The following is a 144,179-nucleotide window of genomic DNA, read 5'->3' as shown; positions in this document are numbered from 1 at the left end:
CATTGCCAGTCTATATTTCATATCCTCTCTACTTCGACTATCATCAGTTATTTTGCTCCCCAAATAGCAAAACTCCTTTACTACGTTAAGTGTCTCATTTCCTAATCTAATTCCCTCAGCATCACCCGACTTAATTCGACTACATTCCATTATCTTCGTTTTGCTTTTGTTGATGTTCATCTTATATCCTTCTTTCAAGACACTGTCCACTCCGTTCAACTGCTCTTCCAAGTCCTTTGCTATCTCTGACAGAATTACAATGTCATCAGCGAACCTCAAACTTTTATTTCTTCTCCATGGATTTTAATACCCCCAAAAAATAATCCCATATGACATTATCGAATGAAAGTAAGCATGGTATGTCATTATATCAACTATGTCTGACAACACTCGCATTGCAAATAGATTTGTTTAGGAGCTTCAGCAGTTCTGTGGTGTGACCCCCCCCCCCCCCCCCCCAATTGAGTTTATTATCAAGCTGTAATCCCAAGAGTTCAACACTGCTCACCTCTTCACCCCTGCAATGTTGGAACGTGCGGAGACCCTCATTCGAGGTAATCGACAGATCACAATCAGACACCTGGCTGCACAACTGGACGTCTCTGGTGGTATTGCTGAGACATTCGTCCACTGGTTCGCGTACTTAAAGAAGAGTGCCCGTTGGGTTCCTCGACGCTTCACTAAGACCATGAAGAACAAAGGATCATCTAGCGTGGTTGCTTGAGCATTACGAGGGTGAGCGTGACAATTTTTTGTCGAACATTGTCATTAGCAGAGGAACATCGGTTCATAACTTCGAAGCGGAAACAAAACGGCAATTTGTGGAGCCACTCTACATCTACATGGCTACTGTGCAAATCACAATTAAGTGCCTGGCAGAGGGTTCACCGAACCAACTTCACAATTCTCTATTATTCCAGTCTAATATAGCGAGTGGAAAGAATGAACACCTATACCTTTCCATACAAGCTCTGATTTCCCTTGTAGAATCTTGGTGATCGTTTCTCCCTATGTAGGTCGGTGTCAACAAAGTATTTTCACATTCGGAGGAGGAAGTTGATGATTGGAATTTCGTGAGAACATTCAACCGCAACGAAAAACGCCTTTGTTTTAATGGTGTCCAAATCCTGCATCATTTCAGTGATACTCTCTCCCCCATTTCGCGATGAAATGAAATGTGTGGCTATGGCCTCCAGTTGGGTACACCTGTCGCCTGGTGCAAGTCTTTTGAGTTGATTCCACGTTGGCGACTTCAGTGTCGATGGGGATGATATGATGATGATGAATTAGCGAATTGACGCATGGTGCAGGGAATGGCAATTGAATCTCAAAGTAGACAAGTGTAATGTACTGCGAATACATAGAAAGAAAGATCCCTTTTCATTTAGCTACAATATAGCAGGTGAGCAACTGGAAGCAGTTAATTCCATAAATTATCTGGGAGTACGCATTAGGAGTGATTTACAATGGAATGATCATATAAAGTTGATCGTCGGTAAAGCAGATGCCAGACTGAGATTCATTGGAAGAATCCTAAGGTAATGCAATCCGAAAACAAAGGAAGTAGGTTACAGTACGCTTGTTCGCCCACTGCTTGAATACTACTCAGCAGTGTGGGATCCGTACCAGACAGGGTTGATAGGAGAGATAGAGAAGATCCAATGGAGAGCAGCGCGCTTCGTTACAGGATCATTTAGTAAACGCGAAAGCGTTACGGAGAAGATAGATAACCTCCAGTGGAAGACTCTGCAGGAGAGACGCTCAGTAGCTCGGTACGGACTATTGTTGAAGTTTCGAGAACATACCTTCACCGAGGAGTCAAGCAGTATATTGCTCCCTCCTACGTATATCTCGCGAAGAGACCATGAGGATAAAATCAGAGAGATTAGAGCCCACACAGAGGTATACCGACAATCCTTCTTTCCACGAACAATACGTGACTGGAATAGAAGGGAGAACCTATAGAGGTACTCAAGGTACCTTCCGCCACACACCGTCAGGTGGCTTGCGGATTATGGATGTAGATGTTGATGTAGATGATCAAGACAACGCAACACCCAGTTCCCGAGCGGAGAAAATATCCGACATAGCCGGGTATCGAACCCGGGCCCCTTAGCAGGGCATTCCATAGCGCTGACCACTTTTATTTCTTTATTTTTTTTTCTTCGAAAGAAGCTATGTAATTTACAAATGGAATATTGCGTTTTTCGGAATACAAAATTCCACAACGGTAGTGAAGCCAGAATTAATTCGTTGATGTGAAACGAAATTTTAATTTCATGAAGGATGTTGATTTTTCACGAACAGAATTTCTTCTTTTTTTAAAAAAAGGAAGAACTTTTAGTATAGCAGGAGAAGACGTTGATTTTCAAGTTTATGTTATGAAGACAACGCAACAGTAATGCAAAGAAGGTAGCCGAAGAAGCCAAGAAGGACGGAGAATCGAAGGGGTGATGGTACCTCCCCTCCCCCCCCCCCCGCCCCCAAAAAAATGAGTCAATGTTTCGATCCTGGGTTTTACACTTTTGTTTTTAAGCTACAAAAAACAGAAAAATTTTTTAAAAAATAGTCGGCGTGTTTAACTGTTGGGTTCCACTCAGCTACCGAGGCGGACTATTTCGCGATAATACAAAACCTGCTGCCCTTCTTTGAACTTATTTGATGTACTCCGTCAGTCCTATCTGGTAAGTGTCCCACACCGCGCAGCAGTATTCTAAAAGAGGACGGACAAGCGCAGTGTAGGTAGTCACTTAGTACATCTGCTACATTTTCTAAGTGTCCTGTCAATAACATGCAATCTTTGGTTAGCCTTCCCCGCAACATTTTCTATGTGTTCCTTCCAGTTTAAGTTGTTCGTAATTGTAATTCCTAAGTATTTAGTTGAATTTACGGCCTTCAGATTTACTGATAGCCTGTTTAATGGATTGCTTTTGGCACTCATGTGAGATGACCTCACACTTTTCGTTATTTTGGGTCAACTGTCAATTTTCGCAACATACAGATGTCGTTTCTAAATCGTTATGCAATTTGTTTTGATCTTCTACATCTACATTTCTACATCTACATTTATACTCCGCAAGCCACCCAACGGTGTGTGGCGGAGGGCACTTTACGTGCCACTGTCATTACCTCCCTTTCCTCTTCCAGTCGCGTATGGTTCGCGGGAAGAACGACTGTCTGAAAGCCTCCGTGCGCGCTCAAATCTCTCTAATTTTACATTCGTGATCTCCTCGGGAGGTATAAGTAGGGGGAAGCAATATATTCGATACCTCATCCAGAAACGCACACTCTCGAAATCTGGCGAGCAAGCTACACCGCGATGCAGAGCGCCTCTCTTGCAGAGTCTGCCACTTGAGTTTGTTAAACATCTCCGTAACGCTATCACGGTTACCAAATAACCCTGTGACGAAACGCGCCGCTCTTCTTTGGATCTTCTCTATCTCCTCCGTCAACCCGATCTGGTACGGATCCCACACTGATGAGCAATACTCACGTATAGGTCGAACGAGTGTTTTGTAAGCCACCTCCTTTGTTGATGGACTACATTTTCTAAGGACTCTCCCAATTAATCTCAACCTGGTACCCGCCTTACCAACAATTAATTTTATATGATCATTCCACTTCAAATCGTTCCGCACGCATACTCCCAAATATTTTACAGAAGTAACTGCTACCAGTGTTTGTTCCGCTATCATATAATCATACAATAAAGGATCCTTCTTTCTATGTATTCGCAATACATTACATTTGTCTATGTTAAGGGTCAGTTGCCACTCCCTGCACCAAGTGCCTATCCGCTACAGATCTTCCTGCATTTCGCTACAATTTTCTAATGCTGCAACTTCTCTGTATATTACAGCATCATTCGCGAAAAGCCGCATGGAACTTCCGACACTATCTACTAGGTCATTTATATATATTGTGAAAAGCAATGGTCCCATAACACTCCCCTGTGGCACGCCAGAGGTTACTTTAACGTCTGTAGACGTCTCTACATTGATAACAACATGCGGTGTTCTGTTTGCTAAAAACTCTTCAATCCAGCCACACAGCTGGTCTGATATTCCGTAGGCTCTTACTTTGTTTATCAGGCGACAGTGCGGAACTGTATCGAACGCCTTCCGGAAGTCAAGAAAAATAGCTTCTACCTGGGAGCCTGTATCTAATATTTTCTGGGTCTCATGAACAAATAAAGTGAGTTGGGTCTCACACGATCGCTGTTTCCGGAATCCATGTTGATTCCTACATAGTAGATTCTGGGTTTCCAAAAACGACATGATACTCGAGCAAAAAACATGTTCTAAAATTCTACAACAGATCGACGTCAGAGATATAGGTCTATAGTTTTGCGCATCTGCTCGACGACCCTTCTTGAAGACTGGGACTACCTGTGTTCTTTTCCAATCATTTGGAACCTTCCGTTCCTCTAGAGACTTGCTGTACACGGCTGTTATTAGGGGGGCAAGTTCTTTCGCGTACTCTGTGTCGAATCGAATTGGTATCCCGTGAGGTCCTATGGACTTTCCTCTGTTGAGTGATTCCAGTTGCTTTTCTATTCTTTGGACACTTATTTCGATGTCAGCCATTTTTTCGTTTGTGCGAGGATTTAGAGAAGGAGCTGCAGTGCGATCTTCCTCTGTGAAACAGCTTTGGAAAAAGGTGTTTAGTATTTCAGCTTTACGCGTGTCATCCTCTGTTTCAATGCCTTCATCATCCCGGAGTGTCTGGATATGCTGTTTCGAGCCATTTACTGATTTAACGTAAGACCAGAACTTCCTAGGATTTTCTGTCAAGTCGGTACATAGAATTTTACTTTCGAATTCACTGAACGCTTCACGCATAGCCCTCCTTACGCTAACTTTGACATCGTTTAGCTTCTGTTTGTCTGAGAGGTTTTGGCTGCGTTTAAACTTGCAGTGAAGCTCTCTTTGCTTTCGCAGCAGTTTCCTAACTTTGTTGTTGTACCACGATGGGTTTTTCCCGTCCCTCACAGTTTTACTCGGCACGTACCTGTCTAAAACGCATTTTACGATTGCCTTGAACTTTCTCCATAAACACTCAACATTGTCAGTGTCGAAACAGAAATTTTCGTTTTGATCTGTTAGGTAGTCTGAAATCTACCTTCTATTACTCTTGCTTAACAGATAAACCTTCCTCCCTTTTTTTATATTCCTATTAACTTCCATATTCAGGGATGCTGCAACGGCCTTATGATCACTGATTCCCTGTTCTGCACATACAGAGTCGAAAAGTTCGGGTCTGTTTGTTATCAGTAAGTCCAAGATGTTATCTCCACGAGTCGGTTCTCTGTTTAATTGCTCAAGGTAATTTTCGGATAGTGCACTCAGTACAATGTCACTCGATGCTCTGTCCCTACCACCCGTCCTAAACATCTGAGTGTCCCAGTCTATATCTGGTAAATTGAAATCTCCACCTAAGACTATAACATGCTGAGAAAATTGATGTGAAATGTATTCCAAATTTTCTCTCAGTTGTTCTGCCACTAATGCTGCTGAGTCGGGAGGTCGGTAAAAGGAGCCAATTATTAACCTAGCTCGGTTGTTCAGTGTAACCTCCACCCATAATAATTCACAGGAACTATCCACTTCTACTTCACTACAGGATAAACTACTACTAACAGCGACGAACACTCCACCACCGGTTGCATGCAATCTATCCTTTCTAAACACCGTCTGTACCTTTGTAAAAATTTCGGCAGAATTTATCTCTGGCTTCAGCCAGCTTTCTGTACCTATAACGATTTCAGCTTCGGTGCTTTCTATCAGCGCTTGAAGTTCCGGTACTTTACCAACGCAGCTTCGACAGTTTACAATTACAATACCGATTGCTGCTTGGTCCCCGGATGTCCTGACTTTGCCCCGCACCCGTTGAGGCTGTTGCTCTTTGTGTATTTGCCCGAGGCCATCTAACCTAAAAAACCGCCCAGCCCACGCCACACAACCCCTGCTACCCGTGTAGCCGCTTGTTGCGTGTAGTGGACTCCTGACCTATCCAGCGGAACCCGAAACCCCACCACCCTATGGCGCAAGTCGAGGAATCTGCAGCCCAGACGGTCGCAGAACCGTCTCAGCCTCTGATTCAGACCCTCCACTCGGCTCTGTACCAAAGGTTCGCAGTCAGTCCTGTCGACGATGCTGCAGATGGTGAGCTCTGCTTTCATCCCGCTAGCGAGACTGGCAGTCTTCACCAAATCAGATAGCCGCCGGAAGCCAGAGAGAATTTCCTCAGATCCATAGCGACACACATCATTGGTGCCGACATGAGCGACGACCTGCAGATGGGTGCACCCTGTACCCTTCATGGCATCCGGAAGGACCCTTTCCACATCTGGAATGACTCCCCCCGGTATGCACACGGAGTGCACATTGGTTTTCTTCCCCTCTCTTGCTGCCATATCCCTAAGGCATCTTCTGATGACTTTATTAGCCGATAAACGACAGAGTCACCTGCAAAAACCTAAGATGGCTGCTCAGATTGTCTCTCAAATCGTTTATGTAGATAAGGAACAGCAAAGGGCCTACAACACTACCTTGGGGAGCGCCAGAAATCACCTCTGTTGTACTCGATGACTTTCCATCAATTACTACGAACTGTGTTCTCTCTGACAGGAAATCACGAATCCAGTCACATAACTGAGACGATACTCCATAAGCACGCAATTTCACTACAATTCGCTTGTGCGGTACAGTGTCAAAAGTCGTCCGGAAATCCAGAAATACGGAATCAAACTGAAATCCCTTGTCAACAGCACTCAACACTTTATGCGAATAGAGAGCTAGTTGTGTTTCACAAGAACGATGTTTTCTAAATCCATGTTGACTGTGTGTCAATAGACCGTTTTCTTCCAGGTAATGTTCCAAAATCCTGCTGCATATCGACGTCACTGATATGGCCCTGTAACTTTGTGGATTACTCATACCATCTTTCTTGTATATTGGTGTGACCTGTGCAACTTTCCAGTCTATGGGTACTGATCTTTCGTCGAGTTAGAGGTTGCATATGATTGTTAAGTATGAAGCTATTGCATCAGCATGCTCTGAAAGGAACCTAATTGGTATACAGTCTGGATCAGAAGACTTGCTTTTATTAAGTTATTTAAGTTGTTTCACTACTCCGAGGATATTTACTTCTACGTTATTCGTATTGGCAGCTGTTCTTGATTCGAATTCTGGGCTATTTACTTCGTCTTCTTTTGTGAAGGCATTTCGGAAGGCTGTGTTTAGTAACTCTGCTTTGGAAGTACTGTCTTCGACAGTATCTACTTCGCTATCGCGCGGAGAAGGCATTCATTGTGTCTTGCAGCTAGCATATTTCACATACGACCAGATTCCCTTTGGATTTTCTGTCAGGTTTCGATACAAAGTTTCGTTTTTGAAACTATTATAAGCATATCGCATTGACGTCTGCGTTAAATTTCGAGCTTCGCCAATTTTGCTTCTTTTTAAATTTGGCATGATTCTTACGAAGAAAAGCTTCAAAGCCTCACCCTCAGCCCGTAAAGTCATGGTGACTCTTTTCTTGAACTCTAAAGGTGTTATTCTGTTTGATGTCCTCCCATATAGTGCAACGATCAACTCTGGAGTGTATTGTGCTACCCTCAGGAATGACTTCAGCTTGTTCATCGCCACGAAATTGCGCATGAACTTCTCTTTCTCCATGACAACGAAAGGCCTCACACAAGTCTGCGCATCCGGGAGGAGCTCACAAAACTTCATTGGACTGTTCTCCAAATGGTTCAAATGGCTATGAGCACTATGGGACGTTCTACATCTACATCTACATTTATACTCCGCAAGCCACCCAACGGTGTGTGGCGGAGGGCACTTTACATGACACTGTCATTACCTCCCTTTCCTGTTCCAGTCGCGTATGGTTCGCGGGAAGAACGACTGTCTGAAAGCCTCCGTGCGCGCTCTAATCTCTCTAATTTTAAATTCGTGATCTCCTCGGGAGGTATAAGTAGGGGGAAGCAATATATTCGATACCTCATCCAGAAACGCACACTCTCGAAATCTGGCGAGCAAGCTACACCGCGATGCAGAGCGCCTCTCTTGCAGAGTCTGCCACTTGAGTTTGTTAAACATCTCCGTAACGCTATCACGGTTACCAAATAACCCTGTGACGAAACGCGCCGCTCTTCTTTGGAACTTCTCTATCTCCTCCGTCAACCCGATCTGGTACGGATCCCACACTGATGAGCAATACTCAAGTATAGGTCGAACGAGTGTTTTGTAAGCCACCTCCTTTGTTGATGGACTACATTTTCTAAGGACTCTCCCAATTAATTTCAACCTGGTACCCGCCTTACCAACAATTAATTTTATATGATCATTCCACTTCAAATCGTTCCGCACGCATACTCCCAAATATTTTACAGAAGTAACTGCTACCAGTGTTTGTTCCGCTATCATATAATCATACAATAAAGGATCCTTCTTTCTATGTATTCGCAATACATTACATTTGTCCATGTTAAGGGTCAGTTGCCATTCCCTGCACCAAGTGCCTATCCGCTACAGATCTTCCTGCATTTCGCTACAATTTTCTAATGCTGCAACTTCTCTGTATACTACAGCATCATCCGCGAAAAGCCGCATGGAACTTCCGACACTATCTACTAGGTCATTTATATATATTGTGAAAAGCAATGGTCCCATAACACTCCCCTGTGGCACGCCAGAGGTTACTTTAACGTCTGTAGACGTCTCTCCATTGATAACAACATGCTGTGTTCTGTTTGCTAAAAACTCTTCAATCCAGCCACACAGCTGGTCTGATATTCCGTAGGCTCTTACTTTGTTTATCAGGCGACAGTGCGGAACTGTATCGAACGCCTTCCGGAAGTCAAGAAAAATAGCATCTACCTGGGAGCCTGTATCTAATATTTTCTGGGTCTCATGAACAAATAAAGCGAGTTGAGTTTCACACGATCGCTGTTTCCGGAATCCATGTTGATTCCTACATAGTAGATTCTGGGTTTCCAAAAACGACATGATACTCGAGCAAAAAACATGTTCTAAAATTCTACAACAGATCGACGTCAGAGATATAGGTCTATAGTTTTGCGCATCTGCTCGACGACCCTTCTTGAAGACTGGGACTACCTGTGCTCTTTTCCAATCATTTGGAAACTTCCGTTCCTCTAGAGACTTGTGGTACACGGTTGTTAGAAGGGGGGCAAGTTCTTTCGCGTACTCTGTGTCGAATCGAATTGGTATCCCGTGAGGTCCTGTGGACTTTCCTCTGTTGAGTGATTCCAGTTGCTTTTCTATTCCTTGGACACTTTACATCTGAGGTCATCGGTCCCCTAGAACTTAGAACTATTTAAACCTAACTAACCTAAGGACAGCACACACATCCATGCCCGAGGCAAGATTCGAAACTGCGACCGTAGCAGCCTCGCGGCGCCGGACTGAAGCGCCTAGAACCGCTCGACCACAGTGGTCAGCGACCTCCCTCGTCCTCCCTACACCTCAGATCTCGCACCTTTCGTCTTCCATCTGTTTGACACAATGAAGGACGCACTCCGTGGGACACAACACGTGGATTATGAAGCCGATGGGGAGGGGGGGGGGGGGGTTGTTGACACAGCAAGATGCTGGACCAACGTCGACCACTAGAGTGGAACCTTGAGGGTATAAAGGCCCTTCCAGTAAGGTGGCGTTAGGCCGTCGCATTAAACGGAGATTATGCTAAAAAATTGGGTTTTGCAGCGAAAAAACTTCGGAATAATATAGCGCACTGAAAACCTGAATAAGACCACCTTGCTTTCTGAATAAATATGTTACATCATTTATTGAACGCCTTTCGTAATTTCGTGTTGTCTTAACATGTGTCCTTTCAAACTTTTCCCTCTTCTTTTAGCCGGCCGGAGTGGCCGTGCGGTTCTAGGCCCTACAGTCTGGAACCGAGCGACCGCTATGGTCGCAGGTTCGAATCCTGCCTCGGGCATGGATGTGTGTGATGTCCTTAGGTTAGTTAGGTTTAATTAATTCTAAGTTCTAGGCGACTGATGACCTCAGAAGTTAAGTCGTATAGTGCTCGGAGCCATTTGAACCCTCTTCTTTTCAGTGTTTTCCACCTAGTTCTGTCCTCGCCGATTCTGCAAAGAACTTCCTCACATTTTTCCATATCAGTACAGCTAATTTTACAACATGGGTTGCAGCATTGGCGACAAATCACAGCAGACTGCAAGAATCATAAAATACGCAAATGTGCCGGCTTTCGCGGCCATTGCCACTGAAAATAGTTCACTATGTGATCAAAAGTAACCAGACATCAACAAAATAATACGTTTTTCGTAGTAGGTGCATTGTGCTACCACCTACTGCCAGGTACTCCATATCAGCGACATCAGTAGTCATTAGACATCGTGGGAGAGCAGAATGGGGCGCTCCGCGGAACTCACGGACTTCGAACGTGGTCAATTGATTGGCTGTCACTTATGTCGTACGTCTGTACGTGAGATTTCCGCACTTCTAATCATCCCTAGGTCCACTGTTTCCGAGGTGACAGTGAAGTGGACACATGAAGGGACACGTACAGCACAAAAGTGTACAGGACGATCTCGTCTGTTGAGTGACAGAGACCGCCGACAGTTGAAGAAGGTCGTAATGTGTAATGGGCAGACATCTATCCAGACCATCAGACAGGAATTCCACTGCAAGTACTAGGACAGTTAGGCGGGATGTGAGAAAACTTGGATTTCATGGTCGAACGGCTGCTCATAAGCCACACATCACGCCGGTAAATGCCAAAAGACGCCTCGCTTGGAGTAAGGAGCGTAAACATTGAATGATTGAACAGTGGAAAAACATTGTGTGGAGTGACGAATCACGGTACACAAGGTGGCGATTCGATGGCAGGGTGTGGGTATGGCGAATGCTCGGTGAACGTCATTTACCAGCGTGTGTATTGTCAACAATAAAATTCGGAGGCGATGGTGTTATTGGTGTGGTCGTGTTTTTCATGGAAGGGGCTTGCACCTCTTGTTGTTTTACGTGGTACTATCACAGCACAGGCCGACACTGATGTTTGAAGCACCTTTTTGCTTCCTACTGTTGAGGAGCAATGCGGGGATGACGACTGCATCTTTCAACACGATCGAGCACCTGTTCATAATGTACGGCCTGTGACCAGTTACACGACAATTACATCCCTGTAATGGACTGGCCTGTACAGAGTCCTGAACTGAATCATATAGAACACCTTTGGGATGTTTTGGAATCCCGACTTCTTGCCAGGTCGCAGTGCAGCACTCCGTGAAGAATGGGCTGCAATTCCCTAAGAAACGTTCCGGCACCTGATTGAACGTATGCCTGCGAGAGTGGAAGCTGTCATCCAGGCTAAGGGTGGGCCAACACCATATTGAATGCCAGCATTACCGACTGAAGGCGCCACGAACTTGTAAGTCATCTTCAGAGAGGTATCCGGATACTTTTGATCACATAGCGTATCTTCTAGGTTGTCAGACCGCGTCATGTTCCTATTCCAGTTTTTTCGTACACAATCAGTATTTGAACCCTTCTGCTGAGATCTTTTTTAGGATCTTCTCGTGTCCCTAGTTAGATGAACACCATCAAAGCTAGCGTCACGTTCACATGTAAAAGATACTTTACCTGCACGTGTACTGAAGAAGTGCTGTTTTTGAACGAAATTTTTCCAGCTAAAATTGGTGTGATAAGAAGCAGAGAAAGAGGGGGGGGGGGGGATTTTACCAGAATACACTCCTAAGGCAGAAAACGACGCAACGTGAAGGAATTACCCGAATAGGACGGAAAACGGTAGAAGTTAGGTACATGTACACATGTACACATTAACAAATGATTACAACGTCAGAAAAGGCAATGGCCTTGCCACAGTGGATACACCGGTTCCCTTTAGATCACCGAAGTTAAGCGCTGTCGGGCGTGGCCGGCACTTGGATAGGTGACCATCCAGGTCGCCATGCGCTGTTGCCATTTTTCGGGGTGCACTCAGTCTCTTGATGTCGATTGAGGAGCTACTCGACCGAATAGTAACGGCTCCGGTCACAGAAAACCATCACAACGACCGGGAGAGCAGTGTGCTGACACCAAGCCCCTCCTATCCGCATCCTGAAAAACTGAGGATGATACGGTGAAAGGACTCTGTTGGATTCCTTTCATGTTAATTTCTGAAATCTGTTGTCATTTAAGGCATAAATTCCTCTTCTAAATTTACTGTGGTGTTTCTGACTATCTGGGAGGAGACTGAGCAGTGAAACGTGTTACTTTTACACGTAAACAAGAACGATCTGTCACACTACTACACTTTAAAACACAGTTTATATGTAATTCATGTCACACAGTCTCATACGGAACCTACATCCGCTTTCTTTTATATACTGTATATGATAAGATACTGTCATCCCCCTTCCCTTCTGTGTGAGAGGATGAATGAGCAAATGTACGAGTATTTCTAGTTGCATGCTGGATGGTAGCAGACAAGCCTGTCTGCTAGAGAACAATAGGACCAATGTCGGAACAGGTAGTTACGCTTTCTAAAAGCAAAGAGGTTTCTATCCTTAGTATGGTCCTGTCCGTCCCTTGTCATGTTGGTATAGGAAGCTGACCCTCTGGCCACTTCCGTTTGTATTTGTGAGCCACCCTCAGGTTGGGACCACGTCAGTCTGTCTGTGGCGAGCGTCTGAAGTGGTAAGATCTCCGGCTAAGCGCGTCTCTGCTAAGTCCGTAGGACAATGAATTTCTTAAGTTCAGCCTAACTGAAAATTTAATCACCTTTCCTTCAGGTTTAGCTCTAAAATATCTAATGTTATCTTAAATTGCAACGCAGTGTATTTCGAGTGTGAAGTTCACAATATCTTCCAGTAGTTGCTTTGTCACTACTTTGTGCATAAAGTGGAACCACGTGTTGATCAGTAACTCTAACTAAGATCATCAATCTTAAATGCGAATGTGCGTGAGATTATAACGTCTCGTCTTGACAATATTTTTCAATATAGCAACTTTGCTTTATGTTCAACCCACGTGGGGTGTACTTTGTGAGACCAGTACCATGTGCTTATACAATTGTTTGACCCATCAGGTTAATAGTAAGACGATAGTAACCAGTTCGATGTTTTTCTTTTGTAAATTGCGTTTCGATGTAATTTATTTTAATTATCAAAATTATTGTCGAGTTACACTCTTTGTGTAAACCAAGTTGACCACGTAAAGCATGTGGTGTAAGCATCAACGTAGCCCGCAGCTATTCTTTTCGGGAAGATTTCACAGAGAGTTAGTATGAATTTAGTATACCAGTGTGTGGTAATTTCATGACGGACAGGATTGCGCTACGAACGTAACTTCTTTGGGTGAAAATTGAATCGGTTGGTTGTGGTTAATTTCCTCTTGCATATGTTTCAAAGTTCTTTGTGTGTTATTTTATGAATGCAGTGTTGTATGCAGTCTCCCAACCTTGGCTCCATATTTGATGTGTTCCGTAAGATTACAAACTCACATTTTCACAATCCTAAATAAGGCACCAGTTCAGTTATGAATCAAGTTTAATGTGCTGAAATTTCAATAATCAATGTTAAAATAAATTTCCAAATATAAACTGATTTATTTCTTTTTATTTAAATTCTATTTTTTATATATATATCACCGGTTGTCGTATGACTATTAAAAGATTATAATTAATGTTAGTCTGGTTGGGAATTTGGTAAGCTAGACTGGATACCTGGTGAAACAGTTGCTCAGTAATGCAAGGTTAACATCCCCAGACAGCTCACAGCTTTTAAACCGCTTTTATTGTCTATCAGCACCGCTTACAGAAGAAATTAAAGCAACAACATTACAACGGCTGTCGGATGGTCCCGATGGGCCACTTGTGGCCTGACGACGGAGTGCTTACATTACAGTGTCAGAAAGACAGGATGATTTAAGCAATAGAAAGAGCTTCACAAATTAATTCAATAAAGCATAGGTCCATCTCTGGCCGTTACGCAAGCATTTATTCGGCTTGGTATTGATTGGCAGAGGTTTTGGATGTCCCTACGGATATTGTGCAGTCTGCCCAATTGGCGCATTAGATCATCGAAATACCGAGCTAGTTGGGGGCCCTGTCCATAATGCACCGAACGTCCTCAATTGGGAAGAGATCCAGTGACCTTGCTGGCCAAGGAAGGGTTTGGCATGCACGAAGACAAGGAGTACAACTCTTTCTGTGTGCAGGGGGCATTATCTTGGTGAAATGTAAGCCCTAGATGGCTTGCCATAAAGGGCAACAAAACGGGGACGTAGAATACTGTCGACATACCGCTGTACTGTAAAGGTACCGTGGATGACAACCAAAATGGTCCTGCTATGAGATGAAATGGCATTCCAGACCATCAGTCTTGGTTGTCGAGCCGTATGGCTTGTGACAGTCAGGTTGTTAATCCACCATTGTTCGTGACATCTCTAGACACGTCTTCACTGGTCATCGGGTCTCAGTTCGAAGCGAAACTTATAAGGAATACAACTCTACTCTGGTCAATGAGATTCCAAGCCGAACGTGCCCCACACCACTACAGACGGGCTTGTTGGTGTATAGAGGTCAATGGTACTCAGCCCAAGGGGCCGCGTGAGCTCAGCCACATCTTTGTGTGCCACCTGAATATCAGACCTACGTCGGATAGATGATAATGATGAATCCGTGGCTCTCAGTGTCTCTCTGACGGCTGCTCGGTTCTCATATGGTGTCGTGTCTCTAGGTCGACCACTTCCTTCTTGGTGCTGTGTTCCGCCATGGATCACCCATTATTGCCAACATCATCGGATAGTGGCATCGCTCCTATCCAGGCTTCGAGCGATTCGCCGTTTACTCCTTCCGGCATCCTTGAACCAAACTACACGTTGCTGATATCTGCCTGTATTTTCCACGCGCCTGTCTGCGAGGCATAGTTACTGTCCAACTGAATACCCGGAATGAAATCGGAAAGACTTTATGCCCTGGTATCGATATGCTCCCTCACCAGCTGCGCGGTGAAATGGCGCTATAGCATCACACACTCATCGGCCGCCGAAGTTCACAATTTTGCATTTTCGTTCAATACCCGCATGAACGTCAGTTTTTGATCAATTTGCATAACTCCTTCGTGATGCATCTTTTATTTATGTGTCAGAGCTTATTATTGTCGCACCGCCGTGGTGGATTCTTGGTAGTCGTGTGCGTTTTTCGTGCGTTGTGGGTAAGTATTTACTTCACTTTTGAATACATTACGGGAAAGACAGTGATCAATGTCTTATAAATATTTACTATTAAAAACAGTCTTGATCACGATTTATTTATCAAGGTGACCAGTTTCGACCACTACTGTGGTCATCTTCAGACCATTCTGTTGGAGAATCACTACTAGTGAGCGTTCCATGGTGCAGCAATTCCTTAACAAGCTCAGGAGTGCTCGATGATGTTTCCCTCTTGCAGCTGAGCCAGATGTGGAGTTTACAATGGGAACTGAAAAGCAGTTGATGTCTAGATATGGTGTAGATGATTAATTGTCATTGCCTTCTACTTCTTCTTCAAAAATTGGCTTATCATCTGTATTGCTTTGGATTTTCTCTCTCCCTCTCCTTCTACCTAAAACATGGCTTTACTTAGTTCATTGTATTCTCATACACTCCTGGAAATTGAAATAAGAACACCGTGAATTCATTGTCCCAGGAAGGGGAAATTTTATTGACACATTCCTGGGGTCAGATACATCACATGATCACACTGACAGAACCACAGGCACATAGACACAGGCAACAGAGCATGCACAATGTCGGCACTAGTACAGTGTATATCCACCTTTCGCAGCAATGCAGGCTGCTATTCTCCCATGGAGACGATCGTAGAGATGCTGGATGTAGTCCTGTGGAACGGCTTGCCATGCCATTTCCACCTGGCGCCTCAGTTGGACCAGCGTTCGTGCTGGACGTGCAGACCGCGTGAGACGACGCTTCATCCAGTCCCAAACATGCTCAATGGGGGACAGATCCGGAGATCTTGCTGGCCAGGGTAGTTGACTTACACCTTCTAGAGCACGTTGGGTGGCACGGGATACATGCGGACGTGCATTGTCCTGTTGGAACAGCAAGTTCCCTTGCCGGTCTAGGAATGGTAGAACGATGGGTTCGATGACGGTTTGGATGTACCGTGCACTATTCAGTGTCCCCTCGACGATCACCAGTGGTGTACGGCCAGTGTAGGAGATCGCTCCCCACACCATGATGCCGGGTGTTGGCCCTGTGTGCCTCGGTCGTATGCAGTCCTGATTGTGGCGCTCACCTGCACGGCGCCAAACACGCATACGACCATCATTGGCACCAAGGCAGAAGCGACTCTCATCGCTGAAGACGACACGTCTCCATTCGTCCCTCCATTCACGCCTGTCGCGACACCACTGGAGGCGGGCTGCACGATGTTGGGGCGTGAGCGGAAGACGGCCTAACGGTGTGCGGGACCGTAGCCCAGCTTCATGGAGACGGTTGCGAATGGTTCTCGCCGATACCCCAGGAGCAACAGTGTCCCTAATTTGCTGGGAAGTGGCGGTGCGGTCCCCTACGGCACTGCGTAGGATCCTACGGTCTTGGCGTGCATCCGTGCGTCGCTGCGGTTCGGTCCCAGGTCGACGGGCACGTGCACCTTCCGCCGACCACCGGCGACAACATCGATGTACTGTGGAGACCTCACGCCCCACGTGTTGAGCAATTCGGCGGTACGTCCACCCGGCCTCCCGCATGCCCACTATACGCCCTCGCTCAAAGTCCGTCAACTGCTACCAGTGTTAAAGACTGCGATGGAGCTCCGTATGCCACGGCAAACTGGCTGACACTGACGGCGGCGATGCACAAATGCTGCGCAGCTAGCGCCATTCGACGGCCAACACCGCGGTTCCTGGTGTGTCCGCTGTGCCGTGCGTGTGATCATTGCTTGTACAGCCCTCTCGCAGTGTCCGGAGCAAGTATGGTGGGTCTGACACATCGGTGTCAATGTGTTCTTTTTTCCATTTCCAGGAGTGTATTTCCATTCCCTTTTGTTGCTTGCTGCGTGTCCAGTTTTTTTTTTTCAGTATTTATCTGTATTCGTCCCTTAGTTAAGTCCACCTCATCTTGCATCAGAACCTTCACTGTCACCTTCAACTGGTGGCAGTTCAGCATGCACTTTCCCTTCTTCTGCAGCCTGAGGTTCCTCATCATCATTTCCCAGACCCAAATTAATCATTCAGTAAATCCTTGATGTGTGTTCCTTCCAGGGTAAATTACGTGGACAGAAGAACAGTCCCGAACAGCGACATCACAAAATCCTTCACCGCCTTGTTATTTTTGTCAGTTCCAGCCTTCTAAACGCATCCATAGGGAGTTCACTCAGCTACCGGTTCTTGTGATGTTGAATTAATTTAGTTATTCCGTATAAGTCACTGCAGATTGTTATGTGCGGTTTCAAATACGCGAGTAGACGTCAGTCGCCACCTACAGCGGCGATATGTAACGTAGCAGTTCAAATTCTGCATATTATTTTTTGGGAACGCCACGTATATTTTGACTTAATCTCAAAAAGCATGCAAAAAGTTATTTATTATTAACTGAAATGTTACACATTCCTTCAATGAATGACAACGTAACGTAACCTGCATCTAACCCAGCGATAAGATACAGCATGAAATGATTTCCCAGTAAAGAAATCTAATTTTGTACAGAATGAAAGAATGGTACAAACACCTGCGTTAAAATTTTTGCCAATAATTCCTTTAACTCTATTTCTTTAAGAAATGATTTAACTTTTAAGCCTGTGAATTAACTGAAAATATTTTAAATCAGAGGCGAAGCCTCACCTAAGCCTTGCGGTGTTAAATCTCTGAATCAGTTTCGTAATCAAAAATATTAACTAACTTTAATACTGAAAATTGACTGTAAAAACTCATAAAAGCACTTAGAATTATTTTCTCTTGCGAGTGAAGCCCGCAAACACTGAAATATTCTTTAGTATACGTAATGGCGGACTCAACAGCACCAAAACAGTCGAAGCCAGATGAGCAATCGACAGCGATATTATTATTATCTTTAAATAAATTTCACGTGGGGGCAGAGGTTTTTTGGAAAGGAAACATAAGAGACTTTAGTTAACAATATATTGTAACCTTAAAGTACAGGCAGCGAGTTATACATACGTGGACCCACAGGCGAGAAAGAACAAATAGGCGAAAAATGGAGAACAAACAGGATCGAGCAACATGGCTCTTGTGTATATACGAGGTGCGACAATAAAGTAATGAGACTGGTGTGAAAAAACATGTTGTTTACCGTTTTAGTCAATTTTAGTGTTGTCTCGTTCAAAGTAGTTCCCTTCTGATTGCACACACTTTTTCCAACACTTCTGCCATTTATGGTAACATTTTTGGAACTCATCTTCTGTAATATCCTCCAAGACCCTCGTCACAGCTTTTTGGATGTCTTGTGTTATTTGAAAATGTTGTTTCTTGACCGCCGTTATGACTCTTGGAAATACGAGGTGCATTCACATTCTAAGGCCTCCGATTTTTTTTCTAATTAACTACTCACCCGAAATCGATGAAACTGGCGTTACTTCTCGACGTAATTGCCCTGCAGACGTACACATTTTTCACAACGCTGACGCCATGATTCCATGGCAGCGGCGAAGGCTTCTTTAGGAGTCTGTTTTGACCACTGGAAAATCACTGAGGCAATAGCAGCACGGCTGATGAATGTGCGGCCACGGAGAGTGTCTCTCATTGTTGGAAAAAGCCAAAAGTCACTAGGAGCCAGGTCAGGTGAGTAGGGAGCATGAGGAATCACTTCAAAGTTGTTATCACGAAGTAACTGTTGTGTAACGTTAGCTCGATGTGTGGGTGCGTTGTCTTGGTGAAACAGCACACGCGCAGCCCTTCCCGGACGTTTTTGTTGCAGTGCAGGAAGGAATTTGTTCTTCAAAACATTTTCGTAGGATGCACCTGTTACCGTAGTGCCCTTTGGAACGCAATGGGTAAGGATTACGCCCTCGCTGTCCCAGAACATGGACACCATCATTTCTTCAGCACTGGCGGTTACCCGAAATTTTTTGGTGGCAGTGAATCTGTGTGCTTCCATTTAGCTGACCGGCGCTTTGTTTCTGGATTGAAAAATGGCATCCACGTCTCATCCATTGTCACAACCGACGAAAAGAAAGTCCCATTCTGCTGTCGTTGCGCGTCAACATTGCTTGGCAACATGCCACACGGGCAGCCATGTGGTCGTCCATCAGCATTTGTGGCAACCACCTGAATGACACTTTTCGCATTTTCAGGTCGTCATGCGGGATTGTGTGCACAGAACCAACAGAAATGCCAACTCTGGAGGCGATCTGTTCAGCAGTCATTCGGCGATCCCCCAAAACAATTCTCTTCACTTTCTCGATCATGTCGTCAGACTGGCTTGTGTGAGCCCGAGGTTGTTTCGGTTTGTTGTCACATGATGTTCTGCCTTCATTAAACTGTCGCACCCAAGAACGCACTTTCGACACATCCATAACTCCATCACCACATGTCTCCTTCAACTGTCGATGAATTTCAATTGGTTTCACACCACGCAAATTCAATAAAACGAATGATTGCACGCTGTTCAAGTAAGGAAAACGTCGCAATTTTAAGTATTTAAAACAGTTCTCATTCTCGCCGCTGGCGGTAAAATTCCATCTGCCATACGGTGCTGCCATCTCTGGGACGTATTGACAATGAACGCGGCCTTATTTAAAAACAATGCGCATGTTTCTATCTCTTTCCAGTCCGGAGAAAAAAAATCGGAGGCCTTAGAACTTGAATGCACCTCGTAGAAAGAAGTTGCACGAACTGAAATTTGAGGTTAAAAATTGCTGAACTGACAGAGCAGTATGGGATGGCGCATTATCGTGATGCAGAATCCCATTGTTAGCAATGTTGGCACGGACTCTCTGCTGCAAATTCGTCATCCAATTTTATTTTGTCGAAGGACGTTTTAATATTTTGTCAGATGAGAAAAAATGTTACTGTTCTACGTATTCTTCATGTACAAACATCAAAAGTGGCATCCGTTCATTTGTATCCCATAAATCAGGCCATGTGTTACCTTTAGACAACAATGTAATTAGAAAGAGTGTAACTTGGATCGAATCAAATGACAGACATCACAAACTACTTGCCATAAGCACTGCTACTAAATGGTTCGTGGGATAGCGTAAGAGCAAGTGAACAGCAGCTAATTAGATCATTTCTGACTTTATCGTCTCATTTGAAAATTAAGTATCCGATGTACAGGGTGACACAGAATAACGGGAATGTTTGAAATTAGTAGTGGCAGCCATGAGCGGGTGGCAGCGCTGTGGATTCGTGAAAGTTAGCGAGTAAACAGTCCGCCACTTCAGTAATCATAGATCAGTGGAACGGACAACAGTGTGCGTTAGCCATAACAATCTTTTATAAAAACAATCACAGTTTGGTAGCGGTGCAGAGGGAGTTCCGACGCTTTTGTAAGTTGGGACGTCATGATGCTGTTCCGTCGAAACACGCGGTAAAATGTTGGATTAGTAACTTTGAAGAGACTGGATCTGCCCTCAAGAAGAAACCAACAGGATGACCAAGAAGTGTGCTTTCTCCAGCGAACATTGATGTTGTACGTGAATCTGTCTTACGGATCCCACGGCGTTCAGTTCGTAAGCAAACATTCTTCATCTTGATTTAAAATTGTATCCATACAAACTACAGATGGTGCAACAAGTGAAGGACAACGATTATCGATTACAAATGATAACAAAAATGAACAATGACGATGAATTTCCTGCCTCGGGCATGGATGTGTATGATGTCCTTAGGTTAGTTAGGTTTAAGTAGTCCTAAGTTCTAGGGGACTGATGACCTCAGAAGTTAAGTCCCATAGTGCTTAGAGCCATTTGAACCATTTTGATGAATTTCTAAACAAGTTGTGGATGTCAGATGAGGCACATTTTCATCTCACAGGTTATGTGAATAAACAGATCTACAGTTACTGGGCAAACACAAAAATGCTAATGGCGTCCATCAGCACCCTTTACACGCTAGTGAAGTGACGGTATGGTGTGGTGTTTCATCACATGGGATTATCGGACCGTATCTTTTTGCAAATGAGCAGGGAAACACAATAACTGTCAATGCTGATCGTTCCGTGGAGATGTTACGAAATTTCGTTACACCTGCATTGAACAACTTTCCAAACGTTCAAGAGGCCTGGTTTAAACAGGACGGAGCGACATCACACACTGCACGGCAATCAATGGCATACGTGCGAGAACTGTTTGGCAACCGTGTGATCTCACGAATCGGTAACATTCCCTGACCCCCAGATCGCCAGATTTATCCGTTCGTGATTTTTTCTTGTGGGGCTACCTCAAGAGCGAAGTCTACACGACTCGACCAAGAAACCTAAAATAGATGCGATTCACAGTATCCCAGCTGAGATGCTGCAGCGGTGGAAGAGAAATTTCAATAGCGGATTTCAAGAATGTATTCGTACAGGAGGACGTCATGTAATGGACGCAATTTTTAAAAAGTGATAAATGCCATCAATGTTTCGTAAATAGTAAAGCTGTAATGTTTCAATTACTATGAATGCAATTTCTTTCCTTCATCACTTCTAGTTTTATTGGAATGTGGAAATGTTCCTGTTTTTCTGTGTCACCCTGTATCTTCATTTCTTACTGCTCACACATTTCTTTTTGTTTCGTCCTAGTTTGTGGGATACTCAAAAGCTCTCACAGTAAATATGTTTTCATCTTTCATAATTATGAAATTAAAATAAGCTTTACTTACCTGAACAGCACTACATGTCACTGTACTTCTCTTTTCACAAACGCCATAAGTCGTCTTTCCTTCAAAAGAAACTATGATCACGACTGTATCTCAATAGATAAATATGTTTTGCAGTATTAGCTTTAAAGCAAAGTAGTCAACCCTTTGTGCACTATCTTTTGCCAAAAACATAGTTTGGGTACCTTGACACGATATGACACATCACACTGCATGGTTTGAGACACCATAGAGCGCAAACTATGGCCACCACGACGAATCATCACTAAGTAATACAGCTCTCCGGCTGTGTTAAATGCTTTCTACATTAGCTCCATTCCGTACACAATAGTGCATGGCCTGAAGTACATCAAACAAAAGCAACAAGTGACCTCCTGGCTTACTGAAAATTCTTCTGATTATATGTGGTGGGTTAAATTTGAAGCAGCCTTGACCAATAACTAAAATGAAGCCAGACCGTTACCAATATGTGACCTGAGATTATAAGCTGCCAAATTATCACTCTTTGTTACCGAACGGTTTCCTTCAAGTAAAAAAAGAAGGCATTGTTAAAAAACCATGAACATGCGAAGAAGGGGTTTTAATTTTTTCTGTCAAGGTAGGACCTTTTCTGGCAAAATAACTTCAAGAGTTTTAGACTGCATTTATCTGCGATCCTGAAAACTGTAATTTCGTGGAGTCAGTTTACATCTTCCCTATATACCAATATGACGCAGCCACGTCTGAGCGTATTCCCAGAATCACAAATGGGGCCTCAGCTGGTGCAGTCCCGGAAACTTTGGAGAATGTTAGGAGTACGATTAGTCGAGGAATGGTACTGAATGCAGTATTACGTGACAGGAAGGGCGGCCAAACGCTGCGATTCCGCGATCTGCAGTTATCATGAGACAACCCTACACAATCTGTTCCCCTTAAGCTCCAATTTGAAAAACTGCAACATTACGACCACTAGCACTAGGGTCTTAGGAAATTTCATTTGTTGCATGAATTACAAATTCAACTGTCTGAATATAAATTTAATGTAATAAGATGGGCTTTATGTTCATGTTCTCCAAGTTTTCAGACCCCTAAGCAGTTAGAAATTAATGTATCAAGAAATATAAGCTGCATAATATTATTGTTTCTGGTTCAAATGGCTCTGAGCACTATGGGACTTAACATCTATGGTCATCAGTCCCCTAGAACTTAGAACTACTTAAACCTAACTAACCTAAGGACATCACACAACACCCAGCCATCACGAGGCAGAGAAAATCCCTGACCCCGCCGGGAATCGAACCCGGGAACCCGGGCGTGGGAAGCGAGAACGCTACCGCACGACCACGAGATGCGGGCATTTATTGTTTCTCTTCGACTTTAGAGGAATATCTTGTATACGCTTTTAAAACTGACTTACTTATTGCATTTGATAATACAGTGTAAGCTCTCACGGCAGGTACTGACTTCACTTGAAACTTCCAGCAAATAGGCCGTTTCATCTCCAACTGTGGCAGACGGCTTCAGATGTAAAACTGCGAACTGCAATCATTACTCGAGGGAGTACCGAATGCCAGAGGCAGTGTATAGGGCAACAGATCATATCGTCTACGAGATTATCTCTGGTAATGCCAACATCCTCGATTGAATGTGGTCGATAGTTATTCTTACGGTACAAGGTTGACACCCAAATTTTATCTAATTTAACAGTTTCCTCTTTTCTGTTAAAATTACTACAGTGTTTATAAATCTCGATAGCCTCTCTACACATGATAATGCGCGCATGATAATGCGATGTTTTCGATATGACGCTCATTTCACTATGTTTTATTCCATCACTTCCCTCTTGGTAGACATGTTCCAGCATAACCGATTTATCCGTATGTTCCAGACGGCAGTTCCTCTTGTGTTCCACGTGACGGGTGCTAACACTTCCTTTCGTGGCACCAGGGGTACCATTGTCAACCAGTCCACAGCTACAAGGAATTTTAAATACTCCGTGTGTAGCCAGAGGATGTTGTATATCCTCTGCCGATTTTAAACATTCTTTTAACTTCCTGGTGGGTCTGAAGATTATTTACACGCAATACTTGCTCAACACTTTTCCAGTGCATTCTGTAATATTGTTAATGAACGAAACGAAAACTTTCCCCACGGGCGGCCGTTATTCCTCGTTGATCCTGATTCTTTTTATAGGGCAAACAGCTCTGTCCATCTCCTTGTTAGAATAATCATCCTTCTTGAATATCGACCGTAGATGATCAACATTATCTTTTAAATAAGTCGGTTCACGGAACGTGTATGTCCTGCGTACCAAGGTTTTAACCACACCTCTTTTCTATCTGGGGTGGTGGTTACAATCCTTATGAAGGCAACGGTCAGTGTGCTTGGCTTGTCTATATGTCCTGTGGCTCAATGAGCTGCCCTCGCGCTAGACAACTGACACGTCAAAATAATTCAGTTGCCCATTACTTTCCGTCTCCACGGTAAATTAGATTTTCGGGTTGATACTGCTTAGATGTATCACGAAGGTATCTAACTCTCTGCACCGTGTGTCCCTACTATGAAAATATCATCGACATAACGATACCACCAGGGTGGTCTTTTACTGGCTTTCTGCAACGCCCGTTGCTGAAAGGTCTCCATAAACACTGCATTTCTTCTTTATAATGTCATGCTCTCTGTGTAGTGTCGCAAACTGTGGAATGTTTATTTGGTTATTAAACCTTTTTATTGATCACGAAAGTTTAATGAACGCTTATATAATCCTCTATACACAGCGATGGGAAATATATAGTGCTAGTCTATGTTTATTTTACCGTCAAAGATTGCAAATTTTTTACCCTTAATTACTAGTTTCGGTCCGCTGCCCGTAGATGGGCATAATGGCCTGAAATTAGTTATATGTATAGAGAGAGAATATGTGGTTTGTGATGGTGAAATAAACGAATTTATTAACTTAAAGAGACTATCACTACTGTTATCATTCAGTCGTCTCAAAAGTTGCGACAGAGCTCCAACAGCAAAAACTGCCCATTACGTTAAATTAACAGACTTATGCGCTTTTCTAGGCCTTCAGATTTTGGAGAGAAATTTGAAGGGGAATAGAATGAGTGCAATAGAAACAAAATTGTTGAGGGTCGTTGACTTATTGCCTTGTCATTTTCGCGTCGGAATCTTCGGCTGACGTTTGCTTAGTGATGTTCCGGATGTTTCACCAGCACAGATGGCTGGCATTGTCAAAGAAACCGCCACCAGGAACGGAGAGTAGACCTTTCGCAATGTCAGCAATTCATGCTCGCGAAATGTAAGAAAAAATGTCAATCAAGCGTCGGCCGAGAATCTCGAGACGAAAGCCAACAGGTAATACGCCACAGAAACTGTTTATTTTGTGTGAGACTCAGTCTACGACGTTGACAGAAAAATTTATCACACAAATATATTCGCTACGTAATTCGCTACATCATCGATCACCACGGAATGTTTTCATGCCAGAATTCCATACGTTCCTTGTTGACATTCTCACTTAATTGAAAATCGTCCGTGATGTGCATGTACATAAACGCAGACGTCGTGAAGGGCTGCCAGTCAATTGTCTCGCCGTCGGGAGACGGTGTTCTGCAACAGTGAAGGAAATCACCTTTAGACATGCTGTGATTGTATGGTGCCGCATGGAGCTCCTGTCTACCTCTAAATTTATGCCAAACATATTGTGTTATTGAATTCCTGGTAATAGTTTATTTTCGTGTAATTTATAAGTAAATGGATGTTTTAAAGTATGAACAGTGATTTTTTTATATTCTGCAGAGACAGCTGTAGAAATTTCGTAGTCAAAATACATAAACAATTCAAAACGTGCAAAAAGCTCATATACTGGTGTCTATATTGTACTTTAGTTGTGGAATGGAGGATGAGAATTCTGACTTCTTCGTCATTTGCCATTTGTTTCTAGCTTCATTTTTAACACTAGAAAAGAACGTATCAATAATTTACATATATGTTTATATCTTTGCTTTTGATATATTCTGCTCTCGTGTGTGTGTGTGTGTGTGTGTGTGTGTGTGTGTGTGTGTGTGTGTGTGCGCGCGCGCAACTGTGTACTGTAATCTACTAGCGGATAGCGGAAGCAGGGATCTAGGAGAAACAATTTAAGTACAATAAAGATGCTGTGTGTTCTTCTTTGGTTACAGTTCTCTCTGTTCAAAACTAAACTGGACCATATGGGATAACTAAGACATAGAGTCTATTTTCTATTTTTAAATTGCATTCCTGTGAAAATTGGTGTATACAAATATTTTGGAACACTCCTAATTTTATTAAAGCATAACATTACATATTACGCTTCTTTTCACACCACAGGAATCAACTTTGTGAAAATTTTGTCAATGTTTTAATGAAACCGTCAATAGAATTCGCGAAAGATGCGGTAAGAAAGATATTCCGGTGTAAAATGGCGAGGAATGTTTTTTTTTTTTTTTTTTTTGTGGTTTTAGGGCGCACAACTTCAATGGTCATTAGCGCCCTGACTACTCTAAGAATGCACCGCGAGGCACAAGTTGACAACAACAACTAAAAGGGAAAACACGATAAAAGACAGACTGACAGGCATAGGATTAAAAAACAGCATCATCAAATGTCCTTAGAAAGGTTTGTCAAATTGATAAAACGAAGAACACGAGCAGCTGCTCGTGGGTCATCCGCTAAAATGGCATCGAAAGTACTTGGCAGGTTAAGATCTAGGCGCAGTGTGTTAAAATCTGGACAGGACATTAAAATGTGTCGAACCGTCAGCAAGTGCCCACATGGGCAGAACGGCGCCGGCGCAGCCGTCAGCAGATGGCGATGGCTGAACCGGCAGTGTCCAATTCTTAACCGGGCCAAAACTACCTCCTTCCGCCGAGAAGGGCGTGAGGAGGACGTCCAAGCCACGGGAAGAGGTTTTAAGGCCCGAAGCTTGTTGTCTGTAAGTGCAGCCCAATCGGCATGCCACAGCGATAAAATGCGCCGACAAATGACCCTGCTAAAATCGGACGAAGGGACACAACAAGAAGCTGTCCGAGGCTGGAGGACCGCAGCCTTGGCCGCGGCATCTGCAGCTTCGTTCCCAGGGATACCGACATGGCCAGGAACCCACATAAAGCTAACCGGAGAACCGACGTCCACCAGCTGCTGAAGAGAGCGTTGGATCCGGTGTACGAAAGGGTGAACCGGGTACGGATCACTGAGGCTCTGGATGGCGCTCAGGGAATCGGAGCAGATGACATAAGCAGAATGTCGGTGGCGGCAGATGTAAAGAACAGCCTGGTAGAGGGCAAAGAGCTCAGCTGTGAAGACCGAACAATGGCCATGGAGCCGGTATTTGAAACTTTGTGCCCCAACAATAAAGGAACACCCGACCCCGTCATTGGTCTTAGAGCCATCTGTATAAATGAAAGTCATGTTGATGAACTTCGAACGAAGTTCCACAAAACGGGAGTGGTAGACCGAACCGGGGGTAACCTCTTTTGGGAGCGAGCTGAGGTCAAGGTGAACGCAGACCTGAGCCTGGAGCCAAGGTGGTGTGTGGCTCTCGCCCACTCTAAAGGTTGCAGGAAGTGCAAAATTAAGGTGTTGAAGGAGGCGACGATAGCGAACTCCAGGGGGTAGCAGGGCAGAGACATACAACCCGTATTGACGGTCAAGAGAGTCGTCAAAAAAGGAACGATAAGACGGATGGTCGGGCATTGACAGTAGCCGACAGGCATACCGACAAAGCAGTATATCGCGCCGGTAGGTGAGTGGCAATTCGCCAGCGTCAGCATGAAGACTCTCTACGGGACTAGTATAAAATGCTCCGATCGCAAGTCGTAAACCCCGATGTTGTATGGAGTTGAGGCGGCGTAAGATGGATGGCCGTGCAGAGGAGTATACGAAGCTCCCATAATCCAGCTTGGAGCGGACGATCGACCGATATAGACGAAGTAGGACGGTTCGATCCGCTCCCCACGACATACCACTGAGAACACGGAGGACATTTAAAGAACGGGTACAACGGGCGGCCAAATATGACACATGTGGAGACCAGCTAAGTTTCCTGTCAAACGTAAGGCCTAAAAATTTGGTTGTCTCCACGATTGGGAGAGCAACGGGACCGAGTCGTAAGGACGGTGGGAGAAACTCTTTGTAGCGCCAGAAGTTAATACAGACCGTCTTCTCGGCAGAAAAACGGAAGCCATTGGCGACACTCCAGGAGTAAAGACGGTCAAGAGAACGCTGAAGACAGTGCTCCAGGACACGTGTACACTGCGCGCTGCAATAGATGGTAAAATCGTCCACGAAAAGGGAGCCTGATACATCAGGTGGGAGGCAATCCATTATTGGATTGATCGCGATGGCGAAGAGAGCGACGCTCAAAACTGAGCCCTGTGGCACCCCATTCTCCTGGCGAAAGGTGTCGGATAGGACAGAACCCACACGTACCCTGAACTGTCGATCCATTAAAAAGGAACGAATAAAAAGAGGGAGGCGACCGCGAAGGCCCCATGTATGCATGGTGCGGAGAATGCCCGCCCTCCAACAGGTGTCGTAAGCCTTCTCCAAATCAAAGAACACAGCCGCGGTCGGGCGCTTCCGCAAGAAGTTATTCATAATGAAGGTCGACAAGGTAACCAGATGGTCAACAGCAGAGCGGCGCCTACGAAATCCACATTGTACATTGGTAAGTAGGCGTCGAGACTCGAGCAGCCAAACCAATCGAGAGTTAACCATTCGCTCCATCACTTTACAGACACAGCTGGTAAGCGAGATAGGTCGATAACAGGAAGGCAAGTGCTTGTCTTTCCCCGGCTTAGGAATCGGGACAACAATAGACTCGCGCCAGCATGCGGGAACATGTCCCTCAATCCAGATGCGATTGTATGTACGAAGAAGAAAACCTTTACCCGCAGGAGAAAGGTTCTTCAGCATCTGAATATGAATAGAATCAGGCCCTGGAGCGGAGGACCGTGATCGGCCAAGTGCGTTTTCGAGTTTCCGCATGGTGAATGGGGCATTATAACTTTCACAATTCGAGGAGCGGAAGTTAGGTGGCCTAGCCTCCTCTGCCTGTTTGCGGGGGAGGAAGGCAGGGTGGTAATGAGCGGAGCTCGAAACCTCTGCGAAAAAGCGGCCGAAGGCATTGGAGACAGCCCCAGGGGCCACAAGGACGTCATTCGCGACCTTCAAGCCAGAAACTGGTGAGTGGACCTTAGTGCCAGATAGCCGGCGCAGGCTACCCCAGACAACAGAAGAAGGAGTAAAACTGTTGAAGGTGCTTGTGAAAGCAGCCCAGCTGGCTTTCTTGCTTTCTTTGATAATACGACGACACTGAGCACGTAATCGTTTATAATTGATACAATTCGCCACTGTAGGGTGGCGTTTAAATGTGCGTAAAGCACGTCGACGAGCACGTAAAGCGTCTCTACATGCTGCGGTCCACCAGGGGACCGGTACGCGACGTGGAGAAGAAGTAGGGTGAGGGATGGAATATTCAGCAGCAGCGAGAATGACTTCCGTGAGGTGTGCGACCTGACGATCGCAGCTTGTGAAGGTTTGATCCTGAAAGGTCGCCCTGGAAGAGAAGAGCCCCCAGTCTGCCTTGGAGATGGTCCAACTAGAGGAGCACGGAGAGGGGGTATGCTGCAGGAGATGGATAACACACGGAAAGTGGTCGCTCGAATACGTATCAGAAAGTGCATACCACTCAAACCGGCGTGCAAGTTGGGGAGTACATATAGAGAGGTCTAAATGGGAATAGGTGTGAGATGTGTCCGAAAGAAAAGTAGGGGCGCCAGTATTGAGGCAGACAAGATTGAGCTGGTTGAAAAGGTCTGCTAACAAGGAGCCCCTCGGGCAGGATGCTGGAGAGCCCCAAAGGGGATGGTGGGCATTGAAGTCTCCAGTTAACAAAAATGGTGCAGGTAGCTGAGCAATAAGTTGCATCATGTCTGCCCTGGTAACGGTAGATGACGATGGAGTGTAAACGGTACAAAAGGAAAACGTAAAAGTGGGGAGAGTAATGCGGATGGCAACTGCCTGCAGGCCGGTGTGCAACGTGATGGGAGCGTAGTAAACATCATCCCGGACCAGCAACATAACCCCTCCATGAGCCGGGATACCTACCACAGGGGGTAGGTCAAAACGCACAGAGGTGTAGAGTGCCAAGGCAATTTGATCGCATGGGCGTAGCTTCGTTTCCTGGAGGGCTACGACGAGCGGACGGTGCAAGCGGAGCAGCAACTTCAAGTCCTCTCGGTTGGAGCGAATGCTGCGAATATTCCAGTGAATAAGTGCCATCGTAAGAAAAGGAAGATGAAAGAAGGGGTCACCTCGAAGGCCGCTGAGGGCCTGGCTTCGAGCGAGCACTGCCGCCGCTATCAGTAGGCGGACAGTCATCGTCCATTGGGTCTATAGGTTCATCGGCCATCTCGGGAGGATGGCCGGGAGGGGGAGTTTCCTCCGCCGGTGAACGGCCAGATGTTCGGCTACCAGCGGTGCGGCCAGGCGAAACGGATGACGGCCTGGGGCGGCAACCGCTGGGTGGCGCAGGAGAAGAAATGCGCCGTGGCGGAGAAGGAGAACTGTGCTTCCTATGAGCCTTTTTGGAAGGACGTTTGGTGGAAGTACCGGTCGAAGGCTGGGAGGTCGAGGTACGTAGGAAGTCTGCACGGGATGGTTCCTTCTTGAAGGCCCGTGCATCTGACTTCGGGGTCTTCGTCTTAGCAGAAGCTGATGAAGGGGCTGGTGTCTGTGGGGTGATGGGAGGAAGAGGAGACGTCGACTGCGCGATCTTAGCACTGGCCGAACGGACGACCGTGGTGCTGAAGATCAGATCGCATGTCTGGGTTGCTACCTCCCTGGTAGTCCGAGGAGAGGCGAGGACAGTACTGTATTTCCCCGCTGGGAGCAGCGCGGGCTTCCTACTAGCCAATAGCTTGCGAGCAGCCGAGGTGGACACTTTCTCTTTGACCCGAATTTCTTGGATACAGCGTTCTTCCTTATAGACAGGACAGTCGCGGGAGGATGCGGCATGGTCACCCTGACAGTTCACACAACGAGGAGACGGAGGTGGACAGTCACCCTCATGGGCATCCCTGCCACAAGTGACACATTTAGCCGCATTGGAACAAGACTGTCGAGTGTGATTGAAACGCTGACACTGGTAGCAGCGCGTAGGTGTCGGGACATAGGGGCGAACAGAAAGTGTCCGGGTCGGTACAAGGTCATTGTTGACCTTTTTCATGACCCTATGGACAGCCGTCACGCCCTGCTCAGCGAGGAAAGATTGAATCTCCTCGTCAGTCAATCCGTCGAGGGAGCTAGTATAGACTACACCACGAGACGAATTCAAAGTTCGGTGGGCCTCCACCCGGACAGGGAACGTGTACAGGAGTGTGGCCCGAAGCAGTTTTTGTGCCTGAAAGGCACTCTCAGTTTCTAGTAATAAGGTACCGTTACGCAACCTGGTACAAGATTTGACAGATCCGGCTATGGCATCTACACCCTTCTGGATAACGAAAGGGTTGACAGAGGAAAAATCCTTTCCGTCCTCAGATCGAGAAACGACGAGGAACTGTGGGGCAGGCAGTAGTACTTTTGTCACTGGTGGCCGGTCACGTTTCCGTTTTTGGGCAGAAGTCGAAAGCGATGGAGTAGAATCCATTGCGGAGGAATCCCCCATAATTGCCAGCGTCTCCGATGGCGCGCTCCTTCCTTGTGGGGACCCTCTCAGAGGGCACTCCCGCCTTAGGTGAATGTTTACACCTCAGGTCACACCTCCCGAGAAACAGACGGAGGGACCAATCGGCATGGTCAGAAGGTATCAGCTCAGGCAATCACCTCTCCCCGGGCCTGGCCTTTACCAGGGGGTACGCGCGTGCCTTACATGTCTACCCAGGGCGGGGACTTACGCGTTACCCCGTCACCGGCTACGCGTGCGAACGCGTGGGTCGGCCTTCAGACACGCACAGGGAGGAAGGAAGAAGAGGAAAAAGAAGAGAGAGTGGGAGAAAGAGGACAGACTGTCTCAAACGCCGAGGCGGAGACCAGAGAAGGCAAGGAGAAGAAGGCAATGAGAAAGCAAGGAGAAGAAGGCAATAAGAAGGCAAGGAGAAGAAGGCAATGAGAAGGCAAGGAAAAGAAGGCAATGAGAAGGCAAGGAAAAGAAGGCAATGAGAAGGCAAGGAGAAGTCAAGGGAAAGAGTAAGGAAGACAGTGAGGTGGAGAAGAGCAAGGAAAGGAACCAACAAAAGGAAGGAAGAAACGAGAAGTGAAAAACCAGAAAGACCACAATTATAGGTCGTGGAACCGTCCGTCTCCGGACGCAGGCGCTAACTACCCCCGTGAGGGGGATGGACTCCTTTTAGTCTCCTCTTACGACAGGCAGGAATACCTCGGGCCTATTCTAATCCCCGGACCCGCGGGGGGGGGGGGGGGGGGGGGGGGGCGAGGAATGTAACTGGATTGATCGGAATATTCGAACTGTCGTTACTGTTACATCGACAAGACAGGGAGAATCCTCTGTCACTCTCCCTAAATGGCCAAGAGTTCGAAACTGTTAGCCGTTCCTTCACTGCTATACTTTGGAATCAATAGAACTACTGTGGTCTAATGATATAAAAATATTGTTCTACTTTTGACTGACGTGGCTATATACACTAAAACAGCAGTCATTGGCTTACACACACGGAAAGAGCAGCCAAGAGTAGCAAGATAGTCTAAAATGATTCATGTATTTTGCAGCGTTCGTACGTTGCGTCGTATCTGCGAGGAACTATGGTCTGTGTTTGGCAGTGTTGATGCTCTGACCGACAACGGCAAAAAAAACTTCTGTTAAAGCACCACGCAGAAATGAATTTTTTCACAACATGGATCCGGAAGCAACCCTATCCTCTTGTACCATCGGCAGGAGAATTTGATCCTTGGCTAAATAACACTGAATATTATGCTGACAATTCACTTTAGTAGCTACTGACTTACGACAAAAACTAAATCTCTATCAGTCAATTTTATCTTAATCCTCCATAATGCGTTTCGCGGATTTTCGTCATCATCCTTGAATGGATACAGTGGTTCACATCTGAATTTTTTGATATAGTGTATCCATCTGAGGACGAAGGTAAAAATCCTTGAGAAGGGTCATGAAGAATAAAAAAATAAATACACGCGTATTTGTTTCATTTTGTCTTATGACAGACAGTCCCCAGTTCCATCAAACAATCTTCCACAAACAACTGGGATTAACTTTTGATTTGCTTTAAGCTGAAGCAATATGCGAATTTGGTGGTGTACTTGCGGGTCTCAGAAAGGTAGACGGAAGTAAGAGCGATGCAGTTGTGAAAAGAGGACGGTTCCTGTTTGAAGGAAACCAAGTTTTCAAAGCAGTGTGTACTGTTGCTATTATTTGAACGAAGAAACTCCTGCATTGGTTCCTGGTAGATTCACAGTGAATTAGTTGGCTTCATTTAAATATCAAAGATTGTAAACAATGCAACTCGTTTTTTCGTGGAACAGAACCTTGTCTAGGAGGAATTGTCACACTTTTACGATTGAGAACCTCACGGTGGTTTTCATCATTGACTGCAATGCAGTCTTGTAAGTGTAAAAGTAATTTTTCCTTGTTTTCTTTAAAAATTTTGGTAGCATACTTTTTATACAGTCATATTTTCAGTTTTTGGGGTATAAATACACAAAGTTAAAGTCATACGTTAAAAAAATCACTTTATGTAAATTCAGCTTTTAAATAACTTTGTCACAGTACTTGAAAGAATAGACTGTATGATATTCTACAACATTGTAAAATATAGTAATCTGGAGACTGTATAATGCTCGTCTATATGATTAATGAAATGACATTTCATGTAGCAGCAGAATAGCCCAAACACAGCGGCAGCGCTAACATCCAAAAACATAAACCTTAAGATCAGATAAATATTAGTCAGTATAGTCATGTTTGGGGAACAGCTCTGAGTAGATAGAAAGAAATTGTGAAAAACTGTTAGAAATGTTCCTACACCGAATTTCTCTTTAGCCAATGTTTATGGTGTTGATCTAACACTATCAATATTATTGTCTGTATGTGTTCCTTCACAGCTTCCTCATTGTTACTGTAATAAACGTATTTCTGACAAAAAATCCTGACTCAGTTAATAAGTGACTTAATATCTGAATAGACTGTAATGTGTATAGAAACTTACTGGAGGGTATTAGCTCAGGAACAAAGCAGATGTAGCTATACGTACCCATACTTGATGAAGTTTGACCAGAGCCTGACCAGGTTGGACCTCATGCGACCAAACACACTGTCTGGATCCGGCAGCTGAGCGTTCCCAGCAAAGAACAGCACATCCGTCTCCGCCGCATGCCACGAACCTTAAAGCAACGCAGACGGCACTTTAGTCCAGGGTATTCTGGCACAATTACGCTCTCTGACATTCATGTTCACACATTAGCGGGCCACGAACAGAAACCACAGATATCGATTGTCAGCTACAGACATGAGTTTTCCTTGTACAGGGTCGTCAGGAACTGTGTAAAAGGCAGGGAATAACTGTTAAGAAAAAAATTCGATACGATGCGCTGTTTCCGAGTTAGTTTGCATTGAAGTTAGCCAGTCAGAACTTTGCACGCGAAAATTCAAGCGGCCAACCAGAAACGGTGTCACCAAACGTGTTCTTAATTTGGTTTCCTAAAACCGAACAAGAGAGCGATACAAAAATGGGACATGGGAAGGTAGTAAGGATCGAACCCGAGCCAAAGGCTGAGCAGTCTCGTGCGTTATCATCTACGCTATGAGACCAACTGACACTAATTGCAAATGACGAGCCGCTTGAACTTGCGCGCGTAACCGCCTTGATTGGCTAACTTCAATCCTAATTAACTCGGAAACGGAACAAATCATCAATTTTTTAACAATGATTTCTCAGCACAATCTACCTCGCAACACCCTTACAAACTTTTCAGACTGTTTCTGAGCACCTTGTATAATAGTCCCAGTAGACTGACAACAGACATCTACCAATTTTGGGGTGTGGTAGAGATCACCAAAATTTCCCAATCGAAAAATATACTTCTTAGATTTCAGTTCTAGTATTCCACTTCATATAAGACTAGCTGTAAGTCCATGCTTTGCAAAGGAAGCAAAAAATTTGGCCTGTATATATCGTCAATTTTGTTTGGGAATTGACTGGTATACCATTGACGGACAGTGAGAAAAGGTGGGTGAAATCTTATGGGACTTAACTGCAAAGGTTATCAGTCCCTAAGCTTACACACTACTTAACCTAAATTATCCTAAGGACAAACACACACACCCATGCCCGAGGGAGGACTCGAACCTCCGCCGGGGTGAGAAAAGGGGATGCTTATCTTTTTACTCTCACTCACGGAGATCAAGTGTAAAAATTAGTGGTTTAGAAATATCCATTTACTAAACACCGCATTTTTTAGCAGTTTTACGTCTTCACCAACAAGTATTTGTGTATAGCGGAAGAAAAGGGGTTCAATATACAAAGAAAGTCATGTACACCCCGTCGTGGTAGTAGTATTTTAACTTTATGGACGCATTTGAGCTTGATTTCTAAAAGAAAGTGTTAGTTACTCTTGACGTCCGAATTTACTGACAAAAGATCTAAGAGGAGAAAGCTTTTCGTTTACGACATCAGGGGGGCTATACGTGTGTTCAGTGAGTGAACCCGTAATGCAAAATTTAGCTAGACCTCATTCACCGTAGAGTACAACTTCAACACGGCCAGACTTTCATGTGTGTAAGTTTTCTGTATTCGTATCATCTGAAAAGTACTGGTCAGATCACAAAGTTGTCATAGTTTCGCGAAAGCTGCCTTATATGCTGATTCCGTATTGCTAATGTGTGGCACTTGGTCTTCATATTTCTGTTTGTTTTTCCTTTGTAAGAGTGGTCTTTTTATTTCTGTTTGCTTTCCCTTTGTAGTGCAGCATTCTCCATGAAAATTAAAGGGAGATACTGTTTACGGAAGGAACGTTAAAATACAGTGAGTTCCTTGGGAGGTCCTTGGGAGGTTCTTGTCAATCCAGCACCTAGCGCCTACTAGCCCCTAAGGTGGTGAAATAGGGATGAAAGGTGTTTTGAAAATACGTCGCTATTAATGGAGTTTTAAAAGTAGACCTGCGAAAACTCGTGTTTGGTTCCTCGGTGAGTAATAAAAAAAATACGTGATTCAGCATTTCTATAAGTTAAGTGGTTGAAAACTTTTTTTAATTTTTTTTAGAAAATCATTATTAAAGAACTACTAAAGTATTTTTAAAGCTACATCTATGAAAACTGGTATTTTGATTTCTTGGTTTCAAATAAAAAAAGTACGCATTTCAGTGTCTTCAAAATTCAACCCCAAGGGGGGTGAAATCTTGGATGAAATGTTTCATGAAACTATGTCATTAAGAAAGCATATTTAAAGCTAAATCCACGAAAATGTGAATTTTGCTTCTTGGTTGGAAATAAAAAATACATGTTTTCCTGTTTTTCTGAAACTGAACCCCTATGAGGGTGAAAGAGGGAATGACAGTTTTTATGGAAATATTTCATTAGTCATTTATTTCATTATTCAATATTTTTGAATGTAAATCTATGAAAATCTGTGTTTGGCTTTTCTGTTAGAAAAAAAAGCTACGCATCTCACAGTTTTTGGAAATTCAACCTCTAAGACGGTAAAAAGTTTTATGAAATCTTTCATTGTGAAAACATTTTTAAAGCTAAATCTTTGAAAATTGGTATTTGCCTTCTTGATTAGAAATTAAAAAATACGTGTTTCACTGTATTTGGAAATTCAACCCCTAAATGGGTGAAATAGGCCCGGTCTGACTCATTGACTCACCATCGCCCGGCCCAAATCACTGAGGATAGGAACTTGAAATTTGGAGAGGGTGTCAATCTTAATTTGTACGCATCGTTTAAGAAAGGACTGTTCGAAATTCCACTCTTAAGGAGGTTTAAATATGAGATGAAAAGATTTTTGAAAATATGTCACTTTTAAGGCAAGCCAGAACTACGAAAATTAGTATTTGGCTTCCCAGTCAAAAGTAAAAACTAAACTACTAAAGCACTTTTAAAGCTGCATCTATGAAAACTGGTATATGACAAATAAAAAATGTGTGTTTCAGTGTTTTTGGAAACCGAACCCCCCTAAGGGAGTGAAATATGGGATCAAAAGTTGTATAATTTTCAAAGCTAAATACATGTAAATTTCTGTTTAGCTTCTCTGTAATAGTTAAAAATATGTGTTTCATTGTTTTTGGAAATTCGATCGCTAAGAGGGTGAAATAGAGGATGAAAATTTTTAAGAAAATATTTCGTGATGTTAAATAATTAGGCTTTAATTAGCGTGAAAAGTTTAGGTGTTGCAGTATGTGAATTACATAAAAATTCGATTAAAAAATAACTGTGCAGATCATACAGCCTACGCGAGCGAAGTGGCAGGCGCTAAGCTAGTCTCTGTATGTAAATTAAAGTGTCCTGACTGACTGACTCATCATCGCTAAGGACAGAAACTTGAAAACTGGAGAGTGTGTTGATCGTATACTGCTGGACTCGTTTAAGAGGGATTTTTTTCGAAGAGGGTGAAATATGGGATGAAAGGCTATTTGAAAATTGTCGTTATTAAGGTAATTATGAAGTGAGAACTACGAAAATTGGTATTTGGTTTTGAAATGTGGGTTCGCAGGACAGAGCGTATCAGGTTATGGTTGTGGAAAGGGTCCAAAATGAGTTACTGACAGTTGAACAAAGTAGACAAACTTTATTTTCCTAAAAACACTTAATCTCATATGCCCTTAAAAGCATTCAAAGCCAAACGGCTGAAAGCCCAAACACAAGTTATGGAAATTGCTTTAAGGAATACACGTGGCTGAAGGCCTTACTTAAAAAAAAATTACGTAAATACTCGGCTGAACGCCATACACTTAACATAGAAGAACTCAAGGCTTAAGACCTGGGTAATATTAATTTCAGATAGACAAGAAAATTTTAAAAGATTTTAAACAAGGGAATTTTCAAATTTTAATTTGAGATGGCTAAAGGCCTCATCTTATAATATCTCACGTAAAGGCTCGGCTGAAGGCCACATACTGAAGGCCACATACTGAATATAGAACAACTCAAGGCTTAAGGCCTGGATAATAACGATTTCCAAAGAGCAAAATCCCTTTTTTTAAAAAAAATAATTTAAGCAAGAATCTTCAAGGTTTTAATTTAAGATGGCTGAAGGCCTTATCAAAAAATATCTCACGTAAAAGCTTGGATGAAGGCCACATACTGAATGTTGAAGAACTGAATAACAAAGATTTCCAATAGAGTAAAATCTCCCTTTTTTAAAAAATAAGTTTTAAATAAATCAATGTTGAAACCTTAATTTAAGTTGGTTGAAGGCCTTATTTTAATATTGAAACAAAATAAATTAATATACGGCTGATGGCCTCGCACACTACTTAAAACTAAAACTAAATCAAAATCTAAAAACAACAGAACAATGGTGCTCAGAAGTGTTCCAAGGGTCGGCCTGAGGAGGTAACTCTAACATAACTTTAGGTGAGACAGGCAGCCAAGAGTAAGACTAAATAATCGTATGGCAACCCGACCCAGGGACGGGTGAAGGGCCAACCAACAAGCTAATCAATTCCCTTCCGCCCGACCAACGGCACGACAATGGTAAATATCAGCGAGGACGAAGATATCAGGAGCAACACATCTTGAAAATTTGCGTCTAAATACATTCAAGGCTCAATAACCACTCAAAAATATGAACAAAACCAAGGCTGTTGAACTACATGCCGTGTCGGACAGCATCAACACGGCAAGGTCAACCAGACTGCCGGAAAACTATGCTAACGACCAGGGCAGGCAACTGGAACGTTGACGGCAGAAAATACCCCTGGTGCACTTCACTAATAAGTAACAACCAATTCAGCTTGCGGGAAGGGCCCAGGAAGCAACAACCAGTAATTAACGAAGAGATGTCACAGCAGTTGAGGTTTCATAACAAGCTAACTGACCACTCAACTTCAGTGTCCAGGTTCGGTAGGCGACGAACTTTGTAGCTCTCGCAGCTAGCGCCTCACAAATCCGACAGCGCGTACACGCTGCCAGTGCCCCAGCCTGACCTCGTCACGTGGAGACTACCTCACTGCTCTATCCCAACCGATCGACTGCCTGACTCACACCAGTGTGACAATAACTGGGCAGTCAAAACCACAAGCTACACACGGTTCCGCAGAAACACTTCCACAAACAACTCGAAGGATAGCGAAACCAATCACTGAGGAACAACAAGGACGAATCACAAGTGGACACACATAGAGAACCCAGAAGCACTCGGCGACCAAATACACGTCGTCCGATGAGACGACCGACCGAACGACCAACCAAGGTCGTCCCCACTCTAGTCATGTGTGTCGGCAACGATGGGGCGAGTCATGGCTGTCCGGACCCCACTGCTGCTGCGCCCCCGACTAAACTCCCGACACATGACGACCCGGAAACACTAGCGGTCGCTCAAAAGATAGTACGACAGTGCTCTTATCGTAAGCGCTGCTGCTGCCACCCACGGGCAGGCAAGCCAGTAACTTACTGAAGCCAATAAATCGAACAAGAAATGGGACGGCAGTACCACAAAGGCAAGATGACAAGCAATAAACGGCTCGAACACGAGCCACACACGGCACAAGTTTCTCGGTCAGAAATACAGAAATATGTATTTTAGCATTTTGGGAAATTCAAGGTTCAAATGGCTCTGAGCACTATGGGACTTAACTTCTGAGGTCATCAGTCCCTACAACTTAGAACTACTTAAACCTAACTAAACTAAGGACATCACACACATCCATGCCCGAGGCAGGATTCGAACCTGCAACCGTAGCGGTCGCGTGGTTCTGGACTGAAGCGCCTAGAACGGCTCGGCCACACCGCCCGGCGGGAAATTCAAGAACTAAGGGGTTAAATAGTGGGCGAAAGTTTTTTTTTTTTTCTTCAAAAAACGCACATCAAAAGAAGTTTTGCATAATCCCATTTTCCAGAACACCTGAACATAGACGTTGACTGTGGATATTGTATCACAGACACAGTCCCTTTGATTGTTCAGAGATGTCACTAAACCCGCCCAAAGATGTGAACAACTATGCATGAGCAGCGCCTATTAGATGGAGGGGTCTAACAGCCGATCAGTTCCAGTCATTCCACCAGGAACGAGGTATACGGTTCGAACTGTCTGTAGTTCAAACATGCCTAGACGATCAGTACCGCGGTTCGATCGCGTCGCATTGTTACTTTGTGCCAGGAAGGGCTCTCAACAAGGGAAGTGTCCAGGCGTCTCGGAGTGAACCAAAGCGGTGTTGTCCGGACATGGAGGAGACACAGAGAGACAGAAACTATCGATGACATACCTCGCTCAGGCTGCCCAAAAGCTACTACTGAAGTGGATGACCGCTGCCGGATTATGGTTCGGAGGAACCCTGACAGCAACGCCACCATGTTGAATAATGCTTTTAGTGCAGACACAGGACGTCGTGTTACGACTCAAACTGTGCGTAATAGGCTGCATGATGCGCAACTTCACTCGCAACGTCCATGGCGAGGTCCATCCTTGCAACCACGACACCATGCAGCGCCGTACACATGGGCCCAACAACATGCCGAATCGACTGCTCAGAACTGGCATCACATTCTCTTCACCAATGAGTGTCGCATATGCCTTCAACCAGACAATCGTCGGAGACGTGTTTGGAGGCAACCCAGTCAGGCTGAACGCCTTATCGTCCAGCGCCATACTTCCAGCGAGTGCAGCAAGGTGGAGGTTCCGTGCCGTTTTGGGGTGGCATTATGCGGGGCCGACGTACGCCGCTGGTGATCATGGAAGGCACCGTAACGGTTGTACAATGCGTGAATGCCGTCCTCCGACCGATAGTGCAACCATATCGGCAGCATACTGCCGAGACATTCGTCTTTATGGACGACAATTCGCGCCCTCATCGTGCACATCTTGTGAGTGACTTCCTTCAGCATAACGACATCGCTCGACTACAGTGGCCAGCATGCTCTCCAAACATGAACCCTATCTAACATGCCTAGGATAGATGGAAGCCGGCCGTGGTGGCCAAGCGGTTAAAGGCGCTACAGTCTGGAACCGCGCGGCCACTACGGTCGCAGGTTCGAATCCTGCCTCGGGCATGGATGTGTGTGATGTCCTTAGGTTAGTTAGGTTTAAGTAGTTCTAAGTTCTAGGGGACTGATGACCTTAGAAGTTAAGTCCCATAGTGCTCAGAGCCATTTTGATAGATGGAAAAGGGCTGTTATTGACGATGTGACCCACCAACCACTTTGAGAGATCTACACCTAATCGTCGTTGATGAGTGGGGCAATCTTGACCAACAGTGCCTTGATGATTTTGTGGATAGTATGCCACGACGAATACAGGCATGCATCGATAGAAGAGGTGGTGCTGCTGGGTATTAGAGGTACCGGTGTATACAGTAATCTGGACCACCATCTCTGAAAGTCTCGATGTATTATGGAACAACATTCAATGTGTGGTTTTCATGAGCAATAAGCGATAAAAAGGGCGGAAATGATGTTTATTCCAATTTTCTGTACAGGTTCCGAAACTCTCGAAACCGAGGTGATGCAAAACTTTTTTTGATGCGTGTATGTCATTATTAAAATATTACTACAGCATTTTCAAAGCTACCTATGAGACAATTGGTGTTTGACTGATCGATTATAAATGTAAAAAAATACTTGTTTCAGTGTGTTTGGAAATTCAGCCTCTAAAGGAGTGAAACAGGGGACGAAAATATTTGAGAAAATATTTTGCTATATTAAAACATTTTCAAATCTAAATGGTTGAAAACTGGTATTTCACTTCATGGTTAGAAATAAAGCAATGTGTTAGGGTTGAAAGTTTCTGTAGAAATATAATCAAAAGAACTCAAAAGGCAGGATTAACAAAATCGTCCGACTCTGGCTACCAGAATCGCTTTTCGATCAGAAGAACATTCGGAAAAAGACAGTACTTCTATGGCCTTAATTAGCTTGAATAGTGTAAAAGATGTTGCAATTTGTGAACATAAAAATTCCATTAAAGAAAAATAGAAAAATCTGTGTAGGCCATACACACTTCACGAGCAAAGCAGCGAACACTGAGTTAGTAATAGACACTGTAAAGCTATAGAGAGATACCCAGGGCACCTGTAGTTCAAATAATCACAGAATAAAATTCTATTCGATTGGTTGTCTCTGTTCTTTGATATTCTAAACACATAGCGCCCGAAAATACTTGCGGACCGCCTGCAGTTTACGTCATGTTGAAGCTAATAAGATATTTAATAAATAAAGTACGTACCGAATGTCGAGTTTAGAAGCTCGGATCTTCTGTAGTCAAACAGGTAGTAGTACACTGGACCAGCGTCAGACTGGTTGACGACGAACCTCACGGCTGAATCTGCTGGTTCCGCAAAGTATAGGTCAGTTGACATCTGTGAAACAGTGAAAGAACTACCGTATTCATTTTGCACGGCATACGTTAGGAGTATAGATGATCTTTTCTTTAAAATATGAGAATGAATGACTGATTAAAGGGATTGGTATTGTCTCTGGACTTCACTGTCTCAACTCTATGTTAGTGCCCTTTTTGTGTATAAACACAGTATACTAAAAGCCTGGGATATTGTTGAGAGATAACTTTCCATAAGCTTTCCACATAAAATCAACAGCGTTATAACCTCTTATAAAAACATTTGTGCATCTGGTTTAGTAAGTTCACCCAGTATGCCAATGCTTTAGCAGAGAATATCAGCAGCGCTCTGTTGTTTGGAGAAAGGCGAGTAACTTGCTCAGAAAATTATTGCGTGGTGAAGTGACGGACTGCAGTCGCGAAGGACAGAATTAATTGCCAACACGACACAAAAAAAGGCTCTGAGCACTATGGGACTTAACTGCCGAGGTCATCAGTCCCCTAGAACTTAGAACTACTTAAACCTAACTAACCTAAGGACATCACACACATCCATGCCCGAGGCAGGATTCGAACCTGCGACACGACACAACAGTAACTATGTAAAGGCTAATATAGTGCTGTACACATTATTGTTATTATTATTTTAACTACTATTACTATTACCGGCTGTGGTCAGACACAAAGCACTGTAAGCCTAAAGTTTTCCAATTTCTGCCAGTTCAAAAGTAAGGAGTGCAGCAATACAATGATTTATGAACAGTAATTATAGTGCACACGTTGACTTTGAATAGTGTTGCAGTGTGCAGGTCAATCGAGTGCCACAACGGAGAGGAGTAATGTAGGGGAAGTACGTTTTGTAACAAGTGTCTACCTTCACTGTGGATAGTTAGCTTTCTTATCTGAGAAGGAGTTGTGGGCAGCACTTGCGATGCACCACTAATTCCTTCGTCATTCATTCTAACACGCCCCCCCCCCCCCCCAACCAATCACACACACACACACACACACACACACACACACACACACACACAGACTAAATATCATTCACCTTTCATCATTGTAAAAATACAAGTCTTTCATTCTACAGATTAGGATGGGGGGGGGGGGGGAGTGGGGGTAACAGACGGGTGGTGGCTGCGGGGTGCAGCTGATGTCTGATTGCGCTCAGGGGTAATGGTCTAAGAAAGGTTGCGAATCACTGGCTTAGAGTGACCAGTATCGATACGGTGTTCTTTCACAGCCGATTTGTTGGGCTGCAAGAGTTGGGGGTATTTATGCTGTTTCATGAATCGTCTGCCGAATACATTAGCCAGGAAAGATGGAGCGTGAAAATTTGTTTTGGTTTTTAAATATGCCTTACACGATATTGGCCTTACAAATTATGAACTCATCTAGAAGAACGGCGTTATTTCGGCTTGCAGCTTGGAGGTTTTTTCCTGCCAAATATACGTTAGTGCCAATAAACACACTTTGTTCATTGGCAACTGCAACCAGTTTTTCGCAGTTCAAGAATCCACCCTCGCTGGTATTCGGCGAATAATGCCTATCTGTCTGCATAGTTTGCTAAAGCACACCACGTTCAGAACAACATAATATATCAAGTCCAGTTTAGTAATTACAGACTCCATGTTTTCATGAACATAGTTCCTACTTTGCCCCGAGCACAACACTTTGATTCATGTCTAGTGTCCTCTTACCAGTTCCCACTGGAATACTGTAAACCGCAATTATATTTTTTTGAGGTGTTCATTTTCATCACAGTAGTTCTGGAATAGTTTCCTAGCCATTACATTGACGTAAATACTTGTCCAAAAGGACACGGAGCACATCTGAATTCAGCCAATGCTTCCCACAAGCACCTGCTGTTCTGTAAGACCAACAACAAAGGATTTAGTTTTAAGCGATATCCAACGTTTGTTTTAAGCGGATAAGAGCATCATCAACTTAGTAATATTCAAAATAGTAAGGAAAAATGTAGAACACAGGTTACGATGTTTACGGGCAGAAGCTTACTTGACGAATGTGTAGACGCTGGGCAGTAGAGATAATATGGCCAAAGTTCCTTCTATAAAAGTCTGTGATGAAGAGGGCCATGAAGGGAAACCGGAAGATTCACTCCCAGGTTCGTGCAAGTGGGAGAAGAGCGCAATACAAAAATCGTTCAGGCAACGTTAACATATCACAAACTTCTTGAAGGTTACAGTGTCTTCCCGGCATCCTTCCATTATAAGAATAATGTTTTATCTTCTTGTACGGTACTTAACGACTTTACTGGTACACGTCGTTCAGAGTTTCTGAAGCTACCAGGAAAGTTTACACCAAATGCTACAAAAGTTAGCTGTTGTCACCAGATGCCAAGAGTTATTTACAAGACATTTCACCTCTTACACAGAACACTTTATCCTCTGCGAATTGTGAAATACATGTCTCTTGATCCGTAACATGTGTTACAGGTAAAATTTTGCCGTTGTGCAACACGTATAATTATGGTTACAAATCCTTAAAAGCTACACTGCCGTAAGCAGTGTCTTTTCGTCACAAAGTATGTTACAAAACAGCCACCATAAAACTAGAACTCTCGAATTGCTTTCACAGAAAAATTATGTTTGCCGTGACAGGTAAAACGCGGCGGCTGCCTTTTAAGTATTACAAGCGGCCTGAAATAGCGCCGTTAAGACGTGACGTTACAACAGTTTTAAAATTTATCGTTTGGTATTGTTCAAACAAAAGTATTTAAGAAATTGGCCGAGTAGCTGGTTCAGTCAGCTTTGAAAGAAACAATGTTGTGAAAAAACTGAAATTTTAACGTGAAAGCTTAAATTGGATGATATTTTACCTCATCGGTAAAGTCCAAAGTCAACAATAATCACTTCGTTCAACATCTGGGAATAAATCACCTTCATAAAAGATTGTTTACAATTGGTTTTTACGATTTCATTGTGCTGAACGTTCTCATTAATGTGCACTGAAAAATTTAATAAAATCTTTTGCTTTCTGCACATTGGGTTGGTTCAAATGGCTCTGAGCGCTATGGGACTTAACTTCTGAGGTCATCAGTCCCCTAGAACTTTGAACTACTTAAACCTAACTAACCTAAGGACACCACACACATCCATGCCCGAGGCAGGATTCGAACCTGCGACCGTAACGGTCGCGCGGTTCCAGATTGTAGCGCCTAGAACCGCTCGGCCACACCGGCCGGCTTCTGCACATTCCTGAGTAATATTTCGTTATGGATCTTGCAAGATCCCCTCATGGTACCAAACCTCCAGAAATGACTCTCCATTTAGCCACGGGTCCGTAGAAAGGGGCATAGGCGACACAGAATAGAAAAGGTGGTTCCTTCCCACTCGAGACTACGAAAGATAAGTTAACCCTTTCCTGGACTGCCTTGATGAATCGGCACTTAGGAATTCATCCTTCTTGTTCCCGTAGACCTCTCGTTGATACAGTCCCTTACAGTAGTTCATGTAGCACAGTGGATTCGTGTGGAGATGCAAGCAGGTGACCGGCGTGGCTATACTATGGAGTTTAGGTAGCTAATCTACGTCAAATAAATCCCGGGCTACCATTACGGTGCATTTACTAATAAACAATGTAAAACGGCTTACAGTTAAACAGGTGAAACAATTCAACATAAAAGTCAATAAAAACCGAGAGCACGGTTAAGACATCTTCGTACATACACTCCGAAAGCCACCGTACGGTGCGTGGAGGTGGGTACCCCATGTAACGCCTCAAGGACAGAAAACCCCAATTAACAAATTTTGTGGAAACTTAAATTAGGGAAGTGAGTTATCTTGATAGTGACGGCAACTATTGACGATAAAATCTACACTGATAATATTTTGATTAACACCTATATCATTCAAATACTGATAATAGCACACAAAAAGGGGAGATAAAAGGAAAGGATTATCATAGATTCTTTATCAAACATTTATAGAATAGATTAGCCGAGCGGTCTGAGGCGCTGCATGGACTGTGCGGCTGATCCCGGCGGAGGTTCGAGTCCTCCCTCGGGCATGGGTGTGTGTGATTGTCCTTAGGATAATTTAGCTTAAGTAGTGTGTAAGCTTAGGGACTGATGACCTTAGCAATTAAGTCCCATAAGATTTCACACACATCTGAACATTTGAATAAATTCAAAATCATATGACCGAAGGTTCAATCCAAGAAAGTAATTCAGTCAATGATAACATTTACCGTGGAAAAGAGTTGTAGCCGTATCGAAAAGGAAATTCGATGCGACTACAATGCAACTCTGATATGGAAATTTTCAGTTAGTTAGTTGCTCTTGAGTCGCTCTAGAGAACTTTTGCGATAGTTTTCTGGATGCAGACGCTATTAGATTGTTTCAGTTTTGGAAGTTTGATAATTCGTGAGGTAGAGACTGAAGTATTGCTCAGTCATTCGACTGATGGAAGTTAATCTTTACTGTTCTCAACGCGACGGTGTAGTCAGACGAGTGTTAGACCTCAATTGAGTGATATTGGTTTATGGGAATTTGCCTTCGTACTGATGAACAGTTACAAACCTTGAGAGCAATGGATCAACGACAGAAAAACAAATCGCAGTCTTGAGTAGGACACAATAAAACGAAGACACGAAGAAAGACAAGTACGCCGATTAGTCTAAAGTTGTCGGCAGCGTCATGATTACTGAACTGAACAGAAGTTAATCTTGAGTGACATATCGGTGTGCGTGTGTTATAGGGACAAACAATAAATTACAGAAAGAACAATAAAATCTGAATCAAAAGGTAAATCTTACTAGTCGCCTAACTCATTAAACGGACAATACAATGTGTATTAATGCACGTTGATTGACTCTTTAAACATTTTAAGTGACAAAGTGAATACATGAATAATGGACAGTGAAAAGTGATTAGTTTAAACCAGTATTGCGGCGTATAAAAAAATTACTCCAACATAAGCTATCTCTGCAGTTACATTGGACCGTTGTTAATAACTGGACGTACCAACGGCATAGCAACGGAATAGTAGACAGCAAATTTTCATCGTCGCTTTGTATGATGTGAAAAAAGACCGTAATGATGAAACCAAGAATCAATATTTTATTTCATCACGGAACTAACCGGGCATAAAAATAAAAATAAACGATTGCAGGTTACCAGATCGCACAAACTGAGAAGACTGTTGCGGACAGATAACAGAATATTTCAAAACCACGCGAGGAGTTGTGTTCTTACGAGAGTCACAGATGCTGTTCCACGTCACACCGACGGGGACGGACATCGTTACGAATCGCGTCTCTTCCCGACGAGTGAAGAAGGAGGGAAGGGACGTCACACCTGTAGCACTACTAGTCATTCCCTTTCCTTTTCCACTCGTGAATAGAGCGAGGGAAGAAGGGAAAAAAAACCACTGCCTATATGGCTCCGTATGAGCCGCAATCTCTCATACCTTCGTGATCCTAGCGCGCAACGTATGTTGGCGGCAGTAGAATCGTTCGGCAACCAGATTCAAATGCCGATTCTCTAAATTTTTTCAATAGTGTTTCTGGAAAGAACGTCGCGTTCCCTACAGAGATCGCGATTTGAGTTCCCGAAACATCTCCGTAACACTTATGTGTTGCTCGAACCTACCGGTAACAAATCTAGCCGCCGGCCTGCGAACTGCTTCGACGTCTTCTTTCTATCCGACCTGGTACGGATGCCAAACACACGAGCAGTACTCGGGAAGAGGTCGCATCAGTGTCCTATATGCGATCTCCTTCACAGGTGAACCACTTTTCCTCACGTTCTCCCAATAAACTGAGGTCGACCATTCTCCTTCCCTACTACAGCTCTCACATACTCCTTCCATTTCATACGACTTTGCAGTGTTACGCCCAGAAATTTAAACGACTTGTCGAGCAGGACTCTAAAAATGCTGTATCCAAACGTTACAGATTTGTTCTTCCTATTCATCCGTATTAATTGACATTTTTCTACATTTACAGCTATCTGCCATTTATCAGACTAACTGAAAATTTTGTCTAAGTCGTCTTCTATCTACCTACAGTCACTCAACTTCGATACCTCACCGTACACCAAAGCACCATCAGCAAACAACCGCAGGTTGCTGCCCACTCTGTCCACCAAATCATATACACTCCTGGAAATGGAAAAAAGAACACATTGACACCGGTGTGTCAGACCCACCATACTTGCTCCGGACACTGCGAGAGGGCTGTACAAGCAATGATCACACGCATGGCACAGCGGACACACCAGGAACCGCGGTGTTGGCCGTCGAATGGCGCTAGCTGCGCAGCATTTGTGCACCGCCGCCGTCAGTGTCAGCCAGTTTGCCGTGGCATACGGAGCTCCATCGCAGTCTTAAACACTGGTAGCATGCCGCGACAGCGTGGACGTGAACCGTATGTGCACCTGACGGACTTTGAGCGAGGGCGTATAGTGGGCATGCGGGAGGCCGGGTGGACGTACCGCCGAATTGCTCAACACGTGGGGCGTGAGGTCTCCACAGTACATCGATGTTGTCGCCAGTGGTCGGCGGAAGGTGCACGTGCCTGTCGACCTGGGACCGGACCGCAGCGACGCACGGATGCACGCCAAGACCGTAGGATCCTACGCAGTGCCGTAGGGGACCGCACCGCCACTTCCCAGCAAATTAGGGACACTGTTGCTCCTGGGGTATCGGCGAGGACCATTCGCAACCGTCTCCATGAAGCTGGGCTACGGTCCCGCACACCGTTAGGCCGTCTTCCGCTCACGCCCCAACATCGTGCAGCCCGCCTCCAGTGGTGTCGCGACAGGCGTGAATGGAGGGACGAATGGAGACGTGTCGTCTTCAGCGATGAGAGTCGCTTCTGCCTTGGTGCCAATGATGGTCGTATGCGTGTTTGGCGCCGTGCAGGTGAGCGCCACAATCAGGACTGCATACGACCGAGGCACACAGGGCCAACACCCGGCATCATGGTGTGGGGAGCGATCTCCTACACTGGCCGTACACCACTGGTGATCGTCGAGGGGACACTGAATAGTGCACGGTATATCCAAACCGTCATCGAACCCATCGATCTACCATTCCTAGACCGGCAAGGGAACTTGCTGTTCCAACAGGACAATGCACGTCCGCATGTATCCCGTGCCACCCAACGTGCTCTAGAAGGTGTAAGTCACCTACCCTGGCCAGCAAGATCTCCGGATCTGTCCCCCATTGAGCATGTTTGGGACTGGATGAAGCGTCGTCTCACGCGGTCTGCACGTCCAGCACGAACGCTGGTCCAACTGAGGCGCCAGGTGGAAATGGCATGGCAAGCCGTTCCACAGGACTACATCCAGCATCTCTACGATCGTCTCCATGGGAGAATAGCAGCCTGCATTGCTGCGAAAGGTGGATATACACTGTACTAGTGCCGACATTGTGCATGCTATGTTGCCTGTGTCTATGTGCCTGTGGTTCTGTCAGTGTGATCATGTGATGTATCTGACCCCAGGAATGTGTCAATAAAGTTTTCCCTTCCTGGGACAATGAATTCACGGTGTTCTTATTTCAATTTCCAGGAGTGTATGTACGAGGGTGAGTCAAATGAAAACATTAAATATTTTTTTAAATATTATTTATTGTGCAGAAGTGGTACAAAGCTGTATCACTTTTCAACATAACCTCCCCCACGTTCAGTGCAAGTCTCCAGCGCTTAAAAAATTCATAAATTTCTTTAGAAAAAAATTCTTTTTGTAGTCCGCGCAATCACTCATGCACCGCGTGGCGTACCTCTTCATAAGAACAGAACCTCTTTCCTCCCATAGCGTCTTTCAGTGGTCCAAACACATGGAAATCACTTGGGGCAAGGTCTAGTGAGTATGGTGGATGAGGAAGACAATCAAAATGCAGGCCTGTGTTTGTTGCAACTATTGTACGGGCAGTGTGGGGCTTTGCATTGTCATGTTGCAAAAGGACACCTGCTGACATCAATCCACGTCGCTCTGATTTGATTGCGGGCCGCAGATGATTTTTTAGGAGATCTGTGTATGATGCACTGGTGACAGTGGTCCCTCTAGGCACGTAATGTTCCAAAATGACGCCTTTCTTGTCCCAAAAGAGAGTCGGCATAACCTTCCCTGCTGATGGTTCTGTTCGAAACTTCATTGGTTTTGGTGATGAGGAACGGCGCCATTCCTTGCTCGCTCTCTTCGTTTCCGGTTGGTGGAATGAACCCAGGTTTCGTCCCCAGTAACAATTCTTGCAAGGAAGCCATTACCTTCTCGTTCAAAGCGCCGAAGTAGTTCTTCACAAGCATCAACACGTCGTTCTCTCATTTCAGGAGTCAGCTGCTGTGGCATCCATCTTGCAGACACTTTGTGAAACTGGAGCACATCATGCACAATGTGGTGTGCTGACCCATGACTAGTCTGTAAACATGCTGCAGTATCATTCGGTGTCACTCGGCGGTTTTCCTTCACTATGGCTTCAACTGCTGCAATGTTCTGTGGGGTCACAACTCGTTATGACTGCCCTGGACGAGGAGCATCTTCCACTGAAGCCACACCATTTGCGAACTTCATACTCCATTCGTAGACTTTCTGCTGTGACAAACATGCATCACCGTACTGAACCTTCATTCGTCGATGAATTTCAATAGGTTATACACCTTCACTACGCAAAAACCGAATAACAGAACGCTGTTCTTCCCTGGTGCAAGTCGCAAGTCAGGCGGCCATCTTTATACTAATACTGCGACGGTATGTGTGCATCTGCACTATGCTGCCACCTACAGGCCTTTCTGCACGCTGTTTGTAGCACGCTTACCAACTTACAGAATAACGGCGCGAAATTTCGATTTGTTATTACAAATTTAAGGTTTTCATTTGACTCGTCCTCGTATACAGAGAACCGCAGCGGTTCTATCACTCTGCCCTGGGGCACTCCTGGCGATATCCTTGTCTCTGATGAACACTCACCGTCGAGGACAACTTACTGGGTTCTATTATTTAAGAAGTCTTCGAGACACTTACGTATCTGTGAAGTTATTCCATAAGCTCCTACCTTCGTTAACAGCCAGTGGGGCATCGTGTTAAACGCCTTCCGGAAATCTAGAAATATGGCATCTGTCTGTTGCCCTTCATCCATAGTTCGTAGTAGGGCCGTTGATTTAATATCGGTATATCGATATTTTCTGTTAAGTATGACATACATCTGCAACCTTAATTTCTCCGATACATCGATATAAAAATGGCAATATCGAATGTCTATATTTTTATTTTGTATTATATTTTTTCGCAGTTTTTGGTAAATATTTGATGTCTTTTCTTTTTAACTGTAATAGAACATAATGTCACTTTCGCTGTGTAAAGGAGTCTTACTACTTTTGGGCTTTCATCACGTTCAGTCTTTCCCTCTGTGTCAAGCAAATTTACTGATGGGTGTGAATGGACTAACAAGATTTCTGATGTGAAGAAATAGGACATCAGTTGCGTTTTCAGAAACAGTTGCTGAAAATGATGAATCAAAACCTACATGACAAGATTTGCCCTTGCGGTGGACGGAGACGTGTGAGCGGAAATGATGATGTAATCGGCGCTCTGTGCTGCCAACGGAAACTGCAACGTTTAGTGTGGCCACACAATTTTGACACTACAGTTGCTAGGTCGCTGGCGTTGGCAGAAATGAAAAAACGGGCAAGTCGGCTTGAATTGCAGTTACCATTATTAGCAAAGTGGTTATCGCCAAGCCTGAACGTGCATCATTATCCTTTCTGTTATTGTTATAAGGGGGATAGGCAGGCTGCTAGCTTGTTGATGTACAGAATATCTAATAACAAATCAAAACTTAGATATGTAGCACTGAAATCTGCAGTATATTTACAATGTGTTGGCGATATTTTTATAGGCCAGTACGCTGATACATTTCCGTCGATATATCGATAATTTATTCAACATGTCATGGGCCTATACCGATATTTTTAAATACCGATATATCGGATTACCGATATTTTTTAAAATATCTATAGTCCTAGTTCGCAGTACATTATACAAGGTCCGGCAGAAAAACCTCCCCTTTAAGGAAAGCTAATAAAAACAAAACCAAATAAGGTAGTACATATTATGCCATTTTAGAAAATACTCTTATGGTCTTACTTTTTAAATAAAACATCCCTTAAATGGCTTCCTGCACTGTCGACACACTGATTGAGTCTTTCCCTGAAGTTATTCATTACTCTTTGAGTCATTTCAGGTGGAATAGCTTCAACCTCTTGTGTAATTGCTTCTTTCAGGGCTTGTAAAGATTGTGGACGTTGTTCATAAACTTTTGCTTTTAAATAGCCCCAAAGAAAGAAATCACAGGGCGTTAAGTCCGGCGATCGTGGGGGCCAGCCAATGTCTCCACGCAACGAGATCACATGTCCAGGAAACATTTCCTTCACCAATGCCAGTGACTGCCGCGCTGTGTGGGCTGTAGCACCATCTTGCTGGAACCACACGTTCTCTATTTCACCAAAAAGCTCCCTTAGTTGCGGTTGGAGAAAGTCGCGGAGCATGGCACAATAGCGTTCACTGTTGACGGTTAAATTCCTGTCATTTTCTTCGAAAAAGTAAGGACCGATCACTCCGGAATTGTAAACAGCACACCATACTGTTACTTTAGGGCTATGAAGTGGTCGTTGATGAAGTTCTTGGGGATTGTGTTCACACCAGTACCTGCAATTTTGGCTGTTCACTGTTCCGGCAAGGTGAAAGTGTGCTTCATCAGAAAAAATCACAATATCGTTGGGACGAATGTTCCGAAGAAGGTCTTGGCACAAACTTACACGGACACCACAGTCTCGTTCACTCAGTTCCTGCGTAGTTACAAGTTTGTAAGGATGCATTTTAAGATCTCGATGCAAGATTCTTCTCACACTTCGATCAGATATCCGTAATGCTGCCGCATGCTTTTTAGCGGATCGTAGAGGAGATTGTTGAACTGAAGCTCTAACTGCATCAACATTTCCGGGGCCTGTTGCAGTCCGTGGTCGTCCAGGTGGTTTCCTTTTTAATGCGGAACCTGTCTCACGAAAGTTAGCAACCCAAGAATAAATTGTTTTCTTATCGGGAACAGGGTCCCGTCGTCCGAGCGCAAAGCGAACGCGAAAAACACGTTGAGTATTAATAGGCGATTCGCCATTTTGAATAAAATCTTCCAATACAAAGGCACGATGTTCACCAGACCACGCCATGGCGTAGACTGAAAACGGCACGTAGGCAGCTACTTAACGACGCGCCCCCCACCACTCTGCTCCTTCTACTGTCCGCTGCACGTTACTTTGTAATCGGGGAGTTTTTTATGCCGGACCCTGTATCAAGACGAGCAGTATAAAGAACATACTAGATTGGTGCGTAGTAGTATCCTCGTACATACTTCGTACAACTTCGTAGCTATTCGTATGCAATCGGTAGGCGAATAATTTTCAATTGTTTTCAGATCTAAAGAATTTCTGTATTATGGTATTGTTGTTTTAAAGCTTTAATTCCAGTTGCGTTCCTCCTAGCATCTATTATCCGAAACGTGGACACTAATAATTAAAATTTGTGAAAGAAAAAGTTTAGATTTCACGCCTTTGTTTTGTTGAGTATCCTAAGTACAGGTCGCCAAGCAAGATTCTTTCTAATGGCTCGCTTACATCTCTTCACTCCATTGACTAACTATCGCGCAATGTGCCGCATCCATTACCGACGCCAGCGTGGGAAACAGCTTCTCACACTTTGCTGCTTAAGGGAGCGAATTATTTAAATCGCTGCAGCGTCCCAATAACACGAAAAATTTAGCAAAAAAATACCGTCAAAAATAAGAGGAGCCTCACAGTCTGCAGCAGAAATATTTAGCATATCATGATTTTTATTGAACATGGGTCCACAGCTGTGACAAACTGTTTAAACGACTGCATCCCGCTTACAATTGTCAGTTTTACTTTATCAGTCGTACTGTAGTGCAAATGGCGCGACCGTCCGTTTCCAAGTACGCTTACAAAAAGAACTGATAAGAAAACCCTGTCAAAGAGCGTTTAAAAACTAAACACAGTGACAAACCACATCACTCTGTCCACAGTGGGGCCTGTCGCGAAGGACCGACCGACCGCCGTGTCGCGCTCATCCAACGCCATCGCCTGGGTGCGTTATGGACGGGCGTGGGTCAGTGCAGTTTGCTCATATAAGCACCGGAGACTTCGACACGATCCGCTTCGATAAAACGACGTGATCAACAGTTGCTTGCAGCATTACGGTGGAATATGAACAGCGTGTTCCTATTTTCACTGGCCTTCAGATTAGGTGGAGACCAAGCGGGTCCCTGGTAAACGCCTTCTTTTAGATATTCCCGTAGCCAAAAGTCACATGGATTTCAGATCAAGTGCTCCTGCAAATCTCTGGAGATAACACGTTCGTGGAAGGTTTGGTTAGGCAGATCTTCCACTTGGCGAGCGACGTGACTGTTGCCCCGTCCTGCATGAAAACAGTGATTTCGACACAGTTGCGCTCTTCCAAAGCAGGAATCAACTGTTGTGCAACGAGGTCTCGATAACGTGCAGACTTGGTGGTATACCTGACAGAGCTTCTGGCTACGTTCTCTTCAAAGAAGACTGAACGGAGAATAAAGGTGCTTGTGAAACAACACACAGCCACACACGGCAAGCGCAATGGCTCTTCGTGCGCAACACGCAGTTTAAACACAACTCGCCGGCCAGTGTGGCCGAGCGGTTCTAGGCGCTTCAGTCTGGAACCGCGCGCGACCGCTCCGTTCGCAGGTTCGAATCCTGCTTCGGGCATGGATGTGTGTGATGTCCTTAGGTTAGTTAGGTTTAAGTAGTTCTAAGTTCTAGGGGACTGATGACCTCAGATGTTAAGTCCCATAGTGCTCAGAGCCATTTGAACCATTTTAAACAGAAATCCAAATTCGGCAGTATTCACTGCATCCTGTGGTGTGAAGTGTACCTCGTCACTCCACGAAACATTACCCCAGCCACATGTCATCAACTTTGATCACGGCCAGAAACCGAAGATCAAACTGAGAACGTTGCTGTAGACCATGAGGTTTCAGCTGTTGCACATTCTGGATCTCGTACGGGTACGATTGTAATATAGACCGCAAAACTTTCCGTACTGTTGACCACGAGAGGAACAATTCTCGTGACACTGCACGAGCACTAGCAATACCTGGGACAAGAATGGAGGTCGTGATGGAATTGGGCAGTGGGGCACTATTATTTCGTATACAACACGAAACATACATGTGATGCATAATCAATTACAGCGACAAAATCTCGTCAATAACTTCCATCGGCACAGGATGCCTTTCTCTTCCAGAAAACACACCAGCTTACCCCTGTTTTCAAATATCATCATCATCTTCTTTAGACCATTTAATAATATCAGACCTCTACTCAGGTCTTTCAGTCGGCGATAATCTCTCAATGTAGCACTACAAAAGCTGCCGTTCACATAGAACAGTTTCACTAACAGTGCATGCTCTCTCTTCTCGATAGCCACACTGTTCACTCACGGTATGGCTTCTCTAATGACAGCGTGGATGTCATACAAACAGTATGTAGCGCCAGATTTGCACCTGTTGGCCACAATTAGAACTAATTTGTGTTCCAATGTAAATCTGTTCCGGATTAGCACATCAGAGTATCTACCACCTTTCGTTGCCATACGATAGTCACAGCCCACACTGAACCTCCATAAGTGGATGCACTTTAATTAAATCACCCGGTATTTGAAGAGTGTCTACAGCTACTGTGCTTGTGAGTGCGGCTGCAAGTCCGAAATTTAAAAGTCGAGCGCAATGCTATTTGACAATGCACGTAATTTTAAATTTGTTACCTGTGTCTATATTACTGGTGCTGTTGGTACAGGTATTTATTACGAACGTGATAGTTACACTCGCAAGTACAATTGCTGAAGACACTCTTGTAATGCCACATGTACAAGACACCAGTATGACTCAGCTGATTTCTTTACCATGGTATTGTTTACGAAAGTGCAATAATTCCTTATTAATCTTAGCAGATTTTATGACTTGGTTTGTCACAGTGCTTAATTTTCAAATCCTTGTGACGAAATGAATTGTTAACAGTCACTTACGTAAGTGTACGTCAAAATGGCCTAGACCTAAATTGTACAGTAGAACAACATTTAAACTAGAGCTGATTATCACATGTGGAATGCAATCATTTAAACGATTAGCACATCATTTCTTCTGTAAATACATATATGTATTTTCATTTTGTGATATATTGCACACTATCTATGGAATAAAAGGTGTATCTAATCTAAACTCAGAGTCTTCCTGGATAATTTATAGATAATAAGTGTTGTAATACGAATGTGTAACGTCGTCGTCCATGTGAACAACAGTAACTTTTTCCTGTAATAATCCTTAGTCTGCTGTCTTATAACTGTTATCGGCAGTACAAGAGGATTTAGAATTTCTCAGTAGGGAAGAAGCAACATGTTATCTTGTATAGAGTGTCAATGGCATATGTAGAACTATCCTCAGGTTTATCCCAAGGAAGTGTGTTGAAGTCCATGCTGTTCATATCGTATATTAATGAGCTGCCAGGGAATGTTAATAGTAACCTCAAACTATTTATAGGTGATGCAGCTCCCACAGGAGGTTCGAGACCTCCCTCAGGCATGGGTGCGTGTGTTGTTCTTAGCATAAGTTAGTTCAATTAGAATGTAAGTATAGGGACCGATTACCTCATCAGTTTCGCCCCTTAAGAATTCTCACACATTTGAACATTTTGAACGCATTATTGTGGCCAAGATAGACGCGAAGCCCACGCCTACTACAGTAGTACAAGTTTATATGCCAACTATCTCTGCAGATGATGAAGAAATTGATGATATGTATGATGAGATAAAACAAATTATTCAGGTAGTGAAGGGAGACGAAAATTTAATAGTCATGGGTGACTGGAATTAGAGAGTAGGAAAAGGGAGAGAAGGAAACATAGTAGGTAAATATGGTTTGGGGGACAGAAATGAAAGCGGAAGCCGCCTGGTAGAATTTTGTGCAGAGCATAACTTAATAATAGTTAACACTTGGTTCAAGAATCATAAAAGAAGATTGTATACATGGAAGAACCCTGGAGATACTAAAAGGTATCATATTGATTGTATAATGGTAAGACAGAGATTTAGGAACCAGGTTTTAAATTGTTAGACATTACCAGGGGCAGATGTGGTCTCTGACCACAATCTATTGGTTATGAACAGTAGATTAAAACTGAAGAAACTGCAAAAAGATGGGAATTTAAGGAGATGAGACCTGGATAAACTCAAAGAACCAGAGGTTGTACAGAGTTTCAGGGAGAGCATAAGGGAACAATTGACAGGAATGGGGGAAAGAAATACAGTAGAAGAGGAATGGGTAGCATTGAAGGGATGAAATAGTGAAGGCAGCGGAGGATCAAATAGGTAAAAAGACGAGGGCTGGTAGAAACCCTTGGGTAACAGAAGAAATATTGAATTTAATTGATGAAAGGAGAAAATATAAAAATGCAGTAAATGAAGCAGGCAAAAAGGAATACAAACGTCTCAAAAATGATATCGACAGGAAGTGCAAAATGGCTAAACAGGCATGGCCAGAGGACAAATGCAAGGATGTAGAGGTTTATCTCACTAGGGGTAAGATAGATCCTGCCTACAGGAAAATTAAAGAGACCTTTGGAGAAAGGAGAACCACTTGCATGAATATCAAGAGCTTTGATGGAAACCCAGTTCTAAGCAAAGAAGGGAAAGCAGAAACGTGGAAGGAGTATATAGAGGGTCTATACAAGGGCGATGTACTTGAGGACAATATTATGGAAATGGAAGAAGATGTAGATGAAGATGAAATGGGAGATATGATACTGCGTGAAGAGTTTGACAGAGCACTGAAAGACCTGAGTCGAAACAAGGCCCCCGGAGTAGACAACATTCCATTAGAATTACTGATAGCTTTGGGAGAGCCAGTCCTGACAAAACTCTACCATCTGGTGAGCAAGATGCACGAGACAGGCGAAATACCCTCAGACTTCAAGAAGAATATAATAATTACAATCCCAAAGAAAGCAGGTATTGACAGATATGAAAAGTACCGAACTATCAGTTTAATAAGTGACTGCTGCAAAATACTAATGCGAATTCTTTACAGACGAATGGAAAAACTGATAGAAGCCAACCTCGGGGAAGATCAATTTGGATTCCGTAGAAATGTTGGAACACGTGAAGGAATACTGACCTTACGACTTATCTTAAAAGAAAGATTAAGGAAAGACAAATCTAAGTTTCTAGCATTTGTAGACTTAGAGCAAGCTTTTGACAACGTTGATTGCAATACTCTCTTTCAAATTCTGAAGGTGGCAGGGGTAAAATACAGGGAGCGGAAGGCTATTTACAATTTGTACAGAAACCAGATGGCAGTTATAAGAGTCGAGGGAGATGAAAAGCAAGCAGTCGTTGGGAAGGGAGTGAGACAGGGTTAGCCTATCCCCGATGTTATTCAATCTGTATATTGAGCAAGCAATAAAGGAAACAAAAGAAAAGTTCGGAGTAGGTATAAAAATCCATGGAGAAGAAATAAAAACTTTGAGGTTCGCCGATGACATTGTAATTCTGTCAGAAAGAGCAAAGGACTTGGAAGAGCAGTTGAACGGAATGGACAGTGTCTTGAAAAGAGGGTATAAGATGATTTACAAATCTTTAACATATTGCAGCGTGTCAGCAACTGTGAAATGTACAGCAAATAAACAATGTTTTCAGCCTTCAGTTGCAACTGAAGGCTGAAAACATTGTTTATTTGCGGTATAAGATGATCATCAACAAAAGCAAAACGAGGATAATGGAATGTAATCGAATTAAGTCGGGTGATGCTGAGGGAATTAGATTAGGAAATGAGACACTTAAAGCAGTAAAGGAGTTTTGCTATTTGGGGAGCAAAATAACTGATGATGGTCGAAGTAGAGAGGATATAAAATGTAGACTGGCAATGGGAAGGAAAGCGTTTCTAAAGAAGAAAAATTTGTTAACATCGAGTATAGATTTAAATGTCAGGAAGTCGTTTCTGAAAGTATTTGTATGGAGTGTAGCCATGTATGGAAGTGAAACGTGGATGATAAATAGTTTAGACAAGAAGAGAATAGAAGCTTTCGAAATGTGGTGCTACAGAAGATTGCTGAAGATTAGATGGGTAGATCACATAACTAATGAGGAGGTATTGAATAGAATTGGGAATTGGGGATAAGAGGAGCTTGTGGCACAACTTGACTAGAAGAAGGGATCGGTTGGTAGGACATGTTCTGAGACATCGAGGGATCACCAATTTAGTACTGGAGGGCAGCACGGAGGGTAAAAATCGTAGAGGGAGACCAAGAGATGAATATACTAAGCAGATTCAGAAGGATGTAGGCTGCAGTAGGTACTGGGAGATGAAGAAGCTTGCACAGGATAGAGTAGCATGGAGAGCTGCATCAAACTAGTCTCAGGACTGAAGACCACAACAACAACAACAACATCTGCAATGAAGGACTACGCGAAAAAATCACAGAAATATTCGAATGGATGTTAATAAGTTTTCGTACTCGTGCCTTTCAGCACTCACAAATGTAAATTTTGCACATCACAAAATGATAAAAACAATATCACTGAACCTCAACTGGATCAATCAACTATTACTAACGTCTCGGATTAACAGTTTGTGGGTATATTAGTGGAGTGATCACGTAGGCTCCGTCGTTGATAAAGCTTCGTTTCATTGGTAGGTTACTGCAAGACCGTAATGTGTTTAAAGGAGGTTGTCTAAAAACCACTCGTGTGACCTACGTACCATATTATTCAAGTGTGTAAGCGTCGATATCAAACAAGATTCAAATAAGGACAGCACAAATGTCAATGTGTTTGTTTGATCCACAAAGAAGTGTCACAGAGATGCCGAAAAACGGAACTCACAGACGCTTGAAGACCGACTGAAGACCGCCAACTATTCCGTTGAAAGCTGTTTACAAATATTCGTTTTATAAATTGAAACGCCTTTTTCTTGCTGCCGTGTATATTTATTTATATTCAAGACACGTTTCTCGTTTTATATTAACGTATCTTTAGTGGATCTAATCTGAAATTGTACTGTCTTGTATAAATAATTGAAGCGATTTCATAAATTCACTGTAGCTCCATTCATTGACATATGGTCACGACACACTACAGATACGTAGAAAAACTCAGAAAGTTTTGTTCGGCTGAAGCCGCACTTCAGGTTTCTGCCGCCAGAGCGCTCGAGAGCGCAGTGAGACAAAATGGCGACAGGAGCCGAGAAAGCGTATGTCGTGCTTGAAATGCACTCACATCAGTCAGTCATTACAGTGCAACGACACTTCAGGACGAAGTTCAACAAAGATCCACCAACTGCTAACTCCATTCGGCGATGGTATGCGCAATTTAAAGCTTCTGGATGCCTCTGTAAGGGGAAATCAACGGGTCGGCCTGCAGTGAGCGAAGAAACGGTTGAATGCGTGCGGGCAAGTTTCACGCGTAGCCCGCGGAAGTCGACGAATAAAGCAAGCAGGGAGCTAAACGTACCACAGCCGACGGTTTGGAAAATCTTACGGAAAAGGCTAAAGCAGAAGCCTTACCGTTTACAATTGCTACAAGCCCTGACACCCGATGACAAAGTCAAACGCTTTGAATTTTCGGCGCGGTTGCAACAGCTCATGGAAGAGGATGCGTTCAGTGCGAAACTTGTTTTCAGTGATGAAGCAACATTTTTTCTTAATGGTGAAGTGAAGACACAATGTGCGAATCTGGGCGGTAGAGAATCCTCACGCATTCTGGCAGCAAATTCGCAATTCACCAAAAGTTAATGTGTTTTGTGCAATCTCACGGTTTGAAGTTTATGGCCCCTTTTTCTTTTACGAAAAAAACGTTGCAGGACACGTGTATCTGGACATGCTGGAAAATTGGCTCATGCCACAACTGGAGACCGACAGCGCCGACTTCATCTTTCAACAGGATGGTGCTCCACCGCACTTCCATCATGATGTTCGGCATTTCTTAAACAGGAGATTGGAAAACCGATGGATCGGTCATGGTGGAGATCATGATCAGCAATTCATATCATGGCCTCCACGCTCTCCCGACTTAACCCCATGCGATTTCTTTCTGTGGGGTTATGTGAAAGATTCAGTGTTTAAACCTCCTCCTACCAAGAAACGTGCCAGAACTGCGAGCTCGCATCAACGATGCTTTCGAACTCATTGATGGGGACATGCTGCGCCGAGTGTGGGAGGAACTTGATTATCGGCTTGATGTCTGCCGAATCACTAAAGGGGCACATATCGAACATTTGTGAATGCCTAAAAAAACTTTTTGAGTTTTTGTATGTGTGTGCAAAGCATTGTGAAAATATCTCAAATAATAAAGTTATTGTAGAGCTGTGAAATCGCTTCAATCATTTGTAATAACCCTATATATATATGGCACTTGAAGATTAGAGAACAGATGAATGCAAAATTTTTACTTTAATAAATTATTACTTACAATTTTTCGTCTTAACGGCCGAAATCTGATTTTCGTCTCATCTAATTATTGGTTAGCTGTCGCACTGCCACCTGACGCAAAAATCGACACATTTTCTTTTGTAATTTCATATTTCGTAAGCTTACTGCAGTAGAACACCGCTACTGGTCTGGCATTAACTACAGATTTTTCTTACGAGAGTTATGAACGATCTCTGTACGTTCACTTGGTGTTACTTTTCAAAAAGTTGCCAACCTAACTACTGTTTCTTCTCTCTCTCTCTCTCTCTCTCTCTCTCTCTCTCTCTCTCTCTCTCTGTGTGTGTGTGTGTGTGTGTGTGTGTGTGTACTTGTGTGCTTTTGCGCCTACATGTCTTTAAGTTGTTTTTTTCAAGAGAAGTTAACAGTTTGTTCAGATATTACGGAAGGAACAAAACTTTATAATTCCAGATTAAATCCACTGAAGGTGCCTTAATGTAAAAGGCGAAACGCATGTCAAACGTAGATAACTAAAGATAGTAGCAAGGAAAAGGCGTTTCAGTTTATGAAACTAATATTTATATACTTGCTGGAGATAATGGCCACGCCAAAACACTTGGCCAACTAACAAAAGTTCAAGTAACTGTATTGAAGAATCTAGACGTATACTCTAAACCGCTTCGTGCCGCACCATTAGGGACTGCGAAGGCAAGACGTGACTTATTACTGCATGCACAGAGGCGTTTTAACAATCATTCTTCCCAGTGCTCTATACGCGAATGGAACCGGAAGAATAATACAATGGGAAATACCCCCTGCTCTGTACTTCGCTATGATTTGCAGAGCACAGTTGTAAATGTTATTTAGTGGGTGACACCTGAATCATGGAATGACACGAATTATGGTAAATTGCATGACGCTGTCTGAGTCCATCAACAAGTGAGGTACATACGTTGACCAGGGCTTGCCCGTCGGCGACGGTGATGTTCTCGTGCCCGAAGTAGAAGTCGTGCATGCTGAGGGCGGCTGCAGAGCGCTCCCCGGCCGTCGGCAGGTGCAGCAGCGGCGACACAGCCAGATCAAAGTTGTCGTTCAGCTCCTGCAGAGACGCTGGCTCCGACAGGTAGGCTTTCTCTGCAAGGCAAGGAATGGAGGTCGTGATGGAATTGGGCAGTGGGGCACTATTATTTCGTATACAACACGAAACATACAATAAGGTCACCATCCGTTTTAGTGACTTTCTCACACGACACTTTTTTTTTACATTTACGAAAGAGCTGATGGTAAAGCATAATTTGTTTGTATTCAAATGTTAAAATGTGTAATGGAAAGTAGTTTCAGACAGAACACTGTACCACAAAAGAAGATGAGACATACTTTATAATTCTGAAAATTTATGTAATGCTCATTGTTATTTCTATAATTTTTGTGATCACTTATAACATTTTTATCGTCAATTGTAAAGTATGCACTAAATTGTCTTTGCTTCTATAGATAGGTTTAAAGCAACATCTCGGTATCCCTAAATACAGTGTAGGGCAAATAAAAATGGCTCGGAGAACAGAGTTACAGGGCACAAAGAAACACAGCAGAAGAAAGGAAATACAGGAGTAACCTGACTACAGCAGATGTTGAAAGTGACCATCATTCGTCTCTTAACACTCTTGGGCTCTGCTAAGCAAGGCGGATCAGAGCTGAAATGCTGCAACTGCTGCACTCTCATCCGAAATGTTCTGCTGCAGTTTTGAAGACTGGGGCTGTTGCAATACGTCTTAAATTTAATGGCTCCACACACAAAGTAACCGCTCACTGACAGATCATGTGACCTGGATGACCAACTAGGACCGCGATCAGGTTGACCTCTGCTAACAACTTCGTCAGGCGTGAAAACTGTGTAAATGTGCTCCAGTGTTCGACCGGCTGTATGAGCAGTTGCTCCATCCTGTTGGGGTGTGGTTATATACGTGCATTCACGTCCAATTGTATCCACTCGTCCGGGTCACTTTTATTTGCCCTACCCTGTACATCGCTGACCTCTTTGCCCTTTTCTGCACATGGAGGTAAAAAAAGAAGGGAATTATCACTACGTCACAAACCTGAAGCAAGCGTCCACCATCTTATATTGCCCAAAACATAAGGTTCACCGCATTTATACCTCCACGGTTGACCGCGGTAATACTTCTCCGCGATGTCACTCTGACGCGCCCCTGCCAAGTTTCGACCGCTGGGGATATCTACCGACTTTTGTGACCGTATGCCAAAAAGCATCTGGTACTTTGCGTCGAGACGTAGTTGTTTCGTCAAAAATGCCAGCTTGCGCCGTTTATGGCTGTACTAACCGATCCGATCGTAATCCAAAATTTACAGGAATCACATTTCATTCATAAGTGGAGCTTTTCAAGTAATATTTTCTTTTCTATACATGAATTATAGTTAAGCTGTTTACTTGCTTTTCTTTCCTGTGTTTTTCATTGTCTTCCAAACGCTCAGGCATCCGAGCCACACTGTATCAACGGCTTCGTCTCCGCACAAGACCAGGCTACGTGAGCGTGCTGATTGTTGGTGCAGTAACTCATTCCTGGAATTCCTCCCGCCGATAATTATTCATTGATCGCATTTCCTCCCTCTTCAAAAGAGACTCTGACTAGAATATCCGGAGGCAGCGGTCATATGTGTATGTGTTTTGTATGTAGGATTGTATGAATGTGAGTGTGTGCTTTGCTTCCTTTGAAAAGAAGGGTTTAGCCGAACAGTCTTTTTGTCATGCCTGTCTGCTGTTAGGCCTGTGAGCAGCACTCTAACCGCTTCACGATATAGTTATTCCCTTCTGAAGCTTGTTGTAAATAATCCAATGCACTTCAACAGGAACAATGACGTATATAATTACAACACCAGAAGAAAAACGGACATCCTTTACGCCACAGTAAGGTTGCCTGTAGCAAAAACGGGAGTTCATAACGCAACAACCAAAAGTTTTGATAACTTACCCAGTGACATAAAATTCCTAACAAACACAAAAGTAAAATTTGAAACTAAACTGAAAACGTTTCTCTTTGACAACTCCTCCTAATCCGCAGAAGACTGTAATGTGTAAATGGTGATGACTACGAATTACTGACTAACATGTGTCTTCAATTAAAAAACAAAAATACTAATAAATTAACAGCAGCGATGCATTTTCACGAAAAAATGATGTTAATAGAGAATGACTCGTTCCACATAATTAAGATTTACCACGCAAATGATACAAGGAGAATGAAACTAACGAACTAATTAATTAATTATTGGTATATCACAAAGCATGCTACAGAATCATATACTTTGATAACCTCAAAATGAAGTTAAAAAAAAAAGAAGATGATCAAAGTGCATTCCACTAGTGATATGATTGGCTATTCCTGAAAAACTGACATCTGCTGGCGCGAAAATATTCAGGAAAAAGAAGCAGACAGGCTACTGATGGAAAGGTAGGCCTACGTGTAGCACGGGATAGACTAACATTACTAAAAAATCGAAAATATCGATTTTATGCGTTCTAAGCGTTTGAGGCCGTTTCCTTAATCGTATTTCTAGTATTTGACAATGCTGTTTAGAACATTATTTATTCGCATCGTAGGTAAGATTTCAAAGTGAAGAGATACGTAAACTACAGTGAAACTAATATACTAACAATCTAATAATACAAGAACTCTATTCTGCATGGAGATACATCTCTATGCAGTTCTGTTTCTTTGGCATTTCAATAATCGTTTACTTTGTTGACATTCAAAAGATACGATAGCATGCCTTGCGTCTTCCCTCATCGCACATGTTTATGGGCTAACAAAGAACACGTAGGTAAGTTTCTTTGCAAACGTGAACATTAAAAATGTTGTGCATATGAGTTGAAAGCTGAAAATGTAACGAACAGGAAGCAATACCAGTAAGCAAACAAGCATTGGTTTCGGAGTTCCATCTTCACTTTCTACAGATACAAATGCAATGAAAGTGGAATTAAACGGATTAAGATAGACTGTTTTTTACATCACTTCCTTGTCTTCTTGGGTATTCGAAATATATCAACCTAAAACAAGTTACACTAACGAGGCCAAATGTGTCGTGTTACTAGATGAAATACGTATTGAAGAACAGAAAAAGATCGAAATTGCCTTCCTCACACTATGTTATTCACGTAAACACTGTAATTTTTAGTATTTAAAACAGTTGTTGCGTGCACACGACAGAAACAATGAACAAGCAACAATCGTAAACAGTAGTCTCTTAATGTTTTGGGCTGTTTAAGATGACGGCAGGCTCAGCCCACCCTGGTTCCAAAACAACTTTTCACCGTGTCTGTAACGCCATTTTCCTTCCTTTTTTACCTTCATGTTTTTTAGTAGTCACTGTCAAAAAGCGCTTGTTGTGAACCGATGTATTTTTAAGGCTGACTTTTTTATAGAAAAGTCTTTGCAATTCAAGATTTTGTGTTTTACTACGTGCTCTTCAAATCTCAGTACTAAATGTTGGAAATAATCATCAGTAAAAATTTGGTAACAAATCATTTCTAAATTTGACAAATAAATCATGATCCTCGATCTCTCCTCTCCAAATTAGAAACATACTTCTAGACGTACTGAGCGAATGAGAAGCATGGAGAAAATTCCAACAACACGTTCTTTGATTTATCACAACGCTAATTCACCACTTTTGTGGCCTCAAGCTATGTTCATCATGGAAGTTTGCTGAATAGTTTTAAATATTAATTTTATAGCAAAAAAGTAAGCTATAAGATTCATTACAAATTTAAACCACTGGACATAGCATTCATTTTCTTTTAAACACATAGCTGTACAACGAGTTACATCGTGATAGAATCTGTGGGGAATTTTGTATCGTGCCTGCAGACAAATACTCCCTATGATTATTGCGTTAAGGATGCCTGAATCATTCCGCTAAATAACGTTGACGGAACATTCTTATGAAAGAGTAACTTCTTGTGATTACTGTAATTACGAAATATCTTGAACGTAACAACCCCTAGATATCACAGCACAGTAACACATTCACAAATTTATTTTAGATGAATTAATCACAACGCAAAATTAAAACTTTCGAACCACTGAAAATCACCACGACATATCGACTGTTGAAACAGTGCCGAAGCACCAAATGATCGACAAACATCAATTTAGGTAACGCAACACATCTTTTTCTGAAAGATGGTTAGTTTTATTCAGAATTACCATATACCATATTATTCCTCATTCTTTTCGCTACAAAACCCTTCTTTTTGCAACATAATCTCCGTTCAATGCGACCGCCTTACGCCACCTAACTGGACGAGCCTGTACGACCACATGTTACCACTCTACTGGTAGGAGAACAGAACACGCCTCTAGTCAGTAACAAAGTTAGTGTGTTGCTTGGCCTACTGAAGTTGTGTAGTTCTATGTGCCGTTCTCTCCAGAGGCCTTTTGCTAGGCGCTCGACTCCAATTGTTGAAATGGATCTGTATTCACTGACGTCAGCAGTTCCTGTCGGGATCGAAACGGATTGTCACTGACAAGGCATGACACTCTCTCGGGTCCCTGTCGGTTAGGTTTTTCTTTCTTTCTTTTTTGTTTCTTTTATGAACACCTTTAATACGCTGTGTTATATGGCTACTAACGGTAAACAATTCCTTCTAGACACGTTGGACACACCGTGACGATACACCAACAAATCAAGTAACATCTTCCCGATCATACAATAAGGGCTTTCACAACTGGATGTCATGGTTGCTGATGAGTCTTCCGGGCTGTACGGCCGTAATCGAAGAAACTTTTCGGTTCCTGATGTTTCATTCAGAGCTGCGCTGGACATTTCGGTGTTGCTCCTGGCGACACTGAGTCTTGCCGATTGATGAGTCGGACGTCGGTGGGCGACATACTTATGCAGTCAGTCGACAAGTATGTCGCTCACCATTGTCTGACTCTTCAATTGGCAAGCCTCAGTGTCGCCAAGAGCACCTCCGAAGATGTCCAGCGCAGCTCCGGACAATCAATCGGCAAGACACAACTTCGCCAGAAGCACCTCCAAGGATATCCAGCAGAGCTCCGGACAATCAATCGGCAAGACTCGACGTCGCCAGGAGCACCTCCAAGGATGTCCAGTGCAGCTCTGGGCAATCAATCGGCAAGACACAGCGTTGCCAGGAGAACCTCTGAGGATGTCCAGCTCAGCTCCAGACAATCAATCAGCAAGACACAACTTCGCCAGAAGCACCTCCAAGGATATCCAGCAGAGCTCCGGACAATCAATCGGCAAGACTCGACGTCGCCAGGAGCACCTCCAAGGATGTCCAGTGCAGCTCTGGGCAATCAATCGGCAAGACACAGCGTTGCCAGGAGAACCTCTGAGGATGTCCAGCTCAGCTCCAGACAATCAATCAGCAAGACACAACTTCGCCAGAAGCACCTCCAAGGATATCCAGCAGAGCTCCGGACAATCAATCGGCAAGACTCGACGTCGCCAGGAGCACCTCCAAGGATGTCCAGTGCAGCTCTGGGCAATCAATCGGCAAGACACAGCGTTGCCAGGAGAACCTCTGAGGATGTCCAGCTCAGCTCCAGACAATCAATCAGCAAGACACAACTTCGCCAGAAGCACCTCCAAGGATATCCAGCAGAGCTCCGGACAATCAATCGGCAAGACTCGACGTCGCCAGGAGCACCTCCAAGGATGTCCAGTGCAGCTCTGGGCAATCAATCGGCAAGACACAGCGTTGCCAGGAGAACCTCTGAGGATGTCCAGCTCAGCTCCAGACAATCAATCAGCAAGACACAACTTCGCCAGAAGCACCTCCAAGGATATCCAGCAGAGCTCCGGACAATCAATCGGCAAGACTCGACGTCGCCAGGAGCACCTCCAAGGATGTCCAGTGCAGCTCTGGGCAATCAATCGGCGAGACACAGCGTTGCCAGGAGAACCTCTGAGGATGTCCAGCGCAGCTCCGGACAATCAATCAGCCGCATCGCCAGGAGCACCTCCAAAGATGTCCAGCGCAGCTCTGGACGAACCATCAGGAACCAAAAAGTTTCTTCGACCATGGGCATACAGCCCGGAAGAGTCGTCAGCAGCTAACATTCATGGTGTTGTCATGGGCATGTCAAAACATCATAAGTCCTTTCTGTCATTCCGTAACGTCTTTACGTCGACCAATCTTACGACGTAGTACCACAGCTCTCTACTGTGCGTTTCGAAGTTTTCGTGATAATCACTGACGAAAGTTGTTTGAAGTCATGACAAGAAGTTTGAACTTACAATATGCTGTGTTCAAGAACCTCATCTTTTGTCAAGGTAAGAAGGCAAATATCCCCGTAGCAGCCAGTAGATCGACAATCTTCTCGATAGCCCCGCGTCACGGCCCGGAGTGTGTATGCTTACAATGTAGGAGGCACCTTCAATATGTAATGTAAGACTTTATTTCTGAAATCAGGTTAGTTTCATTCAGCATTCCGATACACCATATTATATCCCACTCTTTTTGCTACATAACCCAATTTTTCAACATAATCGCCGTTCAATACGACGGCCTTACGCCGCCATACTGGGAGGCCCTGAATGTCCGCATGTTACCACTCTGTTAGTCGACACAGGTGCCAACGTCTTGCTACGTCAATAATGTCCCCATCATCCTCGTACTGCTTCCAGCATAACGCATCCTTCATTGGGCCAAAGATTTGGAAGTGCGAAGGTGCAAGATCGTAACTGTAGGATGGATTCCAGAGGGCACACAATAGAGATGTCCAAGCAGGCAGCGAGGTGTTTGTGATCCGTCAATCACCTCATAAGAGAATGTCCGCACATTCCAGTATTGCAGGAGTCACAGCTGCGTGCGGCTTTCCAGCACGTGGGAGAATGACAGGTTTGAGCGACCTTGTTGCTGTGATAATAGACACCTCGCCCAACGACTTATCGTGCTTTTCTTCATTGCCAGGTCCCCGTAGACATTCAGCTAGCGCCTACGAATATGTGCGGTCCTCTGGTTTTCCGCCAAAAGAAACTCAATGACAGCTCTCTACTTGGAATGCACCTCCGTTACAGACGCAATTTTGAAGGCCACGTGTAGCGTTGCCACCTGTCGGAAATCCATGAAACTACAAGGGCTGAAGCGGAAACATTCCGCGATGTCGCACAATAAATTCCGCATTTCTTCAGCCGAAATTGGCCGAGAAAAAAATGTGTTTCATTACTTACCGAACACCCATCGTAAATGATGTTCGTTAGCCTTGGCTCGCATCCACCTTGAGAACACTAATAATCGATAAACGAGATTATAGCTAAATGTTCAGCGCACAATTTTTTGCTCACGTGCAGCAATTTTGCGTGCTCAAAGAATGCTCACATGGTTTGATGCGACTATGCGCATTGTACGCATTGCTGCACATCAGTGGCGTGTTTTCAGTGGACACAAGGTAAGCACTGTTAACGCAGCATAAACTAGAAACAAAGGCGAAACTAATGGAAACAAAGTATAATAGCATTCCTTAGAATGTTTGACAAAATCGATATTGAACAACATTTTCGAATTAGTGCTTATGATTCTTCGTGGCTCGCAGTTAAATTCGTAAGCTCGCGCTCACTGTAAGTTATAATTTAAACAAGGCTGGATGTTCTCTGATCGGGCCTTACAAATGCCGATCCCAGCGGAGCCTGCCGAACCCGGACGCCAGGTCCCGCAATGGCGCTGCTGTGAGCCTCGTGTGAGGTTAGAAGGGTTAGATGTTGTACTTTACCCTGGTGCTAACGAAAACGTTCTCGTCGTGGAGATGAATGACTAATTACATATTCTGTACATAGTATTATGGTACCTCAACACCATAAATAGCCTTGACAGCTCATAACAACGGTCGCACAGGCGGGCAGGTTAGAGACAAAGCTCGCTACGTATCTTACCATTGCCCGGCGAAATGATGGTAAGCCAAGCAAAGGAGAGTCAGCGTAAATGTGCGACTCTGCAGTATAATTTTACTGCCTGCAGTTTCCAGGAGGAGAAGAACGTAATGTAACTGCATATACCTACAACTGAATCATGCAACCTAACTAGAAATCTTGTATATACTGTATCAATACTCATCTTTACAACAGCAAAAACTTACTGTCAGGATCGCCTTAACATGCAAAAGCTGAATAAGTGCAATTTTGTTGCACTTGTACATTTTCTCAGTGAATATAACGAAAAGCTGAAATACACTCCTGGAAATGGAAAAAAGAACACATTGACACCGGTGTGTCAGACCCACCATACTTGCTCCGGACACTGCGAGAGGGCTGTACAAGCAATGATCACACGCACGGCACAGCGGACACACCAGGAACCGCGGTGTTGGCCGTCGAATGGCGCTAGCTGCGCAGCATTTGTGCACCGCCGCCGTCAGTGTCAGCCAGTTTGCCGTGGCATACGGAGCTCCATCGCAGTCTTTAACACTGGTAGCATGCCGCGACAGCGTGGACGTGAACCGTATGTGCAGTTGACGGACTTTGAGCGAGGGCGTATAGTGGGCATGCGGGAGGCCGGGTGGACGTACCGCCGAATTGCTCAACACGTGGGGCGTGAGGTCTCCACAGTACATCGATGTTGTCGCCAGTGGTCGGCGGGAGGTGCACGTGCCCGTCGACCTGGGACCGGACCGCAGCGACGCATGGATGCACGCCAAGACCGTAGGATCCTACGCAGTGCCGTAGGGGACCGCACCGCCACTTCCCAGCAAATTAGGGACACTGTTGCTCCTGGGGTATCGGCGAGGACCATTCGCAACCGTCTCCATGAAGCTGGGCTACGGTCCCGCACACCGTTACGCCGTCTTCCGCTCACGCCCCAACATCGTGCAGCCCGCCTCCAGTGGTGTCGCGACAGGCGTGAATGGAGGGACGAATGGAGACGTTGTCGTCTTCAGCGATGACAGTCGCTTCTGCCTTGGTGCCAATGATGGTCGTATGCGTGTTTGGCGCCGTGCAGGTGAGCGCCACAATCAGGACTGCATACGACCGAGGCACACAGGGCCAACACCCGGCATCATGGTGTGGGGAGCGATCTCCTACACTGGCCGTACACCACTGGTGATCGTCGAGGGGACACTGAATAGTGCACGGTACATCCAAACCGTCATCGAACCCATCGTTCTACCATTCCTAGACCGGAAAGGGAACTTGCTGTTACAACAGGACAATGCACGTCCGCATGTATCCCATGCCACCCAACGTGCTCTAGAAGGTGTAAGTCAACTACCCTGGCCAGCAAGATCTCCGGATCTGTCCCCCACTGAGCATGTTTGGGACTGGATGAAGCGTCGTCTCACGCGGTCTGCACGTCCAGCACGAACGCTGGTCCAACTGAGGCGCCAGGTGGAAATGGCATGGCAAGCCGTTCCACAGGACTACATCCAGCATCTCTACGATCGTCTCCATGGGAGAATAGCAGCCTGCATTGCTGCGAAAGGTGGATATACACTGTACTAGTGCCGACATTGTGCATGCTCTGTTGCCTGTGTCTATGTGCCTGTGGTTCTGTCAGTGTGATCATGTGATGTATCTGACCCCAGGAATGTGTCAATAAAGTTTCCCCTTCCTGGGACAATGAATTCACGGTGTTCTTATTTCAATTTCCAGGAGTGTATCATTTAGAAACTTCTTCTATGTTTACAGGTGTATAAAATCTAATACAATGGACTTGAATGCTTCCGTTTCAAACTTTCTCGTAATTAAAATAGATAGGAGATAAGTGAATGTAATTTGGTCTCAGTTATTCTGGATCAGAAGTCCAGCAGGATTGTATTTTGTCACCCATGCCCTTCGTAATTGTCCTTGACTAAGTTATGAGAACAGTCATAGAGGATAGGAGAAGAGGAATCCAATGTGGATCCATTAACGTATGAAGGATTTGGTTTCCGCAGACGACAGAGTTTTGTTAGCTCAAAGGCTGACAGATAAGAAAGCTAAATCAAAATCACTGAAAGAAAAGCAGATATTGCTGCCCTGAAGATAAACATAGGTAAAACAAAGGAAATGAGAATAAATTCTGGGAACATGGAAGTGCCGCTGCTTCTAGGGGAGCAGCAAGTGGAGACTGTCGATTCATTCCTGTACCTGGGTAATGTGATGACAGAATATGTTGCACCCAGAGAAAACGTGAAGAAGCGCATAAAGAAGGCAAATGCAGCCTTCACACAACTGTATCCAGTATGGAGAAACAGAAACATCACATGAAGTTAATATCACAGTTCAGAGCCTCACAACTAGGTGTCTCCGGCGTATAATGACCATCTAGTGGTCCCAAAAAAATAAGTGCTGAGGATCTCTGGAGAAAAACAAACCAGACATCTATAGAAGAACAGATACGTGAGAGAAAGCAGAGATGGCTTGGACACACATTGAGAAACCCAGGCAGAGCAATCAAAAAGAAGACATTGGAGTGGAATCCCTAAAGAATGATAATGAGAGGCGTATCTAGAGATACGTGAAAGCGGGCGGTGGAAGGGGAAACAAGGAGAGTGAGGAACATCTCGGCGGAATTGAAGAAAATGACCAAAGACAGAGATGGATGGCTAGTTCTTTTAGATGCCCTGTGCCCCCATAAGGGCCAAAGGAATTAAGTCAAATAAGTATTCAGGATGAAGTAACCGATGCATTTAATTTCTCGCTGGTCTCCTAAGTAGTTCGCTACGCCACAGCTGTTGATTACTCGACGGAAGATTTTTAAAATATTAGAAAATGCTGAAAGGTACGGTGAAGCTGCTGTAATGACTGCTTATTTGAATGAACTGCGATCAAGAGTGTCAAAAACGTTTTTTACTGGAATCTTCATCCACCATTTCAATTGTGCACGGTGCTATCACAAGTCGACTCAAACACTAAAAAACGCAAAATATGCTTCCCTGACTTTGAGTAGTCTTGCTGCTTTTTCCAAATCCAACCAAAAGAACCTTGGCTGTAGATGAAAAAGTAAGGAAATGACTACCCAAAATTGTAAAGCGATTGAGTTCTGTATATTTGGTAAAAACCTCATGTTGCAGTCAACTGGTTTCACTTTTCAACAAGATAATAGATCCATGTAAGAGGGTCTAAGAAGCCTCTACTGCTGCTCGTGGATCTGAAATCATGAGGCAAGTCAGTTTCGTTCTAATGTTTCTGCAGGTATTTTCCCTGTCACTGACGCCTCGTTTGATGCATCGCGAGCCAGAGCTTATGACATTGGCTGACGCGAAATAGAAATTAAAGAATTCCAAGCAATGTTAAGAACCAAATATGCGGGTTTTGGGAGAAAACAGGAAATAGTCATTCATGCTCAACAAATGGATCATGCTGTGGTCAATTTGGAAACAAACGATATAAAAATCTACTGTAAAACTTTGGACGGAGGGTTGGGACATTTATAAGAAAGGTTCGGTAACTTGAACTCTGTTATTTTTGGAACTTTTAAGTGTAGATGATTCTGAGCCACATAAACGGTGTTACCCAGAACTTGCACACAATCAGAGAAGTTGCAGCATTAGAAAATTGTAGCGAAATGCAGGAAGATCTGCAGCGGATAGGCACTTGGTGCAGGGAGTGGCAACTGACCCTTAACATAGACAAATGTAATGTATTGCGAATACATAGAAAGAAGGATCCTTTATTGTATGATTATATGATAGCGGAACAAACACTGGTAGCAGTTACTTCTGTAAAATATCTGGGAGTATGCGTGCGGAACGATTTGAAGTGGAATGATCATATAAAATTAATTGTTGGTAAGGCGGGTGCCAGGTTGAGATTCATTGGGAGAGTCCTTAGAAAATGTAGTCCATCAACAAAGGAGGTGGCTTACAAAACACTCGTTCGACCTATACTTGAGTATTGCTCATCAGTGTGGGATCCGTACCAGATCGGGTTGACGGAGGAGATAGAGAAGATCCAAAGAAGAGCGGCGCGTTTCGTCACAGGGTTATTTGGTAACCGTGATAGCGTTACGGAGATGTTTAACAAACTCAAGTGGCGGACTCTGCAAGAGAGGCGCTCTGCATCGCGGTGTAGCTTGCTCGCCAGGTTTCGAGAGGGTGCGTTTCTGGATGAGGTATCGAATATATTGCTTCCCCCTACTTATACCTCCCGAGGAGATCACGAATGTAAAATTAGAGAGATTAGAGCGCGCACAGAGGCTTTCAGACAGTCGTTCTTCCCGCGAACCATACGCGACTGGAACAGGAAAGGGAGATAATGACAGTGGCACGTAAAGTGCCCTCCGCCACACACCGTTGGGTGGCTTGCGGAGTATAAATGTAGATGTAGATGTAGAAATCATTACCTGATTCCTATGGCTCTTTTTTTCCTGTTTAAGATCGAGCTGGTGGATGTGTACATTTTAAGAAAAATGTATCAATAAAGCGTTGATGACTTATTGAATTGTATTGTTAAATGACTCTAGCCTCCATACTGTGAAATTACAAATTTTTTTTTTTTACTATTGCTGTATCCAGTGCCGAGGGCAGGAGGAGCAATTCAGCCACAAGAAGGATAAAAAACTATGTACGTAGCTCACAAACTCAAAAACAGTTTACAGTCTTACCTCTCAACTTGAAAGCAAATCCTGCGGCAACTGAGGCCTCAGTTCTGGTAGTCAAACAGTTTGTCAGAAGGGCAGTTTCATATTTTTTTTAAATATTTTATTGTTTTGCAACTGCTTCCTTAATGAAACGTTCAGTACACGCCCCTGCTGCACATAATGCTTCTGACAAGGGGATCAATAGCTTCACACACCACCCACTGCTTCGAATACAGTTACACTACTTAGCTGACAGTATACACCAATAATGACGAGTTTCGCTGTTGTTTACATTGACGTACAGATTTCGAATCTTTTTCCCCATGAGGATCGCTGTGCCATTTGCTTGTATCCCAAGAAGAGTATCATCCACACAGAAGAAGCTATGCTTGCAACATTTTGCTCGGGGACTAATGGAGAATGACCAGCTGAGAGAGAGCTCGCTCTAGTCAGGAGTTACCGCTCCGAAACTTTCAGAACCATCTGCATGTGCAGTGTGTAACAGGTATAAGTGCAGATATTTTTATGTGTGGTACCTTAATGTGTACACACACCAGGGTAACGGCTGTTCTTTCTCTGCATGGAACAGTATTCCCACAAACGCGTCTAAAACCACAGAAACTGATGTTCTTTGCTAGGTCGTAACTACACCACTAAGTGGACTACGCCCGTTAGTATAGACTAACCGTTTTGCGTACATGCAACCACACTACAACGTCTGACCTGCTACCCAGGGGAAAGTAATCACTAATCGTTTGCTCTTGCCACGTGTACTTCGAGGTACTAACCAACCTAAAAATATGCTAATCCTAATAGCAATAATTATTATTAGGGAGCAAATGAAGTGAATACTGATGTAATGTTGTTCAGTACACTGTCCTCAGCCATCAATAAAATTATCTGCGCTTACCCCCGTTATATTCAGTATTAAGGTGAAGATACGTCTCGGAAGGGCTGATATACTCCATCCTCGAGACAAATTCTACTTCCCAGCAGCTTTCAATTTTTGTATTTTGCATTAAGAAACTCACTGAGACGCCCAGCTTAACCAGCAGGACAGGACAGGTAGTTTAAATTGTGGAAAGGGGCCAAAATAAGGGGCTGTCAGTTACACTCGAACATAAAAGTTTATTATTTGATAAAACATTACAAGAGCCTAAAAAAATTTTTTAAGAACACAGCTTTAATCTTTGGGACTTAATTACCGGCTGAAAGCCACTTTAATTTCAAAACGGCTGAAAGCCAATAACTTAAAACGCAAGCATAATCGGAAATTTAAAAGCAAGCCTTATCTTACAACATTTCTTTATTTAGGCTGAAGGCCCAAAGAATGTGAGATTTTCAGAGCAAATAATTTGAATTCAAAATCGGCTGAAATCCCAACACTTAAGGCTAAACAACATTAAATTTTAAAAAAAAGCAAAGGCCTTACGTAATACAGTTCTTAATTAGGCAAAACGCAACCAAAACAGAAATTTAAAAAGCAAAGCATTATCATAAAATTGTTCTTTAGTTAGGCTGAAGGCCCAAAGAATCAGACACTTCAAGAGCAAACAAATTAAATTCAAATCGGCTGAAGGCCTAACACTTAAAGCGCCATAACGTTAATTTTTTTAAATACCAAAGGCCGCCATAACGTTAATTTTTTTAAATACCAAAGGCCTTACGTAAAACAGTTCTTTAATGTAGGCTGAAGGCTTTAAGAGCAAAACAACTCAAACTCAAAATCGGCTGAAGGCCCAACACTTAAAATTCAACAGCATTAAAACCTTTAAAGTGCTAAAGGTCTTACGTGAAACAATTCTTTAAATTAGGCTGAAGGTCTAAAGAATCTTACGCCTTAAGAGCAAATCAACCTTAATTTTAAAAAATCGGCTAGAAGCAATACAAGTGCAAATAACAAGAACAAATAAAAAATGCAGTACACCCAAGGGCGCACAGATGTTCGAGGGTCGGCCTGGAATTCAAACACTAACGCTCGCTTAGGTGAGACAGGCAGTCGAGCCGACCATTCACGATCTGACGACTGCCCAACCAACCGACAGTTAACGGACCCGCTGACAGGATAACTTCCACCTCACCCAACCAGAGCACAACAGGGAGTTCAACAGAACGACGTAGAAGATATTGGCGCCCACAACCAATCATACACGGAGCTGTCAAACTACACACCGTGCTGGACAGCAACAACAACAAAAAATGGTTCAATTGGCTCTGAGCACTATGGGACTCAACATCTGAGGTCATCAGTCCCCTAGAACTTAGAACTACTTAAACCTAACTAACCTAAGGACATCACACACATCTATGCCCGAGGCAGGATTCGAACCTGCGACCTTAGCAGTCACGCGGTTCCGGACTGAAGTGCCTAGAACCGCGCGGCCACCACGGCCGGCAGAGCAACAACACGATGAGGAAACTACGCTGCCTGAAATTAACGTCAACGGCCAGGGCAGGTAACCGGAATGTTAATGACCACAATGCAGAAGATTCCGTTGGTGTACTTCAATTCAAATAACCAAATACAGTGAAACTCCACCGGAGAGTGGCTAGAATTTTCCAACTTGGAAACCACGTCGTTGCTCATGGGAACATCCCAACAACCGACAACGAACTCCAAACGACACAATGTGAACAATCTTGACTTGCTGGTAGGTTGAATCAGGGTCGGTGAGCCAAGGACCTCGTAGCAATGGGAACAGCACCACACACTCCGACATGCGTAGAGACCGCCAGCGGCCTCGGCCAAACTACATCCCGCGGAGAATTCTTCGCTGCTCCACGCCAACCGACCGACTGGTCGCACACCGCCCAGCCGGAAACTATAAGCGCCAGATCAAAGATAGTCCAAGGTGCGAATATCGATACACACCGCTGCTGCCACCCGCGGAAGGAGAGGATAACAGCACAATCGCGATAACCGCGGGAGACTACACAGAATCGCAACGAAGGTTTAATCCAGCGCATAGCATGAGCCAGCCAAGGCTCATTCACATTTACGATAAAATGCAGTACGACTGACCGGAATAATGACTGGAACTTGAGTTCTTGACTACAGTCAGTAATGAGTAACTCGAGCGTGAGCCCACAGTCCCACACCCACTCACCCACCCACCCACCCATCCACACACACACACACACACACACACACACACACACACAAAAGAGATCAATACAGAGACGGAGCCCAAGTTCTGACTGAGGAAGGATGGGGAAGGAAATCAGCTCTCCCTTTTCAAAGGGACGTTCCCAGCATCCGCCACAAGCAATTTAAACATGCGGATGATGGAACAGAAATAATTCAAACAGCCGTCGTCCCGAACACGCACACAAGCATGACGTGATTTGTTCAGCTGAAAGAGTATAGATTACAACTTTCCCAGTACACTGCAGTAAATCAGTCACTTACTTCTTGTCATGAGAGGTTATTTCCCTTCTTTCCTGACAGTTCTTTCATGGTGTTGTAACTTTTATCAGGCACTGTACGCAATGATTTCACAAGATGACTACAGGCGACTAACTGGAAATTTCGATAAGCGCTAGTAAGTGAAAGAGATACTCACGGTCAACGAAGATGACGCCGTCTCCTGACGTGTAGCCTTCGATGATGGGAACCTTATTGAAGCGACCACTCCTCAAGATATTGATCGGTGAGTCTGTGAGGAAGGCGCCCTCTACATCTGGTTCTATCGCTGGCAGCCAAGCTAAATGCTGGATGCGTACTTTTTCCTGCAAGAGAAGACACAGGAACTGTTAAGATACAAACATTTCTATTCGGCCGCAAACAGAGTATAATACTTCTAGAGAGCACCTCATCCGACATTCTTTTCTTGAAACCTTACGATCTTGTCGTCCGTATGTGCATACATTTTTCACCTACAAATTTGCCTAGATAGCTATAGCCGATTCCCTGAATTCCGGCTGTGGCTGAGGAGTTTGTGACAGTTGTGCAGAAGCAAGGAAGATTATGGTTTAACGTACCGTCCACATCTTAGTCTTTAGAAATGGAGTACAAGATCGGAATAATTCAAGGATGGGAAAGGAAGTCGACCGTGGCATTTGAAAGAAATCACAGAAAACCTAAATCTGGATGGCCAGATGCGGATTTGAACGACCTACCTGTTTTATATATATATATATTGCCCTTTCGTATTCGTTGAATTCACCAACTCACAAACAAAACTCCCACATTCGATACTAACATAAACCTCGTCTGAATATAGGAAAACCAGCCCGAAACAGGTAAAGGCAAAATAAATTATCATTAATAAGTGACTATCGCCTTTTTCCAACCTTTCAGCATTTGTTGTTGTTGTTGTGGTCTTCAGTCCTGAGACTGGTTTGATGCAGCTCTCCATGCTACTCTATCCTGTGCAAGCTTCTTCATCTCCCAGTACCTACTGCAACCTACATCCTTCTGAATCTGTTTAGTGTATTGATCTCTTGGTCTCCCTCTACGATTTTTACCCTCCACGCTGCCCTCCAATGCTAAATTTGTGATCCCTCGATGCCTCAGAACATGTCCTACCAACCGATCCCTTCTTCTAGTCAAGTTGTGCCACAAACTTCTCTTCTCCCCAATCCTATTCAATACCTCCTCATTAGTTACGTGATCTACCCACCTTATCTTCAGCATTCTTCTGTAGCACCACATTTCGAAAGCTTCTATTCTCTTCTTGTCCAAACTAGTTATCGTCCATGTCTCACTTCCATACATGGCTACACTCCATACAAATACTTTCAGAAACGACTTCCTGACACCTAAATCTATATTCGATGTTAACAAATTTCTCTTCTTCAGAAACGCTTTCCTTGCCATTGCCAGTCTACATTTTATATCCTCTCTACTTCGACCATCATCGGTTATTTTACTCCCTAAATAGCAAAACTCCTTTACTACTTTAAGTGTCTCATTTCCTAATCTAATTCTCTCACCATCACCCGACTTAATTTGACTACATTCCATTATCCTCGTTTTGCTTTTGTTGATGTTCATCTTATATCCTCCTTTCAAGACACTGTCCATTCCGTTCAACTGCTCTTCCAAGTCCTTTGCTGTCTCTGACAGAATTACAATGTCATCGGCGAACCTCAAAGTTTTTACTTCTTCTCCATGAATTTTAATACCTACTCCGAATTTTTCTTTTGTTTCCTTTACTGCTTGCTCAATATACAGATTGAATAACATCGGGGACAGGCTACAACCCTGTCTCACTCCTTTCCCAACCACTGCTTCCCTTTCATGCCCCTCGACTCTTATAACTGCCATCTGGTTTCTGTACAAATTGTAAATAGCCTTTCGCTCCCTGTATTTTACCCCTGCCACCTTCAGAATTTGAAAGAGAGTATTCCAGTCAACATTGTCAAAAGCTTTCTCTAAGTCTACAAATGCTAGAAACGTAGGTTTGCCTTTACTTAATCTTTCTTCCTATTAAAACTAATTCCCAGTAATACCTGTGCTAAACTGCAGCATGCTTTACAGAAGTGTTACTTCGCAAAAGTCTTCCGACTCGATGGCTGACGTTCAATGACAATTTCCAAAAACGACATCGCCACCAACCAGGGTTGCCAGATTTTGTCCGAACAAAAGCGGGATTTTTTACGGAACTTAGACAAAGTACACCTAGGCTCAAAATTCAAAATACAATGTAAGGAAGCACTGCATTTTATTTTCCTGCTCGCTTTTCAAGCTCCTTGTTAGGGTCTTCCCTTCTACCCCGTCGAGAAAATTACGAAACTGTAATCACGTAAATGAGTAATTCATCTTCATCATTAATTCAGCTTCCAATGTAACCATAGCCATTGACAAACGGTTTCTCTCAGCTCTCCAAGTGTTCCTCGTGATGCTGACAATTCTTTTTGGGCCAGTATTGGAATGAGGTATAGAAAGCACGAAACAAACAACTTTGGACAGGTTTCCACAGTTTTCGTACGGACGAAAAAATTTCATCCGCTTATTATCAAACTTCAGCTTGAAAATGATCTCCTCTTCCTTGAGAAAGGTGTTTAATTGCACAAATCCTCGTCTACAAGAAGTTCATATAGGGAAGTCACTTACATGAATTCTAAAACTGAGCAGCGTTCCACGTTAATGCAAACGGTATGAAAGCTTTGTACGCACTCTTTTCGAAGTCAAATCTTTTATCAAGAAAGTCTATACCGTGCAGTAAGTAATAGGATGCTTCTCTTTTGAATGTTTGAAACCATAAGCCATCATTTACTGACTTCAAGATGTCTGAGGATGCCACCGAGCCATAAAACTGATATTTTCTTTGTTTCAGAGAGATTCAAAAGTGTTTGTAAATCAAATAAGTCTGTTATAAGCGCATCAGCAGATCAAAGTTTTGCATTTGAGGATGAGAAATAACCACCAATGTTCATTATAAAGCCCAAATACTCGAAAATGTCTCTGAGCGTATTTGGCGCGTACTCCTGTGAGAGGAATTATGATTTAATTGGTTCGAAGTTTTTCACTCTTCCTTTCACGGTCAGAGTAAGAGAAAGCCAGCGTGTTGCGTGTTTTAAAATTTCCTGCCGTTCAGTGTCCATCCAAGCAAAAGTTCATTTTGTTCGTTGAATCTTACCGATGGGACTAATTATACATCTTAATAACAACGGCTTCTACATCAATTCAATGAGCATGTGCTGCTCGCTTTTCGGCATTATTCAAGGGATGATAGTTACATGCTGTTGCAGTCAAGTTTAGATTTTCTTTGCGTAGCTCGAAGTATATATTTTTAGTTTTTCCAAAATTAACAGAGGCGTTATCAGCAGGAAAAGCTGCTGATGTTCTTCAGTGGTAAAGATGCTGTGGTTAGCTCACTTTTTGTTCCTGGTGCAACTGTGTCAAACGTTTCATCATCACTGATATAAAATGAAATAAATTTTTACATACACTTTCTTCAAGAGAAAAAAATGTACTTTCCGAAGATTTGTGCATCCAGAATATTTATCAGATATTTTAGAATCTTGAAAAAAGTGCGCGAGAACAAACTGCTGCATCAGTCCACAGAAACATAACTACTGTTGTTTTTAACTGAGTGAACACAAAGGATGCTTCCGCAGCTTTCATCTGCGTTTTGGTGGATAATGTTTGGGTTTAGGTGTTTTCTAAAGTTATTTTCGCATCCATGAGAAACACCGAAATATGAGGAGCACACAGTACAATAAGTATTATAATCATCTTTATATTTTCGAAGCCACGACTAAACTTTATACCAGACTCCACGGAACTTAGTTTTCCACATTTGCTTCTCTTTCGGCAATGACACTTCTTTGCTTTCACTGTCTCATGTATCCATATTATCACAAAGGAAACTGCACAACACTATTCAGTTGTTCTTGCACAGAACGATTAAGCAGTGTTTATGATCAATTTCTGACTCGCTCCTCAAAAACACGGCTGTTGAGTCAGGTTTGTCAACTTAATTCTGTGACTAAAACTAAAGAAGAATTTTCAATTTCAGCAACTTTTATAAGATTGTTCCTCACTTTTAAACCCAAAATGAACATGTTAAAGCAGAGATCGCAATATTATATGAAATATTGTCCATTTTGGTGTGGTCGAGATTTTTATCTATACCGACAAGGTGTAATCGGGAATTGGATTTACAGCGGGAAATTCTGGACAATCCCGTGAAAATCGGGATACCTCGCAACCCTATACCCACCTCAAGGCACATCCATTATTAAATCACTCCTTATGTTATCTTAGCATATCCAAACCATGTTGCTGAGTGTCTCGAACTGGAAGAATGGTTCAAATGGCTCTGAGCACTATGGGACTTAACTTCTGAGGTCATCAGTCCCCCTCGAACTTAGAACTACTTAAACCTAACTAACCTAAAGACATCAAACACATCCATGCCCGAGGCAGGATTCGAATCTGCGACCGTAGCGGTCGCGCGGTCCCAGACTGTAGCGCCTAGAACCGCTCGGCCACTCCGGCCGGCGAACTGGAAGAGATTGCCTGCTTGTCGGACTCACAAACCCTCTCCAGAACTCTTCAAAGACTGCTCCAGCACTAAGTAAAATGGCTGCAAGTTTTCTATTGACAACCAGATCTGAAGTCATCCCTTAATCTTCGAACACATCTATGACATCTCTCGTTCCACTCCTTCCCTTCAGTAGAAACTGTAAAACTAAATATCCATCAACATTCCAACAAAATCCATGTTCACCTACACACAACGTGTTATGTCACCGCATGAAAAATTCCGCTTTCCCGTGCTTTGCAGAATCTCTTCATCACAATTGCCTACGTAAACGGATTTTGGAAATCCAGTGAGAGAAAACTAATGTTGTAAAATAAATGATTGAATTTTTCACAGTATGTATCCCGTAGCGTCGAGGTGTATACCCTTACAAAGTATTCCGTACTCGTTACTTTCGATATTGAATCTCATTATGTATATATTAGTTTGTTCTTGACAATCCCATGACTAGGTATCACAGTCGACACAAATTGCATTAACTTTATTGCATGCATCTTCTCTGGAAAAAAATTAAAAAATCACTGTTAGCTTCTTTTCCAGTACATGAGGATTTCACTGAACGATGAGAATGTATACTTAATTATGGTCAATGTGAACTCGTATGAATTCTATAATGAGTCGTTGTGCAGTATAACTAATCTCTTCACACAGTGCGGGTCACAAATCAATTTTACATTCTAAGGTATCTCGAACTGACTGCTGTCTGCGACCTAACAGTCCCACACAAGTGACTCAAGTCATATGCTGCTCGCGCACTGCGGTTGAATTACATGAGTAACGAATCGAATATTCTCGACTCGATCCGAACCGGACACGAACTGCATGCGGGAAAGAAAACGTGGGGAGTGACAAATGTGTTCGGTACTCTTTGTCACTTGGTCAGCTGAGTCTAAAAAGTCTGAGGAATACGAAACCTACCGAGTAGCCAGAAGCTGTGCGCAGGGAAGGAAAGCATGCAAGTAACGAAACTTTTCCGTTATTCAGGGTCTGCTGACGATAAGAAACTGGAGGAATATGAAAACTGCCGACTCGGCGCGAGTTGTGTAGAACAGCGAGTGGGGAAGGAAACATATGAGTAATGAAACGTTTCAGGCAGTAACTAAACGGTACCTCGAGTCTCGTAACAAATTTTACATCAGTAATGAATGCAAACGATATCCATCAGCTCCAGACGGAACCCACCGCATCTGTGATGACGTCGTCATTGTGGCTTACGAGGTCGGCCGCGTCCTGTGCCAGCAGGAAGTCGAGCAGCTGTCGGGAGTCGTTGGTGGAGAGGCCGAGAACCTCCCCCAGCCGGAAGGCCTTCCCCCTCGCGTCCGCCATGATGCCCCACGGGCTAATGGCGTCTCCGCTCTGGATTGTCAGTCCCTGGAACAGGCCTGCAGGCACAACGGCGATCAGAAGCCTCCCAGTCACTCCTAATTGCACTGCCTGGAAAAAGAGATCAAGCAAGCAGAAGACATGGTTGTATGTCATACATTTACACACCGTCAGAGGGATCGTAAATGATTAAAGCAGCAATTCTCTGTGAGAGGCAGAAGATCCTCCAATGTCCATTAGCGTTGTTCATATTTACTATTATAAAGAGGTCTGGTAGGGTATGTAAGCAGCATAAACAGCGTTGGAAATTGAATGATCACTGTGAAGGAGATGGGGATGCTGTGTTCTCATATCACACACCATTAACAGCACCTGACAGGGTTTGGATTTCGATTTGGCCAGATGGTCGAATCGTGCAGCATTTGGATTTGGGAGGCGTTCAGATGTGGCAGTGGCCAACGATAGAGTACGAGGGAACAACGTGGGGGCAGGCTTACTCGTCATCATCGTACCAGTTGACCACGTCTGACCGCTACAAAGGAGAACGTCGTGTTGTGCACCTACATCTTAATTCTAGACATCTCTGTCTGTCATCAGAGAACAAATAACAGAGTCCCTGCATCATCCTGTATCATCCTGCGCATTTGGTCTGCCACTAACAGCAGCCAAACTAGGGAACTACCATCACAAGTCTAGACTGCCGCAAGACAAACGGCTGCATTTTGAGTGGTTCTGTGACCGGGAATCATGGATGGTGTCGCATTGCATTCAAAAAGTAACCGTCATTCTTCACTACTCCCAGTGTCGTCAGTGAGTGTGGCATTCACCATGGGCAAAGTCCCATTCCTCCAAAGTTTTGGAGAGGTGCAGCGGAGTTACTGCCAGCGTAATAGTGTCGGGTCATCAGGTTTCACTTTGGATCACAGATGATAATTATATGTATGCATTGCAACTGTTCGTTGCACATTTTTGACACGGTTTTCACGTTTTCGGAAATACCATTTTTGACAGTGTTAGAATGATTTGAAAAAAGTTCTCGGCCCGAAACTAGTCATCGAGTGAATAAAAAAAAGTAAAATTTGCAACTTTCTCTTGCTGTCTTATGTGATTGTGTGGCTTAGTGAAGGGCAAAAAAAAAAAAAAAAAAAAAAAAAAAAAAAAAAAAAAAAAAAAATTTAAACCTGGGGCACTGAAGTAAAAGGTGTATCACCGTTCACGATTCTGAGCAGTGGGGCAAAGCGGGGAAGGATCGCCACGTAAAAGATGTCGACGGCTAAAAAGACGGTGCCCAATCCGGAGTCTAGTTACCTCCTCCCGACAACAAGACCGGGAGGAAGAGGTCCGAGCACAGGGAAGAATTTTTATGTCCCGTAATTTATTATCTGGAAGTGCAGACTAATGTGAGTGCCATAAAGAGGCACACGACGACATAAAATTCTCTGTAGATCGGCAATGGGAACCATGCGAACAGTATTAAGGATACAGTCATTTTCTACTAAATAAATCAAATCTGTAAACGTATGAAACGTCCCCTTAGAAAAATTTTACACGACTGTGCTTAACCTGACACACAATATTTTTTAGCGCAACGCAATCTGACTTTCAATAACCCCTACAAAACAATGGCCCTGACTAACATTAAACTATACCTTTCACAAATAACTTACCTCACAAAAATCTTCATTACTCGAACTACTGCAATACAGCGAGCGCCACTATTGCCAGCTAAATAAAAGATTCAAACTACAGAAGGCACTAACTACTGATAGGGATAGTTAGCAAATGAAAGATATTAATAGAGAACAAACAATGTATTTACCTTAATAGTCATAATATATATATAGCAGTTCATGACAAATTACAAAACTCCGCCATCTCTCTCCCCACATCCACCACTGCTGGCGGCTCACCTCCAACTGTGCAACGCTACGCGCTGTTCACATCCAGCTGCCGCTGCCCAACACTACAATGGCAGACAACAATGCAAACTAGCCACAGGCTGCACACAGCACAGCCAGTGATTTTCATACAGAGCGCTACGTAACGTTGCCAATAAGAAAATATAAACAGCCTACTTACATAGCCCCCATGCTCCCCACAAAAAATTTTACAAATTGTTTTGGCCAGTGGCCAATAATGATTTGATAAAATTTTTCATAATTACACTAACAAAGATATCCAATGCACACACTTATTGATACAATGTTGGTCAAAAGCTAAAATTTTCTCACAGTCCATAAAGACAGTCCTGATCATTCATCATAATAGTAATTACAGTTTTTTTTTCACAAAGTCTCATTAGTAAAAAAAATTGCACACAGAAGTAGTGGATTTCCATGCAGTCTTGAAGAAGTAGTGATGTCCTTCCAACGGAAAGACAGTGCTGACTCTTGACATGCTGACAGGTAATGGGCCACAATGGAGCAAACCCACAGCAGAGTCATTCGAAGTTCTGACGAATATTGGTAGGTAGGTCATCACAGAGCAGACCCACTGTAGTCCTGGTAGAAATAATGGTACTGGTGAGTCATCAAAGATGCAGACCCACTGTAGTCCATCCAGAAATAATGGTATTGGTGAGTCATCAAAGATGCAGACCCACTGTAGTCCAAGTAGAGACGGCCAGCAGCCATCTGTTGCGACTGTGCAGGTGCACATTCACCTTCGAAGAGTCTTGCGGAGAATATAGCAAGTCCAAAAACCACCACTTGTGCACTCACAAAGTTTTTGGAATTGTCCTTAGAACCAGCAATGCTGTTATCGAGTCCCTTGCTGAATTATTAACACACGTGCAAACACTAACAGTCCCTACTTCTCACATATTGTCCATATACTAGGACCATCAGAAATGTGTGCAGTGAAATGAATGCTTACAAGTTATATAATTTTATGAACTGCTGTCAATTACAATTTTATAGCAGAAGAATACAATAACAAAGGTACAAAATACATCATTAAAAACATAACAATACAGATAACATTTGTAGTACAGGCTTTACAACAGAATAGAAATAAACATATACATCAGTGTTACAGCAATTATGACATAAGTACATACATAAAAGATCAGAATAACTTTCGAAACATCAACTTCACACATGAGCAACAAAACAGAATAAATAATGTCTCAACATCTTTACAAAGTAAATAACATAGTATTAGAAAAATTCTACAACATAGCTCTCATCAGCTAAACACATAAAGGCAGGAAAAACACAAATACACAAGGGTACACAGACATATAGAGGGATGACACAAAAGGAAAGGACAGGGTTTGTTTTACTGCAGTATTTTGCATGGAGATCTCCCTTTGTTCATCATTATTCCCAAAAGTACTATCTAAGCCTGCTTTCTGTATTCTGTTCACATCCTCTTTCAAAATAGTTTTTCTCCACTGTACACTACTTTTTTTTTTTTTGGCCAAACCATTTTCTTATATCTTCTCAATGCATTTCTACCAATTCATCATAGTTAGTTTCTTATATAGTCTACCCCCTCTTAAGCTAACTTAAAGCTAATGAGCTCACATGCTAGAATAACGGACGAGGCAATGCAGCAGCATAAAATAATTAACACAAACATCAATGACAAAAAATTCAAATTGTCAAAGCAATTGCAGTACTACAACTAATATAAGGCACTGTGCAGCAAACAAGAAAAATAAAACAATAGTAACTTATACCTAAACATGACATAGCTCAAGCAGAAAAAATATTACAGTAAAAACAACAATGCAGATGAGGAAAATGTATATTCACATCTTAATGTCTATGTAATTAAACTGGTGCACCACAAAAACTAATTCTACAAAAAATTACCAAGTACTTGAAAAGAAAATTATATATGCAGTTATTGTTATCAGTCCCTTCTTATTGCTCTTTCCATCCCAAGAGCTCCTTTTTCGAAGAATGTGGATTATAAAATAATTATTTAATAGATCTGTTGACAGAAAGTGTTCACATTAGCAAATGCATTTAAGTTTATTTTATAAAACCAATGCTGCAACACAGCTGGAAAACAGATATCAAATGAAATAAACAATTACGCAAACCAAAGCATAAAAACATCATTCAATAGCTATGTGGCATTTCATAAGTCAGTAGCTCTCAACTCTCGTAGAAAGACACTTGTCATAATCAGGTGTGCAGATGTACGAATATTTCCCATCAATTCATAAGCATTTCAGTAATTAGCACAAAGTATGAGTAATCATATGTTTTCAAGTAATGAGCGTGTCGCATTTGCAATATTTTCTCTAAAGGAATGTCAATGGCGAGGATAATGGCCTCCCTTTTTTTTCACCTAATGGCTTTCTTTTGTCAGACGACTACCTCTCAGCTGGGCGCCCAAAACGCATTACGTGCAGGTGGTCACTCAACTTTCTTACAGAAATATTTACGACAGCAGTTTCCGCTACAGTGACAGTCTCATATAAAAATATTTCACAGGTCAAGAATTTGCGTTGCAAATGTGTAGAAACAAAATCTTATGAATATAACAGTGTCCAAAAAATTTTCGCCGGCATTGTGATATATTCACGCATTTACACACATTTCATAACTCTTAAAGTACGATTCTTGGTTTCCAACATCCTTTTTCACAAGTCAAGAGTCCCTAAACACTACTTATTATTCCTTACCTTATTCGTCAACACTTCTTCAATATTTCATCATAACATACGTAGCATAATCAAATAACTCATATAGCATTAGCTTATTGATCATAAACATACCTCAACAGCATAATACACATCGTCGTTGTAAAAATAACATCATAACACCTCAGTCAAATCTCAAAAACGTCGTAGCTTCCTGCAATAATTTCAAAACCTAAAGAAAATTCTCTGCTCATTTCAATAGTGTCATCTACATCAAACGTACTTTAAAAATCATGATCTCATACCAAATACATCATTCAAAGTTCTCATTGTATCACAATGGTTCCGAAAAAATATGAAGAGTTCACACAGTACAGACAAAATACAATTTCATAAGTGTGAAGTTACCCAACTGTGTAATTGTGTAAACATCTGTCACTGACGTAGTAAAAAAGTTTGTTTCTCTGTTAAATGATCAGATAGCTGTGTAATTTATGTGTTAGAGAAATATGGTACCAATGTGTTAAATTGTATAAGCAAATACCATATTAGCTAGGGCTCCTTGTGCTTGCCAAACACATGGTACACAAAGTAGGCGTGTACCCCCCTGAGGTTTAATGTAATTATACCCTCAAGTGTTACAGATTACAGCAATGGAATGAAATGTATCACAGAAAACTTTCTTTGTATTTCAAAAATCTTGAAAAATAAATGGTTTAAGTACAAAATTAAGCACTCAAATGCGTGTCCTGTAGCGCTAAATGTGCATCTTGCTGTAAGATAATCTCTGTGGAAGTGTCGTAGTTATCGTCCTCCGAAAGCTAAGTTCTGCAGAAGTCGATGTACTTACCTCATGATAAACAAAAGTTAAATGCTTTGCGTATAGATATCTTAGTTATTACGCTTATTGTTGTGATGAAGAAAGTACTGTGCTGTAACGTATTGTTGTGCTACAGAAAATGCTGTCTCATTGTAGCTGTACCACAAACGTTACTACTAAAACATGTTTTACTTTCCAGAATAATACAGAAAAACTGTGCAGATATAAAACAGATACACCGCAAGAGCAATATTGTAAATTGTCACTCATTAGTAGCGTCGTGATAAAATCGTGTAGCTGTCACATAAACTAACCACTGTGTCATCGTTAATCTCACCGAATGTACTACAAATAAAGAGTATCTTTTCAAGTAAACCAAAACGTTGCATTAAAATCTCATTAGCAGTATATGTTCTAAGTATGTAAGCCTTATAGTCGTTATGCAATCGTGCAACTAACAAGCAAGAATGTACACACACAATAACACTGTGTCGTCTGTTCGCAATAACAATGCATTCGTAATTTCTGTTTGAATAAGTTCTCTTGGTCCTTGACTGGATATTTAACTTTAAACATTGTTGCATGGTAACAGTTTCTAAAGCATACTAGTAACGTGAAGTGAAACGTTGTATGTCAAAGACAAAGTTAAAAAGCAGATTATCTTTCAATAAACGGTTTTACATGTGAAATGTGGTGTAAACCTTTACTCTTCCTAGTACGCAGAGTTTCAACTTCAACGCAATTATCATGTGGTATACGTCGGATTCTGTAAGGTCCATTGTAAACTAGAAAGAATTTGTGACTCAAGTGTTTCTTCTTATGTGACAATGAATGAGCTTTAATGAGAACTTTCTGACCAATATATAATTTCTTTGCATTTGCTTTACCATGTAGTTTTCTCCTTTTGTCTGCTGCAGATTTTATATTTTTAAGAGCCAAATGAATTATGTCTTTGTGTCGATGTTTACGTGTATTCGGGAAAGGTATAAGCTCTCTGATTCTGTTCGGTGGTTCTTCATTCTTCAGTACAAGAGTAGGTGGTAAAGCAGTGGAATCATGAGGCATTTCATTCAGCACATTTTGAAATAAGTGTAAATATCTGTCCCAATGCTGATGCTTTCTGTGACAATAAAGTCTGCAAAGCTTATTGATTTCTTTCATAATCCGTTCAGACGGGTTACAATGTGGTGAGTACAATGAAATAAAAACAGGTTTGATTTTATGGTTCCGAAGCATGCGTGACCAAACAGCAGATCTGAATTGTGGTCCGTTATCTGAAATGACTTTACTGACGTGTCCAACTTCACATAAGAAATTTTTAACAAAGGCGTTGGATACAGACCGTCCAGTGGCATTACGTAACGGTGTGAAAGAAACAAAGTTTGAAGTAAGTTCAACAGCGACTAGAACGTACGAAAATCCATTCGATGTTCTGACAAGGGGTCCCAAGAGATCAACAGCAGCAAATTCTTTTAATTTAGAAGGAATAATAGGAAACAACAGAGCACGATGTGAGATAGTAGATGGTTTCGCCTTTTGACAAAGTTTACAAATAGACAAGACTCTTCGAATTCTCTTTTCCATATTGTTAAAATAACAAGTCGTTCGAAGAATATGATAACATTTTCGTGGGCCAAAATGTGCGTAGCTGAAATGAATGTACCAAATGAGCTTATTAACAAAATCGTCTGGAATGCAAAGTACCCATAGCTTGTCATCAACAGTGCAGCGTTTGAAGAGTATGTTGTTTCTAACCAGGTAATAATGCCGAATCGGAGTGTGTGTCTTTTCATGCCATTTACTTTTGATGTCTTTCCAAATTGGATCTTTATCTTGTTCATGAGCAATGTCCTTTAAAGATGTGGTGATGAAGTTTTCAAAGGCGACTTTCTGAATGTAAAGAATACTGAAATTTTTCTCGAGGTTGCCTTCTGTGTTACTTTTCTCAAGCCCAGCCAGTGCGCGTGACAGTGCGTCCGCAACAATGTTCTCCTTGCCGGGAATGTAGACTATTGTGAAGCGGAATTCTTGCAGAAACAATGCCCAACGTTTTAACCTGTCATGATTTAATTTTGAAGACATAAGAAATTGTAATGCACGATGATCACTGTATACTTTTACGTGCTTACCAGAAAGAAAGAAACGGAATTTGTTAAATGCCCAAACGATAGCTAAAGCTCCTAATTCAGTAACGGAATAATTTTTTTCAGATTTTGTTAGCACTCGGCTAGCAAAAGCAATGGTTTTCTGAACTGTAGTGTCATTTTCTATGGCTTCTTGAAATAAGTGGGCACCAAGACCAACTTTAGAAGAATCCGTGCTAAGGCAGAAATCTTGTGACAGATCTGGATGAGCTAGTATTGGCGCATGGAGTAACGCTTCTTTCAAAGAATTGAATTCCAACTGTGCTTGTTTGTCCCAGTTCCAAATAGTATTTTTTCCAGTGAGAGAACAAAGTTTTGGTGTAACTAGAATTTGCATATTCAGAAAACGACGGTAAAAATTTACGAGACCTAGAAAACTGCGGACTTGTCTTTTTGTGGATGGAACTGGAATGTCTCTGATTGCTTCTAACTTTTCAGGATCCGGCTGAATGCCTTCAGAAGAAATAATATGTCCCAAAAACTTCACCTTTGACCTACCGAATTCAGACTTTTTCAAGTTAACTGTAATTCCAGATTCTGCAAAAATACGTAACACGCTGTTGAGGATGCGATTGTGTTGTTCCCATGAGGCTTCTGCTATCAGAATATCGTCCACATATAAGGTGATGTGACGTTTTAAGAACTCAGGTAATAAGGAATTTAGCCCGCGAATGAATGCTGCCGAAGAAATGTTCAAACCAAAAGGAAGTTTCCGAAACTGATAACAAACGCCGAAACAAAGAAAAGCTGGTATTTTCTACATTCTGGATGAAGTTCGATCTGATAAAAGCTGGATCTGAGATCAATGGAAGACAACACTTTTACACCATTAAAATTTTGAAGAAGTTCTTCCATCATCTGCGGCCTATCTGTTTCAGGAATGATGATAATATTAATTTGTCTCGAATCTAAGACAAGCCTGATCGATCCATTTTTTTTCTCAACAACATGTAATGGATTGTTGTATGAGCTTACTGCAGGCTCAATAATGCCCTCGTCAAGCATAGATTGTATTTATGTTCTAACTCGGTCCCTATAATGTGCTGGAATTACGTATGGTCTAACACAAAATTTAGTATACTCACGAACACGAAATTGGTATTGAAATCCCTTGATTGTTCCTGTTTTGTGAGTAAAAACTGTGGAATGTGCTTGTAAAATCTCAAAAAGGTCCTGCCTATCAGTGTCATTACAATTCTCAATTGTTTGAATTTTATTCTGAATTAACTCATTAGTTTCAAATATGCCGTCGATATCATCCCTGCCAGTACTTGCAGAGTCATTGTTAGTGTCTAGTTCCGTAGAAAATTCCGAACTGTTGTCTAACAGAAGGTAAAGCCGATTAATTTCCTTGTCATGGTTTGAGAGCCAGTCTTCAAATTTCAAAGCTATTGACTTACCTTTTTCTCTAAACTTATTTCAGCATCATGAAAGCTTAAGATTGCTTTGTATTCATTCAAAAAGTCTACTCCCAGTATAATTTCCGTCGACAATAATGGAACAATAAGAAAGTTCATAGAGAAGCTGGTTTGTTGGTTTGTTGATGTACATCTACACTTTTTCCAAAGATTGCACTTTGTAATTTAATCTTACGCAACGGAAGTGTGGGGCAATCGTTCGATTTGTTGCATTTGCTAAAGGCTGTTTCACTAATTACTGAAATGGTACTGCCAGAGTCAAGTACTGCAGTAAATTTTACGTCATTTACTGTAATGTGAATCACAGGATATGCAATGTTGTTATGTTTTACGTCGTGTTCCTGGAGTAAGATGTCCCTAATGTCTTCCATTTTTACGTAATTACTAGCTACGGCAGCTGCGTCATCAGTTCCATAAGTACGTTTTCTGGCTGCCAGCGGTGTGAGTCATTGCCTATTGTCTCTTTGTTGGCGCGCGTCCTTATTGGGATTTGGATACCTAACTTCTACAAATTCACCGTGACGAGAATCCCGCCAGTTCTGATGCAGTTCAGGTCTGTCGTTACGATCATATCGTCTGTCGTCATATCGGTAGATTCCATAGTTTCTTTCTTGTCGGCCACGTGGTGGAGAATTTCTCCCTGAGTCGTAACTGCGCGCTGGACTGTTGCATCTAAAGTTATTCTGTCTCCCTTGATAATAATTGTTTTGGTTCCCATATTGTCTGTTTCTCTGATTGTCTCTGTGATAGTCATTACCGCGGAGAGGTGATCTTTCCCTGTAATTATTACTACTCTGCCAACGGTTGTCATACGGGTGGTGTCTGTTTTGGTCACGATTTGTGTTGTGAGAATAGCCTTGTCGTGTCCAGTTATTATTTCTTTCATCGCGGAATTGCGACGGATGTGACCTGTAGTTGTTGTGTTCCTGTTTTCGCGTCACGCGATTGTCAGTGTCAATTTCTAGTTCTTGTAACAGTCCCTGAAAAGCTTCAATGTCGTCTTTGCAACGTCCTGCTAAAATAATATGTCGTAAATGTTCAGGCAGTTTGATTAAGCAAATGTGGATGAGTTCTGAGGGGTTATATGGGTTTGACAGGTACTGATTCTTGTGCAACATGTCTTCAAAATATTTCACAAGACTGGAAAATTCAGATTGTTCGAAATGTTTCATCATTATGATGCCATGTTTTACTCGGTCTTGTGTGGCTTGAGACCAATATGCTGAGAGGAACGCATGGTAAAATTCTCCTTCACTGTGACAATCGTGAATGACCGATCGCATTCTTACAGCTGGTTCATTCTCCAAGTAGCCACACATAAATTCTAACCTGTGCTCCAATGACCAGTTGGGAGGGAAACAATGAGAGAATTGATGGAGCCACGCTTGTGGATGAATGTCATTGGCAGAATTCTTAAACGTTTTGAATTTACATGTAGTAATGAACAGCTTATAGTCAAAATCATCATGTCGGCGAGTCGCATGTCGGTCATTGTTACGTCGTGTCGGCGGTTCCATCTCAAAATTCGGTGCACATTGCCAATTTCTTTCTGCCCTGTGTTATTATTTTGTGGCTGTTCCGTATTTCTATGTCCCTCTTCCCGTATTGGAGCGCGAGTGTCTTCTGAAATACGTAATTCTTGTATTACCTGTGTCAGCTGATCTTGTACTTCCCGGATTTCTCTTTGGTGTTGTGTATCAATTTGATTCAGATTTTGTTTCAGTTTCCTAATTTGTTCGCACTCTTCTGTGTTATTAAAGACTACCGGTTCTGTGTCATTCAGATTATCATCTACCTTCGTAGATAAATTATTTAGCTGATCCGAAAGTTCAACTACTTTCTCTGATAATGAACTAATTTCCTCCATGTGTCTTTCTGAACCAATTTTCAGAGTATCTACTGTGTCCTTTAAGTTTTCTGAGTTTTTGAAAGTTGCGTAACCAAATCGGTAGATGCAACTGAGTCAATTTTAGCTTGCAAGGTCTCATGATTTTCATGAACAATAGTTTTGCAGTTCTTTTATGGCTGCTTCATGATTCTGTAATGCATTTTCATGACGCGCAAAAATAGGTTGGAAATGCTCACAAATTTGTGTTTCTACGTCATTACAGTCTTTCTGACATTTCGATTCAATGTTATGTAACTCAGTAGTTAAATCTTCACGTGTTAGTTCAACCTTATGTTCCACTGAGTCTAACTTTTGAAGCTTTTGTTCCATTGCGTCTAACTGTTGCTGTGTTTGTCTCTGGTGTTGTTCCATTGTGTCTAACTTTTGAAGCTTTTGCTGTGTTTGTCTCTGATTTTGTTCCATTGTGTCTAACTTTTGAAGATTTTGTCCCATTGTGTTTGTTTCTGATTTTGTTCCATTTTTTGCATTAATTGCAATAATAATGTATTAGTGTCTGGAATCTGTTTCTCTATGCTTTTTGGCAGTGCGTTTTCACCGGCAGCATTCACATTTTGACAAGCAGAAAATGTGTCTTGACTCATTTGAGAAACCGGTGAGGACCCAAAACCTAAGTCTACAGTATTTGAGGTATTGTATTCTGTCATTTCGGATTTCTGAGGGGAGCTGTTGCCGACCGATCGATCGATAATGATTCCCTGTTCACTACCTGTTTCACTGTCTACACCATTATTTGCCGCCCGCTCCATATCCCTATGCACAATTACCAAATTACTACTTCGAATGTCTGTTAATTCACTACCCAGTGGTGCTGATAAGCTACCCTCGTCGTCACTATTATTTCTCAGTTTACTTTGGAGCCGAGTGTTACGTTTTTCACACGCCATTATTGTCACAATATTTCACACGATAACACAGAAAAGCACAATTTGAATAGCAAAAATAAGAGAACACATTAACATAGCACTGAAAATAATATGTAGTTAATTGCAAGCGCAGCTGCGAAATACTTGGTGCAAATCTACATGCATGCCACAACTGTTTTACAGTACAACAATGAAAGACACTGCAACTACAAAGGAGATTCTCTCTACAATTACGCGCTAGCAATAAACAAAAGCTACACTAAATACACAAACTACAAGAAAAAATCAGAAGATTCCAGTGAGGTATCCTTGGCTAAGGGTCAACATATGAAACGTCCCCTTAGAAAAATTTTACACGACTGTGCTTAACCTGACACACAATATTTTTTAGCGCAACGCAGTCTGACTTTCAATAATCCCTACAAAACAATGGCCCTGACTAACATTAAACTATACCTTTCACAAATAACTTACCTCACAAAAATCTTCATTACTCGAACTACTGCAATACAGCGAGCGCCACTATTGCCAGCTAAATAAAAGATTCAAACTACAGAAGGCACTAACTACTGATAGGGATAGTTAGCAAATGAAAGATATTAATAGAGAACAAACAATGTATTTACCTTAATAGTCATAATATATATATAGCAGTTCATGACAAATTACAAAACTCCGCCATCTCTCTCCCCACATCCACCACTGCTGGCGGCTCACCTCCAACTGTGCAACGCTACGCGCTGTTCACATCCAGCTGCCGCTGCCCAACACTACAATGGCAGACAACAATGCAAACTAGCCACAGGCTGCACACAGCACAGCCAGTGATTTTCATACAGAGTGCTACGTAACGTTGCCAATAAGAAAATATAAACAGCCTACTTACAAACGTAATGAAATACACTTGCATGACAGTTGAACTATTTTAACATACACTGACGAAAAAATTCCTAACATCAAGAAGGAGTTGTGGGAGATAAACGAAAGTTGGTAGACGTGTTTCTACATCTGAAAGATTACGTCTATTGAAATTTTGCGCCAGTCGCATAAGAGTGGTGCCAGGAGCGCCGCCACGAAGATGCTAATAAGCTTTGCTTTAAATAAGCCATATGACGGTCTTGAGAGTTAGTTACCTTTGAGACTGGATGTTGTGAGTTAGTTACGAAAGCCTTTTAGGCGACGAAGACGCCATTGTCAACAGCTCACCGACTTTGAACGAAGTCATGTAACAGGGCTACGAAAAGCTGGATGTTCCTTCCGCGACATCGCAGAGAGACTTGGCAGGAATGTAGTCGCTGTACACAATTGCTGGCAGCGGCGGTCACGGGAATGCACGGACGCAAGAAGACCGGGCTCTACGTGTCACTACCAAGAGGGGCCGGCCGCTGTGACCGAGCGGGTCTAGGCGCTTCAGTCCGGAACCGCACGACTGCTACGGTCGCAGGTTTGAATCCTGCCTCGGGCATGGATGTGTGTGATGTCCTTAGGTTAGTTAGGTTTAAGTAGTTCTAAGTTCTAGGGGACTGATGACCTCCGACGTTAAGTCCCATAGTGCTCAGAGCCATTTTTGAAATACCGACAGGGAAGACAGTCGCGTTCGGAATACGACTGCGGCCCGCCTGCAGCAGCCATGCGAGCAGCAGGTGGCACCACGGTGACACAAAAAACTGCTAAAAATCGGTTACTTCCAGAACAGTTCTGAGCCAGACGCCCTGTAGCGTGCATCCCAATGACCCTAAACCTACGCCGTTTGTGACCTCAGTGGTGTCTAGAGAGAGCTCATTGGAGTTATGGTCTGGGATGCGATTTCGTATGACAGCAGGAGCAGTCTCGTTGTTATCCCATGCTCGCGACTGACAATTTTCACGTCAGGCTGGTGATCCGACCTGTTGTGCTGTGATTCTTTTTCAGTATCCAGGGCGTGTTTCCCAAAAGGATAACGCTTGCCCACATGCCACTGTTGTAACCCAACATGCTCTATGGAGTGTAGGCCTGCTCAATCGTCAGATCTTTCCCAGTCGAGCACATATGGGACAACATCGGACGATAAATCCAGCATCATCTGCAACCAGCATTAACCGTTCCTGTATTGACTGGACAAGTGTAACATGCATGGAACTCACAAACTGACATCCGCCACCTATACAACACAATGCATGCTTGCATTCAACGTTCCGGTAATTACACAGCAGTTCAAATTTCCAGTGGCTTTTCTCGAGCTTGCATTAACCTGTGAACCTACATACTTACACACGACACCCAGACAAATGTACTCCCGAAACTTCCTGTACATTCTTGTTTTTTGGCACTGGGATTTTCTTCCGGCAGTGTGACAATATTAGAAAAACAAGCGTAAGTTTTTTTTACAGTAGATAAACGCTAAATTTACTTATATTTTGTTTCATGTACTATAATTATAACTAAACAGGTATTTCTTTCAAGCCCTTTTACTGTAGGAATACGGCGAGTGCGGCGGACCATGACGTAGTCGATATATAGCTGTCCCCCCAGCATGTTCACGTCGGCCAAAAGACGGGGCTTGTCTGGCCAGTGACAACATCTTCAGTAAACACAACGGGCGCGAAATGGCGACAATATCACGTCCAACCTTCTATTTCAATTTTGTTGTTTTAAAGCCCTTGTTGTATAACGTACTAAAAAAGTTATCACTGTGTTACATCAACTTTATTTTACGAAAATTTAACTTTTAAGTATTTTTAAAATGCATTATGAGTGAAAACACACACAACGCTGGTGTAATATTCTACAATATTTATTATTTACTTCAGAAACTGGTTTTGACTGTTAAGCCATCATCAGGTACAAATATAAACATGTGGTGCAGTGAAATTTTTTTGCGTCAAAGATTTTAAGCTAGTGCGTATACCCAGTAACTGCAGAGCTATCAACACTTGTTCATTTTCTCTCCTTTGAGACAACTCTTCTAATGAACAAGTGGTCATAACTTTTAAGGTATGCATTTTAGAGCACATGTTTACTGGACATATTTTTCTTGTTTTGGTCCTTACTACAACTTCCCAAAATATGGACAGCAAAGAGCTTGCAGTAGACGAGATTTTTTTCACAGTATCGAAGATCGAGGTCCGCAGCTCGTGGTCGTGCGGTAGCGTTCTCGCTTCCCGCGCCCGGGTTCCCGGGTTCGATTCCCGGCGGGGTCAGGGATTTTCTCTGCCTCGTGATGACTGAGTGTTGTGTGGTGTCCTTAAGTTAGTTAGGTTTAAGTAGTTCTACGTTCTATGGCACTGATGGCCATAGATGTTAAGTCCCATAGTGCTCAGAGCCATTTGAACCATTTTTGAAAGATCAAGAATTGCTCACAGCTCTTAGGGTTTGCGTTTTGAGCCCATGTTTACTTGACTTTCTTGTTTCGAAAGATCATTCCTGTCATATCCATGAATATTGACCATCACTACGAAACACCACATATAGCTAAGATAAAATATGTGAGTCATTAACTGATGAACTGTATGCAAATTACAACAATTGCCCATAGAAGAAAATAAATTTAACTGTAAACTTTGGTAACATGTTCTAAGGGTGTGGCTGCACAAAATAATCTTGCCTTTAATAGGTCCAAAATTAAAAACAGAGAAGATTAAGCCGGTAAGTGAAGCAGCTATGACTGTACATAGCAAATTTTTATCACGACTAGCGAAATTATAGTAACTGAAATAAAGAAGAAATCGGTCGTGTGAGTAAGAGGGGTAATTTATAGCATGGCCTAGATGGGACTATGAGTAGTATCTGCAGTTATAAGTGGCGAGTAAGGGAACTGTGATCATTCAGTACTAAGGTTGGGCAGATGGTCAAATGTTCATTAATTTCCATTGTCTCAAAAAGGTTCATCTACCGTCCTTTATCGATGTGATGTAATACTTCATGTTGCACCTTATAATTATGGCATTCTTTAAATAGGTGGATCTAAGTTTCCAGCTTCTGTGGTACACCTTGAAGTGCGTTCATATTGTCCTGCCAGACTGACTTACATAGGCTTTGCCACAATTACAATATTGTTGAATATTACACCAGAATTGTGTGTATCTTTATTGATAATGCATAAAATATTCTACCAAGAACGGACGGAACTATCAATCAATGAGATTTTTAAACTAGACACATAGTTGTTTTTCGAAATATTGAGTTATTCGAGGATTGGAACTTAAATAGTGGCAACTATTTATTCACAACTGATACAAAAGAGTCACATGTTTTCACCTGTTACTGTCCTTCAAAGTAATCACCAGCTTTGTGTAGAACCCGTTGCCAGCGATGTGGAAGGCGTCGTATACCGTTAGCAGAGCCTGTTCTATTGATGGTGCGAATGGAGCGGTCTAGTACCTGTCGAATCTCTGAAACAGCTCTGAAGCGATAGCCACGAAGTGGTTCCTTCATCTTCGGAATCAAATCAAAGTCACAAGGACTCAAGTCCGGAGGGTATGGTGGATGGTACAGTACTTCCCAGTCCCATCAACCGAACAGAGCAGCCACAGCTTGCGCTGTATGCGTCCGCGCATTGTCGTGCAAAATGATGGGTGGATTGCGCATAAAGTGTCGCCGCTTCTTTTGCAAAGCTGGTCGCAGGTGATGGTCCAAAAGGAACAGTAATACTGTGCATTGACGGTCTGCCGTTGAGGAACGTAACGAGTTAGGGTAACACCATCAGAGTCGTACACAAGAATCACCATAACTTTAGACCACTCCATTCGCACCATCAACAGAACAGGATCTGCTAACGGTATACTACGCCTTCCACATCGCTGGCAACGGGTTCTACACGACCCTGGTGACTACTTTGAAGGACAGTAACAGGTGCAAACATATAACTCTTTTGTATCGGTTGTGAATAAATAGTTGTTACTATTTAAGTTCCAACCCTCCTATATTACTGTGGAAAGCGGTTCCGTCGTTACACTAGAGCATATTCCATTTTATTTACGTTTATATATTTTGTTTCTTTTGTAGAAAATGACTTTATTTATATTACTAAAACTATTAGATACCATATTCCAAAGCGTGCCTTTTACCTAATTGCCTCAGATTTTGTTACTTCGGGCAGCTTCTGTGACCATCAGTACAAGTACCCATGGCACTCTTATACATTATACAGTGGAATTTTTGACAAGACGCTGCGTATCGATGTCCTCTTAATACAGTATGTTTCGGTTTTATGTATATGTTCATATGGTTCAAATGGCTCTGAGCACTATGGGACTTAACATCTGAGGTCATCAGTCCCCTAAACTTACAACTACTTAAATCTAACTAACCTAAGGACATCACACACATCCATGCCCGAGGCAGGATTCGAACCTGCGACCGTAGCAGTCGCGCGGTTCCGGACTGCGCGCCTAGAACCACTAGACCCCCGCGACCGGTTATGTATATGTCCTGTGACATTTGGTGCTTTGTAAGATAACTACTTTTCATTTGTGTTTTTTTTACATAACAGATTATGAAGATGGTTTAAAGCTGAAACGAGTAAAATTATAAAGGTCTATACAATGAAAAAGGAATCAGGAGTGGGTATCAGCTTATTTAGTGTAATAGTTATCGTGGACGCTTTTTATGACTTTTTCATTTATAGTCACAGGTCACAATTGTCACTGCCATTTATTGCAGCGCTGAGAAAACATTCAACACAGAATTGAGAGAGGGTTGTCCACATCGCCAGCTGCTTACCTGCAGAGCTGGGCGACAAGAGGTGGTGCGACACAGAACAGCCGCCAGCACTAGAGCCACCGGCGGTTATTCTCTCAGGGTCACCACCGAAGGCTGCGATGTTCTGATTTACCCACCGCAGAGCCATCACCTGGTCCTTCATACCCGCGTTTCCCGGGATCACTTCATCTTGTGTGCTTAGATAACCTGTAAAAAGCAAGAAATTTTATATACATATTCGTATAACTAATCAAAGACCAATTCAGGTCTACATTTTTCGCTGGGAGATCAAGACAATGTGGCATTCATGAGCAAGATGAAGGTACTGGTAAAGGATTTATTGCACACGGGTTCTGTAGAACTATTATCCAGTGAAACAAGTGTGTATGCATCTTGTGGAGCACTTGCGCACCAGCCGCTGTGGCCGAGCAGTTCTAGGCGCTTCAGTCCGGAACCGCGCTGCAGCTACGCTTGCAGGTTCGAATCCTGCCTCGTGGCATGGATGTGTGTGATGTCCTTAGGTTGGTTAGGTTTAGGTCGTTCTAAGTCTATGGGACTGATGACCTCAGATGTTAAGTCCCATAGTGCTTAGAGCCATTTGAACCATTTGAGCACTTGCGCACTTTAGCGATCTCAGCTACTAGGACTGGTCATGAGTGAATAAGAGTGAACACTATGGGTCCTACTAACATTGTGTTAATGAAAGTAATCTATCAATGAAATTAAATTTCGGCATCCGCTGTAGATGGCGTAACCGTCATAAATCTATAGAGGTATCCAGCAGAAATCCTGCTTGTTGTGCAATAGAAGAACATAAATCCCGTGGTGAAACTTCATAAGAAGGAGAGAAAAACGTAACTCCCTCTTAAGGACAGGGCAACATTAGAGAGGACTGTTTTCTGATACAGAGACCGCTTACACGAATGTGACCACTGACAACAACATTCTCTTATTGCTGTATTTATTTTATCTGGTGGATTAGAGCTGTCATTTCTTCTCGAAAATCTAACCAACATTTTATATACTCTCTTTCCTGTTAATATTGCAAAGTTCATAGAATACTATCACATGTTATAGCAAAACACTGGTATGCAAAACTTAAGGACGAAATAACTTTCACATGATGTGTCACTGCCAAGAAACATAGCTCGATGAAACTTGGACCTTACATAGAAAGAACTGTTGCAGTATAATATAGAAGATAACTCAATGAGACGAACATAAATGACACTTTTATTCAAAGACAATAATTATACTGAAGTCACAGCTGCCTATGATGGTTCCCTGGTCATTACAAAATGGCAGGACATGGTTCTTAATAGGGTATGTGGCACTACGGACGGCAGTGCATGTTGTGCAACGTGCCCCTACAAAGTTGATGAGGAGTTCTTGTGGTGGACCTGCCCTCATTTGGTGAAAGGTGGGAACACGTATTGCACCCATGAACATCATATAACGTGATCATTTGGTGGGCCAGGTGTTATGGTGTGAGAAGGGTAATGTTGCATCGTCGTACTGGCCTCCGTATCTTTCAAAACTGTACTCTCACCAGTCAGCGTTGTTGTCGCACTGTACTTCTTCGTTAGGTGAGTCTTTTCAGGGTTTCATTCGGCCCTGACTTCATTTTTATGAGTGATAATGCGCGACCGCATATAACCAAGCAGGTGAAGGAGCTCTTGGAAAGAGAGGATGTTTGGCGAATGGATTGGCCTTCCTGCTTCCCCAACTTAATCCTAACGAGTACGTGTGAGATGTATTGGCAGACATTGCAGCGCGTCCAAATTCATCAGATGCAGAATTTTTGGAAGACGTCCAAGACAGGGAGTGTTTTTTCCTCCACGACAACACCCCAGCTAATTCAGCACGCGACATATTAACACATGCTCCTTTGTTGGACTATCAAATCTTGCAACCCCCTCCCACCCTCTCCCTCTGCCTACATGGCCTCCCGTATTTTGCTGACATGGCGCCCAGTAAATACTTCCTCTTTCCTCGGATGAAGAAGCTATTGCGTGGCAGGTATTTGCAGACAGACAACGAGATGATTTTCGCGTCGTAAATGTTTCAAATGTGTGTGAATTCCAAAGGGACCAAACTGCTGAGGTCATCGGTCCCTAAACTTACCCACTACTTAAACTAGCGGAAACTATATATGAAGGTAGTATCTGTTCCCGAAAGAACAAATACCATTGATGACCGTGCAGCTTCTCCAGAAAGAAATGACCTCAGAAGTTAAGTCCCATAGTGCTCAGAGCCATTTGAACCATTTTGAACCCTAGCTGAAAACAGGCGTTGATATGCATCATCGGGGACATGTTGAAAATGTATGCCTCGACAAGGACTCGAACCCGGGATCTCTTGCTGACAATGGCAGACTCTCTATCCAACTGAGCAACCGAGGGCACAGAGGATAGTGCGCCTGCAGGGGCTTATCCCTTGCACGCTCTCCGTGAGTCCCACATTCCTAACATGTCCACACCGGTACGTTCGTAGTGCCCCTAATAGATGTTTGCCCATCACACTCATTACTCGTGGCTCAGTTGGATAGAGCGTCTGCCATGCAAGCAGAAGATCCGGGTTTCGAGTCCCGGTCGAGGCACACATTTTCAACATGTCCCCAATGATGTATATCAACGCCTGTTTGCAGCTAGGGTGTCGATTTAATTATCATTTCATTCTAGAGAAGCTACACGGTCATCAATGATATCTGTTCTTTCGGGAACAGATACTACCTTCATATATAGTTAAAATATGGCTACCCAGCCATTGACCTTCTTGTGCGAATGCACACGCTATGCCCCAACTCGTACGGGACTTGGTAGATTAATCTGCCACGAGTAATGAATGTGATGGGCAAACATCTATTAGGGGCACTACGAATGTAGTGATGTGGACATGTTGGTAATGTGGGTCTGACGGGGAGCGTGCAAGGGATAAGTCCCTGGAAACGCGCTATCCTCTGTGCCCTCGGTGGTTCAGTTGGATAGAGAGTCTGCCATTATCAGCAAGTGATCCCGGGTTCGAGTCCCTGTCGGGGCACACATTTTCAACATGTCCCCGATGATGCATATCAGCGCCTGTTTTCAGCTAGGGTTCAAAATGGTTCAAATGGCTCTGAGCACTATGGGACTTAACTTCTGAGGTCATCAGTCCCCTAGAACTTAGAACTACTTAAACCTAACTAACCTTAGGACATCACACACATCCACTCCCGAGGCAGGATTCGAACTTGCGACCGTAGCGGTCACGTGGTTCCAGACTGAAGCGCCTAGAACCGCTCGGCCACTCCGTCCGGCGAACTACATCTGGATTTATGGTCTCGGGTGCAATTTCGTAAGAAACCAGAGCGCTCTAGTGGTTATTCCAAGCACCGTGACTAAAAATTTGTACGTCAATCTGGTGATTCGACCTGCCACTCATGAACAGCACTCCAGTGGGTGTTTTCCAATAGGATAACGCTCGCCCACATACCACTGTTGTAACCCAGCATGCTCTACAGAGTGTTGACATGCTGCCTTGGCCTGCTCGATCACCAGCCATGTCTCCAATCGAGTGCATATGGGGCATCATCGGGCGACAAGTCCAGACTCATCCTCAACAGCATTAACCGTCCCTTACTGACCGACCAAGTGCAACAGCATGGAACTACACTCCCACAAACTGATATCCGGCATCTGTGAAACACAATGCACGCACGTTTGCATTCAACATTGTGACTGTTACACGTGTTGTTAATGTACCAGCATCTCAAATTTGTAATGGCTTATCTCGCACGTACATTAACATGTGATCTCGCAATGTTAATCATTTACATATGTTACCTAGACAAATGTATTCCCGAAATTTCATTACTCTACACCAATAATTTTTTGGTGCTGCAATTTTTTTTCCTGTCAGTGTATATAACGACTTTTTATATTTTTTTTTCTTTATTGAATTTCAATTCCCCAGCGGGGCGGGCTGGCAGCAGCATATGCGCTGCTCTTCAGCCAAAAGACAATAATGATACAACAGAAGACTTTTAAAATTACAAAGGAGAAAATATGATGGACAAAAATATAAAATTGCGGGAACATAATGGACGAGAACAGACAAAAAGGGGGTGACTGTAAAATGGAGACAAAAACCTTAAAAAGTATTGATCACAATAAACCACACACTGGGACAATTAAAAGAACAGAAGGTGAAGTATGGCTTCAGCATAAAAGTATCGATGGACGGCGTAGCACATAACGATCACTGATAGTGACACTATGTACAAGTCCAGCACACAATTAAAATCACAGCTCTCGACGCACAGGAGAACAGCAACAAACACAACACTGACGTAGCACACTGATGATGAGCAAACAGAGGATGTGCCAGGCGGATGGAGATGAGGGAGAAGGGAAGAAGGGAGGGCGGAGAGGGGGAAGACGGGTGGGGGGCGCGCCGAAGAGGGCCGTGGAGGGAAGGACGTGGGAGGGAAAGAGTCGAGGATGGGGTGCAGGAACTCAGGGGGGGGGGGGGAAGGGATGAAAATCCGGTCTGGGAGAAGGAGGGGAAAGCAAAAGGGGGAACTGGGGGGAGGGGGCGACTTTTTATAATAAGATCGGTCTTTCATAACCTGACTTACATCATACAGGACTACGAGAACATGTGCAATTTTGGCACCAACGTATAAACACAAACGACCACTCGTGACAGACAGCCTCGGTACAGGAACAACGAGCCACTCATTTGCTGCACAGTAGACATAGCCAGCCACGAGTAGTCGACTGAGACAAGCAAGTCGCTCGTGTAAGAGGGGCTTTACCGAGTGGTCCCAGTCGATAGTTGATGGCGACGACGGCCACGCCCTCTTCGATGAACAAGTCTGGCCCGTAGATGCGGGTGGCGCCGCTGCCCGCCGTGAAGCCGCCGCCGGGGATCAGCACGTAGACGGCGAAGGGCGCGGAGCTGTTGAGCGGCACGTGCACGTTCAGGTGGAGGCAGTCCTCGGAGCCCGGCTCGGGGGCCCCCGGCTCCTGCACGCACGCCGGCCCCTCCTCCAGGGCGTCGCGTACGCCTTCCCAGCCGTCGGCCGCCTGCGGAGCCTGCAGACATCTACATCTATCTACATCTACATGTCTACTCCGCAATTCACATTTAAGTGCTTTCCAGAGGGTTCATCGAAACACAATCATACTATCTCTCTACCATTCCACTCCCGAACAGCGCGCGGGAGAAACGAACATCTAAACCTTTCTGTTCGAGCTGTGATTTCTCTTATTTTATTTTGATGATCATTCTTACCTATGTAGGTTGGGCTCAACAAAATATTTTCGCATTCGGAAGAGAAAATTGGTGACTGAAATTTCGTAAATAGATCTCGCCGCGACGAAAAACGTCTTTGCTTTAATGACTTCCATCCCAGCTCGCGTATCATATCTGCCACACTCTCTCCCCTATTACGTGATAATACAAAACGAGCTGCCCTTTTTTGCAGCCTTTCGATGTCCTCCATCAATCCCACCTGGTAAGGATCCCACACCACGCAGCAATATTCTAACAGAGGACGAACGAGTGTAGTGTAAGCTGTCTCTTTAGTAGACTTGTTGCATCTTCTAAGTGTCCTGCCAATGAAACGCAACCTTTGACTCGCCTTCCCCACAATATTATCTTTGTGGTCTTTCCAACTGAAGTTGTTCGTAATCTTAACACCCAGGTACTTAGTTGAATTGACAGCCTTGAGAATTGTACTATTTATCGAGTAATCGAATTCCAACGGATTTCTTTTGGAACTCATGTGGATCACCTCAAACTTTTCGCTATTTACCGTCAACTGCCACCTGCCACACCATACAGCAATCTTTTCTAAATCGCTTTGCAACTGATACTGGTTTTCGGATGACCTTACTAGACGGTAAATTACAGCATCATCTGCGAACAACCTAAGAGAACTGCTCAGATTGTCACCCAGGTCATTTATATAGATCAGGAACAGCAGAGGTCTCAGGACGCTTCCCTGGGGAACACCTGATATCACTTCAGTTTTTCTCGATGATTTGCCGTCTATTACTACGAACTGCGACCTTCCTGACAGGAAATCACGAATCCAGTACCACAACTGAGACGATACCCCATAGGCCCGCAGCTTGATTAGAAGTCGCGTGTGAGGAACGCTGTCAAAAGCTTTCCGGAAATCTAGAAATACGGAATCAACTTGAGATCCCCTGTCGATAGCGGCCATTACTTCGTGCGAATAAAGAGCTAGCTGCATTGCACAAGAACGATGTTTTCTTAAACCATGCTGATTACGTATCAATAGATCGTTCCCTTCGAGGTTATTCATAATGTTTGAATACAGTATATGCTCCAAAACCCTACTGCAAACCGACGTCAATGATATAGGTCTGTAGTTCGATGGATTACTCCAACTACCCTTCTTAAACACTGGTGCGACCTGCGTAATTTTCCAATCTGTAGGTACAGATCTATCGGTGAGCGAGCGGTTGTATATGATTCCTAAGTAGGGAGCTATTGTATCAGCGTAATCTGAAAGGAACCTAATCGGTATACAATCTGGACCTGAAGACTTGCCCGTATCAAGCGATTTGAGTTGCTTCCCAACCCCTAAGGTATCTACTTCTAAGAAACTCATGCTAGCAGCTGTTCGTGTTTCAAATTCTGGAATATCGCGGCCGTTGTGCAACAGCCCCTCAAACGTCGCAACGTACTCGATACTTCTAATGTTGTCCGTCCCAGGGGGCCGGAAGCAGCGGTTATAAATACTTTAGGGTACATTAATGTTAGTAACATAAGCCCCAGAAAACCGTTTCGGGAGTAGAGCTCACATCACTGACTTAATTCCAAGGATACAGGATACATGCACCTCGTGCGCCAACGGCCTTGCTGCAGTGATAACACCGGCTCCCATCAGATCACCGAAACTAAGCGCTGTCGTGAGGTCATGTGCGCGTTGTGCTTGAGTGTTGTTCAACTGAGCACGTGAATACCGACATGCCGCATACAGTCACACTTGCGGAATACTCAGACATGTTGATTTTGTACAGGTATTGTAATCGCAGAGCCCTTGTGACTGTGAGAGAATACCGGACACGTTTACCTAATCGACAAACTTCCTGCACCGAGGTATTTCCTAGGGTCTTTCAAACATTACACTACCCAGCGTATATGTAGCAACAGAACGTGAGGCAGTCCAATCAGTTGAGGAAAGGGAAGACATTATTATAATAGTACAATGGAGTCCCAACACCAACACGGTACATCAGCCGTCAGCTCGATATTCCACAAACGCGAGTGTGGCGTACGTTAAATTCGGAGGGCTTGTACCCATTCCATTTGTATCCCACGAAACATATGCATCTGGGAGACTCAGTAAGCAGACAACAATTCTTTCAATGCTTTTTATTTACAGATGAGGCTACATTTACACGCAGTGCTGTCAAGAACACCCACAATTCTCGTACATGGGCGATGGAGAACCCACAAGGCACCAGAGAAACGAAATTCCATGTTAGGTTCTCAGCGAACGTCTGGTGTGGTATGATTGATGACCTGTTGATAAGGCCTGTGGTCCTATCAAACTGCATGATAGCCACAGCATATGCACATTTGCCAATAGATCTTCTTCCACTTTTGGAAGACGTGACATTAGAGCAACGACGGCAAATGTATCTGCAACACGTTGAATCACCGGTACCAAACAAGTATCCCAGTATCCGAATAACAAATTTCCTCAGCCGTGGATTGGCCGCGGTGGACCCATTAACTGGCATCCCAGGTCACTGGCGGTAACTCCACTAAAGTTTTGTTTATGGGTTTGGTTATAGGAGGATGCGTACGCTGCGAAGGTGGATACACATGAAGAAATTGTCGCTCGCGTCGCCGATCGCTCGCATCACCGATGCTGCTACCGCATTAAAGCCCGCCGAGATGATGTTCCATGAGTAACCAACACACCCTCCAAAGCGTTGACAAATGTAGTGAGATGGTTGGAGAACTTTCTGAACACCTCTTGCAAGACGGACATGGTCTCTGTCCCACCAATATTCTGTCCATCACGATCGAAAATCGGACAAATGTTCACGGGACATTTTCGGTTTATTTTCACATGTAGCATCAGAGCTTTCTCAGGAAAACGCTCGGCATACACAGCAACAACAGCCTCGACCTTACGTTCTCCGTAAATCAGGACCATTTTAGTTTTTTATTTTGTGATTGCAGCATTCATTCGTCCACTTGCAAGTCTGTTTTCCAAATAATAGGTATGTGTGCAGGCAATAAACACTGCGCAAGTGCTGTAACATTTACAGTTGCTATCTGTTCTACGTCTGCAAGATACATGAGCTCCAGTCGCAGAGTACTGTCTGTTATTATACGTCGCTGTTCACTAACCGCCGCGGTGGGGCGTCGAGTAGTCCCTTGTTCGATATTTTGGAGGAATACAACGGTACGAATGGGAGTTCCAATTAGAAGCTGTGAAATGTCCTGTCCCTGCAGCATGGAATTGAGGCCCCATGTGCCACTGGATATTCATGGGCCATTGAGAAGAATGTCGTAAATTACGATTGTGTACCTATTTCTATTCCACCGATTACAGCGCCCTATGTGGCGAAATGAAGAAAATGCTTCAGACAAAACGTTTATAGATTTTGCCACAGAATCGTAATCTGCTATAGAGAGTGCGGGTCGCTCCGAGTCAGAAAAATTGGAATTGTAACTTTTTTATCCGATATGTTATTTCCGAGATATCTAAATTTCTTCAGTGAAAATGAACACCCCTTATGTTCGTAATTAAAGAAACAAACTGCTTTTTCCCCGTCCTATTTCAAATTCAGGCCATAATCATACAAACTGTCAACAGACGACGTTACGATCGTGTTCTGCATGGAAGATAACATTCCGATCAATGGGCAACCACGCTAGCAATGACGTCGTGGCACCTATGAAGCAGGGTACTGTTTGTAACAGCCGTGTACACAGTCACAGACGGTGCAATACGGCACAGAGAAGACGCATATAGACTCTCTGCTGTGGAGGGCCATAGGAAGGTAGGAAACAGGAGTGTCGCAAACTATCGAGGCCCGAATGTCTTAATGTGAATCGTTCTGTTCTTTCTCAGATGAGACGACAGTTAATAGAAACCGCAACTGTATCCCGGAGACCAGAACAGGGCCGACCACGTGTGACATCAGAAGGACTGGGCCGTTATTTGGCTCTAAGGGCACTGCAACTGGCATCTGACCTCGCAGCATCCCCTGGACGTGTTGTATCGAGGCTTCAGCAGAGTGGCCTTCATAGTTGGAGACCTCCTATCTGTTTACGTCTGACGTTTCTTCGCAGAAGGGAACGTCTAGAGTGGAGCCATAAACATGCCACCTGGACGGTCGAATTGTGGGCCGATGGAGCCGGCCACTGTGGCCGAGCGGTTCTAGGCGCTTCAGTCTGGAACCGCGAGACCACTACGGTTGCAGGTTCGAATCCTGCCTCGGGTATGGATGTGTGTGATGTCCTTAGGTTGGTTAAGTTTAAGTAGTTCTAAGTTATAGGCGACTGATGACCTCAGATGTTAAGTCCCAAAGTGCTCAGAGCCATTTGAACCATTTATGGGCCGATGTCTTTTTCACAGATGAGTACGGATTTAGTCTGGAGAGTGATTATCGGCGAACTTGCATCTGGATGGAATGTGGAACACGATTTCGGGACTCAAACATTGTGGAAAGAGACCGATATCGAGGGGGATCCCTAATGGTGTGGACAGGGATTATGTTGATCACACGAAAATCTCTTCATGAAATTGTACGAGTGAATCAGCAAGATTTAACTGCTGCCAGGTACTATGGTGAGATCTTGGGATCTCATGTGCGGTTGTTGTGAGATACTGTGGGCCCAGACTTCGTATTGATGGACGATAATACTCGACCTCATAGAGCACGAGTGGTTGTTATTTCGTTGGGAACGGAAAATATTGCACGCATGGCCTGGCCTCCTTGCTCTCCCGATTTGAATCCCGTAGAACATGTCTGGATGCACTGGGGACAGGGATTGAACCAAGTCAGCACCCACCAACTACTCTCCAAGACTTGTGAGCAGCTCTGCAGGAAAAATGGGCGTTATTGCCTCAACATGAGATTGATGACATCATTCACAGCATATCCCGTCGTTTTCAGGCCTGTATTGGTGCCAGAGGTGGTCACAAGCCATACTGAGAACATTAATCAGTTGCCAGACTGTGTGCACATCCGTTAAGTTGAAATGAAGCGAATAACATGTTTGTCTGTCGTTATGTATGTTGCAGTTGATTACATTCTGTATTCTTTACATTGTTTCTACTTTACTACCACCTGTTTATACTGTTTTGTGGCAATAGAAACGCAACCTTACAAAATTTACTTTTATTGCTTTAATTTTGGACACCAGTGTGCATACCGAAAAGTAATGGTCGTACAACTCTCATAATGGTCCTACAACACTCCGAAGTTACTTTAATGTAAATAGGGGAAACGTTCCTTTTTAAAGGACATAGTGAATTCTTTCCCCAGTCGAAGCCTGTACTCCGTCTCTACCGACGCTTTCGTCGACGATACGTTAAAATTCCTTTTGATCTGCTTCTACGTTACCTTTGTCTCAGATGGACACTGCCGATTTTGGATTATGAATACGTTATATTTGAAAAGATATCTCCACATCAGCGTCATACCATCGCTGTTTACAGCTCACGCTAATGTACCAATGTCTGAAGATGAAACAGATCGTTGCTTCCCTCACAATCGATCTCTTGTAGCCCCGGAATGTCTTTGGGGCTTGAGTTTAGCCACATGGCCTTCTTCGATGTATGTTTAAGTCGGGAACGTGATATCAACTTCAGCCTCTGAAAATGCAGGTAAGCGCTTTTGTTAGAACAATCACTCTTTATCGCCGCCGTCGTAGAGGAAAGACTTGTCGAGCTCATTAGGGGGCCGCTCTGTGTCAGGCGCATAGTACATATTGTAATTGGTTTAAGGGAAACTTTCATTATCATTACGCACAACACGAATAACCTTCTTTTTGTCTCTCGTTTTGACAGGAGTGGCCAACGGCCTTGCCGCAGCGGTGACACCGGTTTCCGTCAGATCACCGAAGTTATCGGGCTCAGCTAGCACTTGGATGGGTGACTGTTCGGTCTGCCGAGCGCTGTTGGCAAGCGGGGTGCACTCACTCCTTGTGAGGCAAATTGAAGAGCTGCTTGATTGAGAAGTAGCTCCGGTCACGAAAACTGACAACGGCCAGGAGAGCTGTGTACTGACTCCCCTCCCCCCTCCATATCCGCATCCGCTGACACCTACAGGCTAAGGATTACACGGCGGTCGGTCAGTACCGTAAGAGTCTTTCGAGGCATGTTCGGATTGAGTTTACTTCATCTTCATCATTTAAGACTGATTATGCCTTTCAGCGTTCAGTTTGGAGCATAGTCCCCCTTATAAAATTCCTCCATGATCCCCTATTCTGTGCTAACATTGGTGCCTCTTCTGATGTTAAGCCTATTACTTCAAAATCATTCTTAGCCGAATCCAGGTACCTTCTCCTTGGTCTACCCCGACTCCTCCTACCCTCTACTGCTGAACCCATGAGTCTCTTGGGTAACCTTGCTTCTCCCATGCGTGTAACATGACCCCACCATCTAAACCTGTTCGCCCTGACTGCTACATCTATAGAGTTCATTCCAAGTTTTTCTTTGATTTCCTCATTGTGTACACCCTCATGCCATTGTTCCCATCTACTAGTACCTGCAATCATCCTAGCTACTTTCATATCCGTAACCTCAACCTTATTGATAAGGTAACCTGAATCCACCCAGCTTTCGCTCCCATACAACAAAGTTGGTCGAAAGATTGAACGGTGCACAATAACTTAGTCTTGGTACTGACTTCCTTCTTGCAGAAGAGAGTAGATCGTAGCTTAGCGCTCACTGCATTAGCTTTGCTACACCTCGCTTCCAGTTCTTTCACTATGTTGCCATCCTGTGAGAATATGCATCCTAAGTACTTGAAACCGTCCACCTCTTCTAACTTTGTTCCTCCTATTTGGCACTCAGTACGTTTATATCTCCTTCCCACTGACATTACTTTCGTTTTGGAGATGCTAATCTTCATACCATAGTCCTTACATTTCTGATCTAGCTCTGAATTATTACTTTGCAAACTTTCAATAGAATCTGCCATCACAACTAAGTCATCCGCACATGCGAGACTGCTTATTTTGTGTTCACCTATCTTAATCTCACCCAGCCAGTCTATTGTTTACTTTAGTTTAATTTTTGACAGGAGTATTCCAGTGTTGCTTTTTCATCAGCTATGAACTTGCAACCACTAAACATTTATTCTAGCCACTTCCCAGCAAATAAAAGGGTGTAATTTGCGAGGCTGATACATATTTAGTAGCATAATATCCTCTATAATTAAAGTTAAAACATTTACAGCCCTCGGTCATGAAATTTAAGTCTTCTGACCAGGTTTCAATTCTATGACTGCCTTCATCAGAAATTAAATATTCAAATTGGCCTATAACATAAGCACAAATTTATGAGAAAAAACTTTTATATAAGAGTGTAAGTACTGGCTAAGAGTACAAGAAAGAAACACTACTTACATGTCACGTATAAGATAAATATCAAGCGAGAAAGGCTTTAGTCACAAAAATTTATTAATACATGGAAGGCGAGCCGCTATGGGATGTTCATACCAATAAAGCCACAGGTATCAACAGTCTGTTGCTCACAGAAGTGTTGAAATCTGGTCAAAAGACTTAAATTTTGTGGCCTAGGGCTGTAATTGCCTTAACTTCAATTTGTAAACGGTCACTGAACTAAGCAGCCATGTTTAAAAGAAAATCCTCTATTATTATCCCTTGCTCTAAAGCCGATTTATCGAGATACTTAACCATATCAGATATTTAAAGTTAACTGAAAATAATTAAAGACATTACATACAGTAATGATTATAATCCTACCGTCACTGATGGTTTAGTTAAGAGAACGAGTAGACAGAGGATAACAGCACTTACGTATTCTTCTCAGAAGGCACTAAATCCTACCAAGAATTGGGTCCCCATGTAATATAAGAGCAGGACTTCACAGGCAATAACTAATAAATTGAAATCTAAAAAATATACACTAGCCTTCTACACCAGGAATACTTAGAATAGAATTGAGTTTATAGGTATTTCTGCAGTTTGTGTGGAAAGGCATATGCAGGTCAGTCAGACAGGGTTGTATATACGAAGCTGACTGAATGAGAAAGAAATTGGAGGCTAGAACGGAGTGATTACACCTTTGCCGAGTACGCCATGAGTGAATGTCATTTGCTTGACATTAAATATCAAGTTCTCCATAGATCGAATGAAAGCAGTAAACTAACGTTAATGGAAATTTTGGCTATCAATAAACAACAGTCAGAGAATCCTGACCCAATAGTTAATGATCAGATACAGTCCCATGATTCAGCCTTGTTGAAGTATCAACAGCGGTTAATAATATTCTCACTTCAAGACGACATTCTTGCAGTAAATTTTGTGACTCTTTTGTTCTCTCCACTTTGATTCGTCTCCTTGCTCTCCTCTGCCTCTCTCCCCACCCCTTCCCAAGCCTATCACATTTTTGAGCATAATACACCGTAAGAGTCTTTCTCTACTTCTTTGACCTGTCATTCCAAGAACTTTTAATGTCTGAGTACAGTTTAATATAACATTTCTTGGTAAATACTCTGTATCTATTACATTAGTATTAGTTTGCAAAGGTTGAGGATACTAAACAATATTTGTATAAATTGAGTAGTTCTGTGTTTAGATTAGTCGAACATTTCGTTCACGGATGTATACTCATATCTTTAGATTCTAAAACATTAAGTATGTCTTTGCATTATTTTTGTTTTGTGCTAATGTCAAATTGAAGCACTGCAATTTTTCGTTTTCGTTTAGGGCAGATAAACATTGTATTTTCAGTTTTATACTCGTATCCTTAGATTCCAAAACACTCAATATATCATTGCATAATATTTCTTGTACTGTTGTAAGACGTGTATATTTCTATTGTCTATTGTCAAACCACAATTTATGAAAGATGTTTACAATTTATTAATAGGATTAAGTAGGAATAATTAATATTTGTCATATTGGAAATAATTGTGGTAGCAGGGAATATCTGCACCAAAGTATTGTTGATATAATTTTAAAAAGGGCGGGAGAAACCGCGTACCGATACATTTTAAGAAATCAGCGGGAAAGACCGCGCATTGATACATTTTGTAATGGTAGCAGGGATTGTCTGCACCAGAAAGCATTGTTGGCAGGAGAGACCGCACTTTAGCTTTCGTAGGATGTCAGTAGAAAGCGAGAAGTGAAGCGAGTCGGTAGCAGGTCTGATTGATACATTTTGTAATGGTAGCAGGGATTGTCTGCACCAGAAAGCATTGTAGGCAGGAGAGACCGCACTTTAGCGTTCGTAGGGTGTCAGTGAAGCGAGTCGGTAGCAGGTCTGAAGCGAGAGGTTGAGAGGAGCGGTGTGCCAGCCAGCCACTAGCTATGATTTACAAGAGATTATAAACGGATGTACAGAGACATCAACTAACTATTATCATAAGAGGAATTAATATTATTGAATTATTTTCTTTGCTAAACTCAAGGCTACTGAAGGTATGTTTGCGCAATGCTAGTTGTAAGATTATTGTAAAAAGTAAGTCCCATTTGAACGTTTGTAAAATCATTTCATTACCAACAGTAAATATTTGAAGCGTTTTCAGAACATAATTAATTTTTGCCAGCAATGTTGCATTACTGATTATAATCCATCGCAAAAACCGTCAACGTAAAACTTTGCAAAATTTTATTGTTGTTAAGAAAAAGTTTATCTATGAATTACGTAACTTCAGTCAAATTAATTAAAGAATAACGTCAGCTTTGCTATTAAAGAATAACGTCAGCTTTGGTAATAAATACAGCCACTTATTATGAAAGCCCACCAGCAGCTAATAGAGTATAGTAAAACAGAATAAGTATATTCATGTCGCAGTTCGATGTAGCAGTCATATGGCGGTCCAGTAACAGTAAAAAAGGTAAGGAACAGTTTTGGGTTGTTGCAGATAACGACTGAGGGCCACGACGACGACACATTCTATGTTTCGTCGAAATAATCAGAACATCACTTTTAATAAGCACCAATTAAATTTGTATGCGAAGATTGAGAAAGAGAATAAATTTCAAAGGGAAGATTTCATTTGTTATTATTAAGCAAGAGATAGAAATCCTAAGGGAAGGTTACATAGGTTATTGTAAAAGGGAAGGTTATCATTAACAACAGAGTTCTAGAGGAGACGGGAAGGTTTCACTGTCTCTGTGGCAAATGAAGCTTTCCCAGCTTTGTGTTTTTAGTATGCATAAATAATATTTAAACATATCTTTGTAAATCGCAATCTTTGTACAGGTAGAAGCTCTCCCTATGGTTGTGCGGACTGTCTGTTCAGTCTTAAGTTGTCTTACAATAGCCTAGCAAGCCGAAAGCGGTAACAAAATGTAAAATAAATGTTAACAGTGAAACACTGATAATGTATATTTCAGCTTTTAATATGTAGGTGTTCCTCCGAGTAGTAACAGAATATTCTATAAAAAAATAGGAAAACACTCTTGAATCTTAAACAAACCCTTAGTCACCTTTCCCCTTAACCCATCGCCTTCCCTGCTTCAAGTACGAAAAGAATGGCTGTCGTTCATGGAGGATCCAAGCTTTCTAATGCAAATTTCGACAGTGAATTTAAAATTTGCTACATAAAAATATTCCAACTTCTCAACAAAAATAACTACACAGTCAAGGTTCAATAAGAGGAGTCAGAACACCACAGCTAGTACCGCTGCTTGATCGTGTGAGTAATCTCACCTGGAACCGCAGCTCCCCCGTCGGTGGTCGTGCATACGGCACTCCCTTGAAGCTCGCGTACTGCGTGCCCAGTGCGCTGGTCACCACAGCACCCCTCAGGGTGCCCTGCTCCACGGTCACATACACGCCTTGAGCCTGGAAGCAAATTACAAAATGATTGGTGTGATGCCGTTGCAGAACGGGAGACATCTCTGCCACGTAAATAATTATTACCGCTACTCTCCACAGTCACTGAAGTTTCTGAAAATTTACCATAGCGAATAAAGAAATTTTACATATTGTGCGTATCAAGAATACGTGACTAAATTTATAGGTGATTTGAGGAGAAACTGAGTGCGAAATTTAGTAACAAACCAGCACTTCTGGCAGTAGCAACAGCTCTATGAAGCAGTGAGCGAAATTGATCTGAGCTTGAAAGTCACAACCCTCTGTTAGAGCACTCAATCGTACAGGGTGATGAGTGATGTCGGCAACCCGTGACCAGATACTTCCAAGGGTGAGACTTATCACAGCAATAATAGAACAGCCTCTGTATCGAAGCAGGTCGCGGTAGCATTGGCATAATTAGGGTGTTGCGTTATCTTGTTGAAATATTACATCACAGAGACCTTAAATATAGGGCCCAGCCACCAGCTATAGCACATAAACGTAGCCCTCACTGTCCAAATTAACAGCTATGCAAGTCAGAGGTAATCGCGTTGTGTTCTTAACGGTTTCCCATAGCATCACGCCAGTTAGTGCGCTCCTGTGGCGGTGACGAATGCAATACGGCAACATTCGTTCTCCTCAGAGCCTCCATACATCGATGTGACCACTGATGTACAGAATCCAGAAACGGAACATATTTGAGAAGTCGACGTGTCTCCCCCCCCCTCCCCCCCCCCCTGTCGTGTAATCTGGAATACAATATTTTTATTTATTATATAATTACGGTATCATACACTTCCAGAACTGATTTCCCGCGAGTGGCTAACAATTATTTCTCTAGGATATAACAAGTTCTTTGTGACCCCGTAAAATTTTGTTCTTATGGTATGACAAGTCTCGAAACTAATCAGCTAATTTATTTCAAAAATGAAGATTTAACATCTCGTCCTCGCCCCCCTCCTCCCCCCAAATAAATTTCTGAATGCGCCCATGGCTCAGGGCACTGCTGTTGAATCGCCCCTCTTTGCTGCCACATACAGGAAAGGCACAACAATGGTCACTCAGCTGACAGACAGTGGTGCTCCAGATGGCGTCCTGTTGTCCCAGTGAATACTTGTCTTGCTGCAAATAGGCCCAATTCCTGAGACAAATAAGCTACGTGGTTGAACTACTATGTAAGAACAAGTGAACAGAATGTATATCCTCTCTGGCGATAGTCGCGTGTGGTAGTTGAGATTCTGCATAACTCTGAACATGGCGCACCTAAAACCATCGATTGCATACTCGCATGCCAGTTTTGGGATTGCAGCCGACGAGAACTGTAATATCGCAGTACTGCATTCTCAATAGGCCATCTCTGGAACAGGTGCTGGTAGACGTTTCATCCCCTTACACGTGGTATAAGAAAATATTTCAACAAAAGAACCTACACAAAATGCGACTTCTGAATGAGAAATCCGCTGCGTATTATTTCCTTACTTACAGTCTGTAGATTGCGTGCTAACTGCTTTATGCAATTGTACTAAAACGGTAACGATGTGCATATCCGTGCGTATACAAATTTCGTAAGAATTTAGGTTTTGTTGCACACAGCCATCAAGTTGTTGCAATTTTGATGTCCAGTGGAAGTATTTATTATCCTTAACAACTAATTACTAATGCAGTAGTCGAAGACAAGGTAGTATTTATGCAGGACCACATAAACTATCTGATCAAAAGTATCCGGACACCGATTACTGGTCAACGGCTGACGCTTTTAGCACTTGGATGGGTGACTGTCTGGGTTCACCGCGCACTGTTAACATTCCCCCCAACCCCCCACCCGCCTCGCCTTTATGGCAGAGGGAACAGGAGGGGTAGTGGCGTGAAGTCCCTGATCATCAGTCTTCGCGCCATTCTCCTGGATTAAATTCCTAACCTCTTCGTAGCCTTTCAAGAAGTGGGGACAAGCGGCAATGATGATAGTGATCTGTCCATCGGAATGGGGTGTTAAGCTCGACAGCTCCTTTGGTACCCCTCAAGAGGAGTGTGCTATGCGCCATCACTGGCTTTGCCCCTCTCCCGCCACCTACAACACGAACATCACACTGTACTATGCACATACTAATCCAGTCATCTACACTTAACACATTCACGTCGCCCCCCCCCCCCTCCCAGATCTCATACTTCGAGACGGAGAGGAGCCTGTGAGCGTGAAAATCTTTTCAATCAGACGGTTAAACATTCCCTTTTGGGTCTCCCAACCATTCATGCCACATGACTTTACTTTATTTGCGTATAAGTGGACATTATTATGGAATGTATCCACTCTTCGCCTCTATGACAGAACGAACTCCACTGGGGACAGCTTCAATGAGGTGTCTGAATGTCTGTGGAGGAATGGCAGCCCATTCTTCCTCATGAACCAACACCAGAGAAGGTGTGGACGCTGTGGTCTGAAGCGGAGTCGATGTTTTAATACATTCCAAAGATGTTCCATTTGGTTCAGGCCAGGAGGCCAGTGCATTTAAGGGATGTTATTTTCCACAAATCATCGCCTCACAGATCCTGCTTCATGGAACGCTGATACCAACACTCATTGTCTCTGAACAGTTCCTCTAACCTACGCAGTGTATAATCTTGTAAAGTCTGTTCGTATCCTTTCCATTTTAGTGTTTTTTTTTTAATTGTAATAAGAGGCCCACCCCCTAACCATGACCGAGAGAGGTGGCGCAGTGGTTAGATACTGGACTCGCATTCGGGAGGACGACGATTCAATCCTGCGTCCGGCCATCCTGATTTAGGTTTTCCGTGATTTCCCTAAATCGCTCCAGGCAAATGCCGGGATGGTTCCTTTCAAAGGGCACGGCCGACTTCCTTCCCCATCCTTCCCTAATCCGATGAGACCGATAACCTCGCTGTCTGGTCTCCTTCCCCAAAACAACCCCAACCCAACCCCCTAACCATGAAAAGACACCAATATCGAAACACCACCTGCTCTGTACTTCAGTGTTGGCACTCAGATGAAAGCAAGCATTCACCAAACCCAAAACCTTCTGTGGAAGTGGCACAGAATATAGTGTGACATCACTCCAAATCACTCATTTCCTGTTATCCATCGTCCATAGGCCTCGCTCCTTACAGCAGCTCAAGCGTCTCTTAGCACTGACTACAGAAATGTATGACTTGGGAGGAGGTAGTCGACCATTGTCTCCATTCTTTTTAACTCCCTACATGCAGTCATTGTGTTAGTTGTTCTGATGGTGGCAATTTGGAACTCACGAGTCATCCCTTCCATTGATTTCATGTGATTTTTTACAGTCACCCTCGCAATGCTTGGCGATCTCTATCATGTGGTCTATCTGGTGTTGATTTATGATTGTTCCTCTGCATTTTCATTTCACAGTCGCATCACTAACCAGCGACACATGCAGTTTTAGAAGAGTTGAAATTTCCCTGATAGATCTATTACTCAACGAACAGTCGATGTTAGAAGACTCTAAGCCCTCCTGACAGACCAGTTCTGCTGTTACGTTTCTCTGCTGACCTAACCGTATTTCCAGCCTCCATATATACCGGCAGATTCGCCTCTCCTGAGATCTAGTGGTCAATTCCTCATTACATACAGCTGTCTACACACTTTTGGTCAGATAGTGTATTATTAATGTTCAAAACTATCGCCTCTCCTGGATATACACTTCGGACAACACATGCAGATGGAGTCGACTGAGTGCAGCGTTCCCACTGGGTTGAATATCAATAATTTTGCGAAAATTTTTTTCTTACTAAGCGTTTATCATGAGAGAATAACGGAAATGATGGGCAGGAGAAACATTTGGATAATAATAAGACCCACCCACCTCTCTTTAAGTATCGTAACAGCTCCAGAGATACAGTGGTGAGACTGTGCATTGTCGTGCAGAAGACAACACAAATCATTTGCGAACTATTCTCGATGCACATGTCTGATCTTCAGGACCTGATAGATATGGCTGGGTTAATAGTCATCCCTTGTGGCAGGTATTCTTTATACAGGGTGTCCCAGAAATGTTGCGATTAACTTCGAGGGGTCTTGCGGAACAGATCGAGGATAGGAACCCATTGACGCTACAGGGCGTTTAACTTATAGGCTTCGGTGCCTACAACTAGGCAACCCCTTTGGCAGCAAATGTGACTTTGTACACTGACAGTAAGGATCGCGGCTAATTGCCACGATTGCCGGTGGAGAAGATAGAGCTAGCTGCTGCGTAGACAGGCCTTTTCTCCTATGAATTTGATGCCCTTTTGCCTTGATGAATGACGGTTTATGACACAGGTTTCCATTCGCAGTTTTATTTTTCTCCTGGAACCCTCTAAAATCTTAAATGGTTTTCGGTATACAAGAGACAATGCTTTTAACGTGCAACTTCTCGCACCCAACTTCTCTAGATTCGTCTTACCTGGACCACATCACCCGACAATTTCACTTGTCGATACCAGATCGTGCTTCAGGAACTACGACTGCTTGCCTGTGACGTTGCGTGGGGGATCCGGAAAAATGGTGTCACTGTCCGTCTTATCCTGGCTTGTTCCTGTCTTTGAGTCAGTCTGTATGCAACAACAGCGAACACAGTAACGGTTATCCAGTGTTCCCACGGCAGTTGCATAAGCATTCCCGGACGGCATTCCTGTAAATTATGCCAAAATTCGAAATATTCGTCGATGATTTTCGGTCAAGAGTTGACGAATTTTCGTATGCCGTCCTGTTTAAGGTGCGCGTCAAAAAGGCTGTCTCGCCGATGCGAGTTTTCCACTCAGTTCCAGCCGTGAGGAAGTATTTGTATCATTCGTCCACATACTTTTTCAACAAATAATTGTTTCCATATACCTGGCGCATCATGTTGCGACATTGCCTTCCCAACTTTAAAATAAAATTTCACGTTCGAACATGTCTCCATCCCATTCTTACCACCGTTCTGCATTACGCCTCGGTTTCACTCAGAAACTACACGTCTGGACAAAAACACGGCTGAGCGAAGAATTACTGAAATTGGCCCAATATTACCATCTAAATCTGCACCATCATCTATACCCAGCAAACCAATATGAAGAGCACAGTTGAGGGCACTTCCCACTGGACGACGTAGAGAGGTTGCTTACCTATCGATTCGCATGTGGATCGTGGAAAGAATGATGGTTTAATTGCGTCTAATCTTGTCTTCGCGGTCCCTTCGAGAGCGATGCTTAGGGAGCTGTAGATTCCTCAACACTGTTTTTACAAACTTTGGAGAAAGGATTTCGCGGTATTGTTGGCGCCCGTCTTCAAGCGTCGGCCAGTTCACAGCTTTTAACGTTCCACTGACACTCTGTCGTGGGTCAAACAGACCTGTAACATTTCATTCTGTCCTTCTTTGTACACTTTCAAAATCTCCCTTTAGTCTTATTTGGTACGGGTCTCGTACACTTGAGTAATACATTATATTGGCTCTTGCCGGTGTTTTTTAAGCAATCTCCTTTGTAGGTTCATTGCTTTATCTCAGTACCCTAGCAACTAACCAACCATATGCATTATCTACGACTGTACTTATGCGATCGTTCGATTTAAAATCCCTAAAAACTGTTACAACTAGGTAACTGTATCAGGTGACTGCTTCCAATAGTGATTCGTTTACACTGTAGTCACAAGTTGCTTCGTTTTAGCGTTTTGTAAACTGCACAAATTTACATTTATGAAGATTTAAATCAAGTTCCTAATCTTTACAACACTTTGAAATCTTATCAAGCTCTGAATAAATATTTGTGCAGCTTTTTTCTGACTGTACGCCATTATAGATAATTCCATCGTCTGCAAAAAGTTTAAAGTTATTACTAATATTGTCTGCCATGCCATTAATACACAACATGAAGAGCAAGGGTCCCAATATACTCTCTTGGGGTACGCCCGAAGTTACTTCTACATCTAACGATGACTCTCTGTCATCGATGAGATGTTGCTTTCCCCCTAACAAGAAATCCTCAATCCAATCTCAGTTTGCTTTTGATGTCCCATGTGATTGTATTTTCGTCAGTAAACATTGGTGATATACTGCGTCAAATGCCGGTCGAAAGTCAAGAAATACTGTATCCACATGACTATCTCGATCAATGGATTCGGAATGTCTTGTGAGAAACGCAGATGGCCGATGTTTGCGGAAAAGGTCCAATTGTCAGAGATATCTCATTATGTGCAAGCTCGGGATACGTTCTAAAATCGTTAAGATGAGGATGTCAAAGATAGTAAAGGTAGTTCTGTTGTGGACCAACTACCGACTACAGCCACGCTACTAATTAATTAACCTTATTTGTTGATTGTTGGTTGTAATATATAAAGTATGTTACAACTTCATTGTAATCAACAGAGTGTTTACTTATTAATTCTGAGCGAATATCTGCAAGTTTTGAAGTCCTGTCGTACTCAGTTGCGTACAATACTACGGTACGTTGATAATTTTTATTTTTGGAATGTCTAATTACACGTTAAAACAACTGAGACACATTTAGAGTTAACACGGCACATAGGAAACCCCGCACACCTCATGGCACTGACAGGAAAAACCGAAGACAACACATACACGGCAGTGAAACCTTTACAAAATAAGCTTAAACAAAAAATAATGTAACTAACAATAAAAAAGGCACAGACATACATTTGTAGAAGTAATATGAAACCATAAGAACATCAACACACATTTCACCCACGTTTCCCTCTAAACCTGACAGTGTCAGAACTACAAGAAAAAGGGAAAAAATCGTTTGGAAAAAGAGTTGAAACACTGCACCAACAGCAGGTTAAACCAATACATAGAAATTAAATAATTCTGGCACGCGAATAAGAGCTGTTCACACACACACACATACACACACACACACACACTGAAAAAACTACATATACTATCACCTAACCATATCAAATATCAAAGCAAATACGATTACACTCACACACACACACACACACACACACACACACACACACACACACACACACACACATAGACATGCACACACAAACAGAACACAGATATCACAAAAATACATTGAATAGTTGGCAATAACATTCGATCTTTGGCAATAACATTCGACTGTTGGCAGCACCACACAAAACAAAACTGTGATGTCACAGCCAGACACCACACTTCCTAGGTGCTAGCCTTTAAATCGGCCGCGGTCCGTTAGTATACGTCGGACCCGCGTGTCGCCACTATCAGTGATTGCAGACCGAGCGCCGCCACACGGCAGGTCTAGAGAGACTTCCTAGCACTCGACCCAGTGGTACAACCGACTTTGCTAGCGATGATTCACTGACAAAATACGCTCTCATTTGCCGAGACGATAGTTTAGCATAGCCTTCAGCTACGTCATTTGCTACGACCTAGCAAGGCGCCATTACCAGTTACTATTGAGATTATGAATAATGTACCATCAAGAGCGATGTTCACCATTTATAGATTAAAGTTAAGTATTCCAGCAGCAACGTATGTTTTTTGCTAAAGTCTAATTTCCTTGTACTGTTCCAGACCTCACGCCAGCCTGCGTGAGCTGAAACGCGTGCCTTTCGGCTTCCTCTAGTATACCGGGTTGGCTCTCTTGCCAACCCACAACAAAAACATCAAGAGGCAGTTGTTGTTGTTGTTGTGGTCTTCAGTCCCGAGACTGGTTTGATGCAGCTCTCCATGTTACTCTATCCTGTGCAAGCTTCTTCATCTCCCAGTACTTACTGCAAACTACATCCTTCTGAATCTGCTTAGTATATTCATCTCTTGGTCTCCCCCTACGACTTTTACCCTCCACGCTGCCCTCCAATACTAAATTGGTGATCCCTTGATGCCTCAGAACATGTCCTACCAACCGATCCCTTCCTCTGGTCAAGTTGTGCCACAAACTTCTCTTCTCCCCAATCCTGTTCAATACTTCCTCATTAGTTATGTGATCTACCCATCTAATCTTCAGCATTCTTCTGTAGCACCACATTTCGAAAGCTTCTATTCTCTTCTTGTCCAAACTATTTACCGTCCATGTTTCACTTCCATACATGGCTACACTCCATACAAATACTTTCAGAAATGACTTCCTGACACTTAAATCTATACTCGATTTTAACAAATTTCTCTTCTTCAGAAACGCTTTCCTTGCCACTGACACTTAAATCTATACTCGATGTTAACAAATTTCTCTTCTTCAGAAACGCTTTCCTTGCCACTGCCAGTCTACATTTTATATCCTCTCTACTTCGACCATCATCAGTTATTTTGCTCCCCAAATAGCAAAACTCCTTTACTACTTTAAGTGTCTCATTTCCTAATCTAATACCCTCAACATCACCCGACTTAATCCGACTACATTCCATTATCCCCGTTTTTCTTTTGTTGATGTTCATCTTATATCCTCCCTTCAAGACACCATCCATTCCGTTCAACTGCTCTTCCAAGTCCTTTGCTGTCTCTGACAGAATTACAATGTCATCGGCGAACCTCAAAGTTTTTATTTCTTCTCCGTGGATTTTAATACCTACACCGAATTTTTCTTTTGTTTCCTTTACTGCTTGCTCAATATACAGATTGAATAACATCGGGGAGATGCTACAACCCTGTCTTACACCCTTCCCAACCACTGATTCCCTTTCATGTCCCTCGACTCTTATAACTGCCATCTGGTTTCTGTACAAATTGTAAATAGCTTTTCGCTCCCTGTATTTTACCCCTGCCACCTTTAGAATTTGAAAGAGAGTATTCCAGTCAACATTGTCAAAAGCTTTCTCTAAGTCTACAAATGCTAGAAACGTAGGTTTGCCTTTCCTTAATCTTTCTTCTAAGAGCCCGCATCTCGTGGTCGTGCGGTAGCGTTCTCGCTTCCCACGCCCGGGTTCCCGGGTTCGATTCCCGGCGGGGTCAGGGATTTTCTCTGCCTCGTGATGGCTGGGTGTTGTGTGCTGTCCTTAGGTTAGTTAGGTTTAAGTAGTTCTAAGTTCTAGGGGACTAATGACCACAGCAGTTGAGTCCCATAGTGCTCAGAGCCATTTGAACCATTTTCTTCTAAGATAAGTCGTAAGGTCAGTATTGCCTCACGTGTTCCAGTATTTCTACGGAATCCAAACTGATCTTCCCCGAGGTCAGCTTCTACTAGTTTTTCCATTCGTCTGTAAAGAATTCGTGTTAGCATTTTGCAGCTGTGGCTTATTAAACTGATAGTTCGGTAATTTTCACATCTGTCAACACCTGCTTTCTTTGGGATTGGAATTACTATATTCTTCTTGAAGTCTGAGGGTATTTCGCCTGTTTCATACATCTTGCTCACCAGATGGTACAGTTTTGTCAGGACTGGCTCTCCCAAGGCCGTCAGTAGTTCCAATGGAATGTTGTCTACTCCGGGGGCCTTGTTTCGACTCAGGTCTTTCAGTGCTCTGTCAAACTCTTCACGCAGTATCGTATCTCCCATTTCATCTTCATCTACATCCTCTTCCATTTCCATAATATTGTCCTCAGGTACATCGCCCTTGTATAGACCCTCTATACACTCCTTCCACCTTTCTGCTTTCCCTTCTTTGGTTAGGACTGGGTTTCCATCTGAGCTCTTGATGTTCATACAAGTGGTTCTCTTATCTCCAAAGGTCCCTTTAATTTTCCTGTAGGCAGTATCTATCTTACCCCTAGTGAGATAAGCCTCTACATCCTTACATTTGTCCTCTAGCCATCCCTGCTTAGCCATTTTGCACTACCTGTCGATCTCATTTTTGAGACGTTTGTATTCCTTTTTGCCTGCTTCATTTACTGCATTTTTATATTTTCTCCTTTCATCAATTAAATTCAATATTTCTTCTGTTACCCAAGGATTTCTACTACCCCTCGTCTTTTTACCTACTTGATCGTCTGCTGCCTTCACTACTTCATCCCTCAAAGCTACCCATTCTTCTTCTACTGTATTTTTCCCCCATTCCTGTCAATTGTTCCCATACGCTCTCCCTGAAACTCTGTACAACCTCTGGTTCTTTCAGTTTATCCAGGTCCCATCTCCTTAAATTCCCACCTTTTTGCAGTTTCTTCAGTTTTAATCTACAGATCATAACCAATAGATTGAGGTCAGAGTCCACATCTGCCCCTGGAAATGTCTTACAATTTAAAACCTGGTTCCTAAATCTCTGTCTTACCATTATATAATCTATCTGATACCTTTTAGTATCTCCAGGGTTCTTCCATGTATACAACCTTCTATCATGATTCTTAAACCAAGTGTTAACTATGATTAAGTTGTGCTCTGTGCAAAATTCTACCAGGCGGCTTCCTCTTTCTTTCTTAGCCCCAATCCATATTCACCTACTACGTTTCCTTCTCTCCCTTTTCCTACACTCGAATTCCAGTCACCCATGACTATTAAATTTTCGTCTCCCTTCACTATCTGAATAATTTCTTTTATTTCATCATACATTTCTTCAATTTCTTCGTCATCTGCAGAGCTAGTTGGCATATAAACTTGTACTACTGTAGTAGGTGTGGGCTTCGTATCTATCTTGGTCACAATAATGCGTTCACTATGCTGTTTGTAGTAGCTTACCCGCATTCCTATTTTCCTATTCATTATTAAACCTACTCCTGCATTACCCCTATTTGACTTTGTGTTTATAACCCTGTAGTCACCTGACCAGAAGTCTTGTTCCTCCTGCCACCGAACTTCACTAATTCCCACTATATCTAACTTTAACCCATCCATTTCCCTTTTTAAATTTTCTAACCTACCTGCCCGATTAACGGATCTGACATTCCACGCTCCGATCCGTAGAACACCAGTTTTCTTTCTCCTGATAACGACATCCTCTTGAGTAGTCCCCGCCCGGAGATCCGAATGGGGGACTATTTTACCTCCGGAATATTTTACCCAAGAGGATGCCATCATCATTTAATCATACAGTAAAGCTGCATGCCCTCGGGAAAAATTACGGCCGTAGTTTCCCCTTGCTTTCAGCCGTTCGCAGTACCAGCACAGCAAGGCCGTTTTGGTTATTGTTACAAGGCCAGATCAGTCAATCATCCAGACTGTTGCCCCTGCAACTACTGAAAAGGCTGCTGCCCCTCTTCAGGAACCACAGGTTTGTCTGGCCTCTCAACAGATACCTCTCCGTTGTGGTTGTACCTACGGTATGGCTATCTGTATCGCTGAGGCACGCAAGCCTCCCCACCAACAGCATGGTCCATGGTTCATGGGGGGAAGAAGAGGTAGTTACGCTAGTCAAATATGGGAAAACAACGATTTTAATCGTATAATATGGACCTGTTACACAAAATATTAAGCACACTCATGTGAAATTGGTATGTTTTGAACATAGCTGAAGTATCCCTCATTTCTTCATTTAAAGGAAAGTCTGTCGTTACGAATACTTCTAAGCCCGAAATTATTCTGACGCCAGTGTCCTGAGAGTAGTGTAACATGTGGTAATAGTCATCTAATAAAGACTGGAAGTAATAGGAGAGAAAAAGGCGCTCACCAGTGAGGACGAAATAGTGGCCACACACACCAGTGCTACTAACGACGAGATCATCCTAGTAATATTGTGTTGGCAGTGTCACAAGTCAGACTGAATAGAAACAGTCGTGGTCGGAATTATAACGTCTGAAGAAGTTATAGCCCATGAGCCGGTTTTATCAGTGGAGTACTCAAAGCACTCTACGCCGTAATTACTGACAGTACTGATAAAGGCTGTTGTCAAGGTCGAATTACCCTGAGGTAAGTTGATGCCCTTGGCGACACTAAGCTGCAATCTAAAACTGTAGCTGTGGGAAACCCTCGTCGCCAGTTCTGTAAAGGCAACCTCGCTACTGCTGGGGAGGCCGAGTTGCCACTGTCGTTACGGTAGGTCGAGTTTGCGAGTTCGTGAAACGGGTTCTGGTGCAGTACACCTCTAAGACAGTTTCTCCCTGCCATTATTACACACCTATCTGTTCTTCCGGACAGTGTGTAACGTGTCCCCCTCTCCGAAAGAACAGATACCATCTTCATACAGTTAAGGCAAACCGGCCATTGACCTTGTTCTTCTGTGCGGATGCACTCGTATTGCCCGAACTCTAATGGGACTCGGTAAGATTGTCAACCGCGAGTGAAGAGTGTAATGGGCAGGGGCTCTACGAATGTAGTGTGTGGACATTAAGTTGTGGATGTGGGTCTCACGTGGAGCGTGCAAGGCATAAATCCCTGCAGTCACACTGTTCTCTGTGCCCTAGGTGGATGTCACAGGGTTAACTGCCCTCTGTAATAAAAAAACTGAGCTAATGGATCAACGACGAACTGAAACGGATGTCTTGTGGCATCCGCCCCGCGCAGATGCAACGAAGGAAAACGAACAAAATGAGATTACAAAAAAAAAAAAAAAAAAAAAAATGTGGCTCAGATGGATAGAGCGTTTGCCTTGTAAGCAGGAGATCCCGGGCTCGAGTCCCGGTCGGGGAACACATTTTCAGCCCCTGTCGACTGCTTAGGGTCTTTATTTAACTATCATTTCATTTATGTTGGCAGTCTGACCTGTGTCAAATGTGAACGTTATTCATGGGGGGATTGCGTTGTTAGGGGAAGGAGACCAGACAGCGAGGTCATCGGTATCATCGGATTAGGGAAGGATGGGGAAGGAAGTCGGCCGTGCCCTTTCAAAGGAACCATCCCGGCATTTGCCTGGAGCGATTTAGGGAAATCACGGAAAACCTAAATCATGATGGCTGGACGCGGGATTGAACCGTCGTCCTCCCGAATGCGGAACGTTATTCATGTCTGTTATCCTGTTTTCCTATGTGGTGGAATTTGTACCATTTTTCGTTAAACATACCGCTCCAACTCTTTCACGCAAGTACTTCGGCTCACATCGCCCCTCATTGCCTGTGATTATTCCTGCCGATCACTGTCTCTGTTCCTTGGCGATTGTCAAGCAGTGTGTAGATACAAATTGATAGGTTGAACTCAGTTACAGTGGCAGTTGGTGCCGTACGCTGGCAGGAGGTACAGAACTTCTATTCGGGTGAGTACGGGATTATTAACACAAAACCATGAAGGTGTAATGAAAACTAGGGATGATAATGAATGAGAAAGCAGCAGAAATGAAGAGTCTTCGACAGTATAGATTAGCCTGGAGAACAGCATCAAATCAACCTTCGGACCGAGGACCACAACAGCAGCAGCACAGTAGGATTTACCGTCTCTAATGGCCTTATACTCGACGATAAATCTTCAGTTTCGTTGATAAAATAGTTTGGCTGACAACTGTGACCAGGTTAGTACTCTGCTGTCTACGCTGTGTTCATCGAACAGATCTCTCAGCAAATTGCGAAGCACGGAAGCGGAGGAACCATGTGTTCGATTTCATAGCACGTAAATTCCCATCGTAGCCTTAGCAGCACTGGCCTGAGTTGTACGTTGTAGATAAGAGAAATCAGCTCTTGTTGTTCGGCTCAGTAACATCTTTCCAAGAGCTTTTAACATCACTCAAGTTTATCATTTTCCATACTTTAGAAGGCAACCTGTGAAAACCCCATATCAACATCAACAGTAAAATAGTGTAATCGAAATCAAAGTAAATCAGGTTTCTGATATGGCCCGATAGTTGCGACATTTTGAAATCTACTTTACTTGCCGCCTCTCCCCTCTGCCCACTCCACTCCCCACCACTTCTTTGATGGGGAAGGCCATGTTCAGATTGTATCCAGGAATTTTGCTGTGAGTACACAGTATCGCTAGTACAGCCCATTCCGGGAATTCCGGATGGGCTACTTATTAGTCTTTTGTATCCACAGTTGAGATGTGGTGTACAGAGGAATGTTGAAAATTAGGTGGCCTGGTAAAAAAATGTGAATATCGTGTGACTAGGGCCTCCTGTCGGGAAGACCGTTCGCCGGGTGAAAGTCTTTCAATTTGACGCCACATCGGTGGCTTGCGCGTTGGTAGGATGAAATGATGGTGATTAGGACAACACAACACCCAGTCCCTGAGCAGAGAAAAATCTCTGACCCAGCCGGGAATCGAACCCGGGCGCTTAGGATTAACATTCGGTTGACATTCTGTCGCACTGACCAATTTTTTTCTTCGATATAGTTCCTTGGGTTTGGTCGGGCGGACGTCACAAGACATCCGTTCAAGTTGATCGTTGATTCCTTGACTCAGTTTTTTTAATTACAGAGAACACGCAGCCCTCTGACCGAACACGCTGAGCTACCATGCCGGCTCTGCACTCAGCTACCCGGCGCGGACAGGTGGCCTCGTAAGGTATGCAACGAGGAGGTTCTCTGGAGAGGAGAGGAATATATGGAAAACGCAGACAGGAGGAAGGGTCAAGATGGTAGGACATCTTTTATTACATCACGGAATGACTTCCATAGTATAAGATGAAGCTGTAGAGGATAAAAACTGTAGAGGAAGACTGAGATTGGAGAACTTACAGCAGGTAACTGAGGAAGTAGGTTACAAGTACTACTCTGAGATGAAGACGTTGGCGCAAGAGAGGAGTTCGTGGCGGTCCGCACTAACCAGTCAGAAGACTGATGACACGAAAAGAAACACCCACATCTGTAGAGAGTGGCCTCGACGTACAAAATCATGACATGAAAGGCAAATTTAATTAATTTGAAACCTAAGTAGTAATACGCAGATTTACCTGCAACCGGTTATATATGTTACAAAACAATAAGCGAGTACTGCAGACGGCAACCAAAGATGATGCTTTCGAAACAAGCTTGCGCGCCGACTACCTTGAATGTAAATGTTGAGTCTCTTAAAATATCCACAAATGTGGCTGAAACCTTGAAGATATTGAAACAAGCTTTCCGACAAATAACATGCACAGAGCGGCGAGTAGTTTACTTGTCTTCTGCTACTCATCGACCAATCAATTCCGTGAGAGGCACACACCAGTTTCCGTGCATAACGCCAGTGCCTAGTACTTGACCGTCCGTCTAATGGCGCCACGAAGACTCTACCGACAGATTCCTCCATTCCAGAAATCATTTGTACAAAGGCCTAGTAACATTACTATAAGGGCGAGCACTCACGCGAAAGTGGCCCGCGGGCTCCGGTATTTAGAAGAATGTGCTCGAGACAGCTACTTTCAAGATGTCAGTAAACTCTCAAAAAAGTGACGCATCTTTACGTTACAGATACTCTATACTGTATGTACAAAAATATTAAAAGAAGAATGAACATAAGCGAGTTTCTCGCTGGTAACGAACGAAACTCACAGAGAGGAAGAGCCAGAAAATACTGGAAATAAATTTCCAGACGGATCGAAACAGTACGCCGTACCGAGGCTCGAACCCAGACCCTTGCCCTTCATGAGTAATATCATTCTCCATCTTACTCTTTCTTTCAAGGGAAATAGACGAGGATAGTATGCTAGAATCCTTCTGTTCGGTTTGGAAAGCAGGAGAGGGATACTAGTAACCACTAGAAACTAAGGCGACCTGTAAGAGCATTGATCATGGAAGGCAGTCCCGTTCGAATCACTGGTAGAAGCCCACCTCGTGGAAGAGCTGTTTGGATTCCGGAGATACGTAGGAACACGCGAGGTGATACTAACTCTACGACTTACCTTAGAAGGTACGTTGAGGAAAGGCACACATACGTTTACAGCATTTGTAGACTTAGAGAAAGCTTTTGGCAATGTTGACTGGGAAACTCTCTTTCAAAGTTCTGAAGGTGGAATGGATAAAATACAGCGGGAGAAAGGCTATTTGCAATTTGTACAGAAACCAAAAGGCAGTTATCAGATTCGAGGGGCGAAAAGGGAAGCAGTGAGACAGGACTGTAGCCTATCCCCGATATTATTCAATCCGTAAATTGGCCAAGCAGTAATGGAAACCAAAGAAAAATTTGAAGTAGGAATTAAAATGCAGGGAAAAGAAATAATAACCTTGAGGTCTCCCGATGACATTGTAATTCTGTCAGAGACAGCAAAAGACTTGGAAGAGCAGGTGAATGCAATGGACTGTGTCTTGAAAGAAGGATATAAGATGAACATCAATAATAGCAAAGCGAGGATAATGGAATGTAGTCGAATTAAATCAGTTGATGCTGAGGGAATTAGATTAGGAAATGAGACACCTAAAGTAGTAGATGAGTTTTGCTATTTGGGGCAGCAAAATAACCGATGATGGCCGGCCGGAGTGGCCGTGCGGTTCTAGGCGCTACAGTCTGGAGCCGAGCGACCGCTACGGTCGCAGGTTCGAATCCTGTCTCGGGCATGGATGTGTGTGATGTCCTTAGGTTAGTTAGGTTTAATTAGTTCTAAGTTCTAGGCGACTAATGACCTCAGAAGTTAAGTCGCATAGTGCTCAGAGCCATTTTTGAACTGATGATGGTCGAAGTAGAAGGGATACAAAATGTACACGAGATGGCAAGAAAAGTGTTTCTGAAGAAGAGAAATTTGTTAACATCGAGTATAGATTTAAGTGTCAGGAAGTCTTTTCTGAAAGTATTTTTATGGAGTTTAACCATGCATGTAAGTGAAACATAGACGATAAACTGTTTAGGCAACAAGAGAATAGAAGCTTTTGAAATGCGGTGCTACAGAAGAATGTTGAATATCAGATGGGTAGATCATGTAACTAATGAGGCGGTACGGAATAGAATTGGTCAGATGAGGAATTTGTGGCACAACTTGACTGAAAGAGGAGATCGGTTGGTCGGACACGTTCTGAGACATCAGGGGATCACCAATTTAGTACTAGAGGGAAACGTGGAGGGTAAAAAACGTAGTGGGAGAACAAGAGATGGATACGGTAAGCAGATTCCGAAGGAAGTAAGTTGCAGTAGTTACTCGAAGATGAAGAGGCTTGCACAGAACAGAGTAGCATGGAGAGCTACATCAAACCAGCCTTTGAGCTGAAGACTCCAACAAAAACATGTTTAGGGCAGTCTTTAGGTAGGTTTTAATGTAAATTACTAGCTGATTTACGTGACTACACTGTGTGACTCTCAGGAAATTGGAAATTTATGGTAAGGTCTTATGGGACCAAACTGCTGAGGTCATCGGTCCCTAAGCCTACACACTACTTAATCTAACTTAAACTATCTTACGCTAAGGACAACACACACACCCATGCCCGAGGGAGGACCCGAACCTCTGACGAGGGGAGCCGCACGGGCCGTGACAAGGCGCCCGAGACCGCGCGGCTACCCCGCACACAGCCTGACCCTCAGAGACTGTGTTTTTATATGTAGGCGCCATACTATTACTACTACTACTCCTATTATTATTATTATTAAATGTGTTTGCTGTCTACGGTATTACTTGCTTGCATTGAGGCACGTTTTCCACCATCTGACTTATTCACATACTATTGCGCCCCTTTCATTTCAAAGGTTGTGGACTGTAAATAGCTTCTCGAATTTCTTGATCTTGTGTAGCGCAGTTGTCTACTGAAATTGTACTGACCACGCCATTATCTGTGGTCTATTACTTTATAGTTGTAACCGGCCCTGTTGTTACTTACGATAATGGGTCGCCCGCTTGTCTCAAACCTAAAACTGGCAGTTGGCCGTTACTGTGAATAAGGGGTTACGTGATTGAAAATTTCGTCTCTTTAACGTAACCCGCGTTATGATATTCGTTTAGCTGTTGCCTCCAAAAATTACAATTCTGTACTGTTTCCCTTAAACAGTGTTAATAAGTACAACTTAGTGATTATTTACTTCACATACATGACTCTTTGGCCGTTATTGTAAATCACTATTACGCACTGCTACCTGTCTACTGCATTACTGCTTGAAGTGACTAGCGCCACATTTAAGGCTCAGTCACGTTTAGAATTTACATTAAGTAAGCAAATTCAATATTTATTTTAACAATGGTTATTTCTCCTGGAATTTCTTTCTTCCGGCAGGCTGGATATCTGCGGTGAATGGCCAGCCGAAGGGGTCAGTGCAGTAGAGGGAAAAAAAAGATTTTAAGCTCGGCTGCATAGGCCGAGAGAGGACAGTTGGAGTTGGATCGGAGGAACGAGGTGAGTGTAAACAGCTGAGGTTCAAATGGTTCAAATGGCTCTGAGCACTATGGGACTTAACAACTTAGGTCATCAGTCCCCTAGAACTTAGAACTACTTAAACCTAACTAACCTAAGGACATCACACACAACCATGCCCGAGGCAGGATTCGAACCTGCGACCGTAGCGGTCACGCGGTTCCAGACTGAGGCGCCTAGAACCGCACGGCCACACTGGCCGGCAAACAGCTGAGGCGCCGGGTGACTACGGCACTTACAATGACGGCCAAAGGGCCTCTTATGTGAAATAAATAATCAATCAGTAAGCTATACTTGTCTGGAAGTACACTACTGGCCATTAAAATTGCTACGCCAAGAAGAAATGCAGATGATAAACGGGTATTCATTGGACAAATATATTATATTAGAACTGACATGTGATTACATTTTCACGCAATTTGGGTGCATAGATCCTGAGAAATCAGTACCCAGAACAACCACGTCTAGCCGTAATAACGGCCTTGATACGCCTAGGCATTGAGTCAAACAGAGCTTGGATGGCGTGTACAGGTATAGCTGCCCACGCAGCTTCAACACTATACCACAGTTCATCAACAGTAGTGACTGGCGTATTGTGACGCTCCAGTTGCTCGGCCGGCATTGACCAGACGTTTTCAACTGGTGAGAGATCTGTAAAATGTGGTTCAAATGGTTCAAATGGCTCTGAGCACTATGCGACTTAACTTCTGAGGTCATCAGTCGCCTAGAACTTAGAACTAATTAAACCTAACTAACCTAAGGACATCACACACATCCATGCCCGAGGAAAATGTGATGGCCAGGGCAGCAGTCGAATATTTTCTGTATCCACAAAGGCCCGTACGGGACCTTCAACATGCGGTCGTGCATTATCCAGCTGAAATGTAGGGTTTCACAAGGATCGAATGAAGGGTAGAGCCACGGGTCGTAACACATCTGAAATGTAAAGTCCACTGTTCAAAGTGCCGTCAATGTGAACAAGAGGTGACCGAGACTTGTAACCCATACCATCACGCCGGGTGATACGCCAGTATGGCGATGACGAATACACGCTTCCAATGTGCGTTCACAGCGATGTCGCCAAACACGGATGCGACCATCATGATGCTGTAAACAGAACCTGGATTCAGCCGAAAAGATGACGTTTTGCCATTCGTGCACCCAGGTTCGTCGTTGAGTACACCATCGCAGGCGCTCCTGTCTGTGATGCAGCGTCGAGGGTAACCGCAGCCATGGTCTCCCAGCTGATAGTCCATGCTGCTGCAAACGTCGTCGAACTGTTCGTGCAGATGGTTGTTGTCTTGCAATCGTCCCCATCTGTTGACTCAGGGATCGAGACGTGGCTGCACGATCCGTTACATCCATGCGGATAAGATGCCTGTCATCTCGACTGCTAGTGATACAAGGCCGTTGGGATCCAGCATGGTGTTCCGTATTACCCTCCTCAACCCACCGATTTCATATTCTGCTAACAGTCATTGGATCTCGACCAACGCGAGCAGCAATGTCGCGATACTATAAACCGCAATCGCGATAGGCTACAATCCGACCTTTATCAAAGTCGGAAACGTGATGGTACGCATTTCTCCTCCTTACACGAGGCATCACAACAACGTTTCACCAGGCAACGCCGGTCAACTGTTGTTTGTGTATGAGAAATCGGTTGGAAACTTTCCTCACGTCAGCACGTTGTAGGTGTCACCACCGGCGCCAACCTTGTGTGAAAGCTCTGAGGAGCTAATCATTTGCATATCACAGCATCTTCTTCCTGTCGGTTAAATTTCGCGTCTGTAGCACGTCGTCATTGTGGTGTAACAATTTTACTGGCCAGTGGTGTATATTACCTCTTAACTGAATCATTTTTTTTTTACTTTATTACTCAGTATCTTCAATGCGAGCCCTGGGAGCAGCGGTGTAACTGCGTTACGCAAACTTGCCATTTTCACCAGATTGAATCTGAGTTTGATTAATTGTCATGGTATTAAATTTAAAATTTGTTGAGCTTCAATTGATCTAGAGGCAGAGTTGAAGGACAGTGAATGTTAGAGAAAAATTATTTTCTTGAATCTGTACCTCAACAATGTAATTACTCTTTTGAGCAATCAGTTATGTAATAATTATTTCCAAGATTTCAGTATTGATGCAAGCTACATAGGATTTTTTTTTAATTTTCTATCTTGATTAATTCTGTATTGTTTTGGACCAAGTGTACTTTACTTAATGTTTTAATAAAGGATGTTAAATTACGTTATGGGTTTAATGTGCCCAGCACCTTACCACTAACCTCACCCACTTTCTACCATATCACTAGCATCCTCTTGGTGACAGCGCTGTCCTGCAAATCTCTATAGTACTAAAGTGTACCACTGAAATACTGCAGGACGTAGTTTGTATGTATACTTGTAGAGCATTGTCGTGATAATGCACTCACCAGACTGTATTAGGTGTCAGTGTCCGCAGGTTTGTCTAATGTTATGATTAAATGCAATTCCAAATGTATCGTCAGTGTATGTCAACGAAATTAGATATGCAAATAATACAGCTAGTAAGATACAGTACGTGACATACGTTTTATTTTATTTTAATTCTTAATTCTCATCGTTTCCATTTCGATTCTGGACAAATAATTACGTAGCAGTCAGACCGACTATAGTGGCATTGATATCGCGTTAGGAGATGTGATATTGAAAGTGTACTGGTTTGGTAGGTTTCTGCGGACGATAAAGCACTCTGTAATACGAAAGTAAAAGCAGCCGCTAGCCCACGGCAAGCCACACGGTGACGTCACAAATTGAGCATTTCCACTCGTTCCCGCAGGCCGGCATTTCGCGACCCATGCAATTTCCCCGTTTCATTTGCAGGCCGTCCCCAATCCCTTCCTTGTGACCGCAGGAAATCCACTTAACAGTTTTAGGGTTCAGCTGATTAATTGCCGGGAAGTGCGTCAGTGGGGAACGCAATTAACAGATTGGATGGGCGCATTGTCGCGGCCGGATTGCGCTCTGCTTTTGTCGTCCCCGGTCGGCCTCCTCCTGCCGCGGCCTGCGCCTCTTTTCTGCCGGCAGCGAAAGTTGGTACCACTGCGCTAACAGTACCAACACTGTGCGGAAAAGTCTGAAGCCGCTTCCCCCTGTAGCCATTTGATGACGATGGTACCGTTTGGGGGCTATTTGTTCTAGCAAATTTGAAATAACTGAGAAATATGAGTTGAAAAAGCCTGTATTATTTAACGCTCCTGCTACCAGACTTTTTTCTCTCTGAGTACTACTAGCATCTTACAGACCCCAAGCAATTTACACGGGCTAAACTGGCAGTCTTTTGATGAACACATACTTCAATGAATAATAGCTACCCAGTTACAAAATACAAGTTTATCAACCATGACCATGGTTTCGACAGTTTTAAAAGTGTCTTCTTCGGAAGGTATTGTACGTAGAATCACATATCATCTGTAACCAATGTGGAAGTTGTTGACTCTGTCTAGGGCATGTGCGTGTCATTTACTTAATCAACATGTAAAGTACACGATTTAAAAGTAGTATCTCTGTGTTGTAGAGCTTTGCCTTAAATCTTTTTAAATTAACATATATTGGACAATGGATTCAACAACGTGTTGTGTGCCACTTGAAAGATATGTACATATGTACATATGTATGATATTTGGATGTAAAACGTGATATTGGGTCCTACAGAGCGTACGTACGTCACGTACAGAGGAAGTGACATGCGCCGATTGGCTAGCGAGTAGAAGCACCAGCCGTAGGTCGCCTCTGGTAGGTAACATTCTTACATGTTCTGTATCCACGTCGCTGCAATGGGTAGCGTGTGTTATTTCACAAGTACACGTTCATTACTAGAGTTAACATATTAGCTAAAAAGTTGAAAGGCGGACTTGCAAACGAGGTTTAATTCGAGTAGTGAATGTGTGCTTGTGAAATAACACATGCTGGCTGCCCATTGCAGCTACGTGCATACAGAACGTGCAAAAACGTCACCTACCAGAGGCTAGTGCTTCTACTCTCTAGCCAATCGGTGCATGTCACTACCTGTGTACGTGACACACTTATTCTCTGTAGGATCCAATGACACGTTTTATATTCAAACATCATATATGTACATATCTTTCAAGTGGCACACTACACGTTGTTGGATCCATTGTCCAGTGTGTGTGGTAATTTAAAAAGTTTTCAGACAAAGCTTTACAAGAGAGAGAGACTACTATTAAATCGAGTATTTTAAATGTTGATTAAGCAGGCCTAAATAACATCCACATGTACTAGACAGAGCCAACGACTTCCACATTGGCTACATATAATATGTGATCCTACATATAACACGTTCTAAAGAAGACCCTTTTAAACTGTCGAAACCATGCTCAATGTTTAATAAACCTGTATTTTGCAACTAGTTTGCTGTTATTTTCAATCCACTGAAGCTCCTGCATGCACAGTTGCTGAAACGCAGCCATGTTAAAGGAAAAGAAAGAATAGAAAGAAACATACATCGCAGTTGTTTAACGTAACAGGCATCATTCTATTTTCACAAATATTACTTTCAAGAAACAAAGAAAAATTTAAATTAATGTCATATTGACACCAGAACAATTGACAATTGACAATAAAGAACATGAATAAATTTTAATGTCTTGTAAATATAAAACTGAACGAAGCAACATTGTATTCAACTGACATAGAGGAGAAAGTCATATATTTCTAAAATAATCGCATTGAAAGCAAGGGAGATGCGATTTTCCATTGTGCTTGACCCCAGTGGTAATAGGAATGGTACATCAACAGCTGAGGCAAGAAACCTAAACAATGGGTATAAAAGAAGCCGAGAGATAATGGTTTCATTGTTGTGGGTGTTTCTGATAACATGTGTTCAAAGTAACATTCATCATTCTATTTTCATAAATGTTACTTTCAAAAAAGAAACAATTAATTGGTGTCATATTGACCCCATACACACCCAATGCAAAAACCATGCATAAATTTTAATGTGTTGTAAATATAGAAATGAATGTAACATTGTTGGATGCTGCTGACTCGGAGGGACAATGTAATATATTTCGAAAATTTTTTTTTAAACAAGGGAGATATGTATGTTTTTATGGGGCCATATTGACCCCACTGTTATTAGGAGACTTCAGCATAACCATAAGTCAACTACACTGACGTAAAGTTTTACAGGTTGAAACGCCAGTCCGATATTTATCAAACTTTATGGAGGTTTTCATTACGTAACGGGCGTTAAATGATTCGCTTTTATTGCGTTCGGAACTGATGAGCATCAACTACATCAATAACGAGGTGTTCCCTCACTGACACGAATGCCCTCTTGTATTCTCTGTGCCGTGGCAGCAAACAGCCTCCGGATGCCATCTTGTGGAATTTCTCGCCATGTCTGAAACACATGCTGTGTCAATTCGTAAAAATGGCCTGCTGGAGGCAGATATGAAAGTACACTTATTCCTTCTGCGTTCCATACATGTTCATTGGTAGACGAATCAGGGGGTTGGGAAGGCCAGTCAGTCCAGACACTTCCCAAGCCGTTTGTGGTGTGATCTGCAGTGTCGGTGGGATCTTGTATTGCATGTATTGTGTACTGAAGCGGGGTCCTAGAAAAGACGGAGAGGCATCGTCCCTGATATAGCTCTCAGTGGTTCACAACACCACAACAGGTCACAGCAATCCACCCACCCTACTGCCACCCCACACCAAACCCGGGGTTATTGTGCGGTTGAGCACCCAGTGGACCCCGTCTCATGCCAGACGAGTGTAGTTCCAAATGTTTGCGTAGTAGAGTAATTATGGTGTACGCGTACATGGAGACTGTTTGCGGAACAATCGCCGACATAGTGTAACTGAGGAGGAATAAGGGAACCAGCCCGCATTCGCCGAGGCAGATGGAAAACCTCCATAAAAATCATCCACAGGCTGGCCGGCATACCGCCGGGCGGATTCGTGCCAGGAACCTGCTGGAATATGTCATTTGGTTCCTGTCCGTGAGATTTATGATAACAGAACTTAACATTCTTAACACATACTAACGAGAATTCAGTATCTCTTCAATAATTACCAAATCAGTTCTGTTCTAATATGCAATAGCTCCCCAGACCATGAATCCAGAAGTGGATCTGGGAGAATCACAGCTTCCTCCCAATGTTACATGAGCGGTCACCTTAACTGCCTTGGCTACCCGTGCACCAATCATGGCCAGACACAAACTTCCACATGCCGTCATTTCTGCGTCACAATCTATACTCGCACACTCATTATGTAATTTCTCTACATGTGAGTACTTTTGGAATGAAAGTCGCTTGCATGCATGTCCGAAGGAACAGGCACTGCGGCGACTACAGCCTTCATGAAATACAAGACTGGGTCTGGCCATGGGTAGTTCTCGTATACGGCGACCGCTTGCGTAAAGCGGGAAATCCACGTTCGAGTCCCGTCATCCCCTTACACAGCTCAAATAACTGCTGTGGAGTTCTACTGACCACCAGAAACCATGTGGCCAGCACATGCAGTAAACCCTCATGACAAGTCTACGGTGTACTTGACTTCAGCAGCCAACATGGACTCTGGAAATACATACGAAACGATGTAAATGGGATCATGTTGCTTGTCTGTCTGTAGAACACAATCCCTCTTGCTTTTTGACGCTAAAGATCGGTGCACATTCTGCCCTAGCGCCTGGAGAACAGATCACAACGCTGATTTATGTTTTGTGTCTTCTGACAACAACGGCCTGAAATTACCAGTTTCAAGGAAAACCCTGGATGACTTGCCATACAGCCAACATCGCCCAGTGCTTCTCGAATTAGGTACAGGTATACTGTAAGTAGGCATCCCTTTCATCGCTAATGCGACACCCTCGTTACTTAAAAATTTATGATATTTACTGAAATGCCTAACAAAATGACAAGAAATATTTTTACATCTGCACACCTGATTATGACAAGAGTCTTTGTACGAGAGTTGAGAGCAATTAACTTATGAAATGAAATGTCACATGACTACTGAATGACATTTTTATGCTTTGGTTTGCGTAATTGCTTATTTCATTTGATGTCTGGTTTCCAGCTGTGTTGCAGCATTGCTTTTATAAAATAAAATGCATTTGCTAATGTGAACACTTTCTGTCAACAGATCTATTAAATAATTATTTTATGATCCACATTCTTTAAAAAAGGAGCACTTGGAAAGGAAAGAACAATACGAAGGAACTCGTAACAGTAAAACATGATTTTCTTTTCAAGTACATGGTAATATTTTTTTTCAATAAGTTGTTATGGTGCACCACTTTAATTACATAGACATTAAGATGTGAATAGACATTTCCCTTGTCTGCATTGTTGTTTTTCCTGTAATATTTTTTCTGCTTGCGCTATGTCATGTTTAGGTATAAGTTGCTGCTGTTTGTCAGGCATAGTGTTACTGAATTTGACTTTGTGTTACTCTTCTAAGCTAGTTTTTCTTGTTTCCTGCATTGCCTTATATTAGTTGTAATATTGCACTTGCTTTGCTAATTTATGCTGCTAGCTTTGCCAATTTGCATTTTTTGTCATTTCTGTTTGTGTTGATTTGTTGTGATGCTGCATTGCCTCATCCCTTGGTATATATATCTGAGCTCAGTAGATTTAAGTTAGCTTAAGAGGGGGTAGACTATATAAGAAACTGACTATGAAGAATAGGTAAAGAATGCATTGCGAAGAAAGATTGGGCCCAAATGAGTATTGTACAATCAGAAATAATATGAATAGAATACAGGAAGGAGGTATAGATAGGACTTTTTGGGAATAATGATGAATGAAGGGAGATCTCCGAGAAGTAAAGAAAGTTTTGAAAATACTGCAGTAAAACAAACCCTGTCCTTTCCTTCTATTATTCCGCTATATGTTTGTGTACCCTTGTGTATTTGTGTTTTTCCTGTCTTTATGTGTTTAGCTGATGAGAGCTATGTTGTAGAATTTTTCTAATACTCTGTTATTTTCTTTGTAATGATGCTTAGACATTATTTATTCTGTTTTGTTTTAATGCTCATGTGTGAAATTGATGTTTCGAAAGTGATTCTGATCTTTTATTTTTGTACTCATGTCATCATTCCTG

At 43.2% G+C, this 144,179-nt stretch overlaps 1 protein-coding gene and 1 pseudogene across 1 annotated transcript; one reads left to right on the top strand and one right to left on the bottom strand.

Moving 5' to 3' along the window:
• The first annotated feature begins 11,863 nt into the window (after window positions 1-11,863).
• On the top strand, window positions 11,864-11,981 carry LOC126096006 (5S ribosomal RNA; annotated as a pseudogene).
• Window positions 11,982-24,926: 12,945 nt separating this feature from the next.
• LOC126095147 (acetylcholinesterase-like) lies at window positions 24,927-129,662 on the bottom strand. The gene is made up of 10 exons (XM_049909867.1): window positions 129,561-129,662; window positions 117,944-118,078; window positions 106,850-107,129; window positions 102,076-102,261; window positions 84,484-84,683; window positions 78,871-79,036; window positions 62,720-62,901; window positions 42,178-42,310; window positions 34,054-34,183; window positions 24,927-25,414 (listed from the first exon to the last, which is right to left on the bottom strand). Exons 1-10 carry the CDS (start codon window positions 129,612-129,614, stop codon window positions 25,267-25,269), a joined length of 1,614 nt encoding a protein of 537 aa, XP_049765824.1. The 5' UTR covers window positions 129,615-129,662; the 3' UTR covers window positions 24,927-25,266.
• Window positions 129,663-144,179: the final 14,517 nt, after the last annotated feature.

Source organism: Schistocerca cancellata, chromosome 8 (genome assembly GCF_023864275.1).
Source record: "Schistocerca cancellata isolate TAMUIC-IGC-003103 chromosome 8, iqSchCanc2.1, whole genome shotgun sequence".
Classification (NCBI taxonomy): domain Eukaryota; kingdom Metazoa; phylum Arthropoda; class Insecta; order Orthoptera; family Acrididae; genus Schistocerca; species Schistocerca cancellata.
Note: the sequence above shows the minus strand (reverse complement) of the source record. Positions and strands in the feature narration are given on the sequence as shown.

Bases quoted from the DNA above. Each gene is read 5' to 3' on its own strand.
- LOC126095147 (XM_049909867.1), bottom strand. From the start codon at position 129,614: ATGATCTCGTCGTTAGTAGCACTGGTGTGTGTGGCCACTATTTCGTCC. The intron at 118,079-129,560 runs GTGAGCGCCTTT...ATTTGCTTCCAG, and splicing joins CCACTATTTCGTCCTCACTG to GCTCAAGGCGTGTATGTGAC. The intron at 42,311-62,719 runs GTATGTACCTCA...ACTGTTTCACAG, and splicing joins ACGGGCAAGCCCTGGTCAAC to ATGTCAACTGACCTATACTT.